This window comes from Argentina silus (assembly GCF_951799395.1).
Source record: "Argentina silus genome assembly, chromosome: 1".
Lineage (NCBI taxonomy): Eukaryota > Metazoa > Chordata > Actinopteri > Argentiniformes > Argentinidae > Argentina > Argentina silus.
The window spans coordinates 31469577-31590689 of record NC_139655.1 but is presented as its reverse complement, the minus strand read 5'-3'; the positions used below and the strand labels follow the sequence as shown (position 1 = coordinate 31590689).

General features: G+C 39.8%; 7 protein-coding genes across 12 annotated transcripts; 3 read left to right on the top strand and 4 right to left on the bottom strand.

Annotated features, from left to right (window-relative positions):
* Positions 1-11507: 11507 nt before the first annotated feature.
* plag1 (pleiomorphic adenoma gene 1) lies at positions 11508-17671 on the bottom strand (the record flags this gene model as incomplete). The annotated part of the gene is made up of 2 exons (XM_083682651.1): positions 17581-17671; positions 11508-12723 (listed from the first exon to the last, which is right to left on the bottom strand). The coding sequence occupies exon 2, from the start codon at positions 12717-12719 to the stop codon at positions 11508-11510; it is 1212 nt and encodes a 403-aa protein (XP_083538777.1). The 5' UTR covers positions 12720-12723; positions 17581-17671.
* A 6517-nt stretch (positions 17672-24188) lies between these two features.
* chchd7 (coiled-coil-helix-coiled-coil-helix domain containing 7) lies at positions 24189-34449 on the top strand. Of its 3 annotated transcripts, XM_083682706.1 has the most exons (5): positions 24189-24466; positions 28635-29486; positions 30718-30777; positions 30921-31019; positions 33710-34449. In XM_083682706.1, exons 3-5 carry the CDS (start codon positions 30718-30720, stop codon positions 33812-33814), a joined length of 264 nt encoding a protein of 87 aa, XP_083538832.1. In that variant the 5' UTR covers positions 24189-24466; positions 28635-29486; the 3' UTR covers positions 33815-34449. The 3 variants fall into 3 exon arrangements, with proteins under 3 accessions (XP_083538832.1, XP_083538831.1, XP_083538833.1); XM_083682705.1 differs by lacking the exon at positions 28635-29486; XM_083682707.1 differs by lacking the exon at positions 28635-29486 and having other exon boundaries at positions 24200-24243.
* A 4726-nt stretch (positions 34450-39175) lies between these two features.
* On the bottom strand, positions 39176-48171 carry sdr16c5b (short chain dehydrogenase/reductase family 16C, member 5b). The gene is made up of 7 exons (XM_083682673.1): positions 48071-48171; positions 46927-47268; positions 44938-45069; positions 43949-44048; positions 43467-43611; positions 43053-43178; positions 39176-39908 (listed from the first exon to the last, which is right to left on the bottom strand). The coding sequence occupies exons 2-7, from the start codon at positions 47248-47250 to the stop codon at positions 39815-39817; spliced, it is 921 nt and encodes a 306-aa protein (XP_083538799.1). The 5' UTR covers positions 47251-47268; positions 48071-48171; the 3' UTR covers positions 39176-39814.
* Positions 48172-52676: 4505 nt separating this feature from the next.
* Positions 52677-56371, bottom strand: penkb (proenkephalin b; the record flags this gene model as incomplete). Its single annotated transcript, XM_083684812.1, has 2 exons — positions 52677-53378; positions 56234-56371. The coding sequence occupies 2 exons, from the start codon at positions 56369-56371 to the stop codon at positions 52677-52679; spliced, it is 840 nt and encodes a 279-aa protein (XP_083540938.1).
* Positions 56372-63829: 7458 nt separating this feature from the next.
* On the top strand, positions 63830-64909 carry LOC310815070 (protein FAM110B-like; the record flags this gene model as incomplete). The annotated part of the gene is made up of 1 exon (XM_083684687.1): positions 63830-64909. The coding sequence occupies one exon, from the start codon at positions 63830-63832 to the stop codon at positions 64907-64909; it is 1080 nt and encodes a 359-aa protein (XP_083540813.1).
* A 2731-nt stretch (positions 64910-67640) lies between these two features.
* Positions 67641-106459, top strand: nsmaf (neutral sphingomyelinase (N-SMase) activation associated factor). Of its 4 annotated transcripts, XR_014554551.1 has the most exons (33): positions 67641-67703; positions 69803-69889; positions 70216-70294; positions 70432-70496; positions 73050-73086; positions 73310-73360; positions 73623-73694; positions 74045-74092; positions 75003-75055; positions 77178-77307; positions 78393-78464; positions 79443-79551; positions 80750-80926; positions 81872-81951; positions 83917-84007; positions 84163-84226; positions 84618-84669; positions 85451-85571; positions 86178-86309; positions 90453-90495; positions 91120-91286; positions 91831-91942; positions 94070-94128; positions 95964-96031; positions 97604-97671; positions 99095-99218; positions 100409-100492; positions 101180-101330; positions 101634-101736; positions 102637-102842; positions 103056-103416; positions 103496-103605; positions 103983-103996. XR_014554551.1 is itself a non-coding variant. In XM_083682621.1 (31 exons), exons 1-31 carry the CDS (start codon positions 67666-67668, stop codon positions 104075-104077), a joined length of 2742 nt encoding a protein of 913 aa, XP_083538747.1. In that variant the 5' UTR covers positions 67641-67665; the 3' UTR covers positions 104078-106459. The 4 variants fall into 4 exon arrangements, 3 of the variants coding, with proteins under 3 accessions (XP_083538747.1, XP_083538746.1, XP_083538748.1); XM_083682621.1 differs by lacking the exons at positions 102637-102842; positions 103056-103416 and having other exon boundaries at positions 103983-106459; XM_083682620.1 differs by lacking the exons at positions 103496-103605; positions 103983-103996 and having other exon boundaries at positions 102637-103177.
* Positions 106460-108908: 2449 nt separating this feature from the next.
* On the bottom strand, positions 108909-114938 carry sdcbp (syndecan binding protein (syntenin)). The gene is made up of 7 exons (XM_083682683.1): positions 114867-114938; positions 114535-114644; positions 113986-114147; positions 113043-113218; positions 111207-111378; positions 110832-110923; positions 108909-109740 (listed from the first exon to the last, which is right to left on the bottom strand). The coding sequence occupies exons 1-7, from the start codon at positions 114916-114918 to the stop codon at positions 109686-109688; spliced, it is 819 nt and encodes a 272-aa protein (XP_083538809.1). The 5' UTR covers positions 114919-114938; the 3' UTR covers positions 108909-109685.
* Between the last annotated feature and the right edge of the window lie 6175 nt (positions 114939-121113).

Below are 121113 nucleotides of genomic sequence, written 5' to 3'. Positions count from 1 at the left end.
ACTTATTATCGTTCAGAGAACACAGATGGAAGACCGTATCATTATGGTCATTTCCTGCTCAACTCAGACCTGGTTCGAAATAGAAGTAGCCTAAATGCTTAGTAGGATCCTTGGGGCGGCCCGACTCTGACGTCACCCCATTGAAGTTGAGATTTAAAATGGTTAAGGTAAGGGTAACATAAGGGTTATGATTAAGGTTAGGGTGAAGGGTACGGTTGTCCCAAGGATCCCACTTTCACTTTCAAATAGTCATTTGAAAATATGTATATTTCAGCATTGAAATGTCTTTGGAAATACCTTTGGAGCAATAAGGGACAAGAAGCCGTGCTTTGTTGTGAATTAAGTCAGAGTTGAGGGGCGTTGTTAGGCCCTACGCATCAGCTTTTATTATTATTCACAATGAAGCACAGACTTGATGTGACAGACTATATATGAATTGCTCTCATACAACGGTGACAAAACAAAATATAGAATTGTGTGACAAACCCCGGGGAGGGCGGAGCTGCCACGAAACCAAGCCAAATAATAAACGACGTCCACAACCAAAGGAATGCTAAATCAATCAGGGTTTTATTGAGGTTCCAGAGGGAAAAGGGGAGGTGGAGAGAGAGTCGATGGTAGGTTCCAGTTAATCTCTATTCCTGGAGAATCGTCAGGGGTCGAGACCTGGGGTCGGTACACGGGCAGATTCTCTTATGGTCCAGGTCGGGTCTTTCAGTGGGGTAGTCACAAGGTCGAGGTTCGGTACACGAGGGGGTTCTCTTAATCAAACAAATATCATAACGATGAATGGCACACAGCACTGTAACTTCACTTCTCTTACTACTCACTCTTCTCCGGGTGGACTTCCCTTGCGGTATTCGGCCTAGGCTGAGTGCCGCGCCTCTCCTTGTAGCACGGCCACTCAAGCCCGGTGATTCCTCTCAGGTGTCGCTCGTTGAGGAGGAAGCCCTAATATGGGCATGGGTTGGAGCCACATATCTGCCCTTTATTACCATACCCATCTTACTTCCATCCGGCTGCCACAATTGTGACAAGAAAACAATGCCTTAAGTACTTATTTAGTGAGATTGTGGTCGTTACTGCCATGCACTCAGAAATATAGTCTCAAAACGACCATTGTTGTCCATAAGCAAATCTTCGTAATTCAAGTGTTTGCGCAGGGATATTACTGCAATGTATGGTAAACAGGTTAAACGCGTCAATGAAGTTTACTTAAATTCAGGTGGGACGGCGCAGCCGCAGGTGACGGACAGCTGATTCACACGTATGCAAAACATCATCACATGTTCATGGACATGCTTAAAGCAGCCGCTTACGCAACACTCCACCATAATTAAACAGTGTGTTGGTCGTGCTCTTACCGTCGTCTGGTTGTTGTTTTTTTGGCCGATTTTCTGGACCCTAATTTGGATGGTTTAGACGAGGGAATCGAGCAGGTTTAATGGTAATCGAAACAACCTCTAGCCCCTACTCCCTAGACACTTGGTAATCGAAACAGCCCTTACTCCCTAGACACTTGGCGATCTGAGAGGATTAGATAGGTATGAGCAAGATGGTATTGTGATGGGTTGGGTCTGCCACTTATGAGCTGTTTCCTATTTTGTAGAAGCGTGATAACTACCAGCCCAGTGTCTAGGTATTAGGGGCAAAGGGGGACTTTGGTCTTCTTCTTCTTTGGGGTTTTATGCGTAAACCAGCCTATGGTGCATTACTGCCACCTACTGGATTAGGTATCCTCAGATTTGAACTCTTAAACTCAAAACTCTAATTATGCAGTTGCAGACACTAGATTAGATTGGTCAGAGATACTGGCCCTCATTAATTAAATGATCATAGAAATGAGCAGACAATTGAACGCACCATACAATCATGTTGAAATTGATCAATTTTAAAGGGATTGGTTTGAGCAAGGCACTGCTCGGATTCACTAATTCACTAATCACAAACAATCGGTGATTGTGTGTAGCGCATTGAATGCAGAAAAAATGCCTTGTTGATGCCAGAGGTCAGGAGAATGGCCAGACTGGTTCGAGATGATAGAAAGGCAACAGTAACTCAAATAACCACTCGTTACAACCAAGGTATGCAGAAGACCATCTCTGAACGCACAACATGTCAAACCTTGAAGAAGATGCAGAAGACCACACCAGGTGCCACTCCTGTCAGCTAATAACAGGAAACTGAGGCTACAATTCACACAAGCTCACCAAAATTGGACAATAGAAGAATGGAAAAACGTTGCCTGGTCTGATGAGTCTTGATTTCTGCTGCGACATTCAGATGGTAGGGTCAGAATTTGGCGTAAACAACATGAAAGCATTGATCCATCCTGCCTTGTGTCAACGGTTCAGGCTGGTGGTGGTGTAATGGTGTGGGGTATATTTTCTTGGCACACGTTAGGCCCCTTAGTACCAATTGAGCATCGTTTAAACGCCACAGCCTACCTGAGTATTGTTGCTGACCATGTCTATCCCTTTATGACCACAGTGTACCCATCTTCTGATGGCTACTTCCAGCAGGATAACGCGCCATGTCACAAAGCTCAAATCATCTCAAACTGGTTTCTTGAACATGACAATGAGTTCACTGTACTCCAATGGCCTCCACAGTCACCAGATCTCAATCCAATAGAGCACCTTTGGGATGTGGTGGAACGGGAGATTCGCATCATGGATGTGCAGCTGACAAATCTGCAGCAACTGCGTGATGCTATCATGTCAATATGGACCAAAATCTCAGGAATGTTTCCAGCACCTTGTTGAATCTATGCCACAAAGAATTAAGGCAGTTCTGAAGGCAAAAGGGGGTCCAACCTGGTACTTGCAAGGTGTACCTAATAAAGTGGCCGGTGAGTGTATACCGACATTTGAGAGATTGACCCCCTTTATTATTCAGAAACTCCTCTATGCACAAACCAGTATGACCAGCCCACCCCCGGCCCCACGCCACACACAAGAAAACAGCCCGAGATGCCCCCGTCACATCCATCCCGTACCCTTAAAACCACCAAACAATGCCCACAGTGTCTGTAAAGTACACCTATACCCCAGCCCGCAAGCTCGACATAGGCACTCCAAATGTGGGCTCCCACAATAGTGTCTCCATCTCCACTTCGCCTCACACTCACATTCACACTTCTAAAGAATTTACTATAATCACTCAGCTTTGCATGAATCCTTCTTTTATGTTTATTGAGCTTTCATTACACTGTGTAATAACACTGGAGTTGAAGACTGCAGCTCTTCTCTCTCCTAGCAGCAAGGTAGTATGAAAACAAAATCAGGTTACTCTGCCAGACAATAAATAATCTGTCTCTTTGGATGATGTCAATGTTAGAAAATTGATCAAAAGCTGCAGCGTTAATTTCTATCTTACACAACTTATACACAAATATATATGAATTATTTGCCTATATTTGTACAAATACAACAGTAGTTTGTAAAATAGATTTAAGTAAAATATACATGATTAGCAACATGAGTCCATCATCACAGGATGGCATTGTTGAAATGCAATGCACAACAAAACCAACATGGCTGGAATGCTGTTTGCCTCTGAAAGAACCAGGAGGATTTACTGAGGGATTTGTTCAGATATGTTCGCCTCTTGTGGAGTTATCATCCTTCATCAACATCAACATCATCATCATCATCATCATCATCATCATCATTAAGGTAATCATCTCAGTCTTATTTTGCAGTGAGGTGACAAGTGAACATTTTTTCAAGCCCTCCCCGGGATGTCACCAAGATGTCACCGGGACGTCACCGGGGCGTCACCAGGATGTCAAAGGTTCCCCCATACCGCTACACATGAGTGAAGGAGAGAAGCATGTGACATTACAGGCAAGTCAATAAAAGACCACAAAAGTCACAGTACAAAAAATATATGTATATGATACAACCAGGCACACACATGCCAACGTTCAGCTCAATTTGATATTTTTGTAAAAACAAAAAAATAAAGAACTAGAAAAAGAGGTCTGTAGCACCTTAAGGAGCTTTAGAAGTATCTGTTAGCAGCTTGATCCAATACCAAAATATTGCAATATTGCAGTGTTCCTTACATACACATTCAACATGGTTCACTGGTACCACTGAAGCTTATAATGAATGGTGACATGAATTGCTAAAGGTCTGTGTCCCCCACTGAGGAACCCCTCTGATATACTGTATTTCAGTTGATCAGGGAGAATTTTAAGGTCTCTGGTATTTTCCATCTGGAGTACACTGCACTTCAACTGCTGAATCATTATCAGAATTAAATACTGAGGACCAAAGGTATGTAAAGATATCAAAGTATCCCCAAGCGCTTGAGTTACCATATACTGTAGTTACTGGTATTCCAGCACATTTATTTAATCATGCTGTTTAACAGAAATGATGGTTCAGCAACATTCAAAGCATATCACTAAGTGCTATATATTTAACTGTGCTATAGACTTCCATTCCCATTTCTTAAACTAGGGGCTGAAAAGTCAAGCAAATTGACATCTTTGATATGCATACTAAGAAATCGGAGGTTTACAGCATTATATGAAAATACAAATCTTTATCTGACAGATACGCCCCTCAATGCGAGACACAGAACATTTGTGCAAGTAAAGCAAAAATGACACTTTGAAAGTAAAACACTGTAAAAACTGTACCTGTAAAAATAAAACATTTAATATTGTATTTACACATTAACTTTCTCTACAGAGCTAAATATGACATCTACACTTTTTGTAATAAAGGTATTTAAAAAAAATAAAAAGTATTGAGAAAACAAAGGCATTCAAATTTCCAAAAGTGCTATGATTTTAAAAAACAAACCTGCCCTATATAGCGGCTTACCAAATATTACATTTAAAACCACATGTCTTCAAAATACCTACACTGATTAAGCACTTCTATAATGCTTTTAAACATTTCACAGACATTCAACTTCCCCTTTTGATGACATCAGCCCTTAATAAAGTGATACGTTTGTTTCTTATGTTATGTTTGAAGGAATAGGGGAATTCAAAGTGGTTTTCATGCCTTAAATTAATGGAACATTGTAGTTCCATTATAGAACATTTCTGCTGGACATATGATGTTATATGAATGAGTGAAAGGAAACACTTAATACTAATACAGTTATACAAGGTTGTTGATGTACACACTAAACAACACCAGCAAGCTTAAGAAATTGGTGTCTTTTTCTGGAGTAAAAAGATCCTAGATGAAATTGTTGAGTGTGATTTGTCCTACGCCTGCTCTTGGTGGTAATGATTGCACATATTGTTTGCTTGTAATCAGCACGACTGAATGAGGTTGAAGGTTGTTTGTAAGGTCCTAATCTTCAGACCTTCTCCCTTTTGAGTGAGGCAAAGACACTTGAACATAGCACACTCAGACTGACTCAGTTAAAGACAAGTGTCTACTGTCATCTTAAAGGGGAACAACAGCAAAAAAGGGCATTTGTTATTGTTCTAAAAACTTTCTCACTTAGTGGAAGACTGTCTGTCAAAGATTGTACCTCTCCTTCAGTGAGAGCTGAGCAAGCCCAAAAACATCAACTTAAGAGCAGACTGCAGCGTTATACGGACTTTGTAAAATGCAGCAAATCGCAGGTCAAAATCATTTTAATTGTATCACAGCGAGTGTATTTGAGAGCTTACTGCATATGAAATATTTTGAAACAGTGACACAATTTTAACAGGCTGTATCACTTTCCATTATCCTACTGTATGTAGTGCTGCAGGCAGGGAGTGCCTCCTGGGCCACAAGGCAAACTGTTTAGACATCTCTCGTCCATCTGCATCTCCAGTAGGCTCACCTACTTTTTTTGTCATGTATCTTTATATCATTAACAATAGAAAAAAACATAATTTAGCAGCCATCTTGGATGTGAAATGCCTTTTCGTCAATTTGTTAATTCGCCAATTTGTAGAGTTTGTTAGTATGACCTTGAGAGGGTGCCGACAGTGCCTTTTAGGCTGAAGTTGTTGACAGAAGTAGACAATATGAAAACATGAGTTTTTGTGATGGACTTTCATTCTAAGATAGCTACATATTGATTAAGGAAATGTGTTATATACATGTTTATTTGCTAAATGCACCTTTAAATGTGTTGTTTCTTGCTCAGCTCTCACTGAAGGGTAGATGTATGATCTTTGACAAACCTCTACTATTCTCAGGGACACCAAATCACTAATTTAGTTAATTAGAATTTAATTTAACCTGCTTTGGATTTATCAAGCATATACAGTATGTATATATGCATTTGGTCACTATTTGTATGTGGGCACAGAAAGAAGATGAACATTTTCACAAATCTCCAAGTCTGTATGAACTGAAGTGTTACACTGAAGTGTTATTATTTAGGCTTGCTTTTTACTTGCCGGATTAACCAAAAACAATTCTTGAAGAACCCTACACATTATCATTGAGAAAAACATAAATAAAGGAGTTTACCCACACCCACACCCACACAATTAAACATTATGTTTCCCAGACACATCATTTCCTCCATTGGAAAATAGAGGCTTGTCTGGCCCATTTGCCATCATAATGTGAAAGGCCTTCAACAGAGTTGCAAAAGGAACAGCTGGAAGACAGATCCAGTCTCTCTCAGCTTCAGCATCTTGCACAGTGAAAACTCCAGGAATGTATCTCCTTGAACAGGTTAGTAGGATATGATTTCAGAGTTTTACCGGGTGACAATTCACCCACCACGTCTTATCTGTCGTTTTGCAGTACTAGAGAGAACAGTTTCCACAACATACTAACTGTAGGATCCTAAATGAAAAACCCTGTTTCTGATTAAAGCCATGACTCAACCATAATCGCAGAATATAGGCACGTCCATTCATCCATGCTTCACCATTACTGGGATTTTCTATATCACACATACTATACTGAATGAATCTTACAAAAGTGACAATGATTTTTAAGCTACTAAAAACCAAGTTCCTCAGACCTACAGCCACTAACCTGCCAAATGGTGTCAAATGTATATCAGGTTATGGTATGCAACATTCTTTAACTAAAATTTACCTCAGCCTGGATTCAATCGATTGCAGATAGCATAGCACTGTGTGCTGGACAGACGAAATTGACTGTTGATTTCAAAATCGGCAGTCCGTTGGCATGTACGTGAATACTTCCTAACCAGGTTCGTCGTCAGAAGTTATACAATGGAACTGGTGATTTCAAAATCAGGTGTCAACTCCCTCCATTCAGGACATCAAACACACAAATGAAAGTGCAGTGTGTAGAGCCAGTGTCTGCAATTGATTGAATCCCTGCCCTCATTCTGAAACGACTGCTGTATTGAGGTTGGGATTACTTTAGGCACTGACAAAAGAACGTACATAAGTCTACATATTGAAACAGCATTTGCAGACAAGCATTTCCTACATTGAACAGCAGATTATCAACGTTTGGCATCGTCACTTTCTGTCGGTACATGTATTATCTGACTGGGACTCCTCTTTATGATTATTATGGCATAACAAGAGTTATGTGAATCCTGTCTGGCAGCAATATCATATTTCCATTTTTTGCCTGTTGATGTAATGATTGGAACAGGTCTTCTGACATGGCTTTTGTAGCATGCTTTTCAACAATAAACTGAACTTTTGAACTTTGAACCATACTTCAAAAGATATCCTCTGTAATAATAATAATAATAAGTGAAAAAATATTGTAATGGTAGTATTGAAATAAAATAAATCTGTCCTTTTAGATTGGATTCTGCCTTTCAATATAGATTTCTAATATACTAACTCAAGGAAGGACTTGGGGTCTAAGAGAATGAACAATGTGTCAACACAATACAAAATTAGCTTTAAAAAATTAAAGACTAACTAAATATGCATTGTAAACATGTTGGAGCGCATTTATTTAATCAGCATTGTGTTGCAATGCAATTCAAACATACAGTGCTCTCCATACATATTGAATATCAAACATTAGGAGGTTACATTACGAGGTTAAAGTAGACATTCTCAGCTTTAATTCAATGTTGTCAGATTGGTTTCACCATTTAGAAATTACAAACCCTTTTTAAACATAATCACCCTATTTCAGGGCACCAAAAGTTGATTCTAGGCTTTAGGATTTGCCTTTCAATCTGCTATTGGTGTCTGTCAATATGAGGACCAAAGAGGGGTCAAGGAAAGTCAAGGAAGCCATTATGAGGCTGAAATATCTTAACATAATATATAATAATATATTAACATAGCCAAAACCTTAGACTTACCAAAATCAACAGTTTGTAACATCATCAAAAAAGAAAGAAAGCAAACAGGCTCAACAGGAGAGAAAAGGATCTGCCCAAGATTTACAGCATACCACCTCATCTGTGAAACATGGTGGAAGGGGTGCCATGGTTTGGGCATTTATAGTTGCCACAAGAACTGGCTAACTTGTCTTAATTGATGATGTTACTGCTGACAGCAGCAGCAGAATGTATTCTGAAGTGTCCAGAAATATCTTGTTTGCTTCAATACAAGCAAATGCCTCCACATTCATTGCGCTTCATCATACACTAAGACAATGACCCCAAACATGCAGTACTGCCATAGCAACTAGGGAGTTTTTCAGGGCCAAAAAGCAGAAAGTTCTTGACTTGCCAAGTCAATCTTCAGATTTAAATCCAATTGAACATGCATTTAATTTCCTGATGATCAGATTTTAGGCAGAACGACCTCAAAACAAAGAACTGAAGATGACTGCAGTACAGGCCTGACAGAGCATCACCAGAGAATATACATAGCATCTGGTGGAGTCAATGGGTAGGAGTACTAAACATGAGTACTTTTCTTGGACATTATATGATTTTTTTCCGACAGTTTTGGAGCCCTGAAATACTTTACTTTATAAATGGTGAACCCAATCTGAAAAAAAAACATTGAATTAAAGCTGAGAATATCTACTTTGACCCAATAGTAATGGTTTGATTTCAAATCCAAATTGTTGGAGTATAGAGCTAAAAGAAGACAAAATGCTTCCTCTTTCCAATACTTATGGAGGGCTCAGTAAGTATTTTGCAATGCATTTTTAGTTAATTAAAAAGTACTTAATTGTGTATTGTAATAGTGGATCTTTTTTAATTTTAAGTATATTGAAGTTTGTAGGTTTATTCAAATTGTACTGACGTTAGATTGAAAACATGCTCTTAACACTTTGACCCATGCAAATGGTACATGTTAATAAACATATACATTTCCAGACGGGATCACTATGGCTGGAATTCAATCAAACTTGCCTATCTGCATGCACTACAAAACACTGTAATTTTTCTGAGTTTTTATAACAACACATTTTAAGTTTAGGGATTAAAAAAACAACTTTTTTTTTTGTCTTGACATGACCAATCCCCCTACAGTACAAATCACCTAGATAAGTTGTAACAAATGTCAGACAGAATGTTGGGGTCCTTTCTCACTAGTCCTGATCGTTCCCTCTCTCATGTGCACTGGTTCCCTCTCCTTGTGGACTTAAAGGGAATACATTGATGTAACAAATATGGTTGAATGTTTATCTTGCCCATGTATACACCAAACCAATGCTTTGGGGGCAGATAATCAGAATTTAACGTAGGTATGCAGATCCCCGTTGGCAGATACACATGTAATACATTGTTGGTATCAAAACTGCTAACTAGAGTTGTGTTTTCTTTTAAAAATTAGACTATACTGTTCAAAATGACAAGACACTGTTTCCTTCTATTTGATATGTCTCACTTTATCCTTGCCTTGGAACATGATTGGATTATTTGTTCTAACCCTAACCCTCAAACTACAGTAAATCACACCTTGCGTCCGCTAAGGATCCAGATAGTTAGTAAGATAGAAATAAATCTGTTGGATATTATTTAGCCTTGGGTGTGTACTATGTTGTACAGAATCTACCAGTTGGCATTTCTAACTGGACCTTACTTCCACTAGCATTGCTACAAATGCAAACTGAGAGATGCTGTACATAAGTAACTAACGCTAAATAACTACAATAGATTTAAAAACTATCTGGAAGAACCCTACGTAAGTCACAAATATTGTAACATTTGAAAAAGAGTGAACTATCCCATGAAAGGACTGGATAGGTGGAAGCAATGTGTTGCTCTGCTCTACCTCTCCCTTGATGGGCTACGCTGGGTTTAAGCAATTTAGCTTTGTCGTATTCTGTCCATTTCTGTTAATAATGATATGATAATCATACACTTTATTTATAAAGCACAAATCTAACAGGCTGACCTTAACTCTGCTGTACATAGATTAAGAAAAATGAATTATGTTAACGAGTGAGTGTAGGAAAGGCCAGAGGACAAAATGAAACCAGGCCTATGTCTAAAATCAGTAAAGATGAGGAAAGGGGAGAGGTTTTACCCGTGCCTTAAAAAATATTATTTTGTCACTTCATATGAACGATGGAGAGGAACAAAGTCTATCTCTGTCTCAGGGCCAACAGGGGATCAAGGCAGCAGCCATGTTTAAAACCATCAGTGACTTGACAATATTCTTCCTACCTCCTCAGTTGATATTTGGTTGACTTTGGTTTTGATGGGCAACAGGAATTGATACAGGGGAGGCTGGTGGAGGCAGAAATCAGAGGACAGGCTCATTGTAATGATACCATTCCTTATTCCATTCCATGCAGTGCAATGAGCCTGTCCTCTGATTTCTACTTCCACCAGCCTCCCCTGAATTGACACTAACTCACATGGGGCTCTCCTGTACCTTATGTCTGAAGATGTATGATTGCATTGTTTTTAGTCCTTAAAAAACATAACAAAGAAATATAAAACAGTTAGCTGTGATGACATTCAACATCACACAGTTCAAAGTGCTATATGAAATCGACCTACGAAATTCAATCTTTTCCAAGGCAAGGGGGTTTAAGAATATAGATTGAAAAAGACACCACTGCAACCTCAATTCTATTAAAAATAATCTAGGCCTACATAAAACTCTCTAAATCCCAAATGATGTTTGCTTGTGTTTCGTGTGCTTAAAAGGTGTGTCAGCAGCATTGTAGTGGTGGAGTTGCACAGTAACCAAATTAAATCTTCAAGACAATGGCAAACATTATCCATGGCTTGAGCAATGTGGTTGAACCAAACCACTTCTATAAGTGGAAGTGTACAAACAGTATGTCCTGATGTCAGTGCTGATAAACACATACATTGACTGCAGCTTTGTGTCAGTATCTGTATGTGCTTACAATTTGTTGAACAGAAGTGCTATTATGTTTTTTGTTTTGTTTTATACAGACACATAAAACAATGTGTTACTGGCATAATTCTTTTCAGAATAGCCTGTGTTTATCAACCTGTATGTGTGTGAGTCAGTATGCACATGCATCTCTGTTTCTGTGTGTGTGTGTGTGTGTGTGTGTGTGTGTGTGTGTGTGTGTGTGTGTGTGTGTGTGTGTGTGTGTGTGTGTGAGTGAGTGAGTGAGTGAGTGAGTGAGTGAGTGAGTGAGTGAGTGAGAGAGAGAGAGAGAGAGTATGTGTGTGTATACATGTGAGGTATGTCACTGAAAGGCCTGGTGGAAGCGGGGCAGCGTGGTGGCTGTGTTCAGGTTAGATGTGAACGAGGAAGAGAGGCCATGGAGGGGGCTGACACCCCCCCCACTCCCCGCCACATCAGCGGCATCCAGGGGCTGGGGGGGCAACTGGACGAGAGGCAGCACCTCCTCTGGCGGGTAGGGGACCCCTAGACTCCCGCCAGCCGAAGCCTGGCTGTATGGGGGGCTGTTCAAGGGCAGGAAGTTAAAGAGCTGCGAGAAGTCCAGCAAAGACGAGGAGGAGGCGAGTGACTCGCCTGCGGCGGCTGCTGCAGCTGCCACTGCCGAGATTTTGGATAGAGAAGCCTCCTCGTGAGCTTCGTCCAACGAGCCCACCTGGGGGTCCAACTCCAGCTTGGAGGCGGAGAGCTGAGTGTCCTCTGTGGAGGAGGATGGCATGCCGCTCTGCAGTTCCATCAGGTACGTCTCCAGTTCTCCCTTTAAATGCTGTTCCCTCTCAGGCATGGAGACGGCGTATGAGGTAAGGTTGGAGCCCAGCTGGTACTTTAAGGAGAAGGGATGCAAGGGGTTGGGAAGGGGTTCTGTGTCCAGGGAGGGCAGGGTGTGGTGCTGGGGCAGGGTGGGGACAGGGCCACCATACAGGTTGAGCTGGAGCTGCCTGGGCGGCAGCTCACCCTTGATTCCACTGGCAAGGTCACAGGCAAAGGGCTCCAGCAAATCAGCCGGCTCCGTCTTTACCCTCAGCAGCTCCCGGGCGTGGCTCTTCTTCACATGGCGTGTCAGGTGGTCCTTCCTGCCAAAGCGCTGGGCACAGTACTGGCACAGGAAGTCCTTGCGGCCCGTGTGCACCACCATGTGGCGCCGCACGTCTTTGCGGGTGTAGAAGCGCCGTTCACAGTGTTCGCACCGATGCTTCTTCTCTTTGGTCCCACCAGAGGACTTGCCTGCGTGCGTCTTCAGGTGTTCCAGAAGCACCCCTGTGCTGGCGAACAGCTGCAGGCACACCTGGCAGGTGAGGTCTCCACTGTTGGCCGCGTGAAGGGCCAGGTGGCGCTTGAAGCCCAGCTTGGTGTTGTAACTCTTGCCACACTCCTGGCAGGCGAACGCCTCCTTGTTGGGGTCATGAGTGTGGAGGTGATTCTTTAAGTGATCCTTACGATGAAACATTTTCTCACAGTATGTACACTTGTGGGTTTTCTCTGGCGAGTGCGTCGCCATATGCCTTTGAACACAGATACATTCTATAAGCATTAGAATTTTCAGCAATCACTCTCTGAAGTATCAAGGCATTGAGGACACTCACATACAGTAGGTCAGAGTTCAAGAGGTTCATGTTTGAGCGATGGTATTGCAGAGGTACCGCAACAGTAAACTGGCCTTCTCCAAACATTTTATTTTAGGTGTTTCACTTCGGCAATACAACCACCAGGGGGCATTGTTGAGCAATTCTAATGGATGGGCTTGTTGTGAAACAGTAGCTCATATCTGCGTCTTCACTTGCCCAATTTGTGAGCTGATATTAATTGTATATTTTAATTTAGCGTGGAAATTCCTCTTCCTCCCTACCAAAGCAAGTTTTGTCAGACACTGGCCTCATTACCAAGAAAAATGAGATAAGTGATGCCTTTAATCAGCATTTTATCTTGCCAGGCTTTTTATTTGAGAGAAATGGAGGTTTGGCTGACCCTGGTCAGTCGGTCGACTGCGCTTCCATCTCCCAGCCCCCAGTTGGCTCGATGGGAGATCCGTCAACCACTAGCGAATATTAACGTAATTGGCGTAATTACAGATTTCGGCTCCCGTGATTGTGGTGTCATTGACACATTTTTTATCTGACTTATCTCTGGTGCTATCCCCAAGGTTTGGAAGGTATCCATAAAGGCGATGACCCCTCCGACCTAGATAACTACCGCCCAATATCCAAGCTAGCTTGCCTTTCCAAAGTATTAGAGTCCCTGGTCAACTCCCAGCTAAGAACCTTTTTCTCTTCTCATGTGCACCATACTCATGTGCACTATTCTAAATGTGCACCAATCTGCTTTAAACCTGGACATAGCACAGTCTCAGCTGCTACGCTTTTCTTAGATGATGTGTTAAATTTCTTAGATCAGAAAAAAACATTGTGCTGCCTTATTTATAGATCTCTCCAAGGCATTTGATACGGTTGACAAACTACCTACTCATTCAGGGTTGTCTGAAATAAGCCTGGATCAGGCTTCATGTAGCTGGTTTGAAAATTATTTAATGGACAGAACACAGTGTGCATTAACACATGGTGTTAAACCAGGTATTTTTAACATAACAAAGGGTGTCCCACAAGGATCGATTCTTGGTCCGGTTCTTTTTACTATTTACATTAACAATATTGGATTATCTGTAAATAAATGTAACCTGCATTTATATGCCGATGACACTGTATATGCTATTGCCCCAGAATGACCAGGCTCTTTCTGAGCTACAGTGCATTTACTGTCCTAAAGAAAGCATTTGTTGAAACTACTGAAAATTGGTACTTAACGCTGGAAAAACCAAGTATATATTATTTTCCAAATCACAGAAAAATGTATCTGATTTATGCATTTGTACTTTGGGTGTTGCCCCCATTGAGCGTGTCCCCGCTGGGCATTTGGTTTAGCAAAGAGTTGACGTTTAGAAAACATACAGAGGAGCTTGTTAAAAAGCTAAGATTTAAGGTAGGCTTCTTCTTCTTATAGGTATAGATCTTGGCTTTCCCTGAACAGAAGAAAGCGGATTGTGCAATGAACCTTCATGCCAGTGCTTGATTATGGTGATAACATCTACCAAAATGCAGTAGCCACTACCCTTTGGATGCCATCTACCATAGCACCCTTTACTTTGTCACAGGTGATCGTTTTAATACTCATCATTGCATACTATCAAAAGATTGGCTGGACCTTGTTAAAGTCCCATAGATATCTTCATTACTCCCTTTTGTGTATAAAGCCCTACTGCATAAACTCACCAACTTACCTAACCTCGTTATTGAAATTTACCAACATAAATTATCTAACTCGTTTTCAGAGATGGTTAACTCTTGAGGTTCCTCGGGTCTCCACCGAATTGGGTAAATCCACTTTTAGTTGTGATGCACAATTTAAAATGTTGAATGAGGACTGCTTTGATGAAGGATGATGTGTTGTTTCTCTTAATATAACATAATATTTTGGTTTTATATCATGTATTGATTTCTGTATTTTGCTGTCTTGTATTATGTGTTGTTTTGTAATTGTATTGATATTGTGGACAAGGTGCACCTGCAAGGTGCCAAGGCCATGGTCTCAGTTTCCCCTCTATTTCCCCTATAAATAAAGGTTAAATAATACCCTCTAGACACCACAGCGAGGGAGAGTATAGCGGATCAGCCGTCTACTGTGATGAGTGAAAATAAGTTGTAATGTTGACATGCTATTATTCATATTATTCTGTAGGCTTCAGCCTAATATTTTTTTAAACTCACAACTGTGAGATGTGTCATAAAAATGTGTCATGGTTGGCTACAAATGAGTAACTTTCATATACAGCGCCCTCCATAAGTATTGGAAAGAGGAAGCATTTTGTCTTCTTTTAGCACTATACTCCAACAGTTTGGATTTGAAATCAAACAATTACTATGAGGTTAAAATATAGATTCTCCGCTTTAATTCAATGTTTTATTTTTTCTGATTGGTTTCACCATAAATGGGTACAACCCTTTTTATACATAGTCCTCCTATTTAAGAAAACCAGTAGTATGTAGTATTGGAAAATTGGCTTGGCAGGTGTTTCTGGTACATCAGGTGTGTTCTGTCATCATTTCTGCATAAGAGAGTTGTCAATGTTTACTATTGATTTTATGCTTTGCGTTTTCCTTTGGAGTCTGCTATTCGTTTCTGTCAATATGGTGACCAAAAAGATGTCAATGAAAATTAAGGAAGTCTGTGTTAGGCTGAAAAAACTATCAGAAACATATCCAAAACCTTAGGCTTGCCAAAATCAACAGTTTGGAACATCATTGAAAAGAAAAAAAGGCACTGGTGAGCTCGGCAATCAGAAATGGGCTGGTAGGCCAAGAAAGACTTCTACAGTAGATCACCGAAGCTCACCATGATTAAGAAAAACCCCAAAACAACTGTCCCACAGATCAGGAACGCCTGCAGAGGTCTGGAAAAAGGTCACCTGAGTAATTACCAGAGTGATTGCAAGTGGTTGAGTGAATCACCAGAGTGATTACAAGTGGAAATTTGGAGAAAAAAGGATCTGCCCAAGATTTACAGCATACCACTTCATCTGTGAAACATGGTGGAAGGGGGTGTTATGGTTTGGGCATGTATAGCTGCCACTAGAAGTGGCTAACTTTTCTTAATTGAGGATGTTACTGCTGATGGCAGCAGCATAATGTATTCTGAAGTGTACAGAAACATCTTGTCTGCTTGAGTACAAGCAAATGCCTCCGAATTCATTGGATGGCGATTCATCATACAGTAAGACAATGACCCAAAACATACTACCATAGCAACTAGGGAGTTTTTCAGGGCCAAAAAGTGGAAGGTTCTTGACTAGCCAAGTCAATCTTCAGATTTAAATCCAATTGAATATGCATTTAATTTCCTGATGATAAGATTTTAGGCAAAAATACCTCAAAACAAACAACAACTGAAGATGGCTGTAGTACAGCTGGGTACTTCACCAGAGAATATACCCAGCTTTAGGTGCGGTCAATGGGTCGCAGGCTTCAGGCAGTTATAGCATGCAAAGTATTGTCAACCAAATACTAAACATGAGTGCTTTATTTGGACATAATATGATTTTTCCAATACTTTTGGAGCCCTGAAATAGGAGGAGTATGTTTAAAAAACTATGTACTTTGTAAATGGTGAAACCAATCTGAAATAAAAAAACATTGAATCAAAGCTGAGAATCTCTACTTTGACTTCACAGTAATTGTTTGATTTAAAATCCAAACTGTTGGAATATAGAGCTAAAAGAAGACAAAATGCTTCCTCTTTCCAATACTTAAGGAGGGCACTGTATGTGTCATATCATTACTGTAGCCTTGGACAGTTCTTGATGTGTGACAGCTCCTGTGTGTGCTTGCTTGAGCTCCGCCCACAACAAGCTCAAATTGTTTCCCATTAACAAACAAAAGCTTGACAATCTGTATAGCCACTAGACAGTCTTGCCTGATGACAAGAAATCAAATTCGAATGCTGAGTACAATCCAGACCTATTCTTCCTCTAGTACAGTAAAGTTCTTCATTAAACAAATTCCATTAGTTACTGCATAGAAGATTGATTTGCAAACATTGATTTTAGCCTGTAGCCAAAATGTTGCATATTTTAGAGAACTGCAATCAATTCTATTTTACATCACAAAAATATTAAAATGGTTGTGTTAATTTATGCATTTCAAATTATTTTAGGCTACCCAGCTTGGTAGTGTAGGATTTAGGAGTAGCCTAACCAGTGTGATCGCAAGTTGCTATCAATATATTAAGGTGTGACTAAGATAGAGGGACTTAAATAAATAGTAAATAAATTGGTACTTATGTTCTCTATGACAACTGCAGCATAACATGGTAACATATGTAACATTAGACAGATCACAGAACCATGACAAACATCTCTACTGCGATAAGAGAGGCTGAAAATGTGGATGTTCGCACCCTATTATGACGTTTTTGTTGCATTATCAAAGCCGACTCACGCGTATTCATGTCAGATTGAGCTACAGTAAAACATTTCCCCCACTTCTCAGCGCTGTGAGAGAATGTGTGATTTTGCCAATCTATCTGATAGGGCAAATCATTCTCTTTTCAAACATCCTTCACAGCTCTTGCCACCACCTTGTGATGGCTTTCGGAAACACTTCACATGTCTTCATAACTTCAGGTAGACCACCATTGTGACGGCAGTACAGTATGAACCTTTTAAACATTGGCCTACTGTACTCTGTGTTCTTAAAACTAGCCTTCAAAAATACACACTAAAGACTACTAAAGATAACAACTACATTTTACAATAACTGGTGTAACGAGAAGGAATATACTACAGCCTACTAGATATGGCTGCTTGTCTGTACCGTAGCAGCTTGTATTTGGAGACGAAGGCCTTGGTGCAGTCCTGATGGGAACACCGGTATGGTCTCTCTCCTGTGTGCGAGTATGAGTGAACCTTGAGTTTCTCCACGCTGTTGAAGGCCTTCTCGCACAGCTGGCAGGGGAAGTTCTTCCTGGGCTTGCCCTCTGCTCTCTTGCGCCTCCCTGTGGCTGCAGCGAGCCTGGCTTTATCTGGAACGTGGTCTAGGAGCCCTTGGGTTCCCGTGGCCATGGCACCCTAGGGCAGACCAGCTGGTTGGACAGGGGCGCGGTGCCCAACTAGTGTTGACGCTAGTGCTCTATCCAGTTTTATGTGCTCAACACCGCCAGGACTGAGGGGCCTGGGGAGAGAGAGAGAGAGAGAGAGAGAGAGAGAGAGAGAAAGAGAGAGAGGGGAGGAGGGGGAGAGAGAGACAGATGAGTGTTCACATGAAAAAGGGTAAGAGGACCTTTAGTGCTTGATATAACAGGATTTGATTAACCATTACATTTTCACATCAATTTTGGAGGACCCATGACTACCTATGTCACCCAATGTCAGAGAGCATCTAATTGTCTTGAAGATGACTTCATTTACTTAGGCAGCAAGATTCACAAATATAGTTGACTCCTTAAGTACACCTCAGATAAGTGCAACTATTACAACACAATAGGCCCCAGTTTGCTTGAGCAAATAGTGCTGAGCAGAGCAAACAACTCAGGATACTCTACAGCATGACTTTTTATTGTATCTTGTCTTTAACAATGTTTCTGAGAAAACATTATTATTCAACCAGAGTTTTAGTAAACAGTCTGAAAATGAATTTGCATATCATGGAAACGCTGACGCAGTATTCAAAATTATTTCTCATTGTGTCTATTTGAAATATGAAGGTAAAGATGGCTGACTTTGATCCCACATGCAAATTGGAGCCAAGCAACTCCAATAGGAACAGTTTTCCAGCCCCAAATAAATAACATGGTTTCTAATTCCTTCATATGAATGTAAGCTCTGGTTTAGCGTATGCAGTCATCACAAGCACATACCAGTTGACTTTATCAGAGGTGGACTGTAGTCAGAATGTTCAATTGAATGTTCGTTTCAGAATTTTAGATTTTCCGAATTGTTGAAAAGAAATTGAGAAAATGAGCTGCATATGTATGCAACTGAAGTGCACCTGGAGATTGGGGAACCAAAGAGGTATTGGTAGTGGCCCAGTTCACAACCAGATGATTCACCTATCCGTCTCTTGTGAGCTTCAGTGCGTGCATACTCAGTAAACTCACCGACTGCAGTTTACTGTTTTTTTGGCAGACAGTTTGGAAAATTGTGAGACCACAACACAATTTAAAAGGTAAAATGGAAATGCCCTATCTTACAATCAATTGGGCTTCACAAATATAGTATGATCACTATTACAGAACATTTATCTTGACCAGTGATTTTCAGCATGTTGGTCCTACCTAGCCCTGCAGTCAAGAATAGAGCATGTAACCTTAGTGCATTGAAGATGTTTGGCTCTCGCTGAAGGGGAGGGGTGCGATCATCTTCCATACAGAGTTTTAAGGAACAATAAATGCATTAATAAACAATTATATATTTTTTATGTTTATTTGATTTGAAATGTTCATCACAAGAATACAGAATTGAAACTTGATCGAGACAAAACTAAACAAAATACATTTCTACAAGGAGGGGAATACATGTCTCATTTACATGTATTTTCCAAAGTTCCCAAACCTTAACTATCCTATGAACAACTTCAAGGGCCCAATTCAATCAAATCTGCAGTATTTACAGATGCTACCAGGTAGACTCAGGTATAAGAAGTGTATATGCTTCAACAGTGCTTTGTACAAAGACTTCTAGCCCAAGACTACAGATGTTAACAGATGAGACAACCAGACAAAGAGACAGCAAATGTGTTTTAATGGTAACAAGTAGGATACACTTTACATTACCAAGTAATATATACAACATGGTTTTGAGTTGATCATTTTCCTGCACCTTTCTATCTTAGCCCATTATTGGAGGCTTGGTGACTATTTTGTATGTCATTTGATTTCAGACTGAAAATGTAAATCTGTTGCAGAAATTGGTGTAAAATAACATTATAATCGATTGCTTCAAAGGTCACATGCAATACATATTTATTCTTTTGTCCTTTATTTCTAATCTTTGGGCATGGCAGCTTCAGCCAATCCTGCATGGCTAATTACCAACACTCCCTCAAATTGGCATCTCATAGCAACTAGTCCTGACACAGTCCTGATCTCATAGCAACTAGTCCTGACACAGTCCTGATCTCATAGCAACTAGTCCTGATCTCATAGCAACTAGTCCTGACACAGTCCTGATCTCATAGCAACTAGTCCTGATCTCATAGCAACTAGTCCTGACACAGTCCTGATCTCATAGCAACTAGTCCTGACACAGTCCTGATCTCATAGCAACTAGTCCTGACTCATAGCAACTAGTCCTGACTCATAGCAACTAGTCCTGACTCAAGCTCAGAAAAGCAGAGGTAACCACAACCCAAGTAAGCGCGAGAAAGCACTCATTAAATGCGTCTGTGTTAAAACACCTATTCAACCCAGCAAAGCCAAAGCTAGTACTCAGGGAAGGCCTGATCTCAACACAGTGACCATTTACACAATGGGAAAACTACTACAGTCGTAGATGGAGGGCCTTTCTGTGGAACCAAAGATGGAAAAATAAATAATGTGCATAAGAAGAAGCATGAAAGGAAATGCATATTGCATGCATATTGTTTTGCCATAGATTACTTATACTGCACTGCTAAGGTTTAAGACAGAAAGTCACAGCTTAATAATAACCTAATATTCATGATGTCTGTGAATAAAGTGAAACATATTATCCTTTATGTACATATAGTATACCACTAAATGGCACAACACATAGGTTATGTTACAGTAGGTCTACATAAAAGGAATTTCAATTGCTGAGTGTATTGTAATAATGGTAAAAGATTTGTATAAAATTAATGCTCTAATATCTTGTTTCAGTTGCATAAAAACATAGTTTAGTAGAATAGTCTTAACGTGAGTATATGTGTTCATTCAGTTAAGTTTGACCTCAGAGGCCTCTTTTCTAAATGTCTTAATAGTCCTGTAATGATTAAATAGGGAGAAAACATTGTTGGGAGTTCTAAATTGAAAATTCATCATAATTTCAAGTATCAAAGCTGAAAAGTGGATGTTGTCAACCAAAAGCAATATATAAATAGTTGAGACACAATTTGTCACAAGATGCAAAACTCATAAACATTATTTGAATTCCAATGAACAACTGGAGGTTTGTAGTCCATAACATTTACAAATGTTTTTTCATTAAACGATTCAGTCAGAGATTGATTGATATTTGGTCATTTGTTTAAAAAACTGATATTGAAGTAGGTTAACTCCATCAAATAGTCACTGTGTCTGAAGATACAAACATTCTGTGATTAAATAGATCTACTCTCCATGGCGTCCTCTGAGGCTTTCCTGCTTATCATGCTTCTACCATGCTTCTTACAAAAACATTGCTTTCTAAATGCAACATTAAGACACGCACCTCTTGGTTTCATAATCCTACCACTGTCTGTGTACGATTTATAGGCATATTTGGCCTTACAATGTTAAATGATGCTGTAGAAGTGAGGATGAAGTCAAATCTTAGAGATGATAGAACCAAATAATTGTAAAACTAATGATATTGCCAGTACTCTCTTGATATTTGCACAGATGCAGAAAACAAATGTAATGTCTCTCAAAGTCATACAATATCAGAAGAAGTTAGAACAGAAATGATTTCCAATGTCAAAGGACAAGATCATCAAATATGCTATTTCTAACCATGTAAATAAAAGTTGTCTTTAAACCAAAATGCTGTCGAAATTAATTTGGTTAACTTTTTACATTTAGTGGGCATTTGGGTACTACTAACCCCATTTGACTATCACAATTGATTTCAAACAACATAAAGTAAAATGATCAAACTAATCAAATAAAAATATTGCTTATTACACATAAACCCCATCAACAGACAACACAAGGGGCATCTGCCTTGAAAGAGGCATCTTACAACTTAATCTGTAATAATCACCAAGTAGAATCAAATAATAATCTTTTTTTTTTTTTACACTTGGAGAGAAATAAGATATTGGATTAGGGAAGTAAAATAAAATCACACAACTTGTGCATATACTGTATATCACCATTTTGGTGAGTAGTATGCCTTCAGATACAATATAAACCAATGGAAAAGATTGGAAAAGAGTACATAAAAAGCAACATGACATAACACAGCTTGTGTAATCAAATATACTTTTGATAGTTTTTCAATTTCGCACATTCATTCTCCAAACTATGTTTCATAAAAGTTGCAAGAAAACAAGTGTTTAAATATATATATATTGTGTTGGCTCAGTTACACATAAACAATGACAGAGAGAAACTGGAAAGTTTTATCATTTGGTGCAAAGTTTTCTAAAGACAATGCATTATGTTATATCTTTAGTTAAAAGCCAGTAGGCCTAACCTGGGGAAGAATATATTTGATGTCAACAGTAGTCATATATCTCCATATACATATAGCCAAATCAGGTAATTTATAACAATGGAATAAGTAAAAGTAGCCTGAGATCAAGAATTTGAGTATACGTATGAAATGATTTGCAAACATTTCAGTATATAGCTACATGCCAGAATGTAGGCTATAACATTATGCACAATTAGCATTCAATTCAAGGTTTCATATGCAAAGAAAGCATATGGATCCACGAGCAGTATCTGAGAAGCTACATGTGAATGCTGAATCAGTTTAAGAACGAAAGGCACCGGATAGCCTGTCTCTTTAAGATGCAAAACTTCTCGTTCCCATGTGAAACCAACTTGGGAGCAAGGCATCCACTTCAAAACCACGATGTAATCATCCTGCCATTCAACACATAACCTACTGGCCTGTAAATAGGTAATCACCAAGGTTTTGCTATGTTGCCAAAAATGACTAAAACGTCAAATGTTGCTATAGGCTCCTCGTGCAGGCTTCGATGAGCACACCATGCAGATGAACGCAGAGGTATATTGCTACAGCTAACAATACCATGGGAATTACTTCTTACACGACACTCAACAGGTAGTCTACAGTAAGGCATAGTGCAATGCTGCTAACCATTATGTGTCATCTAATTATCATAACAAACATCCACAATATTACCCTTTTAATATTCATATCGAAGTCAACGTGATGTTGATATGATAACACACAGCAGGGCAGCACGTACCACCATACATGTTAATTAGCATAATAACGCTGCACTAAACAAATTGTGCATGTGTTCAGGTCTATCAAATGTTTAGCATCGCCTAATTACTTTGCCCGTAGTTCTCCCTCCATTTTGGTTGTTTATGGTATTGACAAACAACTTCTTCACTTCGATATTGCCTAGTTGTCTATCAAAACTAAGTCAAAGTTGTATATCATCTCAGATTTAGTGAGAGACATGTTCAGTGCCTGTAATCTGTATGAAAACATGACATGATATATGGTTAATAAAATCACAATGAATGCACATATGCAATTTCGTGTTTAATGCACTTTCGGAAATGCAAACACGCTTCAAACGATAATACGATGTTTACAGTGGTTTCTGATGTACATGTGAGGAAAAATGTAAACTGAATCACCACAGAATACATTTCAAACATTTTTTATTATTTCTAAGTGCGCGTGTGTTCCCGTCGGATGTCCTCGCAGCACTGTTGTTATTATATTCAGGAAAAACTTAAACTAACCAAAATGATAGAAGTTTTCACAACTTTTCTCTACTCTACTGTTTCCCATGCTTGTTGACAATTCTTACCATGCAACGTAACATGATAAACACAAATGACACTATTTATTTAAATTTTCTTCATATTTATGTCTTCCTTTGGTTTCCTCTGAGGTCCCAAACTGGGTGCTGATTAACACAAACTTTCCCTAGCTCACCCCTCTCTCATAATTTGAATAACCCCGATATTTTAATTCAAGAACTCATTTACAATTTATTACATTTACGTCAAACTCACCCCAGGTGACTTAACATCCTTTCCACGGAGTTTTTCTTGACTTTCAACTATTTTCTGAATTTTTAATAATTTTTTTCTCATATTTTTTGCTAGACGCGGCGGGCCTGAAAATTGTTTGCTTTCCCCTCTTTCCAGCAGCCATTGTGTATGCGCTGCGATGCAACCAAACATACATTTTAGCCACGCCCATTCTGCGTCCTTCCCTCTTCTTGTTTTTGATTTGTGTAATGTCCTGTCACTTTAATTTTTCAAAGTCATTGATAGTGCCTTTTAATAATGCTCAATTTTTGTACTCGCTAGTGATACTGTCAATCGCATTGACTTCGTTTTAGTTTTATTTATAACAATATGTGCGCGAAGGATGTCATTACAGTCGTCCTATTGGATTATATAAGTGTCAGTTTACTGAACAGTCAGCAGTTGTCGTCTCTCCTAATGTCCCGTTGGTCAGGTTTGCTGTCAATTATCCGTAGACGTGTGGATGATCTTCGTGTGCGATGTTGTTAAATGACGTTCATCTGACATGAGGGAGTCATAGCCATTTGCAACATTCAAGTTAGCTAGATCGTTTAGTGATTAACGCCAAGGAAGAAGTAAGTGTGCCTCCCGCTGAACTGAAGTCATGAGAATTTCGTTTTGACTCGAAGCATGACCTTTTCAAACACTCGGATCCTGATTTGTGAAGAATTAAACAGCCTATCTGCGTTGTCGCGTGTTGGATAAAAATATAGTTACCAAACGATTCAAAACAAGCAAGTCACTGACAAGCAAGCAACTGTTCCGCGCATATCAGAGTGGTGAGCAGAAACCGTCAAGGTAAACCCCCTGCAGGCTCGCGCCGTTAGCTAACCCATTCATGAATGAAGGTCATTAACATGTCATTATTTAATTCAACAATGAGCTACTTTCTACAACTATAACCAAAGAAGTTGCGGGAAATTGTATATACAAGTTCATTTTACGTTTTTATGTTCGAGCTGTTAAAACTGTAATGTTGGTCTTAGCTATTTTCTTCTGTGTGTAACTATGTGTATGACCCTTGGCTTTAGGCTACAGCTGTTGAATAATAATTTTAAAAGCTCAAAAGTTCTTTGTCACATACTCTGCAAGTCGCTTAGTTTACTGTACTGTGCTGTGCTCATGGAGGATGGAACAGTAAGAGACATTCCATAATCGATGACACCAAAGGTCAGCCATCTTACCAGGGGCCAAATTTCCAATACATTTGGTGCCCTGAAATAGGGGGACTATGTATAAAAAGGGTTGTAATTTCTACATGGTGAAACCAATCTGAAAAACATAGAATTAAAGCTGAGAATCTCTACTTTAACCTCATAGTAATGAACTCTTAGAACTCTTATTTTTTGAGAGGGGTTGCCTAAATTGTGTGTTGTCCTTAGTCAAAATGCATGGTTTACCTTCTAGGTCATTCCATGTCAAATTAACGGACAAAAGAGGACTTCGACACCCACCATCTCGGATTGTTCTGACATTTTTTCAAACATACAAAAACATACGTTTTGTATTGTTCTGCATGGATATGTCTATTAAAAGACACAGAAGAAGATGGATATTTTTGAAGGCGCTGCTACTGCTATTTTTTATGATATTATCAAAAAATCTTAGTCTGGCTAATATTGTTTAGGGTTAGGGTTAGCCATGGAGACACATCCATAACATACACACGGGAATGTCTGCTAGATCTGCAGAAACAAAGTTACCACCATCATTCTTTGCCAGTTCAAAAGGCCATCAGGGAAGAAAAGGAAGAGAGGACATACAGGAGGAATGAGACAGCGACTGAAGAGGCTGAGTGGAAAACAGGGATGTCTGCCGCTCCTGATAGTTCTCGCTAGTCAGATCCCTTAGAAATAAATTGGACGAACTTCACGCCAATGTGGAATTCCAATGGGCATACAGGGACGCTAGCATTATCTGCTTAACAGATGTGGTTGGATGACACTATTGCAGACTGAACTTTATCTGGAGGGGTTCGATGCTCCATACCAACTACATAGAGACTCTGCAACTAGTGGGAAAATACATGGAGGTGGAGTTTGCGCATATGTCAACAAAGCATGGAGTAGGACAGCTGTCATCTGAGAGACGCATTGCTCTGCAGATGTGGAGTTGCTTACCCTGTAATTCAAACCTAAATATCTACCGCATGAGTTTGGACAGCTCATTTTGATCCTTGTCTATGTTCCACCCTCAGCCAATAACAACAATGATATTATTGTATTGTGTGAAACACCTGGAATCAAAATCTCCTCAATCACCATTGTTCATTTTAGGTGAAGTGAACAGTTGTATACTCTACAAATCCCTGCCATTATACCATCAGTATATAACGTGTGCTACAAGAGGAAGCACAACGATCGACTTGTGCTATGGTAACATAAATGCATATAAATCCATCAAAAGCCACCCCTGAGCACAGCAGATCATAATGCTATACACCTTAACTCATCTGATAAAACCAAACTTTAGAGGAGTTGTATCTAAAACTGTCAAGCAATGGGATGGTGACGTTGCCACACTGGATGACACTGTAGAGGCAGTGACTGACTATATTCATTTGTGTTCCATCAAAGAAGGTGTTCTCAAATAACAAGCCCTGGATAACAAAGGAGCTCAAAACAACACTAAATAGGAAAAGAGAGCCTTCCAATCAGGAGAGAGCAGTCAAAACAAATCCAGGTCAAGCTGAATAGACAAATGAAGGATGCAAAGACAGCATACAAAGAGAAAGTTGAAAATCTGTTTCAAGGGGGGGCAGATGAGAGATACTTGGAAAGTATCATCCTCTCAGGCATAGCAACTAAGCAGAATGACTCTGGAGTCTAAGGAACATTGTAGTCAGTTTGCTGATACTTTTAACATCTTTTACAGCAGATTTGATCAACATGATTTCAAAGCAGAAAATAATTAAATAACATACGATCCATCTGGTCATTAACTGAGGAGAGCAGCAGTATTGTGCTACAGGTGGAGGATGCGTGCTAAAAAGGGTGAAACTGAATAAAGGCATTGGTCCAGACAACATGAGCAATCATGAACTGCAATCCTGTGACAATCAACTGGCTCAGGTCTTCTGTGATTTATTCAATCACTCACTCAAGGAGCACACAGTGCCAGCTCTATGGAAGTCATCTATCATCTCCCCTGTGCCAAAGAAGACCAACCCAACATGTGTCAATGCCCTGTGGCATTGACACCTGTCATTATGAAGTGATTTGAGTGCCTGGTGCTTCCCCAGATCCAGCAGAGTGTGCAGAGCATAGCAGACCCGCTACAGTTCACCTACCAACAGAAGAGAGGAGTCGATGATGCTCTACTGTCAATGCTTCACCTTGCCCAGTCCCATCTGGAAACACCAAAATTATACACCAGACTGGTGTTTGTAGATTTCTCCAGTGCGTTAATCCAACATAATCCAACTGCATTTGATGGCCCGGAAACTGCTGATCATGGACCTCAACCCTCATATCATCCTATGGGTCCTTCCTGACAGACAGGCCTCAGTAGGTTTGATACAAAGGCAATACCACCAAGACCATGTCCACTGGCTCACCACAAAGCTTGGTGGTCTCTGCTGTGTTGTTCACACTTTACACCACAGATGAATGTCGGAGCAACTGTCCTGAGACTACCTTCATCAAATACTGTGATTGTAGACACCTCCAACTCTGAGGACAAGCTCCAGTTTGTCATGCAGTTCCAATGGTCTAAGGCAAATTTCCTGGACCTGAATGTGGAGAAGACGAAGGAAGTGGAGCCAAAGCAATAGAAAGATTGGAGAAGTATAAATTCAGTTAGGTCCAGAAAAATAGTGACACAATTTTCAGAATTTTGGCTCTGTACACCACCACAATCGAGATGCAATTGAAGTGCAGACTTTCAGCTTTAATTCAAGGGGTTGAACAAAAATATCGTATGAAACCTTTAGGAATTGCAACCATTTTTATACACAGTCCCCTATTTTCAGGGGCTCAAATGTAATTGGACAAATTAACATTTTTTTGTCGAGAATCCTTTGCAGGCAGTGACTGCCTGAAATCTGGAACCCATGGTCATCACCAAATGCTGGGTTTCCTTCTTTGTGATGCTTTGCCAGGCCTTTACTGCAGCTGTCTTCAGTTGTTGTTTGTTCGTGGGTCTTTCTGCCTTTAGCATCTTCATCTGCCTTTAGAATCTTCAGCAAGTGAAATGCATGCTCGATCAGGTTGAGATCAGGTGATTGACTCAGCTAATGCAGAATACTTCTTTGCCTTAAACCCCTGGGTTGCTTTCGCAGTATGTTTTGAGTCATTGGACGGTGCTTCACAGTACAGATCGACAATCAACTTTGCTGAATTTGCCTGAATCTGAGCAGACAGTATATATCCATAAACACTTAATCTGGCTGCTTCTGTCTTCTGTCACATCATCAATAAACACTAGTGACCCAGTGCCATTGGAAGCCATGCATGCCCATGCCATCACACTGCCTCCACTGTGTTTTATAGATGATGTAGTATGCTTCGGACCATGAGCAGTTCCAAGCCTTCTTCATACTTTTTTCTTCCCATCATGCTGGAACAGGTTGATCTTAGTTTCATCAAGAATGCTGGGGCTGGCTTTTTTAGATTTTTTTTGGCAAAGTCTAATCTGGCCTTTCTATTCTTGAGGCTTATGAATGGTTTGCACCTTGTGGTGAACACTCTGTATGTGAAGTCTTCTCTTTATGATAGACTTGGATAATGATATGCCTACCTCCTGGAGAGTGTTCTTCACTTGGCTAGATGTTGTGAAGGGGTTTTTCTTTACCATGTGAAGGATCCTGCGATCATCCACCACTGTTGTCTTCTGTGGACATTCAGGCCTTTTTGTGTTGCCGAGCTCACCAGTGCGTTCTTTTTCTCTCAGAATGTACCAAACTGTTGATTTGGCCACTCCTAATGTTGCTGCTATCTCTCTGATGGATTTTTTTTTGTTTTTGCAGGATGTAAGGATGGCCTGTTTCACTTGCATTGTGAACTCCTTTGACCGCATGTTGTGCGTTCACAGCAACAGCTTCCAAATGCAAATGCCACACTTGGAATCAACTCAGACCTTTTACCTGCTGAATTGATAAAGAAATAACAAAGGAATAGCCCACACCTGTCCATGAAACTGCTTTTGAGTCAATTGTCCAATTACTTTTGGTCCCTTGAAAAAGAGGGGAATACATATCAAAGAGCTGTAATTCCTAAACCCTTCCTCGACTTTAGATGTGAATACCCTCAATTAAAGCTGAGAGTCTGCACATTAAGTCCACATTAAGCCCATATTCATTATATAACTGTAACTTCAATATGTTTTGTTAAACAGCTAAAATAACTAAAATTGTGTCAGAGTCCAAATATATATGGACCTAACTGTATCTGGGTACCATCATAGACAGTAAACTGACCTTTGGAGCCAATTGTCAATGTGTGCATGCCAAGTGTCAGTCAAGGCTGTTCCACCACAAGCTAAGGAAACTGGATGTCAACCAGTCAGTACTGCAAGCATTTTACACCTGCTTCATCGAATCCGTACTGACCTTCTGTCTAACGGCTTGGTTTGGCTCTCTAAACAACTTCAAGCAAATAAAGCTGGAGAGGGTGACACAACAGGGAACCAAGATCATTGGGAAACCACAAAGGACCCCAAAACATCTGTATGAGAAGTGGACAATCAAGAAAGGAGAACGCATAATGGCTCTTCCCTCAACTCTCCCTCAACTCCTTTGAAGCCTTGCCATCAGGACGAAGACTGAGGTCCCTTCATTTTAAAGCTAGGAGAGCCCTTAGCAAATTTGTGCCAACATCAGGTAGACTAATGAATGAAACAGCACATCTTGGGACACAAACCGCATTAGCAGATAAAGAAAATATTTTTCGTACATTTTTATTAGACTAAAGACTATCAAATTCACTTTTACTGTTGTTCTATTGTAGTGTTGTCACGATACCAACCTTTTGACTTTGATACCAATACCAGCTTCACTATCACGATTTCGATTTTTAAACGATACCACGGCAACCAAAAAAACAGGCGAAGCAAAATAATATCCTATTAAATAACAGAACATGGAAATTTGTATTTTCATCCTTTGCAATCAGACCTTTTCGCTGACCTGTCGTGATTTGAACTCCTTGAAGAGGTCGGGATGCCTATTGGAAAGATGCTTGGCTAAATGTAACGTGTTTCCTCCCTTTGACTGCATGGCCTTGAAACATCTTTTACAAATAGGCTTTGTGATTTCGGTCGGCTCGCCGCCATCATTGGCTCTATAAGCAAAGTAATGCCAGATTTCAGTTCTGGCATCCTTTTTATCAACAAGCTGGGGACGGCCAGCATCAACACTTGCGGTTTCCCTCCTTCTCTTTCCTCCTTTTCAATGCCGCATGTGCGATTGTTTAGCGTTGTCTTTCCCAGCCACACGCACCCACTATGCATGCAGAGCGCACTGCCCCTCACCCCCATGAGCATATAGACAAATTACACTTATAAGATAATATTCCGCACAGCTGAAAGTAAATACTGCGTCAGGCATTTATGATGAAAACAAAATTGTCTTAATACTAAGACAATTTTGTTTTCATCATAAATGCCTGATGAAAGCAAGGTACTTTTCGACTTTAAATATATTTGTCATTTCATTGCTGGCAATTACAACCGAAGTTCCCTTCCTGGAAAAATAAAGTTGTTCTATTTCTTATTGGCTGGCCAATGTTGATTTTTTTAAATGGACAGAGTAGATTCTATTGGCAGCAAAGTTGTTGCTTCTAGGTTGTAACATAGCTAGCTATCTAATGTAGCTACCAAGCTAGGCAGTGGAGTAATTTCAGCGAAACCTAGGGGGTGGCAGAAGTGAAATCAAAATTCCCCTGTAACCCCGCCCCTGCATGACTCATTGAGTAGTCCTTAATGTTGTTCCCTTTACATTTTTTGTTTCCTATGAATTTTCTTTCAGTAGAGACTAAGAACTGTAGTGCAAGAGATTTATATTTTGTATCAACTTAACTCAAAGGTATGTTATGGATTCTTTTCAAAAACAGATGAAAATGGATCAAACAACGCACAAACTCCGGAATCAAGATATTAATCCATGCATTGAAGTAAGCTTTTTCTGTACATTTATATTATAGGCCAAATGGTGAGATATCATAAGATACTGTCGCATTGGACTTTATTTAATGTGTATGATTTTTCAACATTAATGTCATTGATGTAATACTGATTTGCCATTGCTCTTTTCCAGGAAAGTGATGGCTCTCAGAAATGTTTGGATGCCAATAACTATAACAAGAACATGTGTTCTGCATATTTTCTGAGATACAAAAACTGCAGAAAGTACTGGGTGAGTATTTGTGTAACTGAATTTTGTCTGCCTGAGGTTGGATTCAATCTCATGGCAACAATGACACAACATAGGCTGTGTCCGAAAGATCATGCTGCTGTTTCGTATTTAGAGCCTACTGCTCAGTAAAATGTATGCAGTAAGTGACACATTTCAGCATACTACACTACACCTCATTCATACTGAGTACCTGTCATCTGTAGCTCAACCATGTTGTTCATGGCAATTGGTTAAATTTCCCTACACCCCTACCTGCTCCATTGAATTATGGGACTAAAATCAGAAGGAACTTCCAAAATAGTGCATGGAAAGGCAAATCTAGTATGACATCATAGCTCAATTTCGGTACATTTCGCATAGTGCAAAACGGCTACCAAATAGGTCGCGGTATGAACATTTGAATATGGCCATTGTCTCTGAAGCACCAACAGTACCAATAAGGCATATGCTGACCAGAGGAAGTGAGTACTTACTTCAAGTCTCAAGAAGGTTACGTCACTGTGCAATGCCATTCACAACATTTCAGTTGTTTTTTTTAATTTGTAAAGACATGCAGATCATTTAGAGACACTGTCTTTGCTCAGTACTCCCTTGCTTAGGGAAAGCTTTGAAACAAGAAATGTTTTAACTACATTTACGACTAAATCGAATAGACACTGAACGTGCGTTCTATCAATATATGGGATCTATTTTTTTAGTTTACATTTTTTTGGTGGTTGGAGGAGCGCACCGACATAAAAAATGCACCACTGCAAAAAAAAAAAAATGCACCCCTGGTTTTGGACACTCTCTGCTGTATCCTCCTCCCTCTCCCGCTCTCTTGCTTGATTGTGACTGTGAGCGAGTCCTCTCTCCCTCCCCATCCCATTGTAACTATACCTCAACTGCTCTGCTTTGATTGTTAATCTGAAATGATCAAGCAAGCGATTGTGAAAAGCTATCTTATTATAATGAGTACAACCTTCAAAAAGGTATTTTACACACATCACATGTGTCCAATACAATGTATACACAAATTGGAAAAATTATTTGTCAGCAGTATTTGAGAAAATGTCAATAAGACAGTAAATACAAAAAAATTATCACCACACAAAACTGTCAGTGATTCTTTTATTGATACAAGTGGCGACTGCCGGTGTCTTGGGCTGAATAAATTTGTTGGATATCCAATCCAAAATTGAAGATAAAGTTAAGCTATACAAGCTACACCAAACTTTTTTTTAACCTACTGAGGCTATGGCTCAAAACGCAGCGCATAGTGCATATGCATATACATACGGCGCAACAACCATTCTCTTTTCAAACGTCCTTTACAGCTCTTATCACCACCTTAAAGTTAAGCTACTGTATACAAGCTGACCAAACTTTTTAGCTTACCGAGGCTATGATACTGTACAAAACGCAGCGCGTTTGAAACAACTCATGCAGCAAGCTACAGTACAATACTCTTGCAATGTAAACATATCCATCATGCTCAACGAGGCCTCCTGGTGGTTGGCCAACTGAACGTGTGCTTTTAACTATGTCACAAGGAATTGTGAGGTGTTGACTGTTGACCTATGTGTTTGTTTATCATATCGCAAGTGAAATTGCAATATCTAGCAAAATAATCGCCATATGATTTTTTTGGCCATATCACCCAGCCCTAGCTCACTTACACATATGATAGCTAACAACCCACTCTTTCTGCAGACATATTTGAATCTTAATTTGGAGAACTAATTTAAGAGTTTTGGGGAAACGTGATTACATGAAAAGCCCTGGGAGATTTTAGGGTCATTCTGAAACCGAACTTTGAAGCTGCACAGTTCTTAAAGTAAATGTGTTTTTTATTTTCAGTTGAAATTGTTAGGAGTTATCCTTGTGCATAGAGTGGCATAGTTTGTTAACGTTTGCTCTCAAGGGTTTTTGTTTGGCATATGTTTGAAAGTGAAACATTTAGTCCCAGGATCATTCTGTTACCGTGGAATTGCCCTGCTGTAATTTCCAGGAACAGAATTTGCTCGGGGAAACTCTGTAACTCTTCAGAGATATCACAACTTCTGTGAAAATGTACATTTCAACTTCAATTAAATCTGCTTAACAGAGCTGCTGTTATGTAGAGAGGGAAGGGTGGTAAGCATGTAAACTTAATCAATCAATATGTAGACTACCTGTCAGATTGGGTCAGTCTTTAGAATGATTAGGCTAAAATTGTGAAAAAATAAGCGCAAGGTTTAATGTAATTGACTCCCCCTGCAGAAGTTTAGAATGGTAGAGAATGGGGCAGCAGTGAACAGCGGCTCCAAAAATGAATAGCTTGCCGCATTACTTTGGTGCTGTATCAGTGTTCCTCCCTTGTGCTTATCAGCATGATATAAATGAGCAGTGAGCTGATTTACTCAATTCAGCTGTGATGAAGCGGTATGAGTTGACGTCGGATCGGCTACAGTATGGAACAGATGCATCTTGCCTTTGAATTTTAGGTTTGCTTTAGTTTTGGGTCTTTGGAGAGTTCTGAATTTTCTAAACGTTTTTTGTGAAACTCTCCCAAGATGTTGAGAAAATAAATTCAAAAGGCGTCTCTTCAAAGATTTACTTATGTCTCCTCTCCCTCAATATATTGTCACCTTTTCTCCCACCACTCATCACATCACTGCTAGCTAGTCGACCTGTGGAATTAACACTGGTGACGGTTGTTCTTCTTTCAGCACAACGTCATGGTGCAGAGGAGACAGAACGGCGTGAAGCCTGACATGCCCGCCGCTGAGGAGCGTCAGGAGATCCTGACTGCCATTGGGGGCAAGCCGTACTGAGGCAGTAGCAACACCATGAAGAAACATCATAGGGAGCGGTCATGCATGGACCACTGTCTAACAAGTTCTTCAGCAGACTCTTTTATTTACAGAGATTTTGAGAGACCTTGTACCTTATTACTGTCCAGCTGACCTTGCCCCAAAGAGGTGCCTCTGGCCTTGGAGTGGGAAGCAGTAAGTGACAAAACACAAAAACCAGTGATCAAACCACACTATAGCCTATACTGACAATATATGTCCTATGATGCATTGTACTGAATGAAAATGTACATCGCCACTGTCTCTGTGAGGTGTGGAGCAAGAACCACGGCAAGATGGCCTTTGGGGAATGAAGTGTGTTTGTACTCAAGTAAAGAAAATTGGTAACACTATTTTTTAGGCTTGTTTAAGATTGCACTTACTCAGTATTTACTATCAATGTATGAGGTAACCAGGGATAATGTCTGGTGACTCCCTGGTACTAAATGGTGCTAGCGGGGCTTGGCAATACATCTCATTGGCTAATTACAGTGCATTCTAAAAATACTTGATCAAGAGTGCTTCAGGGAATGCTGAGTATTTCTGTAAACTGTTAAATAATATTTGTTATTTTAACCCAAATGGATATGAAAACAATTAAATAATGTTAAATCTGAGTAATGTTCTGTGTTTCCAGTCCACAGAGTACAGTCTATAAGGTAATAACTATACAATACACCTCATTTGAAAACATAGGGTTAGGGTTAGCCTTTTGTGCTCTGCTAAACAATCTGGGTTTTGACCTGTAATTCATTTGTTTTTTCCATAAAGTCTAAACAGTTCAATGATGTGAAGTCCTTTTCTAAATCAGTCTGCAGTCCCTATCCATAAGTACTTCATATTTATCTAAAAATATCAGTTTAATAGTCATGCCTAACAGATCAGGCTGTTCCATAAACAGGCATGTGCAAACCACCAGTAAAACTCAGTAAAGGAATACTCCACATGTCTTACTAGGAGTATGCTTACTCCAGTTAACACTTTAGCAGGCACACTATAAGAATATGATCAAAGATATGTGCCCTTAGCCTCACTATAAGCCATAAATCAGGGCATTTTATTTTCATTACTTTTTTTCTTCTAAATATTTTGATGGTTTAGTTGCCCAGCTAAAGGTATTTTCTATTGAACTTTCTATAGACTTTAAAATTATCTTCGAAAGAAATCACATTTTGTCCACCTGGAGGCATATTTTTCAATAGCTCCTGCACAAATATTATTTTAACAAATAAGACATTTCAGAATGTTCTTATAGAGGTGTACAAATGTTTACAATTGTGTCAGTTAAAGTTCCTGTTTTTTGCATCTTAAGGTGCATTTAAGAAAAAAAGCGATGTCTGATAGTCATTTTAATAATTGTACTGCTAATGCTTGTAATGCTAGGGAAATTATCCAAACATTGCTTAATTTTTTTAATTTCATGTTGTTGCAGTGATATTCAAAAACAAGTTTTCAGCCAGGAGGCTTTAGTTTGCAGCTGTATTTTTTGAAGATCCCATAAAATCATACAGGATCATTTTCTTGTTACCTTTTTTCATATGTGGATACTTGTATGGGTACAGATGTGTGCTGACCAGCTGGCAACAACCTTTACAGACATATTCAACCTTTCCCTGTCCAGTGTGTAGTCATCACCAGTTTTAAGGTGACCACCACTGTTCCTGGTAACTCACCCCGTGGCATTCACATCTGTCATCACACAGTGCTTTGAGAGGCTGGTCAAGGCCCATATCAACTCCACATTACCTGACACAATGCAATTTGCATATTGCCCAAACAGATCGATAGAGAGAGGGTGGTGAAAACTGCCCAACGCATCACCGGTTCCTCACTCCCCTCCATTGAGGCTGTCCAGGGCAAACGATGCTTGCGTAAGGCGCGCAGCATCGTCAAGGACACTTCTCACCCAAACCATAGACTGTTCACCCCACTCCGCTACAGGTCTCTCCGCACCCGAACCAGCAGGTTCAGAGGAAGCTTCTTCCCTGTGGCTGTCACCCCACTGAACTCCAACTCTGCACCTAGGTGACAACCTGCCAACATCCCCCCCCCCCCCCCCCCCGGACAATTGCACTACTCTACCCTACATGTGATGCACATATCCTTATATTTTTCTTTTTAATACTACTGTTAATACTCTGCACATATCTGTACATACCTGTTTATACTGTTCATACGGCATTCCATATTTATTCTGCTATTTACTCTAATGTTACTATTAATACATATATACTGCTTATACTGCATTGCCTATATAGCTCATATGCTGCTTACACTGTTCATACTGCATTCTATTTATTCTGCTATAATCCTACTGCTAATTCATATACTGCTTAGACTGCACTACTTATACTATACTGCACTACTATACTGCGCATATACTGCACTACCTGTATATACTGTTCACACTGCACATTTCTGCTTTTTTGCACTTCTGGTTAGACACTAACTGCATTTCGTTGTCTCTGTACTTGTACTCTGCACAATGACAATAAAGTTTAATCTAATCTAATCTAATCTATAGATCGCACTGCACACTGCTTTATCTCCCCTGGACAACAAGAACACCTTATTCCAGACAGTGATGAGAAAGCCTACATTGAGGAGGTAAGAGCCCTGTCAGAAGGGTGCCAGGGCAACAACCTCTCCCTCAACATCACCAAAACAAAGGAATTTACCATGGACTACAGGAAGCCCGGAAGATCATCAACGACCACAGCCACAACAGTCTCGCCCTGTTCTTTCTGCTACTGTCCGGTATTGGAGCACCCGGTCTCGGACCAACAGGTTGTATATTGTGTTGTTATTACTTATTTCATTCTTATCCTTGTATTTGATTGCACTGTTGAGTGGTAGCTTGTACTAAGCATTTCATTGTATGTTTACAGCTGTATCCTGTCCATATGATAAATAAACTTTGATTTGATTTGTATGGCGGCAGAGAGTGGTAGAGTTGGATGAGAGTTTTTGTAGTTACAAAAAGAGTAATAGTTTAAAAGATTTAATAGGTATCAGAAATCTTTTTATCAGGGTTGATTAATATTTTCTGGGTAGTTGGAAGAAAGTGAGAGGTTGGTTAGCTTGGTTGACTGGATGGATGAATGGATAGATGGGAGGTATAGAAAGATCAAAACAATTAAGAGGTTAATCCGCATGGGTTATACTGAGAGAAGCAGTAGTGACTGGTGAAAGGATGATGGCTAGGTAGTTTAAAGGTTAGATAGATACGTATATGGTTGGAATGATAGATGTTAGAAGGTCATCGATAGAATGTTAGATAGATGGATGGATGGATAGATAGATAGATAGGATGAGCCTGAGGGTAGCTCAGTGGAGTGGGTAGAGAGTTGGTTGGTTGACCGGATGAGAGTTTTTGGAGTTTAAAAAAAGCTTAATAGTTTAAAAAGTTTAGATTAGATTCAACTAATCTAATCTAATCTTTTTAAACTATTAAGCTTTTTAATAGTTTAAAAAGCTTAATAGGTATCAGAAAGCTTATTATCAGGGTTAAATTAAGATTTTCAGGGATGTTGAAAGAAAGTGAGAAAGGTTGGTTGATTGGATGAATGAATGGATAGACAAAAGAGGGTGGATAGATGAGAGAGGGGAGGTATAGAAAGATCAAAACAATTAAGAGGTTAATCAGTATGGGTTATAGTGATTTGTGAGTGAGTGAAGCAGTAGTGACTGGTGAGAGGACTAGGTAGTTGAAAGGTTAGATATAATGTTGGAAATATTAGATAGATAGTATGTTAGAAGGTCATAGATAGAGTGAGCCTGGGGTAGTTCAGTGGAGTGGGTAGAGGGTGGGTTGGTTGGTTGGTTGAGTGGCTGACAGTGCTAGAGTTGGTTGGTTAAGTGGCACGCATGCGTGTGGATTCTACGCAACCCAATGCCACGAGCCGTCTAATCAAAATGAAAATTAAACTTAACAGTACTGCTGCTTCAAAAGTTGGTGCTGATAAACTAGGGATTCCGTGGCTGAATGAGATAAAACAGTGATTCAATTCATACATTATATTTGTACTAACTATACATTGACCATCCAGACCCAAAACGGGAGGTTTAAAAAAATCACTTTGTTTTGCTAATTATTGTTGCTAGTGCTAATATTTGCTAATACCTTCCCCCGACAACCCTTAGCCTGAAGGGGGAGAATTAAAATTCTTCTTCTTCAGTTGACCTTCCCCCGATATGACAAATGGCTGTGAGCTCTGTGGAATGTCTTAAGGTGTCAGAGCTGTGATGTCATCAGTTTAGAAGTAATAAGATGAATGGTGGTTGGGTCTCCTTAACAACAGCTCCTAATTTAAATACTGTGGTTTTTAAGGTGATATAAAAAGCAGTGGTCAGGGAAAAGCTCTCTCTCTTTCCTTTGTCCTGTTGTGAGGTTCTCATCATGTTGTGAGTAGCATTGTCTTGAATGACCTGTAGTCATCTCTCTATACTCTCTCTCTCTCTCTCTCGCCTTGTAATAGTTGTATAAGTATACAGTATTATTAAAGCCTCATTTGATTAATTCTATTTGACCTTTCTTGCACTAAATCAGCACAAACTCAACAATTCTTTGCACATGTCAAGATGTCACACTATGGTAACATTCAGATGTGCTGGCCTATAGTGGTACTGTCGCTGTGCATGCATTGCTGCAAACTTTGACAGGGATCACCTGATGATTAATTGTTAATCCAAGGATGGAATCCCAATTTCCTACCTAATTACAATTTGGGTAGGAAATAGACAGCTTGACAAATGCAAATAATAATACATGTTATGGTGTAGTTCGTTTTTTCACCAGCAGATGACACAGTTGCATCTGTGTTCCTTTTTCCAAAGCCATCCACACATTAAACATGTGGCTCTCAACCCAGTCCTCCCCCAGCCATTGCACATTGTATGTATTCTGTTCCACTACCATCTCACTTGATTTAACTAACCAAGGCAGAGGTTGAGCCAATTCCTTGAATTAAATAATCCCCTGCACACAGCATGTAGGTGCCACATCGTACCAACAATATTGTGCCCCACTGCACAGATTGAGTGTTGCATTAATAGTCAAATAAGAGAGAAATGCCTCCTACTCAGTGCATCACTTTGAACAGAATTGCTGCTATTCATGAGTGAGATAAACAAGGTAAATGTTTATCTGGAACCATGGCTTTGTTATACCATTGGACTGACAAAAAGCTCAGTAGAATGAAAAAGTTGTTTTCATTCATTTTAGGGGCTGGTGCTCATAATTTGACAGAAACAGTGTCATATGAAGGCCTTCATTAAAATTGATACCAAATCAGTGAAGGAGATTCAGTGGGAGAAATTACACATTGGACAATGTCATTTTGGTCTCTAAAATGTGTTACCGTTGAATCAATCAAGATTTTTATTACAATTAAAAGAACAATATCCAGCATCATAGCAGATAAGTTGTCCAACCTTCAGTTGGAAGGACAGTTTATATACCCTAGAATCAGTTTCAGTAGGCAATACATTGATTATGTGTTTGTTTGTGCATGTAATTGCCTGTCAAAGATATGCTGGGTATGTCAGTTACTATCAACAGATTAAGATAGAACATACAGTACCGAGCTCTGTGGTGCCAGAAGACTCACTGTCGTCAAGGGCATTCTGGCCCTGAACATCAGCTGACAAGCTAGAGATTCATCAATAGAACATAAATGTATTCATAAAGCTACAAATGATTCAGTCATATAATTAATGTATTCATAAAGCTACAAAGGAATTAGTCATATCATTAATGTATTCATAAATCTACAAATGATTCAGTCATATCATTAACCCTACACTGCTTAGCTAGAGATTCATCAATAGAACATACAAGTTCAACTTCAAGTTTCTAAAGTCTTATACACAAGTGCAGGGAGTAAAATTCTTGGGCTTGGCTCCTTGACATGAGGTAGTACAAGGTACTAAATGTACTTCATGCAACAACTGGATTGAGGGAGCCGGCAGTTATTTGATGCTTCAGTCCTCCTTCCTGTGGCCTTTGAATGTATCCATGAAATTGAATGCCCCCAGGTAATCTCCTAAGAGAAGTCCTAGCTTAGTGGGTAAAATGCTGAGGAGAGAACACACATGATACAAACACAGGGAATTAATCATTCAGCCTCACGCCAGCAGTAAATAAACAACCACATTTTTTTTCTTCAATATAGAAAACATATCAATATGGTGGGACACATACAATCCAACCTGCCCATTATTTCAAACCACACAAACAATTTTCATACATTGGCGGTACCTCCCATATAATGAGAGAGTTAGGATAAGAACACTCACAGGAAAGCGTAAAACCTGACACCGATTTTCTGTTTTAATAGTTACATCCCTCTTCCAGTGGTTCCTTATCAATAAGTAGCCTACCTTTGAGACCAGCTCAAGGCAAAATAGTTATTCGTTGACAAGGCATTTCCTCTATCCCTTCTCTCAAGTCTGATATGTTCATGGTTAAATGTTTCATGTTGGTATGCACATACTGTCAGCCTCATATCTTGTGTATTTACACTTTGCTCATAATTCTTGAAGTAAGTCATGAATGCTTATTATTACTGTGACCTGGGGTGGTCCAGTGGTCTAGCACTGCGGCCTACAGTACACACACACACATGCCCATGTCAAATCCGGCACATGCCTAATACCTCCTGTCTTTCTCTACTATCTCTATCCAAAAAAGAAATATATGTATACGAGAGTGGGACTACCCCACTCATAAAAAATAAGACGCTGTCCTTATTTATCCTATAATGCCACAAATGAATTTGTGTGCTAGGGTAATCAGCTAGAAACTAAGCAAGCAGTATATTTGGACATCGATTGCCGTTCGTAGCCTTTTGATTTCTGCAGGAAAATCAAAGGATTCTAACCAGACACTGGACTGGAAGTGTGCTACCATCGAAGACCGCTTACCTCTTTTCTGGGGTGCAGGTCTCTCAAGACTTTTGTCATGTACACTTTATATGCCTTTCGCCTCTGTTGTCTCCAAGGGGTGGGCTGAAGGGGGAGACACCAATTCTGCCCCCCTTCTTGAGATCCCTTCCCCCGATGGGCCAAAATGGCAACTGTCATTTCTCACTTTGATGTTTAAAGGCCCTTGGAATGTGTGATTTGACTGGTACTAATAAGATGATGTCTGATTTGTTCTTCCTTACAAACAGCTCTTGATTTAAACAGAATGTTGAGGAACATATCTTTCCCTTTGTTTTCTGGTCTGTGCTCCCAGCTGTTATCTGTGAGTACAATATACAGGCCATGTGGTCTGTTGTCTCTCCCTCTCTCTCTACCTCTCTCTCTATCTATCTTTTACCATAAGGGTAGAATGTAACATTTTGCTATGATGTATTTGCCTTGTAATAGTTATTATAATAGTTAGTATAAGTTTACAGTGTTATTAAAGCCTCATTTGATTTATTCTCACTTAACCATTCTTGCTCTAATCAACCCAAACTCAACAATTCTCTGCCAGTTGTTCCTTGGCTGGGACCTGTCTGGCACCTGTCTGGGACCTGTCTGGGTGTGCTCATCATCAGCAGGGACTGGGGAATTTGATAGGGATCATCATCAGAGACATTTTTGAAATTCGCTAAGTTTGAAGTGACAGCCCAATCACAGATTGTCATCATTCTACTATTTGACTCTACAAAGATAAGGGACTTCATTCTGAAATCATGGGAACATTATTATTGCACTCAGATGGACGTAAAGAAACCTTATGAGTAACTTGTTGAAGAATGATATTAATTGTACCTTATTTCGGAGTACCACAACAAATGGTGTGATATTCAGACTCTGAGGCAACAACATCTGAAAATTGTGGAGGGGGTTTTCAAAGCACTATTTATATCATTACAATGTTTGTCTCTGTGTGCATGTAAATGTTGTGTTGTAAACCTGCCTAACCCCCTGTACGTTATGCAGCAGCCCCTCAACTCTTTGTTTACCCTGCCGCCTCTCCACCCAGGCAGCTGTCAGGTCAAGTATCCTCTATCGTGGGCCTGCATTAGTCACTCAAAGCTTTGGAGCAGTCTCTAGTGTTTAGATGAGTGCCTAAACAAACAACATGTTCCAGCTCTCACTCCACTTATAATCTCTGTTCTGTGGATACACTCTAATGGCTCCAGTGCTTATAGCCCACACCATCTGTACTTGTACTCTGCACAATGACAATAAAGTTGAATCTAATCTAATCTAATCTAATCTGACACAAAGAAGCTTATCTGCATTAGCGCCAGACCATTCTGCGGTCCAGCAAGATTGAAGGAACAAACTATGTTTATGCAGCATCTTTTTTTTTTTTTTACTACTAACCCTGTGCACAGGTGTCTCACTCAGAGAGTGAGTCTATCTACCAAGTGTTTTTGCTGTATCCAAGAGCTGAACTGCCCATGGGGAATTTGAAAGGGTATTTTCTATGCTGCTGTATCAATACTGTAATGCTGGTGCAATTGCTTTGAGCCTCTAGATCTTGATCTAGTATTTCAAGAATGCAAAACTCAAGGACAGTATGTCCTGTCCCAGTTTGATTATGCCATCACAAGTGCTCAATAAGTATTGATATCAGTATACGTAAATCACATGGTGGATAACAGTGAAGGTTGGTGGAGGTAGAAATCGAGGACAGGCTCATTGTAATTGGGGGGGAAAAAAAAGTAATTATTCCTTCTTCTAGCATTGTGACTGCCAATAGCCCCTGGTCCTAGCGTAGATTCGTTTTTCTTATGATGACTGATAAATATATGATTCACTTACTTAGACAAATGTATTTGTTGTAAGTCGCTTTGGATAAAGGCGTCTGCTTGTTACTAGTTACTTTAGTTAAGTTAGTTAGTGGAAACAGTGTTTCCACCAGTTGACCTACAGGGATGAAAAAGCATGCCATCTGTTCCAATTCAGTATTGCTTTCAAGTGGCCCACAAAACTAATTATACTGTCATATCAGAATTGGACTACCATTCCATATATTACAATAAGCCCACCCTCTGATTTCTACCTCTATCAGCCTCCACTGGAATACCATGCTGGTTGTGTAAACAAAGATACTGCATACATATTGTTATGTCCATCTTAATTTAATCTAACCCAAAATACAAGTAGTTTAATACAGTTTAATTCCATTAAGTTTCATATCCATTCTCCTATCTGTGCAAATCAGCGCAGACTGTCTGCTTTAGTGACCCTTGCTACCTTTCTTAAGTTTGGTACTTACTTCTTCATGGCTAGAACGAGGTACAGACTCCGAGGCATATACAGGTAAACCTGGTCAGTGACGATGGCACGAATGATCTTCTTGGCCACATAGTCAGGTTCCAGGATGGGCATGAGGATGGGCCATCTGTAAAGAACCAACCAAAACACATCTCTCACCAATAACAAAGCATTTTATGAATCTAAATATTAGAAAGCGTGGATGAAATCCAATTTGTCAATTATTAACACATTAAATAGACTGCTTGAGTGCATATTTTGATCTTGTGGAAACAGTCGTGCTTGTGTTTGGGAACAGAACTTTTACCACTATCTTACTATTTAAGGGATGCGGGAATCATTATTAATCATTATCAATCATATCATATCTTTTGGAGTCAGATATAACGTATAACGCTTATTACAGGAAACCCACTTGGTGCTGGCCCCGTCAAACATCCCCGTGTTGATGAAGAAGGGACACACAATGGTGGTCTTCACTCCATCTTTTCCAGTTGCCAGCATCTCCAATGCCACAGATTCGGCGAAGCCCACAGCTGCAAACTTACTGGCACAGTAATCTGAGCACAGGGAGAGAGAGTGAAGGAATACAAATGCAGTGATCTGAGTATTCACAAGAAAACAATGAATACAGTAATTTGTGCAGACATGTGGTGACATTTTGAAACAGAGCCTTTCATATAAAATACTTCGTGCCTCACTTTTGTCAAATGGGTTTGGGATGCAGCAGACAACAACTGATATCCACATGGTCTAATTTTTAAAACGTTGTGCACAGTATTGCCTGAAACTCATGGATGTCATACAATTACAGGCTTTGTCAGAAAGGCACATAGGATTAGATGCCAAGTAGGATTAGAATTTCATATTGGAGGGATAGTAGTTGATAGTAGTTACCTGCCAAGCCGTTGACTCCAATCAGTCCTGCAGAACTAGCGATGCTCACCAGGTGACCATGGTTACTGGCGATCATTGCTGGGAGAAATGCTTTGTATGTCTGGAAAATCAGATCATGGCTGAATATAGTAAAAAACAATTGCTGGTAATAAAGTATAGCTATTCTAAAAACTGAATACCCCATGGGTAATCAGTAAATATAATTATAGAAAAGGATTGTATGTGATTTTGTTTTAAAGAGATACTAAAATCAGCTCCCGGTCCACGTAATAAGATTTTTTTTTCCAAGAGATTACCTGATTGGACAGAAAGGGGCACAACTCCTCACTACCATGAGCAAAAGCTTATTTTGCTGGGCTTAAACTAAGCCTAACCATAACCTGTGTCATCTAATGAGATCAGAAATGTATTAACATTATATCATGAACCATACAGCCAACACTTAAGCCTACATTTGATGTAAAGATTTAGTGATAAAAATCCTGTAGCACCTCTTTAAGTAACAAAAATAGAGAAATGTTCCACTTAAAAACTCACACTAATTCAAGTAAAGTATTCACTTAAAAAGTGAGAAAGAAATGGATATGAAAACACTTATTAACGTATATTATTCTAACTGAGAATACTTCATGTTTATACTTCATCTATCCTCACCGTATGGGCACATGCACATGCAGCAGTGGAAATGGATGAGTTTGCTATTTTATGTTATTCTCAGTTCGAATAATATACGTTTAAGATAGTAATATTGGAAATAACAAAGTGTTTTCATATCAACATATGTATATAGCCCACAAAGACATGAGATGGCTGTAGAATTTCTTGTGGTGATGTGTTTAAGTAGTCGTACTGAGAGCAGCGTAAATGCCTAGCCAAGAATGCTCAGGAATGGAAATATGACAGGAAAAAGGGTCTGGATGAGCTAAAACGCTCCAAGTAAATGGAAAATTTAACAGCTTCAGTATGTGGTCACAGAACCCCCGACTCACCCAGAAGTGGGCCATGGAGTTGACCTCCACAGACTTCTCAATCAGGCTGTCTGGAGCATCCATGAACTTCCTCCCTGTCACAATCCCTGCATTGTTTATGAGGATGGTTACATCTCCCACTTCCCTTTTCACCTGTTAAAAGAACAAAAACCCACACAGGCCTTGTTCACACACTACAACAGTACTGCCTGGGACAGTAATTTTCCCGATGGAACCAAACATTAAAGTTACAGCAAAAAGGTATTTGGAATTTATAAAAAAGGATGACATACTGTAGTTTTTGTTATGTCATCTTTAAGTAAATTATTTTTCCAATTCTCAGGTGCAACATTTAGTTGCCTAGACCGCAGGCTTGATGCCAGTGAGACATCCAGTATTATACTTCAAGACTGTATTGTAGTGTTTGAGTTTGTGTGAGAATTTAATTTGCATATTTGAATTTAGAAAATCACTTCAATGTATGTTACGGGAAATGTGTGAAAACGGGAAATGTATACTGCATATATCTCGCTTAATCTATGTATAATCTGTACATCCCCCGGTTAATGTGGACAGAGACGCATGTTTGATCTGCTGTAGGCCAGTGCGCGTACCACTCACAGTTGCTGTCCATCATTGACCTGTCCAGCCATGTGAACATCTCTTATTATGCAAATGTGCAAATGTGTTCCTCCTGATGTTCCCATGCCCTTCACACATGACACTAGGCCTACTGAACTGTCTGATTATGCTCATTATGGCTGAATTTCCGTATAGGCTACGGACGTATCTGATCAAATGCAGATCACCAAATCGGTTGGATAGTTGATAGCTAACTTGCACAATACAGTACATGAATGCCAGTGGAAAAGACGCGCTTCTCAAGACAAATGTTTACATACAGTAGCCAGCCTATCAGAATCTTCTATGTGACTTCTATGTTTTGGAACACTGCGTATCCCGTGTGAGGGGTTTCCCCTGTGTTGACTATTCCATTAGTCCATGGCGTCAACTCGACCAGCCCAGGTTTAGACGGCTTGCAAGGCGTGCACGTCTGCAGTCGTATCGATAACTCCTTACAGCTAGCAGCACACTCAATGAGTGACTTGATAGCTGGTGGAATTACGCGTCTAGTTTTTTATCTGATTGATGACTTGATTTAAGGCATCACATTCCATGCTAGTTTATGCGATCTCTGCTCAGGTAGTTGGGTACACCTAGGAAGCTTTTCGTGTCACATACACAACTGATGAGAGATGTTCTCAAGTGTGGCAGGCTGGATCGCAAATGCGGTGATGAAGCGCACTGGTCTTCTACAGTTCAAACATGTGCCTCTGTCCACATTAACCAGGGGATCTACAGATTAACCGTTGCAACGGGAAATGTACAGATTCTCAACGAGAAATGTATAGATTAACGGGGATATGTATAGATTAACCGATGAGTTGGGAAATATATAGATTGACCTGGGTATGTGTATATACTGTACATTAAACGCTGAGTTGGGAAATGTATAGATTAACCGGGATATGTATAAATTCCCTGTTCCCATAGCATATACAGTGCCCTGCGTAAGTACGGGGACAGTGAAGCATCTTCTTTTGACTCTGTACTCCAAAAAAATGGATTTGAAATAAAACAATTACTATGAGATTAACATTGAGATTCTCATCTTTAAAAGAGTTTGTGTTGTTTTCCCCTTACCCCAGGAGTTTTTTTTAAAAATGTGTTTATTATTTTTTTATTATTAAATTGGGCCCTTTCCTATCTCCATGTTGTGTAACACCCTCTATTACACTTGCATGTACATTGTACTCTGTTATAAATTAATTAAGATAACCAAGTTCTCTTAGTTGTGTATGATAGAGCTCAGTTACGTAAATATGGAAAGTTGCTTGAAACCCGATTTGCATGGTTCCCGGATGGAGCCATGTCCCTTATCTTTACAGGAAGTCAAATTATCACTCTTAATACCACTGTATTCATCTTCAGAAATGCAGGATGTCATACCTTATCAGCCACGGTGTACACCTCTGTCTTGTTGCTGCAGTCACATATGTATGAGTAGACCCTGGTAGCGCCCCTTTCTTTCACCAGGCGCTCCGTTTCCTTGTTTCCATCCTGACTAATGTCCCAAAGCACCAACGTGACCCCCCCCATGGAGGCCAACTCGAGGGCCATTAGCCTGCCAATACCGCTACCCGCCCCTGTGATCAGGACGGTTTCTCCTGCAATGCTTTTCTTTCGTGCAGGGATGAAAAGCTTGACTAACACCTCTAGGTTATAGTATACAGACAGGCCCAGCACCTGCAGCGTCTCCAGGAAAAAGTTCATCTTGAAGATTCAGTGGACCTAAACAGAGTTGAATGTGGCTTTAAGTTGATTGAACGAATAATGAGACTTCTCTATAGGCAACTTAAAGCTGTAAAAGCTCACACAAAGAAGCCACTTAGCATGTTCAGGGCTTAATTTAAATATATTTTATACTACCATTGATTGTTTGTTCTCATGACTTTTGATTTCATGCATTGATTTCTGCATGCAGGCAATACGTAAACAAGTTGGAGCTAATGAATCTGTGGTTGATTCTGTTGTGCTCAAGGACTGACATTTGAAGCTATAGCCTACATCCCATATGGAAAAGGTTTATACAAATCTTATAAGAATCTTATAATAGTAGTAACTACTACTAGTAGTTGTTAGAGCTATGTAGGGATAATGTTCGGTAGCTGTTTGCGGTATGTTGGCGTACTTTGAGGTTAACGTTTGGGTAATATGAGTGACTGAATATACTGTTGGCTATAGACTTGATTAGTTAGGACTGACAGGATAGCGGTATGTTACATGCAAACATATAGGCCAACATTATCAAGCAATACACTGGACAATCAGAACTACTGGATGTAGACATGTCTGCATGCTAAATGATATTGGTCCATGTATCAGTAAATATTTTCCATATGGGGTTTACAAAGTCTCATGTGACAACAAACATAAACAATGGCAGTTCCTGCTTTGGTTCAGTCATAAGAGTTAATAAGAGTCATTCATCATAAGAAAGCGGTATATTTCAAAAGCATATAGCCGTCATGATTTTACAAGAGTAACCTATTTTAAGCCTGGCAACATCCACATTTAAAAACGCTCAACTTACCACTTTCGTTACAGTCGAAGTTTGAGAAATTGATATTGAGCTATAAGCGAATACCCGACCTTTGCACACTAACTTACTCCAGACAACATCCGCATTTATCACTAAGCAAAGTTCATTTCTCTATTCTCTGGGTTTAACGGTACACAGGATGCAGAGGGTGCGGTCTTGCGCTTAACCATTTAAAACCCGGCATGTCAGTCAAATCGACATTCATGTTTTATCCACCGTGTGTTCTGATAGTTGGCTAAAACATTCTTCCATATTACCTCAATTATAAAGTCTTAACTCCATCAATACTATTACTAACTTTGACCTAATGACAGGCATTGTGGGGAGATTTAACTTTCAATACACGCGATCACTGCAGTTAGGTCCCGTCACGGTGCCAGATAATGATAAACTGGCAGGCCTATGCAATCGATCCATGCATGTCAAAGCTGTCGACTTCAGAACCGCGATTCACTCCAGAATAATGGTAACCCAAAGTCAGTCCCTAACGTTAGACTTACTACCTTCCCAGAATTGTATAGGACTGAGTCGGACAAACAGTTACCATAACGGACTTAATTGTATACCTTGCTAAGTGGGCTACATGCAGTAACTATTATTTTCTGGGATATAATTAACTCTTATTTATGTATCTGCCTTCATGCTGCGGTTATAACCCTTTTGGGTTTGTACAACCTCTGTGGAAAGAGAGGCCCACTCCAGTGATATGTCAACTTTTTGAGCAGCAAAACTATTATACAGGATATGGGATACTATTTTGTGTGGAAATTGCCCATAAAAAATGTTACCTATATTGTTTGACAATCATGAGGTAGATTTGCCCTCTTTACTCAAAACAGGCACAGCACTCGATGTGTGAGACCCAGCCACTATTCAATGTAAGTTGAATGGAAAATGCTGTTTTATTTTCTTAAACTAAAAGATTGACTCCTCATAATGTGATGCATTGAAGGATGTGTTCACCTTTTCTGTTGTCAAAGGTGATGCACTCCCTGTTCAATCAGTAGCCTAGCTGTCATCACGAAAACCTATACTGAATTGTTGTTTTTCTCTTTCAACATGAGAACTGTCAAACTTCACATTGTCGTTATCTATCATCCACCAGGTCAGCTTGACTACTTCTTAGATGAGATGGATGTCCTTCTCAGCTTCTTCCCTGAGGACGGCACAGCGCTCTCACTACTGGGTGACATCCAGTCAGAGAAGCTTCACTCGTCTGGAGTACTTGACCTTCTCTCCTCCTTCAGCTTTACCCTGTCCCACTCTCCTCCGACTCATAAGATGAGCAATCAGCTCAACCTTGTCTTCACCAGATCCCATACCTCCAAACTTACTGTTACCCATCTTCCAGTTTCTGATCATCATTTTGTATCCTCTCCCTTCCCCTCAAATCCACCCCCTCCCAGTCAGTCTCTACCCACACTGTATCCTCTCGTCGCAACCTGCGTACCCTCTCCCTTACTGCTCTTTCTTCCTGTCTCATCCTCCCTACCCTCTGTTGAATCCTTTTCCCTTCTATCCACTGATGCAGCCTCCTCCACCCTCCTGTCCACTCTTTCCTCATCCTTCGACTCTCTCTGTCCACTTAACCTCAAGGCCAGCACGATCCTCTCCACGCGCTCCTTGGCTGTCTGAAACCCTGCAAGCATGTAGAATAGGGCTCCGGGCAGCTGAGAGGAAATGGAGAAAAAACAGCTTCCCTGATGACCTAAAACCTTATCTCTCTTTCCTCCTCAACTACACCTAATCTGCATCAGCTGCTAAAGCTTCTTACTACCATTCCAAAATTCAATCCTCTGCCTCTGACCCAAGGAAACTGTTCTCCACATTTTCCTCACTCCTCAACCCACCTCCTCCCCCTCCTCCCTCCTCCCTGTCTGCGGATGACTTTGTCACCTACTTTGAAAAGAAGGTTGATGACATTAGCAGCTCTTTCTCTCTACCTCTCGCCAACACTGCTACCTCTCCTCCCAAACCCACTGTGCTACACCCGGTCTCTGGTTTATCAGATTTTTCTCCCCTCTCCCCTGATGATGTTCTAAAACTGGTCACATCCAAGCGGGCAACCACCTGCCCCCTTGATCCTATCCCCTCCCCCTTTCTCCAATCCATCTCCAAAGACCTCCTTCCGTTCTTTACCACCATAATCCATAAACCGTTCCTTACCACCATAATCAATTCCTCTCTATCCACAGGATCTGTCCCAACTGTCTTTAAGACAGCCAGAGTCAAAAGTGAAAACCCCTTTCCAATACAAGTTTGACAAGAAAAAAGAGCTTTACATATTGTGTTAACTAAATTGTTCTGTCTACCGTTGTACCATCAACAAAGTAATTACTTGAATTTGGCTAAATTAGCTACAGTAATACTCACTTATTTAGACTCAATTTGGAGGAAAAGTTTTTATTATAGTATAGTATTTACCCATGTATAACCTTGCCCATGTCTGACTTTGGTTACATGGGTTAGGGTTAGGGTCCCAAGCAAAAATACACCTCAGCTGGTGGGTCCCACAATGAAAAAGTTGTGAACCCCTGATCTAGGGGACCCATATGCCGAGAGCAGTGATTGGGGTACTTGCCCTGCAGAGGGTGCTGTCTTCAGATGAGATGTTAAACCCAGGTTCTGACATCATTTAAGATCCCATGGCACTTGGTCATTAGGATCCTGGCTCAGTTGATGTGTGGTGAGCTTTCTGGTGCAAAATAGCTGCCGTGGCATCACCCAGGTGGGTGCTACACATTGGTAGTGGATGACGTGAGTTACCCCATACAATGTAAAGAGCTTTTGAGTGTAAGGTGGAAAGGTGCTATATAAATGAGCAGTTATTATTATTATTATTATTATTGTAGCAGGTAACACTATGACTAGTATCTACTGTACAATCTATTTTGGTTTGCCGCTCTGTGATAATAAAGCATGTTTGAGAATCCCTAAACTCCTGGTGAATTTACTTTGGAGCAATTACTTTGACCCTTGCCCCACATCTGTGACGACACTGTGAACTGTCAAAGGTTCTTAGGCAGTACCAGATGAATAAGTGATTTTTTGTGTTTAAAGCCCCACTCAGTGATTTCACAAACAACACATACACAATGATTTCTATGATCTGTGATGCTCAAGAAATAACATTTCATGAGAGCAGCATTACTTTTTTTCATACAGTACATGATTTATAGTTACAGTATACATCAGTTGTTTACAAAGTTTCCTAAGACGACAGAAACTTTTGAGTGATAGGTCTTTGTTGTTCTGGTAAGATGTTATTCTACACTCATTGAGGTATATAAGTTATATTCATCATAGGGTTGTATTTCATTATTTGTTATTTCAGAAAATATTCCAGACAGTGCATTTAACGAGGAATTTAATGAGGAAATAAACCACTTAATCATTGTGTGCACTATGTCAAATCTACCAAATAGATATACTTCCACGAGACTGAGTGTCTGTTGTCAAACATTTGGTAATGAAATTCTTTGCATATGCATTTTTGAATACAAAGGTAAAACTGTCACTTCCTGTTGCGTTGTTTGGACACAAGTTGACATTGTTATTCAGTTCTGGGTAATGAAGAACATGATGTGTAAACACCACAATACATGTGTGGGCAGTAATGTTTCATGGGTGAAAAGTATATTTGTGATTTTGGCTTTAAGATTACACAAGTGCTACCAGCTGAGTAGTAGTAGGCCTACTAGTCATTATAGAATACACAAGTGCTACCAGCTGAGTAGTAGTAGGCCTACTAGTCATTATAGAATACACAAGTGCTACCAGCTGAGTAGTAGTAGGCCTACTAGTCATTATAGAATACACAAGACCATTCAAAGACAAGGTGAACTCTATTATCACCACATTAGCTGCAGTAAACTGAGTACTTTGTGGTTCTACTGTAAGATGCATGCAGAGACTCAGATCAAAATACCTGCTTGAGGAAATGAACCCCACAGAGAAGTAAGGTTTGTCACTGTGGTTGGTGTAGATGTAGAATTATAGCAGCCATGGCGTACATTTCAGAGGACAATTGCAGTAAAGTGAACATTTTCAATTAAATTCAGAGTGAACAAATAATTCTGCAATTAGAGTAATTTATTCTTGTATGTACAGTACAGTGGGTGGTTACAAGGAATTAAATCAAATTGAAAAATAGATGCATTTATAAAATTGGCAGCCATATAAGAACTACATTTGCATCAGGGAATATGATATCAACATGTTTGAAACACTTTTCCAGTCTAGCAAATCAATGACATTGTGAATCTGTTATTTTGGGAGGTTTCTTAGTTACCATCCAGAGATTAGGTTGCCTCTTCTGTTTGTGTGTGTGTGTGTGTGTGTGTGTGTGTGTGTGTGTGTGTGTGTGTGTGTGTGTGTGTGTGTGTGTGTGTGTGTGTGTGCATGTATGAGAGAATGACAAGGGTGAGATTGAGGCTGTTGTCTCAATAACTGCACACAGGTGAGAGAGGAGTAGAAGGGAGACTCAGGGATGTGGAGTGAATATAGTATATCACCACTACAGCCAATCAGATGCAGATGTAAGAACACAGGCAAGAAAAAATAAAACATGAACAGGACATGGTTAAGCAGGTGGTATTCAGTATCCCATGAATCCCCCATATCTCTTCTTCACATCTGTAATGTCATCTGATTCCATCTGCCCTTTCTCCTCCTCATCCATATCCTCCCCTTCCTCCCAGGAGCGCTTGAGAAAGCCACCATAGCGTTGGTGCTTCTCTTTCCAGTCGGGTCTGCCCACCCGTCTCATGAACCCACCGTAGCGCTTCTGCAACTCCTCCATACTTCTCTTCATGTCCAAGTTCTGCCTGGTGGTGCTTAGAATCTCTCTGTGATGCTTCTCCGCCCCGTCTGTGTTTCTTGACCCTGCACTCTCTAGGCTTTTCTTCATGAACCCACCATAACGTTTAAAAATAATCTCACGATCGTGGTTGATGTCGTCGGGCTCCAGACCATGTAATTCAGCAGTTTTCTTCATGAAGCCCCCGTAGCGTTTCATGAACCCACCATAACGTTTAAAAATAATCTCACGATCGTGGTTGATGTCGTCGGGCTCCAGACCATGTAATTCAGCAGTTTTCTTCATGAAGCCCCCGTAGCGTTTCATGAAGCCACCATACATCTTTGTTAAGTAATGTGGGTCATTGTCTGACTTTGAGGTCTCTGTGGTAGCCTTGTGTCCCTCTGTTGGATCGCCAGCGTTTCTAGCCTGAAGGACATCCTCACACAGGTTCCAGGACTTTTTAGGACTGAGCACTCCTTCACATTCTAACGTACATGTCTGGAAAAAGATCATAACATCACAATGAATTAATTTTGTTAAGTTAATTTGTACATATTTTTCAGGACATTTCATCAAAATGAGTAGGGCCTCGTTTCCTATTAGCGATGGAACTTATAGGTGCAATTTGCCAACAACAAGGCGAATTACAGCTAACAACCCAAATGTAAACACTCCAGGCTACTAACAGGCTAGCCTGCTATTTTCATGAAGCAATATACATTCAAACCTTTTGGTTTAATTAATTTATCATGTAATGAAACAGCTGAAATAACCATCTAATTTGGCAGCTGCAAGCTGCCACTTGGATAAGAAACTATTGTTGTCCTGCCTCTTTGTTGATTTTGATGGGTTAATACAGCCCCAAGTGACAGGGTGCCTGAGGCTATTGTAAACATGCAATACAACTTCAGGGCCTAGTTTTTCAAAACATGTAATCTGGATCAGAAAGATCCAGATTCTGTAAAACCCTAGTTTGCTATCTAGGATAATTTAAATCCGGCTGATTTGAAGCTGATGCAAAAATGCAGATCCAGATACAAAATATTTAAAGAGATGCTACAGGATTCGTCAATTTTAAAACTAGTGGCTGAAAATAAATACAAATCCTTTAGTATCTCTTGAAGGTCACATAATCTGGATTATAAATGCTTTGAATAGGTTTACATATCACCACCATCTACTGGGCAGGTGATGATTAAAACAGCATTTAAGACTCACTGGATGCACAATAAGGGAAAGGTATATGGATATTTGTTTACCAGGCCTTATTTTGGGGGGATATAATACACTTTGCAGGCCTATTTAGTTAAATGTGAATATAATCTCAAAAGTAAGATGGACAGCCGCTGTTTTATTTTTATTTTGTTCATATAAGCCTGGATGACTCAAACCTGGCATTAAAGAGAGTGCATTTACTGACTAAAGTATTTATGAAGTTTACGTAAATTTAGACGGTACACTTTAAGTCACACATGCAAAACATCATCACATGTGTCAGGGACAAGGCTTAAAAGAACCCAGTATGCAACACTCCACCATGGTTAAACACTGTCCATGAGAGTTGACTTGCTGGTCGTCTCACCCACTGCCCAGCCTCCGCCCGCTCAGTTGCTCTGTATTTACCGACCTACGGGGGGTTTGATAGTTATGGGCTCCCTGCTTATGTTATTTTGTATTTTATTTTGTCCCAGGCAGGGAGCTATACAGAGCGGAGCCATTCAATTACGCCAAATCTAAATGTATTACCATTTTCATTGAACATGATTAAACCGACTGAAGTCCTGACTGATGTCATTATTTGCATGTGTGAATCACATGACTGTGTAGTGTGGCTCACTGGGGGAAAGTGCTGTGGGAGATGATTGATGTGATGTAATGCCAATGGCTATGAGACCGGCAGTTTCTCCCGGTCTTTCTATTAGGTTAAACGAAGGCCAATGTATATTCTTTTCACAAACATCTCCATCTTAGTTACACTGAAATGGCTTAGTTATATTGCCTTTAACCTTTCAAAGTCCACCCTGAATTCACCTCTTCACTGGGATCAAGACAATCCTTAGTTTTGGTACCAAAATGTTCAGAATCGCTACCTCTGAGTTCTAAAACAGAATCCAAATTATCTTAATCAATTTGTTCAGTTTTGAAAAACCCAATTCTGATTCAATTCAATGCAATCCAATTGACAAAAGAAACATTTTGACAGACTGGGAAATAAAAAAATAATTTTTCTGAAACCTTTTCCATCAGATTGAGACTTGGTCATGGATGATAAAACATAACGTTTTTCTGAAAGTCCTTTCATCCTTAACCTAATATAACATAAATTTTCCACCCTGGAAATGGGTTTGTCTCTTCTCTGTTCTCCTTTTCAATAACCCATCAATCCCATTACCCACTTCAACCACACAGTGTTTTGTGGTGGACTATACTTGATGGAGTCCCATGATCAGATTTGAAGTGCTCTCTGTGATAAATGTCTCTCGAAATCCCGATCACGACGCCCTTAGTCGTGGGAATTGGAAGCTTCATACAGACAACCCTGTGCCTCGAGTGTTCCTGCAGTACATTTAACAGAGCCTAATCAATCCTGAGCATCCAGACCGTTTCAGCTCTAATGATCTATGACATTTCTTTCTCTGCCTGTTTGTGTTAGCCGCATAGGCTTTACTTCCTTTTTTGAAAATTAAATATGACATTTGTGGCACAAAGATTACATTTTCTTCAGCATCAGCCAGATTAAATAATATTCATGTGGGTTTTTTTTATGTTTACTTTTTATTGACAGACTTCAAGTAGGAAAAATTGCTTATAGATTCCATTACATGCCTCAAGGTCAATACCTGGAGAATTCAAAGAGAATTGTGTCATTAATACCCATTGCAAATTAAAAGCAAAAGCAATTTAAAACGGAATGTTATTGTCACTGAAACTATATATTGTCTGAATGTATTACCATAATTATAATAATCTTCTACGACTTTGACGGTGCACACAGCAAAAAATAATAAAAACAAATAATGCCCGTGATAATTCGCGTGGTAACCATGACAGCTGCTCCTAATCCACTGTGTAGGCTACTACGACATCAATTAGCCTATTCTAGTTGCGCCTGACGAGCATCGTGCACCACCAATATGAACAGTTGATGTGTCGACTGTACGTCAATCACTCGAATTAGAAATGATTGACCTCTTGTCTAGCTGGTGTGATAACGTTCTTTTGGAAATTCGAGCATCTTTTGTGAAAACGTTCTGAGAAAACAATAGGAAGAGAAAGAAACGGACTGAAAACGTTAAGCTATCAATTTAAATAATTATGTTATATAAAAGAAGACATTCCTGACAGGTACTTACAAGAGAGTTGATATATGTCTGTTGAAGTTGTAGGTGATGTATACAATAAGTGCAGTCCATTCCACAGTCCGCACTCACCGTTAGCAAAAGGCAAGCGCTCAGAGCCAGCTTCCAGCAAGAACGCACAGGTACCGCCATGGGCTACAACACAATCAGATCATTTGTGCGTTAAAAATCAAAGTAGAAAGTGTATAGACTACATTCAAGACTACACTATGTATACTGTATGTGCGCCGGTTTAAGCCTTGTCCAGTGCAATATAACCAATCTATCATTTTCGCTGGGAAGTTTGTTACTCTGTTGATTATTTCTAGCTTTCATACATTTTTTCCCCATACATTTAAGTCTAGTTTTGTAATGCATTAATTAGACACATACATGGAAGTAGGTGTCCAACATATTCAACAGCAGTAAGTTAGAAATCATAATCACAAACTCACCTTTCGTTTGTCTTGTTCCCTTTTATTCTGAAGCTCAAAATTCTATTATGGTTAAAGCCGTGGAATAAACTGCTTACAATACTTCACATGTGCATACTCTAAAGTAAACTTGGTGGATGGTATAGCCCTGGGACAAACTTGACCAATCTCTATTTTTTGTATTGTATTTGAGAGGAGAAGCACCTACTCAATCACTAAAACAGCATTGATGCGTTTGAATGTGAGTGCCAGGGACTTCAATGTCGTGCGAGTGTGAGGCGACACCCCTTACACGCCAACAGATATGGGCAAACAACAAAGATTCCTCAACATCACGCCAGGAGCAGTATTATGCTAATATGAGTATAACTTAAACCGTTTTTTCCAAGCAACTCAAGTAACACCTGAACATTTTAAACTTTATGTCGTATTTATAGCTTGCAGTTTAAGGGTTAGACCTCAGGAAATGTTCATCCCCATGGAATATACGTTTTATACGTTTTTCAAGCAGCCTGACCAGTGAATGTCGGCACCGTTTAAAGTTGGTTTGAAGTTTTTAGCTTAAAGTGATGTTCCTATTAATTGTCCCTGACCTTGGCTGTAGTTGATTAGCCCAGACATTTTTGTTGCATCCCCAGATAACACAACTTACATTTTCCGCGATGTCGGCTTGAGAGCGGAAAAAGTTTAATAGATGGCATTCTACAGCATTTAGACTAGAGATGTTAAAAATGTCTGTGGAATTCTGCCATCTCTGGCCACCAAGGCGAAATTCAGTTAATTTTCAAAACAACTCCATGCTCGCTCCTTCCCATTTTCTGTATATAAAGAAATGACAGATACATGGAGCCCATTTCAAATGTTATTTTCATGCAATAACACCAGCGTTATCCAACATATTACAGTGTTCACAAACCACACTATACCCACGTTTGATCATTTGTAAACATATACAGGTACAGTTGGCAGAAGTTTCGAATTTGGCCATCGGTGTGACGATGTGGCAGGAGTACTGCGATTTTTGCGATTTCAGTTCATTCACCTCGGCAAAACAACCACCACCTTTCTATTTATTATTATTAAATATCCCTTTTGGCGAAACCGCTATTCTCCGCTCTCTGTGCCGTCATTGGTTCCACCCAAACGTCTCTGTGTAACACTGGCACTGCGAGCGTATTTCACATGATTGAAATGAGAGCTTTCATGAATCAATCAAACATGTCCATGCGCAAAATTATATTTTCACAGTTTTACTGCCCGTATCCAACAAGTCATTTGTAGTTGATTGTCCAGGGATGTAGGAAGTATATTTTGTGAGGGGGTGCTGCCTAAAATGTTGTGAGGGGGTGAAGGGGCTGTGTTGCATATCACCTGTTAAACAAGCAATTCTGGTGACTTTTGATGAGAGACATAGTGGTTAGTGTGAGTGAAAAGCATGAAATGATCATCATAATGCTTGGGTCTCTTCCAAATACTGACATGTACTGTATTAAATACATTTGAATAGAATCAGTGGCTACGGCCATGGGAGACATTCCAAACATTAACACTCAAATACAAAAGTCACTCCTCCCCTAGAACAATACAGTTCTTCATTTAACAAATTCTGTTAGTTCATAGAAGATTGACATGCAAACATTGATTTTACTGTAGCCTTTAATGTTACATGTTTTAGAGAACTGCTGTCGCACTCCCCCTTCCAATGTGCCTGATTGTTATTCATTAAAAACGTTGAACACATGGCGACTCTATGAATTGTCCGACAGATCGACTGCATAAATTTCCAGCTGATTTAGCCTCATTTGTCAGTGATTAGATATCAGCTTTCCAATAAAGTGCCCATGGATTTGGCAGAGCCTATTGTGACTCTAGCTGACTCTAGCATCCTAACTCTAGCACTCTAGACTCTAGCATCCTAACTAGCTGTATCACTGTGTGGTACGGCAGCACTACTGCTATGGACCGCAGACACCTGCAGAGAGTGGTGAAGACCGCTGAGAAAATCACCAGGACTCCACTGCCCTCTCTGCAGAGCATCTACCACCGCAGAGTCCACAGGAGAGCCGCCTCCATCCTCAAGGACCCCACCCACCCCCAGCACGGACTGTTCACACTTCTACCCTCAGGCTGGAGGTACAGAAGTGTTAAAAGCAGGACCACCAGACTGAAGAACTCCTTCTTTCCCACTGCCATCAGGCTCCTAAACAACCCATAGGAGATTAATATAACCTTACTACCTCAAATAACTGAATTTTCCAGTTTGCATAATTGCACTGCTACATTTGCACTGTTTATTATTATTATTGCTGCTATTTTATTTTATGCCTTAAATTTAGCTGTCTTGTACATTTGTTTAGTATATATTGTATATTCTTTAGTATTGTATATTTTACATGGTTGGCATTCTGCGGACAGCAAAGCAAGAATTTCGTTGTACAGGGAAACATGTTTTCTACTGTGCATATGATAATAAACACTTTGAATCTTGAATCTTGAATCTTGAATCTCTTAATGATAACAACCTATCTAAGACAGCAGAAGATGACATCAGCCCACATTTGCTGACAAATTCGCTCACCTTCCCCCACTCATAGCAACTTGCGCTCTGGTAGTCTAAATATCACACAAACAAGGATTGGCCATTGTTAACAAATGGGTGGGGGAAGGTTAAATGTCTGTGTATGCTTGCTTGAGCTCCACTTACAACAAGCTCAAATCATTTTCATTTAATAAACAAAAGCATGACAATTTATTCAGCACACTCTCCCCCTTCAAACAATCCCTCAAAAAGCGCTATACAAAATAAATGCATCATTATTATTACATTGTGTAAACGAGAGAAGGCTGCCCTTGCTGAAAATGTGTTCGCACTCTATTATGACGGTTTTAATTCAACAATTGTAGGCTACTTTTTTCATTCTGGCTGGCCATGTCCTAAAAATAAGAAATAAACAGCAATTATTACTCTAAAACTCAAATTTCACACATCACATCATGACTGCTGAAAATGTTGACAACTGAGGACATTTTTACATACAGTATTGGATACTACCCAGATAGCAAGCATGCGTCTTGCCAAAGTTGGCATCTGTAATTGTCCCAAGTCTTTAATTACACATGGCACCGTATATAAGTTTGTTAGTGTTGCGGGTGTCACTGTAATAATAGACAAACTGCCTCTGGCTTTGAAAAGTTTGACAAGCTCTCACTAGCCGTCCTATGATGCAATGTTTGCAGAGCCATCTGAAATTATACATTGTTGAAATGTTCGCCAATATATTTCTTTCCCCTTGAGAGGAACTAATGATTAGCCAGATATGAAGAAAAGTATGGCCGAATCAGGTTGTATGGCCGAAGAAAAGTATGGCCGAATGCAGCAAAAATATAAAGAGAGACTGTATGCGGCATGATTTCACCTCAGCTTCAGCACTCAGTTAAACACTATAGTTGCTTCAGAAGAGCCGGCTGTCAAGAGGTTCGTGAGGATTCCCAATGAGCCGCTCTGACTGGGCTGGTGTCTAATTATGCGTTTGGCTATTCTGTACAAGACAGTATATTAGATGGATTAAGACTACTTTTAGATTCTGAATACTGAGAGGATGAATGTAGACATGGGATAAGGAAAATCATCACTGTGGATGATCTAAGCTGCATAGATGGATTCCTGTGTTCGCAAGCCATAGATGTCCAATAAAATATTGCTGATGAGTGCTGTACAGTATATGGTTCTGAAATGCCCAATGACAATAGATTATGACTTTCAGGGGACATTAAATAGGGCCATGATGTTCAACTTTATCCATACTGTTCGCACAAGCTCTACAATGGACACACTGGCCATCTCTGGCAATAGAGCAGTCTTTTATGTCCCAAAATCAATCTAATAGCCACAGTGAGAGCCATAGAGAAGATAATAGACCACTCAGACGAAATATTGATTTAAGATCCCCCTTTAAAAGGTTTGCAATACAATACACTACAATTCATGTTAAGGCTACTGTATATGGGTCCAATGACTCATCTTTAAAAGGGGAAATCTTTTTACTTTAAAATGAATTATATATAGGCATTGGCTATTGAAGAATAAAATGTATAAATGCTTCATGAGCTTTTAAATGAATGATATGGGTCCATTGTTTCTTGAAGAATATACTGCCTTATGAGCTTAGTTCAACTTACCCCATCAGAACCCAAAATATAAGCTTGTTTGTAAACAATGTCATGGTAAACACACACTGTAAAGCTTCAAAACATGGTTAAAACAATCTTTTGATCTCATGGATGGTCAGTCCTTGCATCCATACCGCCGTCTATGAATTTGAGAGTGGTTACATTTATCTTGCTGTTTACCAAAAATAGTGGCGGGGTGACCGCTTTGTTGTTGTTTGAATCTAAGATTGCTCCTTTAAGTTAGCAGTTTTAACGATACTACCAGAAAGTGGAGTGGCGGTAGGTAGCCTTGCGGTTACAGTGGAACAGTAATCGGAAAGTCGCTGATTAGATCCCCGGTGCCGACGGGGTGCCAATGAGAGGGTCTGAGCGGGATGTGAGCTGGAGACTGGAGGGTTGTTCTAAGGTGCCTTCCAGTTTTAGCATGCTTCAATTCACTGCGACCCTCCACAGAAGCACGATTGAAGCGTTCACAATCACTGCATCATCACCGCACGAAGACTGTCAAACTGCTAAGCTTCGCTGCAGCAGTAGGGTAAGAAGCACTTACCCTACACTAAGTGGCATAATATAAAAACATTACATAATAACTAGAATTTGATCCAAAAGGGGATATTACTCTCCAAAAAATATTTTGCTAGCCGTACAGGTTATATTTTTTCCATTCATATTGCTTGAGTTATATAAATATGTTATATCATAAATGTTAAGAGGTTATCCAACAAACAAGTAATCCATTACTTACATTAAACAATTCTTCTGAGTTTTTAAATACATGGCCAATATACTGTATGTGAGCACATTTAGGGTAAGACGGGGGCGTCATAGCTGTTACTTTATCAGGGAATAAAGCACGGCTTTGAACGCCTCTCGGCCAATCATAATGCTTGTTCTAATCAAACTATTGTATAAAAACATGTCATGTATGGTCTACTGTACTGTATGTATAATTTATAATATGATGACTTGAAATCCTATACCTAGGTGGTTTATTGTACAACAAATTGCCTTTCTTATATTGTAATTTGTCCTTGGTCAATGAAAAAACAACAAACTTTTGTTCTCTAGAGATACTGGGAGTCTTTACCCCACTCAAAATCTGTATGCCCTCATAGTCTATTGCTGGCTCTATGCATTAAGAGAGAACATATTTACTGAGTTAGAGTCATCTAACCCATACAACTGACACCATACTGTATACGCTGGTGGTCTGCAGGCATTGCAAGGGCCTATTTTCTGCGTCAATATGGATCACCATACCCTTATGGATTATTTTGAGAGGCAAGTCAAGCCAAGCGTGTCAATTTGGTGGGAGGTCTCACTGTCCTCTTTGACCTACATAAGGGGATTGCCAGTGTCTTGATCCTCCAGAATGTGGTCAATTTTCCTGAAACAAATTTTTGTGGACAACCTAGATGCAAAGTTGAGAGAGAGAGTAACAATTCAATGTTTGCAGGTCAGTGTTCTTGGCGTGAAGTACCAAAGTTCATCTATGTTGGTGTAGGAGAGGAGTGGGACTGGATTTTCAAAAGAGATAAAGTACTACTTTAGCTACAAAGCTTTTGGGAAACTGACCCCTTGTCTCTCTTGACAATGCTATTTGTTCATTTGCAACTAGCCCCTTCCAGGGCTTGCATATCTAGAAGATATTCTCTCCTCCGGGATGTTCTCTCTCCAGACAGCTCCCTGGCTGCCTTTTCTATTTGACAATGGCTAATCCTCTGGTGTTGTGCCTCCCCCTGGTGATTGACTGGAAGTAGCAAACCATGACTGTTTAGTGGATCATCCCAGGAAGGCACCTTCGTGACAGGCAGATTGTCAAGTGAAAAAATCCCTCCTCCCAGTCATTTGGGATACTTCAAATTACAGTTTGGAATCAATTATTGCAGAGAGGATACAGGTACAGGTACAGTATGTTAACATAATTCAGGAACATTGCAGGACAGGTGGGAGACGGTGATTTTAACCTGCGTGTGGGATGCACTCACCTTCACTTCTAACATACCTAATCTTCCAACATTTAACATTTTGCATGTGTACAATCTCAAATAGTTGTAGATCATTTTCTCCTTTTGTCCTCATTAAATAGCCTACCTTTCACCACTCATGTCCAGGCATAGGCTAATGATATAAGCACATGGTTTAAATTAGACAGTTATACCCATATCTACAGCTAATAAAAACAATAACAATAATAAACACAATAATAATAGTCTAGGTCAATATAGCAGCAGGAAATGTGTAGTGCAGTGTAAATAGACTACATATGTACAGTATGAAAATAGATATTTATGTGACATAAGTGATTATTTGCAAAAGACAGAGTGAAATGTGTTGTATTCCAACTGTGGAAAATCCTATTACAGTAACTCTTTATGAGACTCTGTTGTGCTCTATATTCCCACATGCTGTCACAGAGACACCTTTCCCAACCTTTTCCATAGGTGCTTTATCAACCAATCCAATCTGAGTGCTTGCAGTAACAACCAACCGTATGTCTCCTTTGTGAGCTCTTCCTGTTGTTGCTAGAACAGTGATGTCAAGTCTCCATATGACATGATTGGTTGCAGTGTGTTTCAGGTCATTGCCTGGGCTGAGCACAAAGGACTAGAGGAGAAAACTGCATTGGAGGAATCTAATGGAGTGGGAGACAAACAACTACCACAGGCTCCACTTCCCACCCGTCGATTAATTCCGCTTGTGCCTTCTCAGACTGCTCAGACAGTGAAATAGAGAGAGATCTTCAAGGAGAGGTAAAGACAGAGATTCTGATAGGGAAAGCTGTATCAGTGGCACAGGATAGACAGAGACATATATACATACAGTAAACAGGAAGCAAAAGATAGCCAGTGCTACCTGCTTGGAGGTGCGATGTTATAGCTGCTGGTCGTATGTAGGCAACAGTGTGATTTTCTTCCAGCTGCATGTCTGTTAGTAGGAAGAAGAGCTGTGAGTGGCAAGCATCACAAAATCCAGCATAGCTGCAGAGGGGGAGCAAACCTTGGTCATGCCCACAGAGATGCTTCAAACAGAGGGTGCCAGCAATGCTGCCACTTTACCAGCTCCACCGTCCTGCCCCATTCTGCCAGGTGCAGTGCCCTTGCGCATCCTCAACAAGAGGCCGGAGTACTTTCGTCAACAGGCAGAGAACTGCCAGCCCAAACGTCTGAGTGCCGTGGAGAGGTTGGAGGCTGACAAGGCTAAGTACGTGAAGAGCCAGGAGGTGATAAACGCCAAGCAGGAACCCATCAAAGCTGCACCTATTCATGGCCCCAGGAGAGCTGGCAGTAGCCCTGCCCTCAGAGCCTCGAAGAACAACAGCAAATCTGAGGTGGGCGCCAAATGCATCAACCTCAACTTGGAGATACTTTGCAATCTGCTGAATAGCTCAGAGGGCTGTGGGGGGGGACTGGGGTACGGGACACGGAGTTGGATCCCACAGCGCTCACGCTCCAGCGAACTGCGCCGCCGCTCCTTTGCCGAATCTATGCGGGTTTTCCCTCTGCATGCTGCTAACCTGAGTGCTAGCCTCCTGCGTGAGCGAACCGCCCAAGGGCCGCTGCAGCTCTCACTCAGTTCCTCAGACCTGCGCTTGCACCTCCGCACCAAGCCTGGAATCACCGGCTATGGCCCACTTCTGCCCTGTCTCCACATGCCCTCAGAGAGCCAAGCCACAGACCTCACCAGCCCTCGGAGACCATCCCTGACCCGCTCGAAATCTGACCTAAGTGAACGCTACACCAGGGCAGGTGCAGACATGGAACGCTTCTTCAACTACTGTGGGTTGGAACCCAGGGATCTTGAGGGCTTGGGCATGGTGGAGAGCTTTACCCGTGCCCACTCGGACATGATTTCCCTCAACTTCCACAGCGCCAGCATGAAAAGTTCAGACTGCGACCAATCTCTGCACAGCAACGAGAACCTTACAGATGATGGGGTCTCAGCTGAGCACATGCCCTATGGCATATCTGCTGTGGAGCGCAATGCTCGCATCATCAAATGGCTGTATAGCATCAAACAAGCACGGGAGTCATCAAATGGCTGTATAGCATCAAACAAGCACGGGAGTCATCAAATGGCTGTATAGCATCAAACAAGCACAGGAGTCTCAGAAAGTCTCTCTGTATGAGTGAACCTAAGTCTTTTATGGCAATGATTTACATGAACAAACTACACAGAGGACTCATAACACATTGTATCTACTGTAACAACTACATAGGTCGATATTAAAGCTGATATGATATATTTAACATAGCATCTTATAGTGCATTATGTAAAAAAATTCAACATGAAATAAATGAATAATACTACTAGTAATTTGAACACAAGAAGAAACGTTGTGTGTTTGCACAGCTGGCTAAAAGTTCACATAGTGAGATGTACTGTATCTGTGATGTCTTCAAGATCAATGAAAAGTAAGCTGTTGGTGAACATTGAAACCTATGGCTACAGTATTTATGCAAAATGTAATGCTCATAGTTTTGACGGTACTGTATGAACGGCTGCAGTCAGATTACTCGGTGTTGGATAGTTGGTGCCTATCTTTAGGGTTGTGATGGCATCCCACCAGAACTATTTCGACCTGAAGGTGGCCCGGCACTACTGGAAATGATACAAACAGCTTTACAGTAAGGGTAATTCCACAGATATGCGAATACAGATATTACTTATTTTCTACACAAAAATGGTAAAGACTCCAATCTATGCTCTAACTGGCGTCTCTTATTAATTTAGGCATAAAATGGTATGCTAAAGTGCTGGCCAAAGCTAGTCCATCCTGACCAAACAGGATTTATTAAACATAGAATGGCATCAGATAAGATAAGGCGTCTCTTACATATAATTCATGCAGCATCAGACATATCAATGCAGTGTGTGATTTTGCCTGTCGATGCAGAGAAGGCCTTTGACAGACTTGAGTGGTCTTATCTGTGACTGTTACAGTAGGTTGTGGGAAAGAAATTATGTTGAAGACATTATACAGTAATCAAACAGCAAAGGTACTAACAGGAAATCAGGAAATCAATTTGCCATCACAAGTGGGACACGTCAAGGGTGTTGTGCCTCTCCACTGCTATTTGGCCTATCAGTGCAGCCTTTGGCTCACATAAAGTAACTCCCAAGAGATAAGACAAATAGCTGTGAAGGACACAATCGTGTCCTTTTCGTGTCAAATTGTCCCTATATGCAGATGACCTATTAATATACTTGGATGCTGTACCACTTTCCCAGCCAAATATTTTGAATATATTTAGAAAATGTAGCAGTATCTCTAGCTATAAGATCAATTTGAGTAAGTCATCAATACTACTTCTTAAAAGATCTTAGATCTCAATCTTGAATCAGAGATGGCTATAGTAACAAATTTTAGATATTTGACATCTTTCCCGCTCTAGATAAAAGTGTGTTGAAGAACTACAATTCTGGGACATCATCCCAGTCACTCTACAAAATTGGTCTTTACAACCAAGTGGCCAAACAGAATCCCTTAATGAAAAGAAATCAATTTCACATCCATAATTGCAACAATTTTAATTGTAATTTAATTAGCAATAATGAATTCAAGTGATAGAGTGGCTGGAAATGTGTTGGTTTTACTACAAAGCATTAAGTTTAGTGCACATCAAACACATGCAATGCAGTTTCTGCACCATCCCTTGTGTGAAGAATACTGGCAGCTGCATCATGTTATGGGTATGCTTGTCACCGACAGGGACTGGGGAGTTTGTCAGAATGAAGAGAAAATTATGAAATTTGATTTTTGTTCCAAAAAGCAAACACAGTGTACATTTTCATGAGGAAATGTGTATGTGGAATACTATTCTAACCCGTGTACCTTTCACCAAATTTCTAGGCATACTCATTGATGAAAAAATCACATCTCTAATCTCCAACAAAATTTCTAGGAATATTGGTCAATCAGTAGAATACATCAATTCTACCAAGGAAAATTATTGTCAATTTGTATTATACCATGATATATCTGTTTATTTCATAATGTAACATTGTTTGGGGCAGCACTCACAAGAGCCATCTAAACCATCTTTTCATTTTGCAGAAGCATTTTGTAAGGATGGTAACCTTTTCTGACTACCTCACTGTTTTACAGTCTTAAGATTCTCAACATCTATGACGTCAACAAATGACAGATCTGCCCATTTGTTTTCAATTTCAAAAGGAATCTTCTATCTATCAGCTTTCACAACATTTTCAGTTCAACAAACAAGTTCACAGTTACTCCACAAGATCCTCCTCTAATCTCCATTCTGCCTATTTCAGAACTAGTAAAGGTACTAGTAAAGTTTGTCAAACGCCTTCTCTGCACCGACAGGCAAAATCACACACTGCATTGATATGTCTGGTGCTGCATAAATTATATTTAAGAATCATGAAATGATATAGAAAGTCATGTCAGAGCGGGGGGGGGGGGGGGGGGGGGGGGAATACTTACTGAAGTCACTGTAATGAATGAAGAAGGTCTAAGATAATTTATAAATTGTTGTCTGTTGGTGTCTTGACAATACATGACTCTCTTATCTTATTTTAATAGATTGTCTTATTATGTTATGTGGTTCTTATATACAACTGTTCTGTAGGCTACTGTCATGTGTTATATGTTTTGTGTGGACCCCAGGATATGGGGATCCTGGTAAACAAATAAACAAACGTGAGCATTTAAAGAAATGCAAATCGCACTTACTTATTAACAAAAAAACTGTTAATCTCTCTCTCTCTATATATATATATATATCTTGAGAGAGCGCTTTTATTTTGAAGTTTAGCCTAACCGGAAGCTCTCTCATATCTGCCAGCTTCACACAGGTTAGAGCTGAGAGAGCAAGGATGGCTTTTAAAAAGAAGCAAGAACGATCTAAAGAAAGGTTCGTATGTGAATAATACTATCCTGCCGGGGTTGTATTGAAAACTATAGTGCGATATCGATGTTGCCTAGCCTACTTTGATATTCATTGCAAGGGTGCACGCTGTCAACATCTAACCGGTCTCAGAGGTTTGACTTGGCTGACTAAATCCAATTGAGATCCTGGTATTTCCTTGTTTAGAAGGCCAGTCTGTTTGGTGACCTGAGGCTGGATGTTCTTGTGTGAATGCATTTATTTCTAAACTATGATACCTTTTTTAGGCGTTGTCTGTGTAAGATTTCCTAGGTCTTTCATTTCCTCGGTGATAGCTTCCTTGTTTTGCTAGGAGCCTATAATTGGGCTTCTTGACAGAACAAGTACTAGGGAGTGCGTCTATTCTTGCCGCGACGAGAGATGGAACAATTTAGAACAGCTGGTCCTGCAGATAAGATTAGGCTACAACACCAACAAGGCCATAAAACTATGTATGTTGTTAGTGTTTTAGAGGAGAAAAAACAACTATTTTCAACTATTTCCTGTTGTTTCAAAACTGCAATTCTTCCACACATGACAGCACCGAATTTAGCCTGACCGGCCGTTAGAGGTCACTGTTGATACTGATTTGTGTTTCTCGTCTAACTAATGTCCGACCGCCTGTTACATCCATTCTCCCCTCCAGTTAGCAGGTCCCTTAAGCATGCTCCATTCAGGATGTAAAGTCGTCGGGTTCCTCCTTACTGTCTATCAACGTGTTGAGTTGAAACAAATTAGTGAAAATATGCCCACTAACACTGTCTTCCTAAAGCACAATTCTCGAAGTGGGTCATGCTTTTTCCGCGTTACTTCCGTAAGTGTTATACAGTGTTAAGTGTCGTTCCTAGACACTTCCGCCCAAATGGGTGAAATCCCGAAAATATTAAGCCACGCCCCTCTACTGGGGCACGGAAGTCAAGTTTCCTCATTGACCCTCACTACAAATGACTTACCTTTTGCCAGTTTCGATATTTACTGTTGTTGTTATTTTTATGTTTCAATAAACTTTTTCATGAGTTTGGGGTGTCATTATCAAAATAGTTATCAGTCATCACCATCAATCACCTGCATCATAGTTAAAAGATGATTGGAAACCCCACTTCCGTACCCCAGTAAAACGTTGCGCCGTTAGTATCTATGGTCTGGTTGTGTCACTCACTGGCCCCGCAGGCCACAGATCAACCGGCCAATCCATCGGCCCACCATGAATTCTCCTGGTCCTCCAGATGGCCTGGTTCAAGCTCCTACTCACCACACCATGCTAGCAGGGGGAAAACAATCTTTTTTTTTTTTTTCTGGATCCCAATCATTTTGTCGCCGTCTTTGTGCACCTCACATAATGCCTTGTACACACAGACTGTGCCATGTGATTGCGGTCCAGCAAAAGTCCCATTGCTTTTCAGTGGGGAACGTGCAACACTAAGCTTAAGTTTTTTCTAAGTTCGTGCCTCACACATTCAATTTATCCAACTTGTGCGTTGAAATGCAGACATGGTGTTGTATTGTTCGCACAGATCCCCATTGAAAAGCAATAGGACTTCTGCGACTGCATGTCGCAGTGTGTGTGTACAAGGCTTAGAGGGATGGTTCCTCATAGGAGGAAGAGTTATCCTCATAGGCTAGTAGTGAAAGATTCTCTGAATCTCTGTTATCTACTTTGCTACCACAGCACAGGCTAACAGTTGCTGTAAGAGCGCCGTATCCAATAGACAGGATTTCTATTGTAACTAGTTTAGCATTGTTGAAATTACATGCCAAAATCTCTTCAGAGAAACTTCAAACAAAGTTTAGGCTCAATCCTTTTTTGAGTGATACGAAGGTCTTGTCTGAATGGGGCCTCATGAATTGGAGTGGGGGGTGAATACTTACTGAAGTCACTGTAATGAATGAAGAAGGTCTAAGATCATTTCTAAATGGTTTTCTGTTGGTGTCTTGACTACATGACTCTCTTGTCTTATTTTAATAGGTTGTTTTATTATCTTAGGTGGCCTCATGAATTGAATTATGACATCACAGCTTACTTACACAGCGTAATTGTTTGTATTGTCTCACACTTACCCATTTAATTTTCTGTGGCTGTCCTCTAGGTTTTCTCTTCTGTTGCTGGACCTGGGAGAGTATTATTTTGAACAGCACACAGCATACCATTTGACAACCAGTTCAGCCGGAAAAAGGTAGTGTTACTTATATAAGCATGGTAGAGCATGGCACTTGTGGGTCTATTCCTGTTAGAATGTATAAAAACTGTATGCACTCACTGTAATGTAAGTCACTTTGGATAAAAGCGTCAGCTAAATGCCATATACAGTAGGTCACTGTTTTAATATATGAACTATATTTTATTTATAAAATATTATTTTGCACTTTACTGTACACCTTCTCATGTTGGAGGTGGTGTAAGGGTGTGGGGAATGTTTTCTTGGCACACTTTGGGCCCGTTAATTCCAATCAATCATCGCTTGAATGCCACAGTCTTTCAGTGTTTATTTTCTCTTTCCAGAAAAATCAGAGGGTCATTCAAGGTTTGCTCTAAATCAGTCCTATTTGAGCCTGAAGACAATGTGGAACCCATTTTAAAGGTTTGTTCTGGTGCATTTTACAGTAATAGGGCACTAATTTTATGGTTGTTTATTCAAACTACAATGATATACCTGTATGTTGCACATTGTGTTGTAACCAATATTGTTTTATTCAAACTGTTCTTAACCACCCCTAGATTCCTCTCAGAGACTGCAAAAGGATTGAAGGGGTCAAGGAAAATGACCATGACCTTTTGCATGGGTGAGTGTAATTGTATGATAAATATTGCTTTCTGGGTTTGTACACAAATACATAACTAGACAAAAGACAATGGAAATGCAATTCCAAGTGAAGTTCCTTTCAGAATGAAAGGCTCTAGGCTTCTAAGTTAAGCCCCATTTCCCCCGTGCCCCTCCCTTTGCCTGGCTAATAAACCATACTGTTTAGCCATTGGTAGTGGGCTACAGGGCTAATTAGTCTGAGTACCATGTGTTGAAGTAGTAGGCACAATATGTAATATAATGAAGAGGCTGTACTTTACCTAGCTCCTTGCAAATATCAGTTAAAGGATAGTTCACTATTTTACACCTTATAGTCAGATAATTTCATACCCTGGGCCAGGTCAATGGGCCAGGAGAAACTGTAATCAATTGTTCAGAGTTGTTTAAATAAACTTAAGGTAACTCTAGCCACCGCTAACCAAAAAGTAGAGCTTGACAGTGTATTGGAGCACTGATATTATCGTACGATATTGGCCTTCTACAGAAGTACGGTTATCTTAGGGAGAGGGAGGGCTAGAGTAAACCAGGGGGTATTCTAACAGTATGTTTTAAGAATGCTTTTCAATAACTGACTATCACAAAAATAATGGATAGTGGATAATCAAACTGTGTCAAGTTAAATTGAACAGCAAACCACTGATAACAATATGCAGTGTACTGAACATGGGAAATTCTCATTTGGCATGCCACAAGTAACTGTGCACATAGTAAATAAATGTTGCTCTATTTACCAATGGAGATCATTTCAGTTTGTTATTAGTGCAGTTTGTTATTAATGCTTAATATTCCAATTACTTATTTTACTTTCACTTATTACTAGTGGGCTTGCTTCAAAAAGTACAACTATTGTTCGTCGACATACTTATTATTACTATTATTCCAATTATTCCGCCTGCTACTCCTCCTACAACTTTGAACCTATTCACACCAACCCAACTTTAAAACGTGCAGAAAGGTCCAACTCACGTTGCTATGTCTTTTAGTTTTGATAGTTATTAAACTTTTTAAACTATAAACTTGAAAGTGCACTTTTTAACATGGAGGTCTATGGAAACCAAAATATTTTTAACCACTGCCGATCTTACATCTTTTAAGCTATTAACACCATTTAAACTTTTTTCATCTATCCATTCATCCATCCAATCAACCAATCAACCTAACCAACCTATCACACTTTCTTTTAACTACCCAGAAAATCTTCATCAACCCTGATAAAAGCTTTCTGATGCCTATTAAACTTTTTAAACTATTAAGCTTTTTTTTTTTTACTCCAAAAACTCTCATCCGGTTAACCAACTAACTCTACCACTCTCAACCACTCAACCAACCAACTCTCTACCCTCTCCACTGAAGTACCCCTGGCATATCCTACTCTATCTATTCTTTCTCTATCCTTTCTTTCAATTACCCAGCAAATCTATCTACCTATCAACACATCTTTAAACCTTTTCCACTACCAAAATAAGACTTTGCAAAATAAGACTTTTTCTGGAACTTTTCTTTTTCTAGTTCCAATTCTTCCACCTGTTACTCCTGCTACAGCTATTCACACCCATCCAATTTTAAAATGTGCAGAGGTTTAACTAGCGTTGCTATGGCGTAGCTATGGCTTTTGGTTTTGATAACTATTAAACTTTTTATACTAAAGTACAGGTTAAATTCCATGACAAAGTATACTTTTTGTAGGTAAGTAAGAGTAAGTACACAAAAGTACAAAGTCAGTACAACTTTAATGTACTTTAATTAACTTAAAAACATAATAAACAAAATATATTTTAAGCATATTAAGTTACTCCTTTAATCTATTTTCAATACACTTAAATATACTTTTTTTTTTTAATTTGGGAACTTTAAGCCTTTTTAAGTTGCATGAATTAACACATGTTTCTATGAGGACCATTGGGTTCCTATGATTCCTACCATTTTCTATGAAAGATGGTTTGAACTATAAATAGTCCAATAGATAGATAGAGTGTTAATGTGCTTTTTGTTTAAAAAAACTCTAAATAGTTCCTTTTTTTTTCAAGCGGTGGCTAAAGTTAGCTAGATTAGTTATGGCTATTTAAATAACTCCCAGTACCCTATTACTCTTCATTCATCTCCATTGTATCTCAGATTCAAGTTTCAGTTCACTGTCATCTACCAAAGCCCATGGGCACATTTTTAGCTCTGACTCGTTTCTTTCAGATAATGTTATCAGAAAGTTAAATGAGAACGGCACGCAAAATCCACATTTTCATTAGCCTAAAAACAGGTCATATAGGTTTTCTGAACATACACTACTATTCCCTATTCCCTACCTAAGCTCCTGCCTTGAAAAAGTGTTCAACCCCCTGCAAGTTGTTTAGATTTCATGGCCTGAAATTGAAAGACATTAAATTAGGATTGAAATCATTCCTTTAACACAACACATATGTTATAGAAATCAAGTGCTATTTGCATGCATTGTTTGTTTTGTCAGTGGCTCTGCGTGCAGAAATCACTAACAGTGCTTTTAAGTATTAATTTACTTGAATTATGTTGTTTTTTGTAGGAGCAAACCAGCTGGCCTCTCCATTGTGTGCAGACAGGTTGGTGTGTTTTAGTGTATTTGATACACCTTTTCTGTAACTTTCTAGCCAAGGAATTTATGTTGAAGTTATATTAAACTTCCCCTTTGTTCCTCCGGAGAAAAAATATGTTTGGTGGGAGTAATAATTAACTCAAAAATGTTGTACAATACACCTTGAATAATTTTGTCTACATTATTATGCATAGTGACTTTAATACAACTAACGCACATTTTAACTTTAGGTTTATCTTATCAAAGAGAACAATGTTGTAGCACCTTACAGAATTGAAAGGGTGAGTACATGAATTGTAAGTTGTTTCTGTGGTGTAGGCTGTCAAATGTATGATCTGAAATGTCAAATTGTACACAGCATGAAATGCAAACTCCCAGTTTGATGTTTTTGTGTAGTGGGAAAATGTAAGATTACTAGATTTAATCATATGTGTAGATTATTAAGTGTCTTGGGTAATTGATTATGTGACTAATCGTATGACTGAATCATCAAATGATTTTATATGAACACAAACCTTTTGACAATGCAAACTGTTCAAACAGGAGGAAAGTAAATTTTTCTTTCAACTGGAAATTTCAAGTAAAACAGAGGATGTTGTCCAAATACTACTTCAGGTATGTGACAGTTCACCCAAACAGTTCACCCTAATTACACATGTGCATCAACTCATGGATGGATCCTCAGGCACATACTGCTTTAAGTTAATATAAGCACTATCATGCTGTGCCCACGGGGTGTTTCATTAAGCAAGTTAAGCAACAATGAGAACTGTGGGGACATTGGCTTTCCATAGTGTACAAATCTTAACACTATTGTTGCATGTCAACAAACTTGCAGTTGATAGTCTATCTGAAACGATCAACAAAACATCTATGGGGGACTCTCAAAAGTGTTAACAGACCAAGTGTTTATCCTTTTAGATACTGTAGTGTCATCTGTCATCTTGCTCTCTCTAAATCTGCAGCTGCATAGGGCATCCTGCCTTGACAAGCTTGGAGACCAGACTGCAATGGTGAGTTGTCTCTGTATCTGATTAAAGGAGCTACACAACATTTTCATGGTACTATAGCATATAATGGTCTGCAGGGATTGTATGGCAATAGTGTTTAAAAGTAATAGCTCCCTACCAATGTTTTTCAATTGGCTATGGTATTAGCATATTGATTTCTCCTGGCCGGTATGGCCACTTCGTAGCTTTCAGTAGTGTTCAAACATGTATATTTATTACGACCTGTTCACTTCACATGTTGGAATCTTATCTCAATGGTTTGAATAGCCGATTTCACGATGGAAGCTAGCTAGTAGTACAAGACAAACAAACGGCATATCGAAACAATAGACCGGTCTGTTTGTTCACATTTTATTTAATCCACTCGATCTTCCTTGGCATCTTCCCTGATGACTTCTCTATTCCAGAGGTTGTATATGATGGTAATCCTAGTGCTAAAATCCACATCTTGGCAAGAACTGATCAGCAAGCACCATTGCACATCACCCTTACCATACACTTAACCAATACTTTGCACTACACCCATTTGGCCGTATGTACTACAGGTCCCTACGATGCCAGAACAATCTACCCCCCTGGTCACATTGAACAATCTACCCCCCTGGTCACATTGAACAATCTACCCCCCTGGTCACATTGAACAATCTACCCCCCTGGTCACATTGAACAATCTACCGCCCTGGTTACATTGAACAATCTACCCCCCTGGTCACATTGAACAATCTACCGCCCTGGTTACAGTGAACAATGTGGTTGAATTATTGATTTACAATAAGTGACTTTCCAAAAATGTTGACCCAACATAATATGGATATATCTCAGTAAGGGAAATGAATTTTCAAAACTGTCTTGGTGAATTAACTACTGTAATTAATTAATTACTGTAATTAAGTACTGTACTTTGTTTTTATAGATTGCTGCTAATTTGCAATCCAGATTGGCAAGAACCTCATTTGACAAGAACAGGTATGTGTCGAAATAAAGTTTAATACAATTATAGTTCAAGATGCTATACAGAGGATTGACAAGCTAAGCAAAATCATTTTTAACCTTCCATTTCCCCCTCGCAATGGAGCAATTGCAATTGTATATGGATCACTCTATTACCCGATATGACTACAAAATTGTCTGCTGTAATGTCTAACTTTTCCAATGCAATTTCCTAGTCAAGGATTTTCTTTCAGGAATGGGCTGAGGTTGAAACTCCAGATGCTTTAGTCCTTCCTTTTCACAATTACAGTGACTTTAGATCACAAATATCAATAGAATGGCTGTTCAGGATCGAATAGAACTGCTAATTTAGCGCTTTCTTTGAGCAGGGACAGTTTGAAAAGTGCAACAGGTGGATGTTTTAGGTATAGTTAGGTGTAGCTTCATCTCAATAATTGTATTTACATTTTGGCAAGGGCAGAGTAGCAACACCCTTATAGAGAATTTAGGTTTTGGTGCTGTTCATTATGGAACGCTGCCTAGGGTGTATCACATCTCAAATCATACACGTCAAATAAGGCAGCCTATTAAATAAATATAGACAATTTATTTTAGGCTGGAATTGTAAAAAGGAAGGATGCAAAGTTATTTAAAAGATTACAGAGTTTCAAATGGCAGTTTCTACCGTGACTCATTCATGAGAGAAATTTTAAGTAATCTAAGAGTTACAAAAATTGTTGTTTGCCTTTTAAAGGAATGCTTCACTGTTTTGGCACTGATTAGTTTTCTATGCTATTGTCAATGTGTTGTTGATCAAACCAGATAGTTTTTATCTTTATTTATACTTGACACAACTTCTGTGTCAACTTCCATGTGAACTACATGGGGGATGTAGCCAGACCAATGATCCCAGTAAGTCTTTTCTGAACACAAATCCCGCACTGTCAGAATTGCAAAAAAGTGCTCCCACTGTATCGAAGAGTTGAGTGAATGGGCTGCTGGCCTTGAAAAGCATTTGGATTGATCGACAACAGCACAAATACAGTGCCTTCGGAAAGTATTCAGACTCCTTCACTTTTTCCACGTTTTGTTGTTATAGACTACATTTTTTTAATCCACACACAATACCCCAGAATGACAAAGCGAAAACACGTTTTTAGCAATTTCAGTAAATTTATTAAAATTCAAATACAGAAATACCTCATGTACATAACTATTCAGACCCTTTGCTATGACACTTAAAATTAGCTAAAATGAAAAAATGTCATCAACAAATCAAGTTGATTTGAAAGTTGATTTGGAAGTTGAATTGAGTCCATCTTAATCCAAGGATAATAGTTAATGTAATTTTGGAATTAATATCTTTTTCTTTTTGGCACAGAAACTGCATTGCATGTGCTGGAATTCCTCAATGCTTTGTAGTAAAACCAAATAAAAACATTTACACTTTCTTTGCTGGATCACTTGAATTCATTGTTGCAAACACAATTATGGATATGAGAGAGATTATTTTCCATTAAGGGATTCTTTTTGGCCACTTGATTATAGACCAATTTTGTAGAGTGACTGAGATGATGTTGTCCCATCGACTGTGCTTTTTCCTCTCCACCATTCAACTTTGTAGATTTTTGTAAGTCTCCCCAGGCCTCAGGGTCGCATTCCTGAGCAGTTTTGTTCCTCTCCATTTGCTCAGTTTGTAATGACAACCTGAACCACACAGTGTGTAATTGATTCCTATGCAAATCAGAGACCCTATAAAAACAAAGATATTAATTCCAAAATTACATGAACTATTATCCTTACATTAAGATGGACTCAATTCAACTTACTGAGTGATTTGTTGATGACATTTTTGCATTTTAGCTGATTTTAAGAGTGTCATAGCAAAGGGTCAAAATACTTGTGTATGAGGTATTTCTGTATTTAAATTTATTTTGTGTTTTCGCTTTGTCATTCTGAGGTATTGTGTGTGGATTGATGCCAAATTATTTTAATTTAATCCATTTTAAATTGAGTCTACAACACAACAAAATGTGGAAAAAGTGAAGGGGTCTGAATACTTTCCGAAGGCACTGTATGTACAAGATCGAACCACTCAAAACAGTGAACCATCCCTTTTAAAGGACATTCACTAAACAATATTTGGGATTGTTCTCAGCTTTCAGAGTGTTTCAGAAAAACCACACATGGAATGTGAGGCGGAGATGGTCATGCCACTGGTAACAAATCCTGGTCATGTGTGTATAACGGATCAAAGCATCTACTTCCAACCGCTCAACGGCTATCCTGTGAGTTACCTATATACATTACAGATGGAGCCAAATAGATTGAAATTCCCTGAGACTGTCATACACACAAATTACAACAAGTGAGAATATTACAGAAAAAAACGGACTGCTAAAATAGGAAATAAAATGTCTTCTATGTCCCAGGCTGCTGAAATAGGAACTGAATGTTCACATTTCAAGTAACGTACAGTAGGCTGTGGGATACAAACTCAATCATTGCATTAGTTCTAAGAAACCGACCCAAGCAACCCCTTACCAAATGTGCCCAATGTCAGTTTTAGCTTTCTTCAATTCGCTGTGACCCTCCGCAGATGCACGATTGAAGCATCATCACATGCAATATATTTGGCTCCATATTTGGCAGCATTCCTCAATCTCTTCTTTGAACCACAGATATTTGTATTTGTAAACTGAGGAGTGGAGCCTGGAAAATGTATCTCTCACATTCAATTTAACCCTCACCCCCCAAACAAACTGTTGACCAACTAATACCAACATTCAACACTTGATTTAGAGCCAACAGAGCCAGACAAATAAGTCTATGTAGCAAGCTCATTAAGCAAGGCTCTGCAATCATAAACTATACTCTCTCTCATGTTTATTTTCGGGATTATTTTGTTACATGGAAGGAACACAAATCTGAGCACTGTCAGTCATTTCTACCACAGCAGGATCTTTGCAAACATCCTTCACAGCTCTTGCCGCCACCGTCTTCACAACTACTACTGTATCTGCTGCAGTAGCGGCATTGAGGTAGTCCACCGCTGTGATGACAACATTTATATTTTAAACAGTAACCTACTGTATGGCTGCTGGCTTATTCACAAATAAAAGAAAAAAATCAAAATGAAATGCATTACATTTCAGGTTCCAAGGCAACAATGTGAACCAAATACAGTTACATTTGCCAATGCTTACCCCTCAGTTTACTTGCAGTGATATTAGGGCAAAAATGCCGCCGTCATTGTGATCTAGTATGTTGCACTTAGTGTCCTTTAGAATTTACCAGTAGATTAAATCTATGACCGGTTATCACTTCATAGATCCTTATTACTTCTGTCCCTTTTAACCCATCTTAATTTCAGGAGCAGGTAGTCAAAATCAAGCTCCATAGAGTAAGAAGAATCTACAAGAGAAGGCATGGACTCAGACCGTTGGTGAGTGCCATGTTAAGGTGGTCTTTATGACCGAGTAACACCCAAACCAGTAACACTTAACATGAATGTAGAAGTTAACATTGGGTAATGGTGGACAGATACACTAATAACATACTGATTAGACTTGTGTTAGTTAATAGTTAACAAATACATTCATAATTGGTTTATAATAATGTACTTCATGTTTATTAATGTGGTATGATGCCCCCTAACATAACAGCATTGTTGTTTAAAAACATATCATACGCAATTAAATGTGGCTTATACACCATCTTTGTGTGGTAGATTTCAAAGCAGCGTGTGGGCACAGTAGGTGGATCTGGGCAGGTAGCTTATGGGTCTTCTTAGTGCTGCAGTCCATTTCCAGTTGGAGCAAACCTTGCAACTTGGACTTGCCTTAGTGGCCAAGGAAGTGTCTTCCCATAAGACGCTTGCACTCCAGGCATCTCCCTGACTGTCTCTGACCAGTGTTTTCTTTGTTTGTATGATGTTCCATTCTTTGAATGATGTTTTTGGTAAGATTAGATGTCAGTGTGACAAACACCAATAGCAGACTCCAAAGGCAAACACAAAGCCTAGAATCAAGTCTAGACATTGATGACTCTCTTAGGCCTGACAGAACACACCTGACTAATAAGAAACACTTTTCTAGCCAGAAACACTTGTGAAGCTAATTGTCATAATACCATGAAATAGGGGGACGATGTATAAAAAGTGTTGTTGTTTCTAAATTGGTGAAACCAATATGTACACAAATAAATGTTGACAATCTATACTTTAACCTTTTTAGTAATTGTTTCTCTTGTAATTAGAATAATAGTTCTTAGTCTAATTCTAACTTTAACCCTAACTCTAACCACACCGATAACTTTTACAACTGTATGTACTATCAAAAACTAAATATGTTTTCGAAAGTAAATATATGAACTTACCATTGTAAGGCTCTGTTCACTAACTGAATCATTCTCTCTCTTACAGGGGCTAGAGGTGTTTTGTACCGAAAATGACCTCTCCTCTGACATCTATCTGAAGTTTTACAACACCAGTGACAGAGATGAACTGTACTACTACATCGGCACATTCTTGGGTCAGTTACCGCTCAATGAGTGTAACAGATGGTTAACTTGGCTTTGCATAGTGATGTTACCTTCCTGTGATTTTAAGTACTGTTGCCCCAGCCCTAGAAATGACTTGTTTTTTCTGGGTTAGTGATATTGACCATGCTTTGTAGTATGTTGTGTTGTTTGACTTGGGTTAGAATCTGTGGTCCGCCTGTGACAGTAATGGACTGTGTTAAAGGGGAACAACTGCAAATTTGAGAAATGTGTCTGTGCCTTAACCTCTGACTCAGTGGAGGACTGTCTGTCAACATGCGCACCTCTCTCACTCTCACGCTAAAACAAGAGCGTTTAGTTTGGAAATGTACCATAGATTGTTCAGTTAACCAGCTGGGTGAGCCAGTCACATTTCCCATGACATGAAATGGGTGCTAACCAGCAGCTGTGCAAACTTAATAGTGCATATGCTAAATGCCATAAATGTAAATGCATATAACTGCTTCTAAACGTGACTCCAAACCAAAGTAACTAACAGTTTATATTGTGTTTTCATGCTTTTGTAACTTAACAGGTAGCAGTCCCATATTCTAGCCTAGCCAAACAATGGGAGGGCGCAGTACACATCGCACACCTATTCCCAAACCCCAAAAAGTCCCTAAGGTCCCAGGTCAGGGTAGGACCTTGGGGCCATGGCCCTGGGCTTTTTGGGACTTTTTTTGGGCTGTTCTCAGATCTCGAAATCTGAGGCTTTGGGTCAAGCACTGATGCCAAAAGTGATAGTGGAAAGTTGGCATGTTGAGAGACAATCCGCTGAGTCAGGGGGAAGGCCCTTTTAAAGGTCCAGTATGTAACATTCTCGAAAAAGCGCTTTCTAAAATGGGTGTCCTATAAAGTGTTCCATATAAACATGTTACTGCCAGGGGTGTTTTAGGAGAGTCACTGATTTTCACCTTTCTGTCTCTTGGCTGCCTCTTTGACTCATGCATGCAGTATTTTTTAAAGATGAATCATGTTTTGCGTGTAGCTGCCCCCTTTGGCGAAACTGAAAATATAAAAACCCGAGCTATAGCCTGTGGACCTGATGAGAAAAAGTATGTGAACATGTCACTATTTACCTAATTCTATGTGAAATAGAAATAATAGTATAATACAATAGTATAAGAACTTTTAGCTTCTTAAGTGGGCAACTGACATTGGTTCCAACTTGACTCTGTCTCCTATGCTCAGAAAACCACATGGTTGAACACACTGCAGAGAGTTACATGCTACAGTGGCAACGGGGTCACCTCAGTAACTACCAGTACCTCCTACACCTCAATAACCTGGCCGACCGCAGCTGCAATGACCTGTCTCAGTATCCTGTCTTCCCCTGGGTCATTGCTGACTACACAAGCACAGAACTTGGTAAGTGATGAGCAAGAGCAAATGGAGGCTTCCATGTTGATACAGTTGGCTTACTTTTTACTTATTTGTAATTGACATTGTGGAACAGTTGTTGCACTAATATTTAAAATATGATTAATAAGAACATCTTGTCTACAAATTGCAGGGGTAAAAATCTCTTCTGGTGAATGTGAATGAAGGCATCAAATAGCAATTTACTAAAATGCCTTAAAATATGTAGCAGGTTTATTTGGAAGAGGTCATGCCAGTCCTTTGTAATGTTAATGTACTAAAACATTCTGGGGGTCCACATCTGGAATCACAAAGCAGCAGCGTTAGGCATGCAAATGTGAATAGATGAGTTTGTGGTCAGCTTTAGCATCTTCACGCCTCATCCCAAAATGATATGCAGCATGAGTTATGATGCAGGTAAAATAGTAGCCATAGACCAGCCTAATTATGCAAATAATATACTTCATTTTGCCTTGCTGTCTCCAATTGGCAAACGTCTGGTCCAGTTGGGCAACACAAATCTAAAGTCTTTATAGCCCTAAATCCACATTTAAAGCACAAAATAAGTGCTGGGCCCTGCTCCACTGTACAGTTTAATTTCAGAAACCTCTTCCCTCTCTTCTGCCCTAATGTACTCCAATCTGTTGATCTGAATACTGTGGATCGGTTAGAGATCAGATTGGTAGAAACACATTATCAGTTTATTACACTTAACCAGTTCACAGATCCATGAAGAAGAGTGAGCAAGAGGAGAGAACAACTTTCAGGAATTAAACGCAGCGCGCGTGTCTGTGTGAGAATGGTCCTCTACCACACTACTACTGTCCCCCAACATGAAAGACAATGGGAAATACCCGCAACGCTCAAACATCAGCTCCTTACTGGATTCAACATCTCGCTCTGTTGTACTGTAGTTGACTCAACTCCCCCTCTCCTTTTTATTCTGTCTCTCAGATTTGATGAACCCTGCAACATTCAGAGACCTGAGCAAGCCTGTGGGAGCGCTAAATAAAGAGAGACTCGAGAGATTGTTGGTGAGACTGCTTTGTAACGTATTAGGGGGGTGGAGGGAATTGGAGGGGAAAAAGTACATAACCTGGACAACATGTAATTTGTCACTCTGGGGCGAATTCACATATATATGTTGAGGCTTTTGCGCCTGTTAAAGGGATGTTCCACCTTTTTTTGTTGTGTCCTGATTTGGCCCTGACCTTTGACTATAGTTGATTAGCCAAGAGTTTTAGTTACATATTTTGCTTCCTTAGAATACCCATAGGGTCCCATTCATTGTGAAAACATGTCAGAAACACCTTGCAGACACTCCAAACCAACTCATTTTTTGACAGATACCCCCTCTGAAGACCTTGTCTGCATTACAGTTTTGATAAGTCACTTTACTATGCTGTAATTCACTTTTGTGACAATGAAAATGCTAAAGTGTGTAACAGTGTAACAAAGTTTTTCAGAAAAATCATGTCTTCAGAGAGGGAATCTGTCATAATATGAATTGGATTGGAGTGTCCGGAAGGTTATTTTTCACCATTCTTTAAACTGTGGGTAACATTTTACATGATACCAATTTGTAAAGGCTTCATAAATGATTTATAATTTGTTAATATATCACTTTGTTAATACACACAAACAGTTATGACTCATTAGTTTAGATTGTTCGGGTTATATATTCACTTTGTGATTGCCTAATGGGGAGCTTGCAATCAGGAGTTATTAATGCTTTATAAATGCACTCATAAATGCTTTAAAAACGAACCCTGATGTGAAATCATGCAACATTATTTGCAGTGGTTGCACAGTTGGGAAAGTTATTTCCTGGATTGTGGGGATCATTCAGCTCACACCAAACCAATTCAACACATCTTTACATACAGTACAATGTGAAGATCTCCCAAAATACATTACAGCTGTCACCATGTTTTTTGCCCCATGGCCCATACTTGAAATCCTGATGTCCTCGTCAACATGTCAACCCTCAACCCTTAAACATGTCCACGCAGGTTCCCAGATTTTATTGCTTATTTACTTACAATGCCTTCGGAAAGTATTCAGACCGCTTTACTTGTTTTGTGTTATAGACTCAATTTAAAGTGGATTAAATTAAAATAATTTGCCATCAATCCACACACAATACCCCAGAATGAAAAAGCGAAAAAACACATTTTTAGAAATTTCAGTAAATGTATTAAAATTGAAATACGGAAATACCTCATGTACATAAGTATTCAGACCCTTTACTATGACACTCTTAAAATTAGCTAAAATGCATGTCATCAACAAATCACCCAATAACTCCTCTCTCTTACAGAACCCAATAACAAACTGCAGCAAGGCTGCCGGCTGTTAATTGTTGTGAATTAATCCATTTTTAAATTATTATAAAAGTCTACCCAGAGAGGCATGGAGAACCTGCACTGTCATATTGTCTTATGTGGGCAAATGTGTGGTGCTCCTATTGAAAAGCAATGAAGAAAAAACTGGTCTGCTATTGATGTTGTCCAATGAGGTCTTGTATGGAGATAGATTAATGCCAATATTATTGTACATAAAAACCAGCAAATGCAATTTCCCATCTGTGCAACCATTGCAAATATTTCATGATTTCACATCAGAGTTAGTTTAGCATTTATAAGGGAATTTATAAAGTATTAATAACTGGCTCCTGATTGCAAGCTCCCTATTTGGCAAGCACCAAGAGAATATCGAACAATCTAAATGAATGAGTTATAACTGTTTATAATTTAGTAATAACCTGGTTGTAAGTCATTTATTAACTAATTGTAAACCATTTATAAAATACTATACAAATGTGACCTTAATGTAAAGTCAAATTTCAAATTGTGTTATTTACATTAATATTTGTGCTTTTTTTAAATTAAATGCAAATGAGCCTCATTTGTTCTTAACAGTGTCATGTTAATTGTGAGTGGCAAATATCGATTTAGATGATGTTTAAAAATGTTAAGGTTCACTCCTCTCTCTTACAGACCCGGTACAGTGACATGCCTGAACCTTGTTTCATGTATGGAAGTCATTACTCCTCTCCAGGCTATGTGCTTTTCTTTTTATTCAGAGTGGGTATGTGTACTCCTTTTATAGTCATTTTACATAGTGTGACATATTGTCAATGTGGGTTGGTTGCACTAATAGAAACCAAAAACCAGGCCTGTAAGATGATTTGATATATTTTTTCTGACACGCATTTTGTTTTTTTCTGACCTTTTCCTTTGCAGCCCCAGAACATATGCTGTGTCTTCAAAATGGCCGCTATGACAATGCAGACCGAATGTTTAACAGGCAAGTTATCTCTGCTGCCACAAGTTTCAAGAAGCAAAGAGATGGAGGGCAAGCCTCCCACAATGAGTGGGTGGGATAATTGAACATTAAGTTGAAGATGTGCAATTGCCCTCGCCAATCAGGATTTCACGGCGAATGTTGCAATGGATAGAGATGTATGCTTATTCGCGAGCTCTGTGACTCCCTCAACCCCCCACGCAGGGCCTTACAGATTTAGGAAATTACCAGCGCTGCTCCGCCTATGTTGTTGCGAAGTTTGTGTAGGTTGGAGCAGACGCACCTAGAAGTGACATGAAAATACCAAAGTAATCTTGCACCTAGTTTTTGCACTGCTCATGGGTTTTTAGTGGAAGCCAATTGGAGCCCATAATAGTTGTTTTATTTTTCACAGCATTGGGGAAACATGGAAAAATTGCTTAGAAGGTGCAACTGACTTCAAAGAGGTAAATATTTCATATTAATAGCTTTCTATAATACTAGTCAGGGGTTCCGTTAAATGACAATTGTCCGTCATTTTGACAGACATATTGCCGCAAAAGAACAAACTACAATTAAAACAGCAAAGAATCATTAAAAAACAGCCTACAGTTGTCTTAGTCCCGCCTTCCTGTGTGAGACCAAACCGATGCTGTCATGATGACTGACACTACAGTGCCTTTGGAAAGCATTCAGACCCCTTCACTTTTTCAAAATCTGAAATACTTTCCGAAGGCACTATAAATGTCCATACCAGAGTCATCTCTAGTCCACATTATCAGGCTGGTATACCTTTTTCATTCTATTGCATTCTGACTGACTTTACTTTCAGTTTTTCGAACAAGATGCAATAGTGAGTTCTAATCATGTAATGCAATTGATCTGTCACTGTAACTTCTCACGATTTCATCAGGGCAGATGTTGCGGCTAGGCTATAGTATGTAGAGTATAATGTTCTGTAATGATAATTAGTGGATGGGTTGGGCAACCATTCAGTAGAGTTTGATTGCCAAAATCTCTCATCTGGGGATTTTTGGGTGCCCCCAGCCCTGATCGGTAAACATGTCACAAATATAATGACTGGTAAAAATGGGCCGATTTAAAAAAAATAAAAAAGGTTCATACCTTGTCCGTCAATCCAAATTAAGATTTGTTTTACCAGATTTCTTTTCTTTTACTATTCAAATGTGTTCTTTTTGACATTATTTCTGTCATTTGTGGATTTATCCATGTAACTGTTTGTTAAAGTTGATTCCAGACTTTTATGGAAATGACTCCAGCTTCCTGGTCAACTGTTTTAATCTGGATTTGGGGAAGAGACAGGGTGGACACTTGGTTGGAGATGTGGTTCTTCCGCCATGGGCTGCAGGTAAGTACTACAGCAGGGGAATAATGTTGTTGTTTGCTGAGAGAGAGAGAGGGGCATCTGTGGCAGAGTACACTTTCCACAGCTGCACACCCAGTCCAAGTCTTTCCTTGGGATGGTTTAAGGCTGGCACCACAGCCCCAACCCCTTGCAGACACTTTATTGGACACTTTGCTCCATGTGCCAAAAGGGAACTGGAAACGTCACTCTGTACCAAATGGCTAGCTGTCAATAGAGCAAGTAGCAAACTAAATGGAAATGGAACTTCAGCAACTGTGTTTGCCTAATGCCTATGGAAGGGAGAAAACCAGGGACATAGTCTGGGTGACATCGACGTCATGTGATTCTAATCTGCCACTGTGTGGGGTTTACATATTCAGAGAGGAGTGGTGCTGCTTGCCAAACCCCACTGAACAGTTTTTAGGGCAAGGAATAGCATGTGAACTTCTGGAAATTGGGCAAAATTACCCTTTTAAGTGAAGCTGTGGTGAAATCTGTAATTGACCCAGTTAAGGTGACAGAGCACCAATTTAACCCCATTACGGTTGACACATTTAACCCCTGTATGTATTAGTGTGTACATGTTTCTCTGTTGTATGTTTGATGTAGATGCGAGTGATTATCTTCAGAAGAATCAGAAAGCACTGGAGAGTCTGTATGTGTCAGAACACCTGCATGAGTGGATCGACCTGGTGTTCGGGTTCAAACAAAGAGGAAGTGAAGCTGTGGCAGCCCGCAATGGTATGACTCACCTAGATAATACAGCACCACCTTGATAACTTTTGCCTGTTTGGGTCTCTCAAAAATGAATGAGTTAACGAGGTGCATGACCTATGAAGAAAAATGTAATTAGCGCAAATTAAGGCTGAGCAAAACACCAATTAATTTATGAAACATTATTTGATTTGCTGTGTCTTGTAGAGAAGTGCGCTTTTGGATGACACATGAATTTAACTTTTTGTAATGCGAGTGCGCTTTACACAGCAGGTGTGGGGAACAAGACGGTAACTGATCATCTTGAAAGCAGTCTCTGCGGCTCACATGAATAATGATGATACTAATAATTTGCTGTCAGATTGGAAATACAGTAATACATTATCTTATCAATCAAGATGGCGCCTCATACGGCTGCCACGGTGTGTTGGTGCGCACTTCTTTGTTTGTTTTTAGTCTTTAATTCCGTTAATTAGTTATTTTCTAAGTTTATTTTCACAAGGGACGAGATGCTTAACATCAGGGACTCAACACCATCTGATTTATGTCCCAACTTTCTCGCCTCATCTGTGGATTTACTGGTCATTCTGGTCAAAGGTGCTCTGGCCCTTGGCCAAGCAGTGCGACGAAGGCGGCGGCGCCGTGGCAAGTGCGCCAGGGCTTTGATGCGCTTCAGGGAGAGAGGATTACGCTCGCCTCTACCGGGAATACTCCTCTCAAATGTCCACTCACTGTGCAACAAAATGGACGAATTGCGTCTTCTTATAAGGACAAATAGAGACTTTTCCCTCTCTTCTGTTTTGTGTTTCACGGAATCATGGCTGATGGAATCTACACCGGACTCCGCTGTACAGCTGCCCGGCTTTCAGCTGTTACGAGCGGATCGCAACCCGATTTCTATAAATCAACTCTGGTGCAACGACGTGAAAGTGATTTTGCAAACTTGTTCTCCAGACCTGGAATCATTTTTCGTCACCTGCAGACCGTTTTACTCTCCATGTGAATTCACTTCTTTTATATTGGCTGGAGTTTACATCCCTCCGCAAGCTGACATGAAAGTGGCTCAACGTCAACTCGCCGACCAATTATTAGGAGTGGAGAGAAGGAGAGTGAACACGTATTCCCCAGTTATTGTCCTTGGGGACTTTAACAAGGGCAACTTAACTCACAAACTCCCTAAATATAAACAGTTAATCAAATGCCCGACCAGGGAGGAGAAGATTTTGGATCACTTTTACAGCACCATCAGCAGAGCTTATCACGCAGTTCCCTGCATGGCTCTGGGACTATCTGACCACGTTCTTATTCATCTGATCCTGGCATACAGGCAGAAACTAACATTTTCTTTCTTTCTAAACCTGCTGTGCGGACATCTAAGAATTGGAGCAGTGGAGGAGCTGCGTGACTGCCTTGACACCACAGACTGGGACATTTTTAGGACTGCTTCTAACAGCCTGGATGAATACACAGAGTCTGTGATGTCATACATCAGCTTCTGTGAGGACAGATGTATTCCAACATGCACCAGGGTGAGTTACAACAATGACAAGCCCTGGTTCACAGCAAGACTCAAACAGCTTCGTTTTGAGAAGGAGAGGGCTTTCAGGAGTGGAGACAAGGAAAGGTTTAGACTGACAAAGTACACGTTTGGCAAGGAGATTAAGGAGGCCAGACGACAGTACACAAAGAAGCTAGAACAACAGTTTGCAGCCAACGACTCCTCGTCAGTTTGGAAAGGCCTTCGAGTGATCACAGACTGCAAAACCAAATCCCCCCACTCTATGGATGACCTCAGACTTGCAAATGACCTGAACGACTTCTACTGTAGATTCGACAGACAATGGAGCAGCCCTGACTCTGACCCACAAAACCAACCCTCCCCCACAGCTGTCACACCTCTCCTTCCCAGCCTGGACAGAAACACTAACCTCTACAGCCCCCCCCCCCCCCCCCCATCGCACCTCTCTCCATCCAGGAGAGAGATGTCAACAAACTGTTAAAGAAACAGAACCCCCGCAAGGCAGCTGGACCAGATGCTGTCTCCCCCTCCACACTGAAGCACTGTGCAGACCAGCTGTCTCCAGTGTTTACGGACATCTTTAACACTTCGCTGGTTGAATGCATGGTACCTGCTTGCTTCAAAACATCCACCATCATCCCAGTTCCCAAAAAGCAGAGGATCACAGGCCTTAATGACTACAGTCGCCCTGACCTCTGTGGTAATGAAGACCTTTGAGCACCTCGTGCTCACCCACCTCAAGGCCATCACCAACCCCCTCCTTGACCCAATGCAGTTTGCCTATCGAGCCAACAGGTCTGTAGACGACGCAGTCAACATGGGACTTCACTTCATCCTCCAGCATCTAGACTCCCCCGGCACCTACACCAGGATCCCGTTTGTGGACTTCAGCTCTGCATTTAACACTATCGCCCCAGCTCTCCTCCAGGACAAGTTATCCCAGCTGAACGTGCCTGAGCCCACCTGCAGGTGGCTCACTGACTTTCTGACAGACAGGAAGCAGCAGGTACGGCTGGGCAAGCTTGTCTCGGAGCCCCGGACCATCACACCGGAGCCCTACAAGGCTGTGTGCTCTCTCCTCTACTCTTCTCCCTCTACACCAACAGCTGCACCTCTAGCCACCCTTCTGTCAAACTCCTGAAGTTCGCTGATGACACAACCCTCATTGGATTAATCTCCAACGGTGATGAGGCCGCCTACAGAAAGGAAGTTGACAGCCTGGCTTCCTGGTGCAGCCAGAACTACTTGGAGCTGAACGCCCTAAAAACTGTAGAGATGGTAGTAGACTTCAGGAGAAGCCCAGCCCCAACCGCCCCCCTCATCATGTGTGACTCCCCAGGTAACATTGTGGAGTCATTCAGATTCCTGGGGACAATAATTTCAAAGGACCTCAGGTGGGCGGAGAACATCACCTCCACCATCAAGAAGGCCCAGCAGAGGATGTTCTTCCTGCAGCAGCTGAAGAAATTCAACATGCCTCAGAAAGTGATGGTTCTACACAGCCATCATTGAGTCCATCCTCAGCTCATCAATCACTGTCTGGTTCGCTGCCTCCACTGCCAAGGAAAGGCAGATTGCAGCGGATCATTCGGTCAGCCGAGAAGGTCATCGGCGGCAACCTGCCATCTCTCCTGGACCTGTTCCACTCCAGGACCAGTAAGAGAGCAGAAAAGATCATCGCTGATCCTTCCCATCCTGGTCACAACCTCTTCCAGAGACTTCCATCCGGCAAAAGGTTCCGATCAATCAAGACTAAAACCTTGCACCACCTGAACAGTTTCTTCCCCATGGCAGTGGGGCTCACAACCAAGCCCCCTGCCTCTCACTGACCCCCCCCCCCACCCACCCTGTCACACAAACAATGCACTGACTGTAATTTATATTTATTTACAATTATTCTAATTTATAGTGTACATGCCCCACAACCATTTCACAGCCTCTTGCCTCATTGTCACTTAGTCTCACACAGCCCACAAGATGTATTGTTCTGCTGCTCTTTTTTGTAAATTTGTAAATTTGTTATTGCTATTTTGTTAATACTTTGCTATTTTGTAAATTTCTTGTTAATATTTGCTATTTGTTTTTTATGTCCACGCACCAACCTCACCAAGTCAATTTCCTGTATGTGCAAATATACTTGGCCAAATAAAAGAATTCTGATTCTTATTCTGAATTCTGATTCTGAATTCTGATTCTACAATGTTCAGTTATCAGAATTTGAGACTTGTTGAGGCACGCATTCAAGAGGGATGGTGGTGCATCTGCCATATTGCAAGTTGTCATATGTTATGTCATCCTGTAGTATGGTATATCACATCTATTATATCCAGGCATAGCTACTTGTTTGAAAACTGCAATGAAGTTCTCAGAATATGCAATTCCTTGATGATAATGAAACTTTGGCTAGACTTGTAATGGTTGCAGATAGAGTTTTCCACCCTGCACTTTGAGGCATGTTTGATTTGCACAGTAGCATGTCCCCGAAGAAGGTATGTGCATTTTATTTGGACATTTGCACACCCTGCTGTGCAAAGCAAACACCCCTCGGAAAGTTCAGGGTGAAAAGCTGCTTGCTACAATGTTTGAATTCTGGCTTGAGTCTGATGTATGGAGATGTCACTGAAAAGTAAATTTGCTTGTTTTATTTGCAGTGTTCCATCCATTGACATACGAGGGCTGCATTGACTGTGACAGGTAATGAACCACTTACTGTGTACTGTGTCTCTGTTTCTGCCTTGTTCTAGGACCAGATTTAGTGAATCAATCTGACATCATTCTGGTGTTTGCTATCACTACTTCGCAATCTGATCAAGGTGCATGAATGGAGGAGCAGGCCGGATATGTAGGAAATATTAAGATATACTTCGAGGCTATATTGCCTCTTCAGCATTACAGTGTGGTCAATTGTTGAATTCACATGAGCATGAATATAAGATGCACTATGACACCATTGAAACTCTCATCTGTAAAATGTGCAGTTTTTCATACACATGACACAGTAAATATTTTAGCTGTATTTGTACTCTATGGATTACAGAATACAGTAAGGAATTTTCCTCAAGACAATAGTCAGGATTTTTGGTTATAGCGAGATTGGGACTGGATTGGAAAAAAGTCAACTTTCCTAGACAGGAGAAGATGGAGCTGAAACAAAATACAGACATTATAAAATGAATGTAACATATTACAATAAAATACAAAAAATATTTAATAAAAGTAGTATTTGGGCAGATATTGCTGGTGGGCGATAAGAAGGCATGGTGTGGAAACGGTTAAATTGGAACATATAATTATTTCGGTTGTTATCTCCCTCTGAAGTATAGAGGACCCGGATCAGAAGATTGCCATGCTGACTCAGATTCTGGAGTTTGGGCAAACCCCAAAGCAACTGTTCACCACCTCGCACCCACAAAGGATCACACCAAGATTTCTGAGCCCATCACGGACAGCCAGTGGAAACACACCAAACGATGAACTTTTTCTAGGTAGGTTGAATAGATTTGTCAATCGCAGGCCTACCAATCGATTTTAAAATCAATCAACCAATCAGACATCATTTATATAGTACAATTAGATTAGGAGAGCCTACTCTGTGCAATGAGAACAAATGTGAAGTAATAATTACATTGCAAAGGAATACAAGTGTAAACATATAGAGAATATATGCAAGAGTAATTTGATTTGATTATATTTCACACAATATTGAACCCTCCCTCATGCTGTCAGTAGGCTATCCGCCTTACAGTCTGTTTGTTCATTTAGACGATCCCAGTCCTTGTGCTCCTGAGTATGTTTTGGGGTGTGGTACTTGATGTGTAAAAGGGGCATTCATAGTATGTATAGGTTGAGCTAGGGTCATTGCTGGCAATCATGCCCTCGCACACAATGTGCCAATTTTCAAGCATTTTTTATACGTAAAGGGGGCTGGATTTACCACTAATTACTGTTAAAGTGGTATTTTTTTGTGCTGATTTGCCAATGGAAAATGCATGTACATATGGTACTATTAATCCATTGTGCTTTTTGTAGCCACTAATAGTGAGGACTTGTCCTTTGAAGACCTGACTGAAGAAAGCAGGAGACTTGCCTGGAGCAACATAGGGAAACTAAAGCTGATGTCTTGCCACAAAATCCATAAAGAGTGAGTAAGGCTCTACCACACCCTGAATTTGTTATAGTATGTATTCAGTGTAATTGTCTATGAAATGTAAATAACAATTAATTTGGACATGGCGATGAGGCTTTGCTCTGCCTGATGCTGCAGAATATCTGCCATTGAGGCGAGCAAAAGCAGAAACAAAAACAACAAAAGCATATCAGCCACATCAAGCAGGAAAGTTTGGCCACATTTACACCAATTGCAAGTGACCCAATTCCAATTATTTTTGTCATATCTGACAGACCCAATATTTTTACCATGGTGTAAACAGCAAATAAAATAAAATAAATAAACATGGTATCTGATATTTTAGGTTCAGATATTGAAGCACAGATGTACAATGCCCCCCATAAGTATTGGAAAGAGGAAGCATTTCATCTTCTTTTAGCTCTATACTCCAACAGTTTGGATTTAAAATCAAACAATAGTCAAAAGATTTAAGGCCTCAAAACAAACAAAAACTGAAGATTGCTGCAGTACAAGCCTGGCAGAGCATCACCAGAGAATAAACACAGACTGCTGCAGCTGCACGTCGTCTGCTGGCTTCTTTCGGACTGTCTGTCTGAGGTGAGCAAGACAATGTGGGGGAAGAAGGAGGAGGGCACAGCGTACAGTTCAATGCTCTGATCCAATCATGTCAGCAGGTGCATCGCACACATCTCCCATTGGTTTACAGACAGCTTAACTAGCCAATGGCATACTTGTAAAGTAATGGGACAGTAAAGCTGTCTGTTTTCTTCTTTTGGCTTCCAAAAATTTGGATTTGAAATCACACAATTACTATGAGGTTAAAGTATCTCTGATTTTATTTGAAGGTATTTGCACATATTGGTTTTACCATCACCAACACTTTTTATACATAGTCCCCCTATTTCAAGGCACCAAAAGCAATGGGACAGATTCATATAATGTCCAAATGAAGCAGTCATGTTTTAGTACTTGGTCGACAATCCTTTGCATGCAATAACTGCCTGAAGTCTACGACCCATTTATGTACAGTATGTTTTGGGACGTACTTGACGTGTAAAAGAGAAAATCCTGTTTTTTAAAGAGTTGGTTCAGGATTTTTCATTTTAGTCAGATTGTTCCATGTCTTTTAAAGTGGTCTATGGGCCAGGAGAAACTTTAATGCTTGATTCAGAGTTTTTTTAAATAGCCACTACTAACTTCAGCTAACTTTAGCCACTGAACAAAAAAACAATGGGAGTGATGGAGGCTCAAAGCACATTTGTGGCCACAATCACCTCAAATTAACTCTGACATGGCTGTGAATTACATTGAGGTGATTTGGCCACACAAGTTATGCCTGAACAAATTATGTGACGGAACACACCTGATTTACCAGAAATGTCAAGCCAGTTGGCCCATTACTTTTAGTGCACTATATATAGAAAGTTTTGTGATTTCTGAACTGTGAACCAATATTTACACAAATACCTTCAAATAAAAGCTGAGAATCTCAACTTTAATCTCATAGTAATTGTTTGATTTCAAATCCAAGCTTTTGGAGTATAGAGCCAAAAGAACCAAAATGGTTCTAGTAAGTAATTGTCCCATTACTTATGCAGGGCATGATGCATATTCGTAAAAATGTAGTAACGAGTATTTGGCAAACCCTAGTTGCCGGATCTAACCCTTATTAGATTATTAAACAAAACAGCTGTGTGAATTTCCAGCGTTTTTGGAGCATATTAGTCTTGTGCGCACCGTCTCCTTGACAACAAAACAAATCTAAAGGAACAGTGGTCGAAAATGTTCACTGCACAACTGAATCATTTTAGATTGCGACCCTTGTTTAAACTAAAGTGCATGTACAGTAAACATTCTGCCCAAAAAAATATGAATCAGATCAGAATTGGGTTTTTAGGATTTGTCAGTACCTGACACTGTAGGTGCATTCTCCGCTGATGCTGTCTAATGATATACACCACTTGTGAATACTGGAATAGCCTCATGAGACAATTCCAGGAAGTAAATCTAAGTTTCCTACTAGGATATATATGAGGTTTGTATGGACAAAGTAATGATATTTTGGGACATATAAATGATTCACTGACAAATTTTTTTTTTTTCAACACAAGTCATTTCTGATTGTACTCTTCAATGCAGGGCTGTGACGGGCATTGCAGTGACTCGGAACCGGTCAGCTGTTTTCACAACATCACAAGGTGTGAAATACCTTTAACTTATACATTCAAGCTGGCCAGTATTTTAAACACAGCTAATTCAATTAGGCCTATTGCCAAAAACATTTGACAATTAGTGTGGGAGTAGTTACACGTCACCAAGTGACTATCTACATTGCCAAGAGAATGTATGTGAACCCCTGCACAGTTTTCAGTTTTTTTGTATTGGATTAAAAAGCATTTAATTTGGATTTTTTCGCCAATCAATTCAGACAACATTCTAAGTGACAGTGATATATATTTTTTTAAGTTAAGATGTGTTGTGTGAAATACATATGTGAACCCCTAAGTTATGACTTGTTGAAAGCTCCTTTGTGAGCAATTACAGCTTTGAGACTTTTCAGTCTCTAACAACATTGCACACCAGACTAGGCAATATTCACCCATTCTTCTTAGTGAAGATTAATCAAGTTGGTTGGGGATTGTTGATGGACTGTATTCTACTAGTCTCCCCTCATGTTTAAACTTGGTTTATGTTCTAACTGTCATTGGGACACTGTCATTCACTCTCTTTTGTGTTAAGCCATTCAAGTATAGTTTTGGACTTATGCTTTTGTATATCTTTCTAATTGAAGGGTGTATTCTATTCTAATGGTAATGTTTCTCTCTCAGTGGTTAGCAGGTTCACCCCTTAGGCTTGATCCTGAACTCCTGATGATAAGTCCCTGCTGATAACAATCCCCATACCATGATACTGTCATCATCATGCTAGGGATGATGATGACTGGGTGGTGCACTTTGTTAGATTTGCCTCTGATTTAAAGCTTTTCTTTTAGACTAAACATTTTACATTTAAACATTTAAATGTTTTTTTTGGCAACACTATCACTCATGATGTGTAGCAAACCCATTGCGGGAATGGGAAGTCTTTCTTTTTCAGTAATTGTTTTCTCCCATCTTAATATTTGTCTGTGGCTTTCAAAGTCACTATTGGGATCACTGCGGCACACTTACAATGCTTCATTATTCTCCGGCTGTTCACTTTGGAGGAATGGCCTGATCTAGTACACACCATCCACTTTTTAATGATAGACAGGAAGGAGTTGAATGTTTATTATTGATGAGTCCATTCAACTATTGTGTAATTTAGGGTAATTTGAGTGTTTTGTAGTAACTTTGGTTTGCCATTGCCAAGGCTTCACATACTTACTCACACAGGACATTTAGTAGATTGTGTAGATCAGGATCCAAGTAAATGTGGAAACTGTGTAGGTGTTCACATACTTTTTCTCGGCACTATATACGTTTATCATAACAATTATCTTGTAAGATGTTCAGTATCCTTAAAGCCAGCAGTATTTTCAGAGATTTCAAATAATTAAATATTCCTTTTGTTTATGATGATGTTTATATTTTTGTTGTCATAGGATACACATAATGTATAGTTTCAAGTCATGTTCAAATAAAGTAATGCTGCTCTCATGACATGTTCCTTTTACCGCTCAGTAAGCAGGTATTTACATAAAACATACCGGGTTATTACCTAATAATTGCATATTAATTACACATGGTCTCTTTTGAGATTGATTGACACTTGTGCTATTTATTACCAGGTCGTTTTTTCAGTCTTTGGAAGGACTTGAACCCACAACCTTCAGGTTTAAGGGCTGAGACACTAACCACAAGACCACTGACTCACCACCAGTTGCCACATATAGCTTCTTTGTAAATAGAGTTTTTGTAAATACCCTCAGATATTTCATAGAAATCAAGTGCATGTTAACAATGCATTTGTTCCATTGTTGATGTTTTGTTTGTGGCCCCGCATGCAGAAATCACTCACAGTGCTTTTAACCAAGGATTGTTCTCATCCACAGACTCCACGTTAAAGATGTTTTCCAAAGAGTCAAATGGATTGCAGAGAAGCATGTCCTTCTCCAACATGGTATTAAGTATTATTAAATAAGCTTGCTTCAGCAAGTTCCCCTCTAGTTGTCTTACATATTACTTATTATTAGGGGTCCAAGTAGAAATGCATGAAATTTGCACAGAAATAATGTTTTATCTTGTCAGAATTAGGGACAACAAAGTAAAAAAAACTAATTCTACGCATAGTTCACCTAAAACTAATAATTCTGCAATAGAAAAACAATCACATACTTTAGATGTTGCCTGTTGACCAATAGTGCCACCATCTGCAAAGTGCCTGTCATTCCATTAGCTACAGCAGCCTAAAGTGTTACAGTACCATAGTTTCGGCTAGAAGTTTTACATGGACATCAGAATAGTGTGACATCATTATATTTGCAAATTTAGCTAGTTGAAATATCAGTTTATTAAAAAATGTTAGATATGTGAAAATAATTTCACGCTTACGAAAAAGGTATACATAGCTTCAGAAATTAGTGACATCGCTTTTGGGTGGTTTAAGAATCCATGTAAAACTGCTAGCCAAAGCTATGCTAACACTCTAGGCTTGCTGTGGCAAATGGAATGACGGGTGCTTCGCAGATGATTTTTGATATTTACAAAAATGTAATATGATATAACAAAAGATCTATATCGCAGACTGTCTGATTAAACACACAGTTTAAGTTCACTTTCTAAAATGACGGTCCATTTATCAATATGGTTGCTATAGAACCAACATCACCATTGCTTAGTAATTTGATCAACTATCGCTTTCTGTACATTTAAAATGTTTTACAGTAGATATAGCGCTCCCACATCCCAACAATGTAATGAATATTAACTTGCTGCTGTATACAATATACAGTGCCTTCGGAAAGTATTCAGAGCCCTTCACTTTTTCCCACATTTTGCTGTGTTATAGACTCAATTTAAAATGGATTAAATTAAAAGAATTTGCCATCAATCCACACACAATACCCCAGAATGACAAAGTAATTTTTTTAAATTTCAGTACATTATTAAAATTGAAATACAGGTATTCAGAAGTATTCAGACCCTTTGCTATGACACTCATAAACTTAGCTAAAATGCAAAAATGACAAACAGCAAATCACTCAATAAATTGAATTGAGTCCATCTTAATGCAAGGATAATTACATCCATTAGAATTACTCGGGTGGTTGTATTGCCGCATTGAAATACATAAAATGTTTGGAGAAGGCCAGTTCACTGCCATGGTACACTGGCGATATCGTCGCACAAGCATGAACCTTTTTAACTGTGACCTTCTGTATGATGACCAGTTATTATCTGATTGGTCACAAAGAGGCACATGTCCAAATGCTCATGGACATAAGCTTATTTTGCCAAAGTTTGTAAGCTTAAAACTAACCATTGTGTGGGGACACAAGAAATGTATTGATATCATTAAAGAATTGTAATCACACATCTGACACAATTTGAGGTAAGCAGTTGGCAATAAAACTTGTCTTCAAGTCGTCTATTTATCTAATTTGTTATCAGCATATCTTTAATGTTTATAAATATTCCAATTGGTCTTTGAGCATGATATAAAATCTTGAATTTAAGTGCTGTTTTATTTCAGGCATTATCATCGTGCTTGATGCTACCAGAGGATAAAACCGTAGTCTGCTCTTCTTGGGACAATAATGTGTGAGCATGTTTTTTTAAATCACATTTACCTTTATTCCATTCACCATCGTAAATATATTTGATGTTATTTCATCCATCATATTTGATAATTCGTTATGATATGGACCATTTTCTTGTTCATCACATTTTCAACCATCCCACTCAAAGCAACATTTTGCATTAAACTGCCCATTAAGTTGACCCTCACTATTTTATTGATCACAATGTTTACCACCATATCATTAATCATCACATAAATTAGAATAACATTTTTCACATTTCCTATTACCATGCAAGTAGAGATGAGCGAAGCTTTTTGAATTTGAATTGATTTGAATCTCAATTTCGAACATGGATTATTTATAACAAACAAAAAAACAATGGGAGTAATTGGGGAACAAAGAAAAAAGTAACAAAGTAACTTCCAATCAAGTCAAGCCCGAGTTCTTTCAGGTGATTTGGCCACAAATATTGACGTTTCAATCACTCCCATTGTTTTTTGTAAGTGGTGGCTAATGTTAGCTGAAGTTAGTAGTAACTATTTCAACATGGATTAATCGATTATGAGCCCAGGTAAGAGTACTTGCGTGTGGTTTTATGTGGTTTTACGCACAAAAAGCATTTCCATTTGTTGCATAATAAAATTAGTCAATCTTTGCTAAAGTTAACCAACATTTGGTGTTTCCATCACACCTGTAATGACTGAATTCTATTCGACAGGACTTTTGTTGCATAAAATGGCATGATGGTAACCTGACTACTGTGTTGACTATAAAAGTGTTCCAGAACAACAGAGAAGAAATCTTGCTTAGGGGCCCCCACTATAGTCTGAGCCGGCACTGCTTAAACTTGTCAATTCTATGGGTGTGGTCTGTCGTCAATGTGCAAAGAGGGTTAAAGTCACCTAGCAAAGCATTTTTGCTGCTCTAAAAGTAATCTGGGATTTTCATTGAATAACAAGACGAATCAAGTATCAGGTTCACTACAAAGCTTTGGGGGAAATTCACCCTAGTATTCATATGCATTGCAACCTTAATATTGACTGCACAGGCCTTTGTAAAGAAGTGAACTGGGTGGGACAAGCTATGAGTTGAAGAGGGATCAGCCTATGAAGTTGGCTGTTTTTTTCCCACATGGCTTTATCTGTAGATATGCATGTCACTACCTATTGACACCATTGAATGTCCCTTTTTGTCAGATCAATGCATATGGGGAGAACTCCTGAGTCAACATTTAAGCATGGCAGGCTGCGGGAAATCACTAACATTGGCTTTATCCCTGGTCAAAATTGAAAAGAAGAACATTAACTACATGGTGCTTCCATACTGTCACAGAAGTTATCAAAGGAAAAGAAAGGATGTATTCCCTCTCGGGTTAACTGATTTAGCCTCTCTTGAAATAATACAGAATTTCTCTCATTCATACAAATATGTTTTTTTCCTAGGTATTTTTACTCAATTCCTTATGGCAGGCGGCAGGACACTCTGATGGGACATGATGATGCCATCAGTAAAATGTGCTGGAGGGACAACCAGCTTTATACAGCGTCCTGGGACTCCACAGTGAAGGTACGGGGGTTATAGCTCACTGCATTTCCACCGACTAGGGCTTGTTTCTGAATTTGGTATTGTTGTTTGTAGAGTTGTGTTAAAGGAGCTTCACATGAAATCTTGCTCCCCTGTGGCCACGAATCAAAATTGCAATTCCAAGGAGCTGTTGTTTACAAATGTTCTAGTACTAGCCATTGGTAGTAGCTAGCTTCCATCACAAAATCGGCTATCTAGACGATTGAAATAAGATCCAGACGTGTCAGGTGAACAGGAAATATTTGCTTTGATAGCCTACTTTCTGTAGCAAGCTACGATTTGACAACAGAGCCAGGAGAAATCAATGCTAATACAATCTAAACATTGGTGGGGCGCTATTACTTTAAACACAAACCCTCCATCATCCCTGCAGATTGTTCAAGGCCATTCAATAAAAATGTTGTGTAAAAGGGATGGTTCAGCCTATTTTCATGTTAAAAAATCCCTGAGTTGTCTGCATAGACCCATAGTGGAATCCTCTCCTGTACAGTGTTTCCTACTTTCCTACCTGCAGCACAGGCTAACAGGTCTGCCACACCACAGGTGTGAAATCCATGGCTGTGTTCCAAAATGCATTCTGTGGCTCAGTTGGTAGAGCATGTCGCTAACAACACTTAGGTTGTGGGTTTGATTCCTGCTGGTACCATATATACTGCAATGTAAGTTGCTTTGGATAAAAGTGTCAGCTAAATGGCATATATTATATATATTAACTAGAGTGTATACCAAGTACAGTATACACTTTAGCTAGAGTGCAAGAACACACTAGTTTGGAACACAGCCAAAGAAGCTGTGTGAGTCATTCTTTGATTTTCAAAGAATGCACATCAAAAAATCCATTAAAGCGTAACTCACAATTAAACTTTGTTTGAAGTTATTCTGAGGAGATTTTGGCACGTAATGTTAACAATGCCAATTTAGGGTCCGTTGGAATCCTGTCTATTGGAGAGGGTGCTACTAACTGTTAGCCTGTGCTGCGGGTAGGAAAGTGGAAAATGCTGTTATTCAGGAGAGGATTTCACTACTGGCCTATGGGGACAACACAGGGTAAGATGATATTTTAACATGAAAATAGGCTGAACCATCCCTTTAACATATATTTAGATTGTTTATCTGTGTTTGACAGTATAACAGTGCATGTATAAAAGCGTATGCTTATGTCTGTATTGAAGGTTTGGCAATGTGTGTCTGCTGATATCGCAAATAATAAGAGGTTGCAGTTTGAGTTGTTGGCCGAGTTGGAACACGAGGCAGGGGTGAGTGCCCATCACCTAAATTATTATTTTAACTTGTCTTTTTGTGCAGCAGCAATGATGTCGACCCCCACTCACCACCCAGAAATCATGTTTCTTTAGCCCTATTCTACTAACAATTGTATTAGTTTTACTAGGGGAGGTCAAGTAATGTAATCATTACTTGAGGACATCCTTAATTTTAGTCCAGCGCACATCTGCCATGTCGTCACAATTCCAGCATTACCTTGCCTGTGTGGTATGCATCTCTCTTTCTGCTCAGATCAGGCCAAGATTATGTTTGTAAACAAAGTGGTACAGACAGGGCATTGTGCTGCTGAAACCACCAACCTCACTACATTTGTGCCGTAAGACTTCTGAGAGTAGCTAAACTGTCTGTAATACTGGCTAAAGCAAAACACCATGCCGTTTTACCAATTCCGGATCGTAGCTTTAACGAATGTCTGTTCTTGAGAACTATGTATATCATAGAGAACAAGTGCTATTTGCATATAACTACAATTAATAAACTACAAGGCTGAACAGTTCTGTGTTGGCTTGAATATTGGTGAATGTGTAACCAGGCCAGCACGTTGTAGCTCAGTTTGGCTCAGTAGTGTAAACAGGGTGAAAATGTCATTGAATGCTTTTGCTAAATGTTTTATATTTTTGTGTTGGTCCACTCTTTGGTAAAATGTGTCATGTTTACAGGTGAACTCTATAAACCTGAACTCAGCTGGTACTTTGCTGGTATCAGGATCCAAGGATGGAACTGTAAGCATATGGGATACCAGTAACTCAGTATTACTCAACCAAGTCCACTGCCACTCTGGAACAATCCACGACATAGCATTTAGTTCTGGTAGGTGTGTAATAAATAGGGTTGCAAAACAAAGTTTGTAAATTTGATTCACAAGGAGTGAATTTCATGATTGACATCTTATGAGTAGAAAAAAAGCGGCTGCAAGGTGATTTTAGATCTACAGTATGTGTTTAATATATGGGTCACTATGGCTGTGTTGACTCTAATGAATATGACTCAAGTATCTTGGTGAGGGAACAAAATACCCCAACACTGCTATTGCGGACAATAAAATTATTATGAATTTATTTTTGTTTGACTTTGACCGAAGCCCCCAATAACTTGGCTCATTTCTTATCTTAGACAGTAGACACATTCTGAGTGTGGGAGAGGACTCCTGCCTGAAGGTGATGGACGTTCAGACAGGCATGCTGATCTCCTCTGTGCAAGCCGAGGAGGAGCAACGGTAAGACCATGAAACTTTCCCAAGACCAAGGCTGCATCCGAATGCTCATATTAATACTTATTTAGTAGGCTTTTTTCTAGTATTGCAGTATTGTTCAGGATTCAATTTCACTTCACATTCCAGTCTGATCTTACCCCTCATTGAAACCGTTTGAGCCGAGGGGCGTGGCACAAAACTAATTTGTAGAGATTGGATCAACTTTCAAACAATAAGAAAACCAAACCACCCTGTTTGTTTTCTAGAGGACAATGATTGGACCAGTGGGATTTTATGTCTATCATGGGCTTGTTTATTTGCTAATGTCCAGGCGGACACGCAAATGAAACAGAATGTGAACTAACATGCAATCTGGCTGGTTCCACCAGACTAGTGGACTCGTTTTCGATATGGCCAAAACTGAAGCCTTTTCACACCTATCCAATTCTTCCAAATTTGTAAAGAAGGAACTATGGGGCAAAATGGTACAGGGTATATACACTCACCGGCCACTTTATTAGGTACACCTGTTCAACTGCTCGTTAATGCAAATATCTAATCAGCCAATCACATGGCAGCAACTTAATGCATTTAGGCATGTAGACATGGTCAATACTACCTGCTGAAGTTCAAACTGAGCATCAGAATGGGGAAGAAAGGTGATTTAAGTGACTTTGAACATGGCATGGTTGTTGGTGCCAGAGTATTTCAGAAACTGCTGATCTACTGGGATTTTCACGCACAACCATCTCTAGGGTTTACAGAGAATGGTCCGAAAAAGAGAAAATATCCAGTGAGCGGCAGTTCTCTGGGCGAAAATGCCTTGTTGATGCCAGAGGCCAGAGGAGAATGGCCAGACTGGTTCGAGATGATAGAAAGGCAACAGTAACTCAAATAACCACTCGTTACAACCAAGGTATGCAGAAGACCATCTCTGAACGCACGAACACGTCAAACCTTGAAGCAGATGGGCTACAGCAGCAGAAGACCACACTGGGTGCCACTCCTGTCAGCTAAGAACAGGAAACTGAGGCTACAATTCGCACGGGCTCACCAAAATTGGACAATAGAAGATTGGAAAAACGTTGCCTGGTCTGATGAGTCTCGATTTCTGCTGCGACATTCAGATGGTAGGGTCAGAATTTGACGTAAACAACATGAAAGCATGGATCCATCCTGCCTTGTATCAATGGTTCAGGCTGGTGGTGGTGGTGGTGGTGTAATGGTGTGGGGGATATTTTCTTAGCACACTTTGGGCCCCTTAGTACCAATTGAGCATCGTTTAAACGCCACAGCCTACCTGAATATTGTTGCTGACCATGTCTATCCCTTTATGACCACAGTGTACCCATCTTCTGATGGCTACTTCCAGCAGGATAACGCACCATGTCACAAAGCTCACATCATCTCAAACTGGTTTCTTGAACATGACAATGAGTTCACTGTACTCCAATGGCCTACACAGTCACCAGATCTCAATCCAATAGAGCACCTTTGGGATGTGGTGGAACGGGAGATTCGCATCATGAATGTGCAGCCGACAAATCTGCAGCAACTGCGTGATGCTATCATGTCAATATGGACCAAAATCTCAGGAATGTTTCCAGCACCTTGTTGAATCTATGCCACAAAGAATTAAGGCAGTTCTGAAGGCAAAAGGGGGTCCAACCCGGTACTAGCAAGATGTACCTAATAAAGTGGCCGGTGAGTGTATATATGCTACTTTCTCTCTGGCCAATACTGCCCATCTAGCCTGCCTGACCATGCCTGTCTGTGTGAACAGGTGTTTTTGCTGGGATGGAAATACTGTCCTTTCGGGAGGGCAGTCCGGAGACCTACTGGTCTGGGATCTTCTTAGCAGCAAACTGACTACAAGGATCCCTGGACATTCAGGTACACTCAATACCATTACTGACGCACTGTATGTCAAATTAGATTAAAACATCTGAAACTAGTGCTGCGTGTTCAAATCAGAGTAAATGCATCATACCTTGTTTGAATGATAAGACCTAGGAGAATACAGCCAATTGTTCAAAATATACAGTGTCGTGTACTGAAAATAATTATCCAGGGCTGTGTTCACTTACTGTATTCACTAATTGCTTACCCCTTTCAGTAACTCTTGACAATAAGGATACATTAATTAACATTAACAAGTGTAGTAGTCAACCTTAGTTAGTTACATCAACAACATATAACAAGACTCATTTGGACTATGGTCAGTGTGTTGTTTTCTGTCCCTTTATTGTTTTTTTATTTTCCCTGATCAGGTGCTGTCACAGCCATGTGGATGAATGAGCAATGTAGCACTGTGATCACAGGTGGAGAAGACAAGCAGATCATCTTTTGGAAGCCTGAGTGTTAGCCACAGTGTTTGATAGTCCCTCTGCTCCTACCTGTGCACAGGCTACACCCAAGCGGGTAATCCTCTCACCCAATTAACTTGTATTGTCTGGCTCCAACCAAAGAAGCCAACACCGTCAGTCAAGTCAACAATGGCTGGCTGGCTGACCCCAAGAGGGTAATATGCTATATGCTAACTCAGTCCCTGTGCATTCATGTGAACTGGCCCTGTTTACAGGAGAAACAATCATCCTGCAGTTGGGAGTGCCCAACCAAAACCCAATCTTGGACATAACATGAACATAATCAATAAATTAATCAATCAAAGCAGCTATCAGTGACTTTCTGAGTAATTTCAAAAAATGAAATATACTCCTTGATTGAGAGTAGTACAAGTGTTGTACCTCATTCATAACCAAAGCAATATAAACTGTATTGTTTATGTTGTTGTTGATAGTGGACTTTTTTAACAAATGATGTGTAGCTTGAAATCATGTTTTGAAAAAGTAATGCTGCTTTTATTCCTTGACCAGAACAGATGGGTCATATAACTCTAGTGGTATTTGCATGTTAAAATGGCCATTGTTAAACTTGACATGTTGGTGACCATGCATGCAGAACTCACTGATAGCTAATTTTATCATGTAAGCAAAATGAAATGTCTTAGTATCCATAGGAAAAGTGTTGATAAGATGCTGTACATTTTGTAGTATTTAGCATGCTAATTTTGCACTGTAATACTTCTACTTTTAAGTTAACAAAGGTTGATACGGTTTCTGTGGAATCTTTTTCCACATATTGTTACATCGTACATGTTTTACTTTCTGTGTTGTTTATGCGCTTATTTAAAAAGAAAAAAAAGAAAGAAAAAAAAGTACCTTAAAGTGCCTCACAATAAAATCATGTACAGGTTTGTCTTGTATATAGCCGCTACTAAACTTTGTTTTAAGTTCATCTGATGAGATTTTGGCATGTTATTCAGACCATGCTATGTGAACAGTTCGGGTACATTGGAGTCCAGTCTGCTAACTGTCAGCCTGTGCTGTGGTAGCAACGTAGAGAACAGAGAACCGGTAAAGCTTTCACTACTGGCCTATGTGTATGGCCGGTGGATCGTGCCATAATAAGGAGGAGCTAGTGACTGATATGGATCACCAAGCGACCAAACGCATGTACCTAACTGTCTGTTTCTCTATGTATTTGATATGGAAGTTTAGATAACATGTCATGCAGGCGGGGTGTAGGCGTCGTTTACTTACGTAATAACTTTGCTCACGGCGTTATGGCGACGGCATCACAGCCGTTTGTTGTCAATTATTGGTATATCAACGCCTGACTATCGCCGTGACTCTAGCATCTGCTAATACTGTCTGATTTACGCCTTGAGTTGATCATCTGATTACAACGTCTGACCTTGTGTTGACTGACCATTGTGTGAAGCCACTCCTCATCCTGATACTGATCAATGAATAGTTGTAGCCTAGGGGAATTTCATCAAGCAATTGTTTACTTATGAACTAATAGTCTAGTTAATAAATGTCATAGCATACCATCAAATGTACCTTGAACATTACAGTAGACTACAAATACTATAGTCTACAAATCTCCACAGAAACACAATCTGACTAAAATGTGTCCATATTTCTTTGTCAGTTATTTTCTAAGAACTAATGCTGATCAAAATCAAAATTGTCCTCTGTTGTGTTCATTTTTCTTGTTCAGGTTTCTCAGGGAGACCCATCCTTCAATTCATGTGTGACCTCTGACCCTTACTCAGTCACAGGGAATAAGGCAACTTCACAGAGAGAAAACTTTATTGCCACACACAGAGCTAGGTCCTAGAACAGACTTCGACCCTTGAGCCAAGCAGAACAACCAATATTTACCCTGCTGTTAGACCATGAATGGCTATTTGTGAATAGTTTGATAATTGTGGTTGTGGTTATCCAGAGGGATTGGTGGATATCCAGCATAATAACCCAACATAACTTTAATATAACTTTATTTTTGGAGTCTATTTTGACTCTCCCCATAGAGAAAATGTGATGCAAACAACAAAAGGATACATTAACACCACAGTCTACAAAAGACAATGCAAACATAATGAGTATGGCTTATCTGTCGGACAGATATAGTCCTGTAACTGATGAAGATTTGAAACAGATGGTTATATATAGTCCTATAAACAGATGGTTATATACAGTTAGGTCTGGAAATATTTGGACAGTGACACAATTTTCATAATTTTGGCTCTGTACGCCACCACAATGGATTTGAAATGAAACAATTGAGATGCAATTGAAGTGCAGACTTTCAGCTTTAATTCAAGGGGTTGAACAGAAATATTGTACGAAACGTTTAGGAATTGCAACCATTTTTATACACATTCCCCTATTTTCAGGGGCTCAAATGTAATTGGACAAATTAACATAATCATAAATAAAATGTTCATTTTTAATACTTTGTCGAGAATCCTTTGCAGGCAATGACTGCCGGAAGTCTGGAACCCATGGACATCACCAAATGCTGGGTTTCCTCCTTTGTGATGCTTTGCCAGGCCTTTACTGCAGCTGTCTTCAGTTGTTGTTTGTTCATGGGTCTTTCTGCCTTTAGTTTTGTCTTCAGCAAGTGAAATGCATGCTTGATCAGGTTGAGATCAGGTGATTGACTCAGCCATTGCAGAATATTCCACTTCTTTGCCTTAAAAAACTCCTGGGTTGCTTTCGCAGTATGTTTTGGGTCATTGTCCAGCTGTACTGTGAAGTGCCGTCCAATCAACTTTGCTGAATTTGGCTGAATCTTAGCAGACAGTATATCCCTAAACACTTCAGAATTCATCCGGCTGTTTCTGTCTTCTGTCACATCAGTCTTCTCTATATGGTAGACTTGGATAATGATATGCTTACTTCCTGGAGAGTGTTCTTCACTTGGCTGGATGTTGCGAAGGGGTTTTTCGTTACCATGTGAAGGATCCTGCGATCATCCACCACTGTTGTCTTGTGTGGATGTACAGGCCTTTTTGTGTTGCCGAGCTCACCAGAATGTACCAAACTGTTGATTTGGCCACTCCTAATGTTGCCGCTATGTCTCTGATGGATTTTTTTGTTTTTGAAGCCTAAGGATGGCATGTTTCACTTGCATTGCCATAAATGCATTGAGAGCTCCTTTGACCGCATGTTGTCCGTTCACAGCAACAGCTTCCAAATGCAAACCCACACTTGGAATCAACTCAGACCTTTTACCTGCTTAATTGATAAAGGAATAGCCCACACTTGTCCATGAAACAGCTTTTGAGTCAACTGTCTAATTACTTTTGGTCCCTTGAAAAAGAGGGAGCTACATATAAAAGAGCTGTAATTCCTAAACCCTTCCTCCAATTTAAAGCTGAGAGTCTGCACTTTAAGCCCATATTCATTATATAACTGTAACTTTAATATGTTTTGGTAAACAGCTAAAATAACACTAACTGTATATAGTCCTATAAACAGATGGGATTGATATTATCATTAACAGCTTATAACTCAAATGTTGTTCAAAAGTACTTTTTACACTTCAGGTGGATTTGACAATAAATAAAAATGCACAGGCTTCACCAAGTAAATCAATAATTTGTTTATTTCAAAAAGCATAGGCTAAGAGGGTTCCGTTTGCTTAGCGTAGCTCAGCCATTATTTGTCTGTGAAATGTTGTTCACTGTTATGAACAACATTTCTAAACACCTCTAGCATTACATTTTTAACAACATTTTGTTCATACACAAATTTTTTTTAGATATTGTAGGCTGTTGAATAAAAGGGAGGGGGGGGTTAGGGAGTTTCAACAATAAACATTTTCCTGGAGTCCGTATTCTCATCAAATGGGCGCTCTTGTGTAGAGGAGAACCAGATGAATCGATAGTTGACGGGGGTATTTTGAAGTTATATCATAGATCAAGAACAAAGCTTGGGGCTGAATATGCCCACGCAATTTGCCATTCAGTTGCCTTTCCTCTAGAATTTAAGAAACTACAGTCTTTGCAGGCTTTTTTTGTGTATATATAATCGGTGCATTTACTCAACTGTAGTTTATTATCCAACTAGACACCCATAACTTTATATTCCACTATAACTCCTATATCCTGGCCTGTTAAGGTTGTTGTAGGCAGAGGGTCTACACTCTTTGTGAAGTGTATGACCAGCTGCACTGGTCTCGACTGCAAGGCTCTGCCGAGGGTGGCGAAGACGGCTGGCAGATGCTACTGGAGCGTCCAGTCCCATACTTTAGAACAGCTAACCCTAGCTGCCCATCTGCACTACCTGCTGCTCACCTGCACCTTATGAGACTATTTGCACATCTGTCATACACACACACGCACTCGCTCTCTCCATACACACACACACACACACACACACACACACTCATATGCATACTACAATGCCTTACATAACTGCTGTACAATATTTCCTATTTTGCATATTTATCCTACTGCCAGTTATGGCTACTGACACTTTATTGTTATTCACTTAGTACTGGTATTGTGCCTTATCTTATTGTGTATTGCTTTTATTTTATTGTATTTTTTGTGCTATTACTGCACTGTTGAAAGGAACTTCGCAAAGTAAGCATTACAGTTTACTACCTGTATCCTGTACATATGACCAATACAATTGACTTGACTTGACTACTCTACTCTACTCTACTCTACTCTACTCAGCCTTGACCATTTCTGTCGTTCAGAGCTCCCACTACTGTTCCCTCACAGCATGACACCACAACTCCCAAACAGATGCTTTCTGTTCAGGTCATCAGTCCTCAACTTTTTTGTAACTTAATTTTTTATTGATTTTCCACAAAGATATAGACAGAACAGCTCATCCACATCCCAAAAAATAAAATGAAAAGTATAGTAAGACTTATGACACAAATAATAAAATAAATAAATAATATTAACAGCAAATAGCTGTCTGGAAATATTTCAATATTCACAGTTATTTCTGATTAGGCATTCATTTAGTAGGTGTCACGTCTCATATAAGTGTTCCATTTTTACTTTACAGGCTTGTTTCAGCTGGTTTCTATCCAGTATGTACTAAAACACAATGTGGTAACCAGGATACAATACTATATGTATCAGATGCACAATGCAGCATTAAGATCAGGGGTTGCCACTTGCACCACTAAGCAGAATTATCGTAACACTTATAAATAAGGGCACATTAATTAACATGTATGAATGTAGTAAACCTTAATTAATGCATATGTACTAGATAATATATATATATATAGTACTGACAGGACTTATGTTATTGAATAGTTAACAAATATATGAAGAAATTAGCTATGTAGTCCATTAGCCTATGTGTCCAATATGATGTGTAGATCAGTGGAGAAAAAATCCTAATTTTATGTATTTCGATTCCAGGCTCTTGGGCAACACAAGGTGAACATGTTGAAAGGGGATGTAGACTTTCTATATACTGTAGGCACTGTCAGTACTTTGTTAATGTATTTGTAACTCATTAGATAACTTGAACTACTACATTAGTTTATGTTCATTAATTTACCCTAATTGTAAGTTTTACTGTGTCTTTTCTATATTCACATCACATTATTGCTACACCTCTTCATGTCCTGTGAGACTGCTGCCAGCCTTACACCTCAGGGATAGAGTGATCCATTAGGCTCCTCACAATGCTGGAAGACATTCTAGAGAGAAAGAGACGGGCAGCATATTAGTGATTTTGTCTTCTCCGATGTCTTCTCTGAGGACGGTAGTGTCATACATAGGCAGCCTCATATTACTCATTCCCCATAGCCATTTCTGAGAAGGGACAGTGGGCCTCATTCATCATGTGTACACACAGAATCATTTGTATATCATTTATGGCAGCCATTTAAAGAACATTTCACCATTCATTCAAGTTTGAATGTACAAGTGCTCTAGACCACTCATACTGACAGCTCCTTAAAGCGGACTTTGACCCTTTTAATCCAGTGGTTTTGTTGTTTTCATAAATCCATTGTAGACACATTCACAAAACGTTATCTTTCAAAACGGTAAACACAGAACTTGCGTTTCAATAGCTATGATCGGTTAGGGTTAGGGTTAGATAATAGTTCAAGCAGACAACATATACCCACTCCCTCTACAAATACACCTCGTCAACTTTACACATTTGGTCTATAGAAAGTCTTTGGGCCAATTATGTAGAGTGACTGGGATGATGTTGTCCCAGCTACAGTTTCCTCCCAGCCATTAAACTTTGTAGATTGTTTTTTAAGTCTCCTCAGGCCTCAGGGTAGCATTCCTGATCATTCCTGATCATTCCTGAGTTTGTTTGTTTTTTTACCTCTCCATTCGCTCAGTTGTAGTGACAACCTGATCCACACAGTGTGTAATTGATTCCTATTAAAATCAGGGACCCTACGAAAATATTTTCATTCCAAAATCACAAATCTACTATTATCCCTGCACTCAGTTGGACTCAATTCAACTTATTGAGTGATTTGTTGATGACATTTTTGCATTTTAGCTAATTTTAAGAGTGTCGTAGCAAAGGGTCTGAATAGTTATGTATATACGGTATTTCTGTATTTTAATTTTAATAAATGTACTGAAATTTAAAAAAAACGTCATTCTGGGGTATTTCGCTTTGTCATTCTGGGGTATTGTGTGTGGCAAATTCCTTAAATTTAATCCATTTTAAATTGAGTCTATAACACAACAAAATGTGGAAAAAGTGAAGGGGTCTGAATACTTTCCAAAGGCACTGTATATTTCAGTGCATTTTACTTACTTTTTCATCATGTGCTCAAAGATTATAGTGGGCATGACAGTGACTGTGATCACTCCACCAGAAGAATTCAGAATGTCAGAAATCTGGGGATCCTGAAACAATAAACAGAAGCCAAGGAGTGAAGAATGTCAGGACAGGATAAGAACACACATGCTGTTTATGATTAATACATAATACCAGATATACTGTATCTCAGGTCTTGAATTTCATGGATTAATTGATCTGCTTCATGTGCAATGCAGAACATTGGTTTCTAACCACATTTATTTATTTGTTATCAACAAGAAAAATATAATAGCTAAGCCTACACCTGTGTTATTGTTTATATCAACTGTATGTTTTAAAACCACAGACGCATCAGGACAACTCAGCTACCTTCATTCCAATAACATTCTGCCCGTTTACTTCACAAATGTGGTGATCTGTAAGGAGACCGTTGCGGGCAGAAGAACTGTCCATCACAATCGAAGTGATTTTCCCCTTCTTGAAGATGAAGCCCAGTTGCCCGTTGATGTCTTTATGCAATGTGATTGTGCGCTCAAATGGTCTGTCAGAGGGAGAGAGATGAAAAGAAGAGAGTTCAGATGCTACAGCATCACAATGTATTTCTTCTAGATAAAGTGTTTTAGAGCATTGCATCTTCATCTGTTTAAAGGGAGCATACTTGGGGTATGTCACGAAGTGAGCTACTAATATTCAACATAATCCAAAGTTAACAGGCTTCAATTATTGTCATGTTCCAGCTCAGGCTTCCACAAAGGCAGATCCTGATACAAGCCCCACAGCTAAATTAGTCTCAGATTTGAACAATAAAGCTGACGTCCCGATACAAAAGGCAGAGCCGTCAAACACTGATTTCATGATCTCCATGGAGAAAAAAAGAGTCTCAGGCAAAGGAGGGGAAGCAGCTCATCATAATGTCTTATGAGGACTACAAAGCCACCAAAGATAACACAACTGCTGTGGCCAAAGCTCTCGAGGCATGGTTCCTGATTGCAGACTATGTTAATGTGTAAGTAGGGTTATGCGATATAACAATAATTATCACATATCTGCAATATTTTAATCCGATAACGTTCACATAAAGACGATAAAAGATCCAGTATGTAGATATCAGCTTTAAAATAGAATCAAAGAAGGATGCAGAGGTTTGTGAAAACAGGAGATGTACGGTCTGGTTTGAGTTTCTTTGAACCGGTTTGAACATGTGCATTTGTATGTGAGAACCAAACTCTTGACCACTATTTTACTGTGTTTACATGTTACTAATATTAATGCTTAACCTTTAAAGAATGGAATACCACCTGGAGGTGAATGGACTCCTAAATAAGGAGGTGACTAGGAACTCCCGTCCCAGGTCCCTAGTGAGAGGGACATGGACGCAGTGTGTCTCAGACACACACAATTTGTATAGTGAAATGAAAGTGGTATTTATGCATAACTGCACCAAGTGGAAAAGGTGTTTGTGTTTACAATCCACATTTGAAATAGTGTATTTCATTGGGAATATATTCCAATTGTCGTTTTAGTGTAGTTGGTCTGCTTAAGTCACATTGTGAGTCTTGTCTATGCGGCTAGGACACCCCCTAACTCAGTTGTTGATAAAGTGTTGGCTCGACATGATTGTCAGCTAGTTAACTAGATATGCATCACTTTGGATATGGTGCTAGAGTGGGCTTTGCTGGGTTTTGCCATGTGAGATCAGTGATGTTTGTCAGAAGTAAAAACAGGGCAGAGGGTATATTGTGTATAGTCTCTATATTACAGTAAAACCATTACAGAGAGTTGCATTGGCAACATATACAGTAGATCTAGCAAGACTGCACAAGTCAATTATATCACTTGCAGAAAAACATTACCATTCATAAAGGTAATCTTCCAAGAAATTAATTGGAATGTCATTGTGCCTGTCTTGAAAAAACTCATCTCAGCATTAAAAGATTCCCTTACTATCCAAGCATTGACATCGATAGGGTTTTCCAAAAAAGGTGATGCCATGTTCGAGATTGTAATCTGATTGGTCAGAAACCAGTGTTACATATGATCACTTGACTTAGCCTGCCCCAGAGCAGGTTGGAACTCCATAGTACTAGTCATTTGGCTAAAAGGTTTGTGAATATACCCCTCAGGTCAAAGCCTGGCATAAACACATGAATAATTCACTGGTGTAACTGTAGCCTTGGTTGCATTATGAATGGCCAGGGAGCTCACCTGTCCCGCACAACAATGGCTATCCTCTCTGCACTGGCATTCTTCAGAAATTTGTGGGCCTTGTCTGTGCTCCATCCTGCACAAGTCTCCCCATTCATCTGAAGCACCTGGTCTCCGAAGCGCAAGCCTCCCAATGCTGCAGCAGTGTTCGCCTGTACCAACTGAACAAACACGCCCTGCCAAGAGACATGGATACTCAACAACAGGGTGACATTTGAGCAAAAGTTTGTTAGCCTTAAACAAAAGACACAGGTCTAATGAGATAAGAATTCTATTAACATTGTATCATACAGTCAAGCCAAAATTATGTAAAGAATTAGTGACAAAGGTTCTGTATTGTATATTAAATGCATATTTGAGTTATATAGCTACATTCATGGAGCTTTCTATTACGAAGACCAAAAAGACGTCCTTTAGAGAATGCAAACCTAGCAGTGTAGTGACTATACTGTACATCCTCTAAGGGAGGGGTACGTCCTCTAAGGCAGGGGTACGTCCTCTAAGGCAGGGGTACGTCCTCTAAGGCAGGGGTATGTCCTCTAAGGCAGGGGTACGTCCTCTAAGGCAGGTGTTCCCAACCTTTTTCCCCTGCAGCCCCCCATTTCATAAGAGTACATTATATAATATACAGTATGTATTTTTCTGTACAATGCATCATCGACTAAGGCCTCACCCCCTCCAGGTTATGAACAACTGTGCCAAGGCTGTGTCTAACCCTGTAGGTATATCACCTCTTCAAAGTGATGAAAAAACCATTGGATCGATCAACAATAGCACAGCTACTGTATGTCAGAACATATATTTACTGTAGGTGTAAAAACAATTACCCATCCCATTAAGCATGGCATGGCTTTAGGTACAGTTAAGTGGCTATTACTGTATATCGGGGTATCTCACAAAATATTGCCCAACCCTTACATTGGGCAATGCATCTGCATCTTACATTGTCCACAGATTTGAGGCGCAGTCCAATCTTGCCCTCGCTGTCCTTGCAAAGCACTACCTCTCTGACGCCCTGATGGATCTCAGCTCTGCGGACACCATAGTTGTTCCCCGTGATAGGAGCACTCATGTAACTCAGTGAGGATGGCCTGGGAGCCACTGCCTGTGCAAATAACACATATCCAATACATCATTATTCATCAATACCCCATCAACTACAAATTGGTTTCTGGTTAACTATGGCTGCCTGCATGAAAACTGCAAAATGTCGATTCTTCTGAAATGGTCTACCAGTAACTGCACGTCTTTGATGCTTGCTTGATGCCAACTGCATGTTCAAAATATTTCAATATTTACTGTTTGAACTTCTATAGCTGTAATACTTTTAATATCTCCCTTTTTGTTTTTATTTATTTTTCCCGTATTGCATTTTTGTATGAAATATCCAAAATAAATAATTTATACTCGAGTAACCTTTACAAAGAGACCAGCTAATTATAGACCAACTGCTTCCCCAGGAAGTGATTCCCTTGGTCGGTAGAGTGATTACCCTAGAATGGTCCCCCACAGGTACTACAGAAAGAGCCTGGCCAAGTGCATCTTCACTGAGGTTCAGCCCCATGAATTCTGACAGCTCAGGGTAAAGCTTGGGATAGAGCCCTACAAGAGCAATACAAACAGCCGTAGAATCAAATTAGAGACATAATGCAACCAAAAGCAATCAGCAATTCCTATTGGTAATATGAGCAGCATAACAGATAAACTTGAGTCCAAAGATGGCAGAGCAAGTGTGAGGAGAATCTTAACAGTGGAAAAATTAGCAAACAAGTAAAATGTCACATGATCTAGTGCTTGTTGTACAGGGTAGTAAGCGTGTGTTACCCTTCTCTTCTTCCACAGGGTTTGGATTGGGAGAGTCTGGCAGGACGTCCATCTTGGTCGGACTAGCTGAGAAAGCACTTTGAACCTGGCAGACAGAATAGAGTTGAACTTTATAATTATCCATCAAGCAACTGATGTATTTTTGCTGTCACATTGTCGAAACTCTAGGACACCACACATACACTCTCTGGGTTCTATTTTCAGCTGGCACAAAACGGACGCAAGTCCAAACGCAGGCATTTGTGTAACAGTTGAAATTACCACAATGCTGGAGTACTGTCTGCGCTCAGGTGGGTGGAGTAGTAGTAAAATAGGTGTGTTCACCACAATGAGCAGGTCAAGTACCATCAGTTGCACTGAAAAATTCTGGTCTTGAAAATAACAATAATATTTCAGACACACCCCTTAGTGCCACCACCAGTGTCCCTGCCAGCTCCTGCGTTTGTGCTAAGGTTTTTACACCGCTAAAATAGATCCCACTGAGAGGCTGGCAGCAGCACCGGGTCAGCCATAGACCAGAGCGCTGGTAGAGGTCTTCACAGGTCTACCGTTATCAAGACCTGAACTGGGACCTGTTTGTCCATGAAGTCCCCTTTTCCTGTTTTTTTGCATGTGTCTATTTGAAATAGCTTTTATGCTATTCACACCAATCCATCTTTAAAACCTGCAGAGAGGTCTAAATTGAGTTGTTTACATCAATATTTTTCACTCATTATACTTTTTAAACTATTCAGCTTTTTGTAACTCAAAAACGAATATAACATATTGGAATATTGATTTAGTCCAACATTCTGAGAGCCCCATTGTTACTGCATCTGATTGGCTCATCCTATGTATCTATGACCTTCTAACATACTATCTTCACATGCACTACATGCGTGTTTGCTCATGACCCTCTCTCCAACATGCTTCATCATCACCAAAATATTAAGTTGTTATCAGATGCAGACGTCTAGCCATCAGCTGCATACATCTAGCTGTGCAGGAGTGAAGGCCCAGGACACACTTCTCTCTTTCTCCCATGTATTCTGGATAGACTGATTATAACAGTGTAACAGATATATCAAACGACAGGTGTGAAACAGCAACGACTATGGGCTGAAATATTTATAATAATAACATTGTATTGTTATTTTAGACCTGAATCATATTATTTCACGTTATAAAAAGTATCAGGTTCGTATAGTTCTATTTTTGTAGACTTGTACTCTTTTCCGAAAAAAAATATATCCGTGGTTGCTTTCCTGTAAGTATGACATGTAATTAATAACACCAGGTAATTTTTGAACAGTCAAAGTGAAATCATTAAGTGTTACACACCCTTGATGCAGCACCTGTATACATTTTTACTTCTGGTACCTGCGCGTCAAACCAGGGGGGTGGAGAATCAATTGGGTTCTCTATTTGTATACCTTAATACTTCTCAATTACAAACTCAAGGCTAAATTTGCAATTATGAAAATCTTTAATGTATTCAAATGCAAGTCTTACCTGTATAAATTGATCCACTTTCATGTCCTCCAATGACGGATAAAGTGACATTGTTGTGTTGTACAACTCCTAACGATAAAAATGGAATGGATGCAAAAACATAAAAACAAAACGCAATAGGTATTAGGTACAACACATCATTCTCTTTAGGATATGGCTACTTATAATTGTCAGAACACATATAGGCAGGCGATGAGCCAACTGTTAACTTGAATGTTCATACAAATACCACTCAAGTAGAGCGACGCCGGGAATTGCTTAGGTAAGACTGCAAAACAAATCAAAAAACGATTATGTTTACAGAGCCGCAACACGACGCGCTGCAGCTGTTTTTATGCCGCAAGGCGGAGGGGATGCACCTTTAACCCGATAACCACAATATATTAATGTTGACTAGATAGTCACCTGAGGTTATGTTTGACTTTGACAAGTCTACTAAAGCCAAGATGGCACAATTTGAGAAGACATGTCAAATTAAACTCCTGTTTTAGGAAAAACACAGGTTTTTAGTAATAAATCGCAGGCATATGCTACACTTCACATTGATAGCCTACATAAACAAACCCTGGCGTAGTTGCAGCCAAATTCTTGTTATAGTGTACTTGGGACACCGTTATGGCACTGACTTGCGGAGGAAATGCACGCATATCCACTTTCACACATGGCTGCAAATCCGAGCGAACATATTTTAAATAATGTTAATTGTTTTCCAGAATGTCCAACAAAACAAAGACCCTGTCTACTGACCTTGTGGCCTCCTATCTCCTTGCAGAAATTAATGGGAGCAAATCTTTGTCAATGGTTTCTACCGCTCGTCGAAGGGTTGTTGGCTGTAGACTACTAACGGTGTCTAAAATACTGACAGCAGAAAGAAAGAAATGAGCGCAGTTGCAACCTAAATGGCCCACCACTATCCTAGCCGATAGAACGAATGCTAAGTACCCTCTCCCTCAAATCGATAACGATCATCACCGTCTGGTAAATGTAGTGATTGAGAGAACAGATATGGGATGAAGCCAACTCACCTGAGCAGCGCTCATAAAGTCCTGTAAAATTATTGTAATAGCGTAAATTGATGGTCCGATGTCAGTCAGAAGCCAGCGCTGTTTCAGTAGGCTAAAGCATAAACCGACCGAAAATATATGGTGTTGACAGGCCTTGTCCAGCCCGTTTATTGTCCCCCACGGTTAAATCGGAGGGGATCGGTCTCTGTCTGTTCGTAGACTATGTCACAGAATTCTGTTCATTTGTATGCCACACAGTTCATCTCCGACACCACTGAGTCAATTTTGACGAAACTTGAAACGTCTTGCCGTACAGATGCGACATTTACGAGTACAAGTACTGATTGGCCCAATTTTGACGAAACTTGGGTGAATCATGCGTTTTGCCATAGAGATTGTTTGGAGTTTCGAGGTGACGCCGATTCATCTCATGAGGGTGCGGGTGTGCAATGGAAGAATGGAATAATTAACAATCTTGAGAAGATTAAGCTATAGCCATAATTTTCCGCGAGACGGCGCCAAAGTCCTACGTAACAAGGTGCGTCTGGCCAACCCAGCTGGAATGCTCAATCACACGAAATAAATTAGTAAGTTAAGGGTGTGTGAGTTACATTAACATTCACACATTACCCCTTACAACTCCCTCGTGTCTGCCCCATACCTTTTCCCATGTCTCCCTCCCACCTCTCCCTTCTCTGGCCCCCCATCGCATGACATCTCACATTCCTCTCCTCTCCCTTTATCCATCACCTCCCCCTCGACCTCACCGTACACCTCACCGTACAACGGGGGACACAGTTTGATATAACTCTAACTGGATTTGATATGAAGGACTGCTCAATGTATCCCACCCACTTGTATTGAAACACATTCTATTTGCCCTGTATGCCTCTTATGGCCGGCTCGTTATTCATGATGGATGGGTTGTGACATCTCTTTTAGCCTACACAACACTTGATGTGGTTGCTGTGGTTCTTGTATTGTATTACTCTGCTGATTCTGTTTATCCCACTTTAATACTGTGCATTTTCTGTCGTAATGTAGGCGACTTTGAATGTGTTTCAATTATAGGCCTACAGCAACTGACCCCGACTTTTTGATCGTGCGGAAGGGCATACCATTCGCTCCATCTTGTTATCATGAGGTCCGACACAAACCGCGCATAAATAGCTCCACTTCCGGTGGACAAAAGCACATTCCATCCTGAAAAAGTTCATTTTTTTCATACACGTTTAGGGTTAGGTCATCCCCTGATGATATAACTGACAGAGACAGTCAGGTAAGGCCGTTAGTCTTTTTCCAATTTGATTAGTGTTGAGGTAATCCTACATTTTGCTAGACGTATTCACATGAAGCAGGGGCCTCATTTATAACCGTTGTGTAAATTTCACACTAAATATGTGCGTAAGCCTTCTTTTCAAAAAAGGCGCACGCATGAACCTTTTGAGATTTATAAACGAAACACGGAAGTTTTCAATTGTAAATCAGACCCATTTTAAACATGTGCGCATGTGAACGAGCTTCACTGCCCCACCCCATTAATGCCCACTTGTTTACACACATGGTCAATTAATAGCGTCCCTAGGCCTTTATAATGTGCTGGAAATGCCATTTTCAGTGAACCGCGATCAATACAGCGGGAAAAACAATAAGAGGAACTTTTCTAAATTGAAACGGCAGTGAAGTGTCATTACAATTACATGCAATACGTCTAATATCGATAATATTAATAATTATGACACAGCTACAGATTGGTTGATGTTTATGTCAGGTTCTCTTTTGATCTAAATGATGTTACTGTATGTTGGTCATGCTGCTCCGAAGTTCAATTAAACATATAAAGTGAGAAACAGTAAACCATTCTCCAATGTATAATAATCACGCCTGAGATAAGTGGTGACAGAGGCTTCAATCTCTAGTATATAATTACGTAATATAATAATTATAAGAGGAAAATATTTTATTTCTGTAGTACCTCTCACAAACCCAAACTTTGAAGATCAAGTTTGCGTGTGTGAAAACTGGCGCACGCCTGTTTTGGGGTCTTTTTGGTGCATATACCGCAACGGTTATAAATTAGGCCCCCGGTCTGTCATCGTAATGTGCTCTTAGCTAACTCCTCAAATCTGTTTCCACCACCAGTTATTTGTGGTTACACATAAACTCACTCATACCGCCCAATTTGCTGGAGCAAATGTTGAGCAGAGCAAAACAACTTTTTAACATTTTTTATTGTACCTTGTCTTTAACAATGTTTGAGAAAATTGTAATTATTCAACCAGAGTTTTAGTAAACAGTGTAAAAATACATTTGCATATCATGGTACTGCTAGTTGCAGTATTCAAAACTCCCATTGGATTATGTCTCATTATGTTCACATTATGTCTATTAGAAATATTAAGGTAAAGATGGCTGACTTTGCTCCCATTTGACCCATTTTTGCACATACAAATAAGCCCCTAGAATGAGATTGTAAGATTAAGTGAGTACGGTCAGATCCTACCATTCTGGTTGCTTTTATTTATCTCTCACTCTCCTCTGTTTTTGATCATAGCAGCCGGTCCGAGTCTCCAGACATGCCTGTCTGCATTGTGGAAGATCCCCTGCCCTCTGAAGCTGTAAATGAAATGGTTCGTTTGCCATGGCTTTTAAACATGGTGTTATTCATCTCATCCCATTAGTGTCTTCATTTAATATAATTCTGTGCATAGCATGCGGTATTGAATTAATTCCTATTAGGAGAAGAGGAATCTCAGCAGCATGATGGGAACCAAAAAGCAGAGTTACAGCAGTGATGGAGATCAGAAGTCCTATTTACTGATTATCAACTTCCTGAAGAATCTAACTGAGGAGTATGTTCCCTCTTCTTTGGTACCATCAATCCCCCTAGGCAATAGGATCATACTGAAACTAGATTGATTGACTGTTCATCTTTGTGTACTATCACTTACAAATCTTACAATCTTGTTTTCAGGCAATGGTGTTTGATGTTTATAGCTATTTAGATGTTTTAGATCCTATACATAAGTTCCAAAATACATATTTTTTGTTTGACTGTGAAGATTACTGTGTTATGTTTAAGGTGCAGACAGAGCCCCTGAAACGTCTCATAGTTGACACCCTCTTCACGTCTCCAGAACAGCCTGCAGTAGTCTCTTACCGAACTTGCCAGGAATTCATCTGGAAGCTCCTCTCCCAATCTGAGCGTTGTCATGTTGGCTGGTGTGGCAAAACAAGTTTATTCAGCCATGTCAGTGGCTATTCAGAGTGCATCCTCAAGTTACACCTCCCCAGTGACATCTGCAAGAGGGGAAGACTCACACTCCCAGACCCCTGAGGAGATGAGATCTCCGCCATACTGAAGACACCGGAGAGACTTTGGCTGATGAGAAAATCACCCTGATCTGATGAGACAGAAGTTGAGCAAGGGAGCAGGTGTCTTACAGGGCAAGTCATGATTACCATCTCTGGTATAATGGAGGATCACCTTGATGGGAGTGATCATGATTTGATGGATTCCTTGACTGAGAAGATAAAGATTTTGTCATTACATGGTGGGTCTATTGAAGATCTTGATGCGCTTATGAACAGATCCAAGAGCAGCCAAAATATAAGTGAAACTGGTTCCACCTGAAGCCTTACATCAAAAAGCAATAAGACAACAACTTCTTCGACCTGTAACTACATGCAAAACATCTCAAGTGAGGGATTTAGGAAAAAGACCACTCAAGCAGTGAGTGAATTCCTAGTTA

What these genes read in the sequence shown, in the direction of transcription:
- chchd7 (XM_083682705.1), top strand. Translation starts at nt 30,718, where the DNA reads ATGAAAATGGATCAAACAACGCACAAACTCCGGAATCAAGATATTAAT. An exon ending in ATATTAATCCATGCATTGAA is followed by an intron (nt 30,778 to 30,920) that starts GTAAGCTTTTTC and finishes GCTCTTTTCCAG; the next exon opens with GAAAGTGATGGCTCTCAGAA. An exon ending in AAAACTGCAGAAAGTACTGG is followed by an intron (nt 31,020 to 33,709) that starts GTGAGTATTTGT and finishes TTCTTCTTTCAG; the next exon opens with CACAACGTCATGGTGCAGAG.
- sdr16c5b (XM_083682673.1), bottom strand. Translation starts at nt 47,250, where the DNA reads ATGAACTTTTTCCTGGAGACGCTGCAGGTGCTGGGCCTGTCTGTATAC. An exon ending in TGGAGTCAACGGCTTGGCAG is followed by an intron (nt 43,612 to 43,948) that starts GTAACTACTATC and finishes CCCTGTGCTCAG; the next exon opens with ATTACTGTGCCAGTAAGTTT. An exon ending in TTTGACGGGGCCAGCACCAA is followed by an intron (nt 43,179 to 43,466) that starts GTGGGTTTCCTG and finishes GGTTCTTTACAG; the next exon opens with ATGGCCCATCCTCATGCCCA.
- nsmaf (XM_083682620.1), top strand. Translation starts at nt 67,666, where the DNA reads ATGGCTTTTAAAAAGAAGCAAGAACGATCTAAAGAAAG. An exon ending in GCATGTCCTTCTCCAACATG is followed by an intron (nt 96,032 to 97,603) that starts GTATTAAGTATT and finishes GTTTTATTTCAG; the next exon opens with GCATTATCATCGTGCTTGAT. An exon ending in TCTTCTTGGGACAATAATGT is followed by an intron (nt 97,672 to 99,094) that starts GTGAGCATGTTT and finishes TTTTTTTCCTAG; the next exon opens with GTATTTTTACTCAATTCCTT.
- sdcbp (XM_083682683.1), bottom strand. Translation starts at nt 114,918, where the DNA reads ATGGACGTCCTGCCAGACTCTCCCAATCCAAACCCTGTGGAAGAAGAG. An exon ending in CCCTGTGGAAGAAGAGAAGG is followed by an intron (nt 114,645 to 114,866) that starts GTAACACACGCT and finishes TTGCTCTTGTAG; the next exon opens with GGCTCTATCCCAAGCTTTAC. An exon ending in CTGTGGGGGACCATTCTAGG is followed by an intron (nt 114,148 to 114,534) that starts GTAATCACTCTA and finishes TTATTTGCACAG; the next exon opens with GCAGTGGCTCCCAGGCCATC.